Here is a 144,179-nt window from a genome sequence, read left to right as displayed (position 1 = left end):
ATATTAAATAGTTACTCTAAAGTACTAATATGCACCTTTTAGGGGCAAATAAGGAAGCTTTCTGACAGTATTTAATATTTCGTATAAATAGAACAAAGTTGTCCCTTTAACAACACCACAGTGACAAGCTGTTGCACATGTAAAGGAACCATTTTTGTACAGTTTTTCTGAAAGTGAAGAGGATTCTGATATTGTGTTTTGTTACAGTACTTAAAGAGGACCTATGTGCCCTTTTACATAGTCTTGATTTTGTTTTTTGGGCCCTACTAGGATAGGTTTTCATGCTTGAATATTTGAAAAACCTATTTTTGACATGGTTGCAGCACCTCTCTCAATGCACCTGATGAAGACCTGATGGTCGAAACGTTGTGCTTTTAATAAATTTATCTTGAGCAGCATGCAGTGTGCGGACTTCACTTTTCTTTTTTTGCAGCACCTCTCTTCCCAGTCTGTCAGTAACTCTCTGTTCCGGCTGGACCAGTGTGTTGTGATTGGTCAAGCGCTTAGAGCGTGTTTCACTCTTAGCATAACTGTGAGTTGCATAACACTATATACTGACACAACTCAACCAGTTCTTGCCCCTGTTTATACCTTGGGCGGGGTTTAAATGACGGGTATTGTGATGTGTACACTCCCGGAAGAAAACTCAAGACCACAATCAAGGCGTTTCAGGGAGTTCAGAAACAGTGCGCAATGATAGAGAAATAACTGCCTTTGGAGTGACTCCAAAGCAACATTACACAATAAATGAAGTTGAAAATGTAAAAAAGCCTAATAGGTCCTACTTAATATTGTGGCCAAGTAAATGAACAGCCTAGTATGGTAAGGAAGAAGAAAGATGGCAGGAAGAAGCTATTTTAAAGTTTACAGAGAGCAAAGCTGTCTAATTTTAACATATGTGGGGTTTGTGTTTCACCTGACGAATGAGTCAACATGAAAACTGTAAATTATGACCAGGGCTTCTTTATTTTACTTCTCCATTTTTTTTTAAATCTCAGACTTAGTTACAATATAGAGTTTGTTCAGAGTTGTGAAAATTACCATGATGTTGAGAGGACAGGTTTGATCAACTGTCAAGTGAGAAATGCTGTATAGCCGCTTCGATTCCGTTTGCTTTACAATTTAGCATGTTGCTGCAATACTGTTGTATTGTGAAACTTCAAGGCAAAACTAATATAACAATATGTGTTGCATAATAATTTCCTAAAATTGTATGAGGCTAGGTTGTGTTTTTAGCCTTGGGATTTCATTGCAGTTCAATAATGTATGTGTCAAGTTGATTTACTTGGGAACACTTTACAATAAGGTTTATTAGATAACCTTAGTTAAAGGTATAGCGGAGGATCTTTCCGAATTTTAGATAAGACCCGCCCTCTCCACTTTTTGAAAAGTTTGATTGATTCACCAGAATGATTGACAATTAGGAGGACCAATAGTATAGGTGATCCACCCGGAAGTAAAAAATCCTCCGCTATACCTTTAATGTATTAACTAACATGAACAAACAATGAGCAAAATATAGTATTTTTTTATTTGGTAATGTTAGTTAATATGTTAAAATGTTAGCTGTTCATTGATCGTTCATGTTAGTTCAGTGCATTAACTAATGTTAACAAATACAACCTTTGATTTTAATAATGCATTAGTAAATGTTGAAATTAATAGATTAATTAATGCTGAAGAAGTATTGTGTATTCATTCTTAGTTCATGTTAAATAAGGTAGTTAATAATGTTAACTAATGAACCTTATTGTAAAGTGTTTCTGTTTACTTTCTAAATGTGAAACATTTCCCTATCATATGCCCTGGAATCAGCTCGTTTATGAGGAAAAATAGTTCACACCACAATGTTCACAATTCACTCATAGAGATAAAATTAGGAGTTTTCTTCGAACCATCTGAGGGGAACAGCCACATACATTTCGCAGAACGTGCCGCTGTAATTTGCCACATTTTGAGGGACAATATGATCCAGAGATGTTTACAGTATGACTCACTCCAACTGTACATGTGTGGTTTTCTTAGAATTTGGGTTTCAAGAATCTTATATTCTGTCCAAAAACGTGTTTGGGGCATGTCATTAGACAAAAATTTTAGCCATGTCATTTGACAAATCTGACCTTAGTTTAATTTTATAATCCCACAAGGACAAACTGTTTCCACCTTTAACAGTCTCAGGAAAAACTTAATACCAGCTACTGTCTTTGACCAAAATGACCATAGTATCCAGTTCCCACCAAAATACCATAGTAATTCACTAGTTATTGTTACTACTGTTAAAGGTAGGGGTATAGGCAATTTTTCTATAAACACTTTTTGTTGTACTGGTTGAAACTCTCTTCACATCACATCTTATATAGTAAGACTACCCTGCCTTTAATCCATCATAAATTAACATGGATTGCATACAGTGAAACTGAAACTGTCTAATTACTTATTGTGAATAACAAGTTACCATAGTTTTCTTGCAGTAACAATAACTAGTAACTGGGAATAAAGAGATAAAACCGAATGATGTCTACATGTCTCTCTCTCTCTCTCTATATATGTATATATACTGTATATATAGTCTATTATCCGTCTTGGCAGAGCATGTCAAATCAATGAAAAATCTGCAGTGATTCATGGAAGTTTGTAATTTTCCAGATGGAACAACAGGATCTCCTGTGGTCAGACGGAAGCTTATGTACTTTGAAATGCAAAAAAAAAACCCGGTGGGTGTACTTGATGAATAATAGTCCTCACGGCACTACGTGGCCTGCTGTGGGTATGTTTGGAATGCCATACATCTGCTGACAGACTGCCCGCATGTGCTAAAAAGTCCCTTCCCACTTCTGCTGATTGCTGTCTTTCTAGTCCCAAAAGACAATAAAAAAAAAAACATTAAAATGAATAAATTTATTTATTTATTTTACAATTAAAATGATATTTATATTATTTATACAAGCATTTCTTTTTTATTTAAGGTTTATGGATAAGCATAGTTCATGTGAAATGTAATGGTAAAAGAATTCTAAATTAATTTATAATACATTTTTTACAGATTTTTAATGACTGGTAGGCTAATGGTCTTTTTTGCCCCATTCCCCTATTCCAGCCCCCCAAATCTTTATCTTTATTTAAGAGTTTTTGAAAACAAGTTGTTTTAAAAAAATTGTTTTTATCTGTTAGGCCTATCTAATTATTTTTGATTCACTTTTTATTTTTATTTTTTTTAAGAAAAAATATTTTATATATCTATCTATACATATCTATGCTTGTGTACATCACATTTTACTGCCCTTGATTTATACAGCTTACATAAAAAAAATAAATAAAAAAAAATGCGTTGTGTGGCGATATCAGACTGCATTGAAAATCGTTCATATCTGATCTCGCGCAGCGCACCAGTGGGCTAGAATCGCACTTGCGGTGTAGTATGCAGTATACAGTATGTAGTGTGCGGCGTACGTGAGCTCTCCATTCCCTGTTTTCCTTAAGCGGGACAGAGGGGGAGGGATGAGCTTCGAATGACGTTACCGAGCCCGTTAAAACACCGAGCGGCTTCGCGCGGACGCATCAGACAGTCAGTCAGCACGCAGAGGGACAGCAGCAGCCGCACCTCCTGTAGACTCCGAATAGCGTCTCATTTATACATTCTGGGTGTTTAATACCGATGAGAACAATGGTCTGAAGAGATTTAAGCGATCAATTCGTGAATGTAATTCCATTACATTCATCTGATCCGCGCGCGCAAGGGCCGCTTTGGTTTTACCGTCTCCGCAGTCGCCTTCTCTCTGAGAGATTCACGTTCCCATGCGATTCTTCAGACTCACCTTTAAGTGTTTCGTGGATTGTTTTTGAAGGTGCTGTTTTAAATCGGTGTCTTTTTTCTTTTAAAGTCTACTATTTATTTTACAAACGCGCTTTTTGATAAAAACGAACCAACAAAAACCGTTGCCAATTTCGCCGAGAAAATCAAACTGCCAACGGAAGAAAAATAAAAAAATAAAAAAAATACATTCGTAAAGAATAACACAGCTGATTTTATTAAATAAAAGGATAAAGGACCAGATCCTGTGCACCTAAAGAGGAACAAAAGGGACATATTGGTGTAAAAAGACAACTGAAACTGACTTAGTCCAAAAACAATAAGAGATCAAATATTTATTTTTGACTGCTGATTTAAGCCCTTCTCGTGAGGAGGTTGATTTGCTTTGTTTACACGAGAGATGGAGAAATCCTCTCTGGACGCAGACTGCGCCCTGAACATGGTCCTGGTGGAGGAGAAGAAGGGCCATCTCATTCCCAATGGAAACGCGCATCAAGGCGTCAATGGGACCCTCAACGGAGGACCCGCGGCCACTGGAGCCATCTCTGCGGTGGAGAAGAGGCAGGGCTACCCTGAGCGAGAGACCTGGACCAGACAGATGGACTTCATCATGTCCTGTGTGGGGTTCGCCGTGGGTCTGGGGAACGTCTGGCGCTTCCCCTACCTGTGCTACAAAAATGGTGGAGGTAAGACTCTCTGCAGCACATTCAGATCCCTTTGGATGAGACGTCATTAGTCTGTGACGTCATTTGCACGGTGGAAGACACCTCCTGTGTGTGTGACTCATTCATTCATTCATTCATTCATTCATTCATTCATTCATGCACTCAGTGGCTGAACAAAAATTGCAAATGCAAACAATACCTTAAAATAGTAAGCTGTGAACAATGTTGTTTCCTCCAGTGGTTTAATGTTGAGGGCTAGTTTGGTGTCATCAGTGTTGCCATTGTTCGCTAGTCATGATATTAAATAAGCGATTAAATGAAGACATGAATATTGGCAGGCAAAATCAGTCTGTCTCTGTTAATAATCTAAATATCATTGTAATAGATAAAAAAAAAAAAATCAAACCAAATGCCATTTATTTAAAAGAAAATGTAGCCTAGCACAAACACACTTTACCAGCAAAGTTTTGCATTTAAAGTTGATTAGTTAGTTTTTAATGATAAAGCAATAGATATACTGTTAAAAACGAATACAAAATGTCTTTTAAAAAGCTTTAGCATTTATTGTTTTATTCAGTTTAAATACTACTAGGGGGGCCACCAAGTAACTATACAGAATTAATTCAAGTTTAATGACATTTCAAACTATTTTGTTAAACTGGATTAGTTTGTTAATTATAAAGCTGGTGTGATAGTCAAATGTGTCTGTACACCAGTTCCCCATGACTTAGCCATAGAGAGTAGAAGTGCGCATAGTACGTGCTGGATCGAATGTTTGTAAGATGATCCAGTTTGGCTTTTTTTTCTTCTTTCCACTTTCACTTTAGACTAGTGTCTTAAATCAGCACTCATTTATTACCGCTCACTCTGCGTGTACTCTTGTATTTCAGAGTGGCAAATGCAGCTATAAATGGATATTGAAGGTGAAAATGCTCTATGAATGCAATGCATGAAAGCACAAGTAGAGGTCACACATTTCTATGCAACCATTAGAGGTCACACATGACCTGACAAAAATAGCTTTAAGATCAAATTCAGGGTTTTATCTGACAAATCTTGGCTGAGTCTTAAATTTAAGTATATATAATTGAAAAAAATAAATGTGTGTGTAAACAATTTATAAATAGTTTAATTTAGCTTTAGTGCAATTTTAATTTGGCTAACAACATGTCTTTATTAAACACATTATTAAACACAAAGGTGCCTATGATGCTCAAAATGCTAGGGGACACAGCCGTTGTCTAATAATAATAATAATAATAATTAGTTACATTTGTATAGTGCTTTTGTCTGCACTCCAAGCGCTTTACATGTAGAAGGAGGGAATCTCCTCAACCACCACCAATGTGCATCATGATCCATCTGGATGGTGCGACGGTATTGCGTCAGACCACCACACACACCACACACTAGCTTAATGCTCAGTATATACTGTATATGAGGATGACTGGGGGCTGTGATGATTTTCAGAGGCCAATGGGCAAATTTGGCCAGCATGCCGCGGTTAAGCCCCTACTCTTATTACGAAGGACATCCTGGGATTTTTAATGACCACAGAGAGTCAGGACTTTGGTCTAACGTCTCATCTGAAGGACGGTGCTCTTTGACAGTATAGTGTCCCCACCAGATTTCATCATGAGTCATTTTGTACCCACCACTTTTAACTTAACGTCCATAATAATTGGACTTTGGGTTCGTTTTTTTGACAGTTTTCAGTGGTTATGAGGAGCAATATGAGAGAGAAATTTGGTAATCATTGTTTAGGTACATTAAACCACGTCATGTCATATTGTCAACATGGTACTTATGAAGCAGAATTGTGGGTCATAGTCTAATGCTTTTTGAAAACTTAAGACTTTCTTCTTCATAAAACGAGTCAGACATCATTACATTTTTGTATACATTTTCAAAAAAAATGAATGCGTCATTGTACCCAGCACTTCTGAAAATGCACTTCCGAATGCGTCTCTGTCCCCAGCACATTTCAAACCAAACTGACGCCCATGGGTGTCCCCATCACCATCACAGACCACAGGGTGAGCGCCCCCTACTGGCCTCACTAACACCTCTTCCAGCAGCAACCTGGTTTTCCCAGGAGGAATCCCATCCAGGTACTGACCAGGCTCAACCCTGCTTAGCCTCAGTGGACAACCAGTCTTTGGCTACAGGATGAGCTGCTGGCTAATGATGCATTCGAGTAGCATTAGTAGTCATGGTGAGCCTCTCATCATTATCGTCACTGTTTCGCCATTGATTCTCTTTTTTGCTCTATGAGTCATCTTCTGATGGCTATAGAATGTGAAGGCCAAGTCTGGGTAACACTTTAAGACCCCATTAGAAAGAGATCCATTGTGTTTGCCTGAATGACGAAGCTGTCTCCCCATGTCCCCATCGCTCTGGATGCCGTCCAGCATTTGCTGAATGAATGGCCATACTTTTTTGTCTTGATGTATGGGGATTAGGAGTGTAACGGTTCAAATTACTCACGGTTCAGTTTTTATCACGGTTTTAGGGTCACGGTTTCGGTACGGTTCGGTATGTGTTATGGGAAAATAAGAACAAATTATTCAAATACAAGCAACAATATTGCTTTTCAGGTATCTAACAGTAGTTTTCAGGTACAGACAATGTATAATGTAATCAAATGTAAAACAACATATAATCTTCACTGTAGAAACTAAATAAAGATGAATCATTATAAAAGTTACAAAAGCTATTCAGTGAAGAGCAGTGAGTGATTTCCTTGTCTTTTGTTGTTAGTAGGGCTGTAATCAACCAAAGAAAATCTTGGTCGACTAAAGTGCTGAAATTTTCGACTAAAAATGATGTTAGGAAAAAAAAACGTTACATTTTTTAGCTGCGCACTGTGCGCAGTACTTGGTAGCCTTGTTGTCCGCCTAAATGAATTATAAATAAACATAAAAAACTAGTAGGCTATTTGCAGTATATTAAATCGTTTTTGACCTAATTATTTTGCACTGAAATGAGTCTGACACACGAGTCTGTCGGCTCTGCAGCGTTGCATCACGTGCATCTGCGCGCAATATCAGAGCCTATGATTTCAGTACTATGTTGTCAACTAGTGATATCATCACAAGAACTTTTGAGGAATATGCAACATAATTTAGACAGTTGTTTTTGTCATATGTATTATAATAACTGACAGACACTATAATTTCATTGCAGCTCGCACAGAGTGAGGCTGAACATAGGAGCTCAGCTTCGCGGCTGAGCCACGAATAGACTATTAACTTAAAGCTTTTACTCTTAAATACAAAAGGCACGTCCACTATAATAAAACAAGTAATAAAAACTCAGTGAGTGTTTTAGCGCAATTTTCTGACGTCATGGGATCACAACACTAAGAGATAGTAAATCTTTTTATGTTTTTTTTTTTTTTTTTTTTTTTTGTGCGTTCCCGAGATTAGCCCTTCTTTAACATAATGCCGAAAACCCGAAGTCTCTAGGTGGTCTGGTTGAGGAGGAGATAGAAGTGCAAGATTGGTGCGCACAGACAGAACAGAAATCATGAGTTAACAATCGCAATTTTGTCCGTTGGAAAATTGCGCTAAAAAGAATGTTTATTAAACAAACCAGATCAAGTAATAATATTCAGCAAACCTTCTAGTAGCCTTCTTTCTTCAATCTGTCTCTCTTTTCCAGTGGGTTGGGCTAATCCAAAAGAAGTGAAAACAAGGGGGGTGTTCTGAAGACAGACTGTTACCTGTGTAACAGGGGTGCTCTGAAAACACCCCCATTAGCAATTAGTGCTTTCCACCTAATGAAATTAACGCGGCAAAAAATCGACCAATCAGAATTTTGGTCGAGCAAGAACATATCGACCAAATAATCGACTAATCGACTGGGAGATTACAGCCCTAGTTGTTAGATTAACATCAAAAACACGTTTCGGATGAGGGCGCTCACACAATCTTCTCTTTTGGCCACGATAACCGCGGGATGAAAAATCTGATATTGTGACAGCCCTAGTGTTGTGTTAGTAGTGAGTTGAAACTCGCGGTTGTGGTAAGGGTGTGACTTTTTCCGAAGCATGCTCAAAGCGGTTGACCAATCACAACAAAAAGCGCAATGTGCTCTGATTGGTCGGCTGGACCAGTGTGTTGTGATTGGTTCACAACACACTGGTCCAGCCGACCAATCAGAGCACATTGCGCTTTTCAGAAGGAAGGGCTTCATAGAGACAGGAACAAAACAGAGCGATACTGACAGACTGGGAAGAGAGTGCTGCAAAAATGTACAATATGTGAAAAATAATGTTTTTTAAACATTCAAGTATGAAAACCTATTGTAATAGACCCTAAAAACAAAATCAAGACTTAAAAGAGCATACAATTTCCTCTTTAATGAAAAATTACCTTCATTAAACATGAAGTCGTGGATCATTTGCACATCATAAGCCTCATTGTCGAATCCTGATTACATTATAGTACACATATGGGATAGTTGCAAATCACTTTACAGAATAACTTGCTTAATAGTGGCATCCTCACTAGATCTTAATTAGAGAGAATGATGAGAAATGACTAACAGAATGAATATAATGCTAATCTGGATAGTCTCCCACTATCATAGGGAAAATTCCAATATTGTCCTATTCACTTATAGACTTGTCTAGATGTATAACGTTACGCTGAATATGTGAACTGTAACAGTGTTCATGTCTAAAAGCAGTGTTTGTCTTTGGCACTGCCCTGAATCCCTGTTGTGAGTGAAATGTCAAGACTAGGTCAATGTTGTGTTAGCACTTGGGTTGCAATTCTAGTTGGTCTTGACGGATAACTTGATTTCATTGTGTTCTGGTTATTTAGATAGAGAAGATGTCAGTGTGTTTTGGATCTGAAATCTCCACCACCTGTGGTAGAGGGGAAAGGTGATGGAAACCGACTGCTGGGAACATTTCACGAAGACCATCAATTCTCCCGAAAACAATAAGTGATTCAAATAAGACGTGCCAGCTTGAGAAATATGAGATGCATGAGTGTCTAGTGAGAATTGGCTGACTCTTAGAGCTCTTCATGCTCAAATACTTTCTTTACCCCCAACAAGGATCTCTAAGGTAACAGAATTACAGTGTCCTGGTACAGGTTTTGAAACACAATGTGTCGTCTTTGTCTGTAAAACTGCCAGGATCTTGAATTGTTATGCCAAATCAAATCAGACCTCTCAAAGACCAAAAAGGTCCTGCTGGCTAAAGGAGAGTAAATACGGATCATGTCACACATTCTTTTACTCAAGTGTTCCCAGGTTTAGTCTGTGAGATACTTGTGATATTTACTTTCCTCACTCTCAGAAGACAAATTTAGCCACAGGTCAAATTCAAACCCATGCAATCTTTTAAGTTTGTCGTAAAAAAAAAAAAAAAAAAATAGCTCACCCAATAATAAAAATGATTATTTACTGTTATTAACCTGTATCACTGAAAGGAGATGTCCAAGTTTCTCTTTTTCATACAATGAAAGTGAATGGTGACCATGACCTGGTAAGATTAATAAATATTTTAACAAATCATTGTTAGGTAATATTAGTTAGTACATTAACTAATGTTAGGCAAATGAGACCTTGTTGGAAAGTGTTACCAAAAAAATATGTATATATGACTTAAATGAAGATTTGAAACTGAGTGCATGAGTTTTATTTACTACTTTTATGACGCTTTTATGAATTTGAATGCACTTTATCTTTGAGATCTACTTTCATTGGAATAAATCAACTTTGCCATTCTACTTTACACCCCTTTTTGTGCTCCATGCAAGATAGTGTTTTTTTAGTTTTAGTCATTTAATTATGTGCTTTTGACATTTTTATTACTTTTTAAATTTTTTTTTATTTATCTGTAATTTATTTTGATTTCAGTTTTAGTCATTTTAGAACTTCAACTTATTATCAATTAGTTGCCAAGGTGACATTTTACTTTTTTAATCTAATTTTTATATTTAATTTTACTTCAGTATAAAGAAATAAATAGTACATTTTCATTATTGGGTGAACACTTAATTTAATATATCGGGTTGCTAAAGCCTCAAGGACGGTGTTTCTCTGCGTCCCTCCATAACTTCAGTTGTTTGTATCTAGAGACTTTGCAGTTTTGATACAGTGTTGCTAATCCGTTTCTAGCCAAATCACTCGTGAGCTAATTTATTTCCCATAGACCTCACAAGAGATTTCTCCGCACCTGTAGTGAAGGTCTGCTAATTTTCCTAAATCCCTGTAGAGAACTCAGATTATATTAAAACATTCTAATGTTCTTGATGTGAACCACTTAAAGTTAAGAGACCCCCTGTTGTGTTAATCTGTAGGTCAGATCACTTATACTTGTGTGAATATTTTGCAGTTTGTTACCGTAACAATTTAAGATTGTTATTTGATAGCAAACAGCCTCATACTGTACTGCGAGATTTTATGGTAGAGGTCATAGGTCACATTAGCTGCCTTATCTGTTTCTTTATACAGCTCTGCAGTCAGTTCAGCGAGCTGCTCACTCTTATGTCTGTGCTGCTATCTAAGGTAACAAATCTTTCATTGAGCCGCTCAGATTGACACTGTGGTGTCGCTAACTCATATACAGAATGTACATGTGAGATGCAGACACAGTCCAGTCTTTCTGTTGCCAGGTGACAGCATTATAGCGGTGTCTCAGAGTTAAGAGAGGCCAAGCTGAACAGAATGGTGGCCACATAGTAGATTTATGATCTCTGCAGTAAAGCCCTCTACCCGTCCTTGGCTGCTGTGTCTGTAATACGGTATCACAGCTATTATAAAATCTCCCCGATCTGACAGTATTTAATAACAGTCTGGCATTGTGATTGTGCAAACAAAGCAGATTGGTTTTATCTTCCTGGTATTACATTTTTTTTTTTAGGAAATGTCACGTTTTAAGAAACATGACACCGAATTGTTTGTATATATGCATTGCAGTAGATTTGACCTGCTTTCCATATGTATATATTAGGGGTGTGAATCGTCACTGGTCTCATGATTCAAGGACTATTTAAAACAAACCTGGTAAATACTAAAAGCACATGAAACTGTCAAGTGTACTTAAGTTACAATAACGCTCACACACACTCGCACGAACACAAACGCACTCAACCTGTGCGCACGCACACACATACAGCCTCGTACATACGCACACACACGCTCGCAGCCTTACGAACACGCACACACTCGAACTCATGTTGTAAATTTTTAAATAGTGGGTGCATTTTTTATATATCGCTTTTGTTTTCCGCCATTTTACGCTAGCATGAGTAGCGCGTATAAGATGAATGACATCAGAGAAACGTCAGTAGGCTATAATCGATTATGGTCTATGACTGTATCGATGCTGAATCGTCCACATCGCGATAATTTTAAAATGCATCGATAATATACATACATACATGTTTAAGATATAGATTCTAATACATAATAAGGTCAAGTTATTCAGCTGCAGCAATATCTGTATGCCTTTGTCCATATAAGGGTTTTTCTGGAAAGTCATACGTTTTATTACTATAATCTCACTTGTGGACTTTCTGTGCGAGGGTGCCCTCTGGCTACGAGTATGAATGAAACATAAATTACACGTGAGCATTATGGAACACATCTCACTTCACCCTATTTATTGGTTTATTTATGTGTCATAATCATATGAGTACAACTCATTTTTAAATATCATGATTATCGCCATACCCCTAATTAATATTTTTTTTATATCACGATGATCATCAATACCAGTAAAACTTTGGCAAAATGTCATTTCCAACATTTCCAAGCCTACAAAGTGGATTAGTTTCAAACTCCTATATTGCAAATGACATTTCAAAATGCGCATTGTTTCAATGTGTCTGTTTCTCAATGGTTAGGCATGAGAAGGCCAGTTATGCCCATTAGGACATGTTGGCGTCTTGCCTAACTGACATCAGTTCCTCGCTCCACATGGACGGGCGATTAAGAAGAGCGTCTGTTAATCTTTTAATCCCCTTTTTCTGACTGGGGCCTAACCGTGGGTGCTTTAGGGTTCAGCCATTGTGTATTAGATTCTCCGTAAATTCACCTTCTTGTTATTTCAATATGCTGACAATTCTGTTGTTGCGCTTAGTAGTTTTAATAGTCTAGTTGCAATATTCTTGTTTTAGAGCATTTATTAGGGATTCTTGCTGAGCACCATCACTACTGCTAATACTTACAGTTAGGGATTTGAATAAACTTTGAATAAAGTGTGAAACCTTAAGTATGAAGCATAACTTTTCCTCTTTTTGCACAAAAATTTGCATAAGGACATGATTAAAAACTACGTGCATTTTCATCTTATTTTTCCCAAAAATGAGCCAAACCTTGCATGTTTTTATTATTCTAGAACAAGTATGATCATGTCAGGTTGTTGTTGTAGTATCTTAAACAAGGTGATAAAAACCATCAAAAATGGTTTGAGTTTCAGGACTGAGAAAGAATATTATATGAATAAGAATATTATATTATAACATTGCTAACATTGTTCTACATTACAAAGAAATACTAAATCATAATAATGAGCCTTTAAAATATAAAATAAGTTCTCAAGCGCACTCCAGTATGTGGGTGCAAGTGAGAGTCTTTACCAAAAAGCCAAAAAGAAACTAAAATTAATAATGTACTTATTAATCCACCATACTACATTTCTAGAATAGTGCTTTTCTTATTTGAATGCATGTGGTGCTAGCTAGCCGACAGTACATACTGATGCTGGAGACAAGTCGATTTTCACCTGGTAATACATGCAAACAATATCATTGGCTTCTGAGTGGAGTGAGCCATATGTGTTGACAGAGTGTCCATATCCATCTGTTCTGTAAGGGGGAGGTGTGGGAATCTATATTTATAGCCACCCCTCATTACCCAAGAATCCAATCAGTTCTGCCTGTGTTTTAAGGGCTGCTTGTTAGAAAGGAGTGAAAGCGCTTCCTGGGTGTGCTTTACAGGATGATGCGAACTTCTCAGCGGGGCTTCACAGGCAAACTGGCAAACAGGTTTCAGCAGTGTTGCGATCGCTAACTCTCAATGCATTTTAAGCCCATCCAGAATAGAAAGCTTAAGGAAGTGTGTCCACCAAGGCATTTTTAGCCAGCTGAAAACGCTAGGCGCTCTGCTGCAAACGCCTAGCTAAGGGCGCTTGAGAGCGTTTTGGCAGCGTTGCTTTTTTTTCAGTTGAGACACTTTGCTTGTTATGATACGGAATATCCGCGAAAGTGTTACTAGTATCTCATTTCACACATATTTTGTTTCTGTGTTGATTCCATATTAAAATGTCGATACAATGTAATGTATTTTCTCTGGCACTTGTTTTAAATGATTTTGTTCCGTTATTATGCTTGTTGTTGTCATCTGTTGACGTTTACAAGCATAATGTGGCGGTTAGTCGGTGTGGAATTAGTCCCGCCCCTCCTCCACTGTGATTGGACGGTAAGAGTAAAAAGTGACAGTGATGAGCGTTGGGTTTTACCCAAAGTTGAACATTCTTCAACTCTCGGCGACCTGTAAAAAAATGCAGAACGCTCAGTGCTTCATTGAAAACAATTGAAAAAATACACCAGGCGCGTGAAAAAACGACAAAATTTTCGTTATTTTTTTTAAAAACAAAATAACGAAATTTTACACAAATTTTAACTAACAAATTTTCTCCACACCTGAGGTGGCTGTCTAGTCGTGAGCTAGTGGAAGTTAAGTAAGGGATAATGTACTGTCAGTGTTCAGTCATTATTGTTAAATACTCCAGTATAGGGTTTATTTTGTCATAGCGAGCAGCTGACTGAATAATATCCAGAATTATTACACTGTAAAAAAAATTATATCATCAGCAATTTATGACAAGAAATGTTTTTACATAGCTTCAACTCATCAAAATAAGTTACACAATGTTCAACTTTTTTCTAAGTTATACAAGATTCAACTAATTTTTTATGTAAAATGAGTCAGTTTAATGTAATTTACGTTTAAATGACTTAGACATTCAAGTAACTTTTTTAAAGTGTATGTGGATACTCAGCAAATAAATAAATAAATGGACATGAAATGTTGATTATAATTTATTAGCTTTTTATTATTTTTATTAGCTTTTTATTATTTTAAAATTAAATTAGGTCCCTCTCCTCCCCTGCACCGTCCATCATGTCCCATGTTTCCTCTCCATCATGTACATCTCTGTTGGTGGCGTTGTTTGTGAAAATGTACATATGTCAATTTTCGTCTACAAACTATCATCGCTTGGATTACAACATTACATGCCTGCACGTTGAATGTGATTTTTCTCCAATGAGGGGGAGGAGGGGGCGGGATGTGGGAGGATGAATTACCCTACAGCACTTTTATTATTGCGCTGATTGGCTATAGCTGAGCGGACAGTGTCAATCAATGTATTGGAGAAAACAGCGACCATAAATGTAAAGAAACAAAGTTTATGGTAAATTCGTTATGAAGAAACCAAGAAGTCCCAAAAAAACATAGTTCATGATTTTTATTTAACAAGACCAAAGTCACACATCATAAGCAGACTTGGCAACTCTGATCACAATCTCAAAAGTTTGGGGTCAATAAGATTGCTTTTTTTTTTTTTTTAAGAAATTAATACTTTTATTCAGTAAGGATGCATGAAATTGATCAAAAGTGACATTAAAGACATTTATGATGTTACAAATTAAGAAAAGAAAAAACATTTTAAAATTTAATGTTATTACAATTTTTTTTACAGTTAACATTGTTGGGGGGGAGGGGGGTTTCGTGATTGATTTTTTGATTAGTGACGCACCTGGTAATACACACATCAGTTCTAAATAATAACAAAAACAATTCTAACATTCTAAACATGAGATCTCAAGCAGAAAATGCTACATCAAAATGGCGATTATCAGTTAGTATTAGATTTTGGGCAAGATGTCAATCCCAATGTGGGATTAGTTACCACTGTGTACTTCTGGTGTACCTACTTCCTCTTGAATTAAATCAGTAAGTCACCATTAGGAATGAAACCCTTGGTCATATGTACAGTATTGGAAGAGAAAGAGCTGAAAAGATTCCTCACTTTTCTGAGAGCATTATATTGAGCACACGCTGACACAGAGTCAGGTGCTCTATGCGCACGACGTCAGCCACTGCAGTACGCGCAAGACTGTGTGTGTGTGAGTCACGCTTGTTTTATTCCGCTGTAGCTGTGTACGTGTCCACGCATTGACCCGCAGTCACATTCTCATGCATCATCCGCTCACAGGGCATTGCCATGGTGTTCCCTTTTATTTGCAAATCAACCCGACACTAGCCCACATATGCATATTTCCCTTTTTTTCACAGAGGAATAGACTCACATAGCAGCTGCGGTCTGGAGATCTGTGCAGCACATTGTGTTCGCTGCTTCCTTCTGTAGGCAGTTCATCAAAAGGCTTCTTTCTGAGTCACGAGTCCAACGAAAGCTGTTGTTTTCTGAATGGAAGCCGGGCAGTGCTCCCAAAGAAGCCACTTCATTCATATCAGTGTTTTTAAATTAGCAACAGGGGTTGTTGTTATTTTATTGTTTTAGATTATCTGGCTTGCGTTAGTTCTAAATTGGCCATGAGGCAGCTAGCCTGCAGAGCTAGCATTATGTAAGCATGTCACTTTGTATAGCGGCGTCCCACTCTGCCTTTTTTTTCCATCGTATCCTTTTTTTTTCTCTGTCTGTCACACGCACCCATCCTCCTCTGCAGTCACCTCACCGATGATTGGCGGGTGACGTCAACAAGACTTTCATTGAGCATGCCAGCTCTGTTTTCAGTGGATAATCTGCATCACACACCGGCGACCAACCCCCTCACTAAGCCGCTACTGTGGCTGTCAATCTCAGATCAGTCGAGCGAAGGTTTATTGCTGCCGCAGACCACATGATGAATGCTAATGCTGCCAGCAGCAGTCAAATCCAAACTGACATGCCAACATGTGGAGGTGTTGTGCACAAATAGCAGATAATTCTCTCTGTTAAAATGGTCACCTGTTTTGTAATACTTTAAAGATGTGTAAAATCTAATCTTGCGTTGTTTTTGGGGGGTTAATTGGCATTATATGCATCATGAGACCTCCGTTTATATTATGTTTCTCACATTATGACATCTTATGACTCGAATGAATGGAAAATGCAATTCTTTGTATTTCATATCAAGTGCTTGACCTTAAAATCGAGCCTTTAGTACACATTTCTTGTCTTATTGTGAATGATTTGTAAGTGCTTGTTATTCTAACAATTATTCCTATTCTTGCATCAAAATGCAATAACTTTACTTAGGTTGTGAATGTCATTCCATGTTGTCTTTAACATCACTCTCTGTCATTCTCTATTGCTGTGTGTTCACAGGAGTGTTCCTCATTCCCTATGTGTTGTTCATATTTCTGGGAGGCATTCCGATATTCTTCCTGGAGATTGCGCTGGGTCAGTTTATGAAAGCTGGAAGCATCAATGTGTGGAACATTGCCCCTCTTTTTAAAGGTTTGCTCTGCATCTTTATGCATTACCTTACTTTTTTTGAGCTTTTTTTTATGTTTTATTCCTTAAGACATTGCACATTGTCATGAACTGCGTGGAAGCAGAGACGGTAGTCGGATCTAAATGCAGCAATAGAATTTAATTAACAAAGACTTGGTAAAACTCAGAACTGGAACAGGGAAAACTCACGGAAGATACATACATTCATACATTCAATAACTGACCCTGAACAAGAGAACACACAGGGTTTAAATACACAGCGGGATGAGGGAACGAGACACAGCTGGGGAAAATGAGCACAATAATCAGGACCATACAAACTGACAAGACCACACACCTGAAACAAGGGAACTACTAATTAACATGACTAGCAGACTAGGACTAAAGGCGGGCATACACTGTGCGATAGTGATGGGCATTCCGGCTCTTTTTCGTGAGCCGGCTCGTTTGACTCGGCTCACTGAAAAGAGCCGGCTCTTTTTGACTCACAAACGGCTCTTTAAAAAATATATGTTTTAACTCACTGAAAGTCCACCACGCAACTGTGCAACGTGAATATTCAAATTTTTAATTGTCCATAACAACCCAAAAACTAGCCTGCTTGCCTTGCACATCTTATTATTGGGCAAAGTTATGACTATTTTTCTTACCTTCTTTTTTTACTTTTTAATGTGTATATTATTGAGCTTGTAGAAGTTTAGCTCTTGCGTTCTTCTGAACATCTTGCGCTGCAATTGCCCGATGTCATTTCTGAGTCATATCAGACCATAACTCTCTTTTAAATGCATATTCCACAGAGGTAGTAGGCTACGATTGGCTGTTTTAAAATATAATTAATATCGAAACAAAATAACAAAATAACCCAGGCGGTCTCATCTAAGAGACGTTTAGGCCTCCTCCAATAGTAGACAGCTGGGCATAGCTTGCAGGTTTGCTTAGTGGCAAACTTTTTTTATTTGATTGGTTCAACCGCCACCCGTCCGAATTTAATTAAAATATTATTTTTCGTCACGTCATCCGCCCGATCCGCGGTTTATCCGCATCTCTAGTGTGTGTGTGTGTGAGTTAGCTCGGCCCTCCCTCATGCAGTTTAATTGGTTGACATCGCGTGTATGATTGACAGGAACAGAATGTGAGGCTGATCAGACAGTCGAAACAAATGTGTGTGCGCCTTTAGGCCTATATAATTATGTTTTTGTTGGTTTTTGAATTAGTAAATTATTTCAAATGGAATTAAAATCATGAATTATTTCATTATTAGCCTACATAATGATTTAATTTCTATAGGCAATATTTTTAAAAATAGAGTCGGCTCTTCAGATATGCGAGCCGGCTCCCGTCGTTCACCGACAAGAGCCGGCTCTTAGATCCGGCTCATTCGCGAACGACCCATCACTACTGTGCGATGTCTGTGCAATTTCAGCAAGGAACCTACTCACACTGAACGAGTAGATCGCATGCGATGTAAAGCCAAAGCTCAGGATTTATGTGCTCACACTGTACGGTCCGAACGTCACGCTGCGAATTGATTGCTCACACTATACGTGTGAAATGCGCGATTCAGCACGATAAATCCTTGTGCCGGGTTGCGCCTATAGACGATATCATGTAGCCTATCCAGAGATATTGTCAAAACAAGCATCAGCTATCAATATCAAGAAGATTTAGCGTTTCCAATTTATATATTAAATTATTAGTAGGCTATAGTATTATTGTATTATTATTATTATTATTATTATTATTAGGGAAGGCCTAGGCTACTTTTATTATTAAAGTGATAGGCTATTTAAATTGCCACGCCACAATTTCATAGCGCATCACTGCATAACCAACGCGCTGTGATGATAATAAAATATTACATAGAAGCTTACTTCTCCTCATTAAAAATTGTCTAAAACATTTAGGTTGATTACAAAGAATTATATACATATAATTAATTATTAACAGTCTATAATATATGTCCGAACACTGCAATAATTCATTAATGAAAATTTAAAACAGCGCAGGCGCAGGCGCAGTGAGGGAAAAAACACTGAGTTTAGGGCAATCGGTTCGTAGCTCTGCTTCAACTGTGCGATATAGTCACGAGGAGCGACCAAAATTTCTAACATGCCAGAAATTCATCCGACCATCCGATTGCCGGTTGGGAGAGGTTAATCGCCTCTCGTTTCCCCCTGTACACTGCAAGAACACTGCAAGACAAACGACGCACGACAAAGCTGAAAATCGGCCCGAAAAAGAGTCGCACGAGTCAGGCTCAAAATCGAACGAAAATCGCACAGTGTATGCCCGCCTTAACTGAATACAATGAACAAGAACAAGAAACTGAATGTAAAAACCAAAGACAGAGAAAACACAAACCAGAAACATGACAAAATAACACATGGTTACAAACATGCATTCTTTATTTAAATTAATTTGATAATATATATTATCATTTGAATCCTATTATTTTATTATATTATAATGTATTATATTATAAATTAAAATAGAACACATTAAAAGTAGCTGTTTTATGTGTAGTAATATTTTGTATTTAATAATATATAAATGATAATAAAACAATATTTTACATTTATATATAATGTATTATAATATCTTATCGCCTAATATCACCTGTACATAATGTATATATATATATATATCACATAATATCTAGACTTTGTTTTCTGATATATTTCAAAATGATATACATATTTTATTACGAAAACGGTAAAAATACCATTCTGTAGTTGAAATCAAATTTTTGAAATCTCTATTTCCTGTCTGAATTCATGATTCATCAGTACATGTTATATAAGGGATACTGTTCACCTGAAGGGTTTTATTTTTAATTGATTTAAGTTAAATGCATTGCGAGTGCTGTTTCATGCTGTCTTTCACTGGTTTGTTTTAGGACTTGGCTTTGCCTCCATGGTCATTGTGTTCTTCTGTAACACGTACTACATCATGGTACTTGCCTGGGGTTTCTACTACTTAATAAAGTCCTTCAATTCCACGCTGCCCTGGTCCACCTGCGACAACCCATGGAACTCGGAGAACTGCATCGAGATCTTCCACCACTCCGACTGCCACAACGGCACCATTGGCAACTCCACATTTGGCAACATGACGTGCGAAGAGCTTGCTAATGGGCGTTCCCCTATTATTGAATTTTGGGAGTGAGTGATTGTTTTTTTAAGCCATTCATTTCTCTCTGCAATATTTGAAATGCCTTTGATATAATAACCACTCTTCACAAGATTTATGTGTTTTTGTTGTTAAAATTTAACTTGCTTTTCTTACTTGGACATGTTGATTTACTGTTAATTAATCCCACATGTCAGAGCCGGTTAAACACATAATTCGCTCACTGCCTATAATGAACCCGTGGCATTACATTTGGTCACGTGGTGCTGCCTGTACAATCTGGATCTGTGTATGAGGTTTATGAATCTACAGGCATTTCATAATGGCTATGCAAGGTGAGATCTCAGATTTGGAAGGACATCTGTTCACAGAGCACATGGATTGACCGTTCAAAACGGCTCATGATTAGTTTTCATGTCGTCAGGGACTGTAGACTATACCTCTGGAAAGTCATCACTTTCAAGCTTCATATGAGTTAGGTAGTTATAAATTAAAATAAAACCTGCAATGAAGCAAAACTTTGTGAGTGCTACACAGTGCTTTCATTCATGAATGTTTATCTCCATTTCAGGAACAAGGTTCTGAACATCTCGGATGGGCTGGACCAGCCAGGCGTCATAAACTGGGAAATGGTGCTGTGTCTTATGGCCGTGTGGGTGATGGTTTACTTCTGTGTGTGGAAGGGGGTGAAGTCAACAGGAAAGGTGAGGACACTCTTTCTTTCTGTCTATCTATCTTTCTTAAGTGCTTCTCATAACACGTGTAAACCTTGAAGACAGGTAAAAGCAGTCACGTGGACAGCAGAGAATCAAATACCTGCTCTGCATCTTAAGCTTGGTTACATAACAGTCAGAGCTTATTGTTTACTTGTATTAGTGAGGCCACTAGTTAAACTACTGTCAAGCTACTTTTTGGGAAAATTGCTAGCTACATTACAAGCTACTAACAATAACTAGCTTACTGTTTTGTAAAGAGATGAAACATTTTTAAATACACACTACCATTCAAAAGTTTTGGGTCAGTTATGTTTTGTTTTTGAAAGTAATGAATGCTTTTATTCATCAAGTACGCATTAAATCGTACAATAAAGACATTACAAAATATTTCTGTTTCAGACAAATGCTGTTCTTTTGTACTTTCTATTGTTCTATTCATCAAACAATCCTGAAAACAAAGTTTACACGAAAATATTAATATAAGAATGTTTCTTGAGCAGCAAATCAGCATATTAGAATGATTTCTGAAGGATCACGTGACAATGAAAACTAGAGTAATGATGCTGAAAATTCAGCTTTGCATCACATGAATGAATTACTTTTTAAAATATATTAGAATAGAAAATAGTTATTTCAAATTGTATTAATATTTCACAATATTACTGTATTTTGATCACTGATTGAAGAAAAGACATCAAATGCTGCTTAGGGATTCAAATGTGTGATTTTTTTTTTTTTTATAAGTTTTATAAGTTGTGTAACCTTGATTGGCATGGCTCCACCCACTGCTGCTTTGTCACAGTAGCGCTGAAGTGAGGCAGAAAGGTAGCCATAGCAACATTATTTGCCATGGGGGTGTGGCGGGAAATATTACAAAGTGCCTTGTCAGGAAGGCACTCTGAGATTGGTCGGTCACGAGCCGGTGTCTGCAGTGGGACGTGATAAGGTGCTCGTACAAATGGCCAACAGCCATATTCTCTCTCTGGGAGGCGGGATCATATGAGCCCTTAGAAATATAATAACTTCATTTTATTCCTGCTGCGTATTGCTGTGTAGAAGGTCATTCTCGTATTACAACATAACACCGCTGTGTTACTCCTGTGTGTGCTCAAAGCAGGGTTTGATGTTTCTAGTAAAACAGTTAGGGAGGGTAAATAATGGAATTTAGGTTATCTAAACTTGTTTATTTACTTAAATATTTAGTTGCCAAATTCATAGTTTTTCATTGATGCAAAGGACACTGTGAGTAAGCGTTGAGTCAAGCTCATTCAGACGACTGACACACACACACACACACACACAGTGAGCTAATTGGCTATTTCAGAATCTGATTATTTATTACGGGGCACAGATACTAAGTGGCAGATTACCCCAGATTCACGGGCCTCATGGGAATTAAACCCGAGTTTGTTTACTGACAGTATTTTTAGTTCAGGTCTATTTCTGCATCTTAATTGACACTTGAAAGCGGCATGTACTGAATCTTAAAGTCTGAGCTGGTAATGGAGTTTTGGTAGAAGTGTTTTATTTAAACGGCTGTGCATCAGACAGCTATCTATTATTAAAATGCAAATGTATAGTCCTGCAGTGAATGGTATGGTATTGTACAGTACCATTCAGAAGTTTAGTGTTGGTAAATTTCTTTATGTTTTTGAAAGAAGTCTTTTATGCTCACCAAAAATACAATAAAAAATAGGAATATTGTGCAAAATAAATTGCAATTTAAAATAACTTTAATAATTCATTTGAACGTATTTTTCAACGGAATTTATCCCTGAATTTTCTCCAATTATTACTCCAAACATCAGTGTTACATGATCCTTAATAAATAATCATAATAGGCTGATTCAATCATTATTGATCAATGCGTTTGAGAGGTAATTGGGGCATTTTTCATTTATATGTCAGGATTCATTATTGTTCTTGTCAGGACTACTAGAGATGACATGGTGCTCTGGACTTTGGACAGACAAAGATGTTAGAATGACGTGGAGAATTCAAACAGCACTTACTATCCACAGCGCATCATAAACAGTGACCGTGTTTTTATCGTAACTGGGCAGCATTGTACTTTTTGAGTTGAGCTCGCCTTCCTGAGGGAATTCAGCCGAGAGTTTTGAAAGAACAATTGAAGTCTGTGAAGAGCTGGGGCTGAGCGGAGTGCTTTAATGTGATGTGCTTGATCTAGAATGGCTGTCCTACTTTTATTTGTCTATGTGGAGCAATTACTGAAGACTCCCAGCCTCATAAGACCATACTGTGAGCCAAGTCCATAAACCAGCAACACCTGGAATAAGCCGGTCTCATTTAAATGCTCCCTGATAACAATCCGTCTCATATTGTCAGAGTTCAAAGTGCATACCGTTTGGACCCAGCCACTGAATCAATAAACCTCTCCTTGCAAAAAAAAATAAAAATTCAGCAATGATCTGATAACAGAAAGCAGTGAGACGTGCGGTACATGCTTCCTCAGCTTTATTCACATGACAGAATGCTCAGCATGTGACTAACACTGTCCTTGCTGAGACCTGAGAGAGATAAAGAGTATTTTAGAAATGCAATGCAGCAAATTCCCTGATATAAATCTACAGATAATGTTGGCTTAAACTAGATCATGTTATCTAGATTTTATGTGTTTTTCTACAATCAGTCTAGCAAATGCTCTTAAATGCACGTACATGACTAGCAAACAAGGAGGTTTATTGAAATAACATTGTCAAAAACTTGAAAATATTCTGTGAGTGAATAAATATATAATATGAGTGGTGTTCTCTCGTGCAAAACCACTCTATCATGTTGTGGGTGGTTTTCAGGACATCGCAAAAACATTGCTTGTTTTGATAATTCTGAGATTTTCGAGAAATAGTAGCATAATTTTGCTAGACAAACACGACTTGAGGGGCCACGGCTGTTCCACATGCGATGCAGGATGAGTCTGTGGCAAAGTTTAATGCTTATGCTTCAAATACACCACTAAAATATTAGCAATATTAGCAGTAATAGCCTTAGCAAATGCAAATAATAAGTTAATAAGCTAAGCAGCGAGTTGTCTTTATTTTTTGTTTTTCACAGATTGTGTATGTCACTGCCACGTTCCCATATGTGGTCCTGATTATTCTCCTGGTGAGGGGCGTTACTCTTCCTGGAGCTTATGATGGGATCTTGTACTATGTCAAACCTGATTGGTCTAAGCTAGGAGAGGCACAGGTGAGACTTTTAGTTTTCTCCTTTAGCTTCATACCTCTCTTTGGATGAAATCATCTGATTTGACCCAAATGAATAAATGAAAATGCAATTCAATACGCTTCTTACTTTTCTCCCTCTACTTTCGGTCTGATACACAACACTTTAATTCTGTTTCTAAGCACTTTTCAACTTCTCTCCAGAGTACCTGGAGTCACTTTGAGCTCATATTCAGAGGTGGATCTGTTTGTCTGACTGCCATTACTCTTTCTGTCTCTCTCAGGTCTGGATTGATGCCGGTACTCAAATCTTTTTCTCCTACGCTATCGGGCTCGGAGCCCTCACCGCCTTGGGCAGCTATAACAGATTCAACAATGACTGCTATAAGTAAGCCTCCGTCACAACCTTGAACAGACGAGGACACATTTTGTTATGTCGCCTTGCGATCTTTCTGAACCAGTGTGTTTTCTTTTCCAAAGACGTTGTGTCTAGTACGTTTACCCAATCAGAGAGCCCTGACTTTGTGCTATAAGAAGCTGGATTGTGTGGCTGGCAAAGAGCAAACAGCCTCTCACTTTAATAGATCTCAAATTTCCAGATGCACTGAATCAACAGTTATTTGCTTTGAATTTAATGTACAAAGCACTTTCGCAGGACATAAATATGCTTTTTTTAATCCTGAAAATTCAATAAAAAATATTGAACAAACAAAGTTTGGTAAGAAGTGGAATTTATTTTGATGAAGATTCTTCACTATTTTTAAGTCATTATTCAAATAAGAAAAAATAGACTAATCAAATAGGCTACTATGAAGTTTTGTAAACTAAAGTGTTCCGCTTTTCGCTCTCGATAAAAATTTGTGTTCAATTTGAAGTGAATGTTATTAGTAAACTGCAAAAATAAAACATGCCTCAATATAAATTTTTCCATTTAATATTTTATTAATGATTTAATTGTATTAATTTAAATGTATAATTATTTTTTAATATGAAATAATTAATTGTGCTAATGATTAAATAATTGTTTTTGTTAATTATGAAATTAATTAATAATTCTAAATAAATGAGTGCATGTAACCACAGTTATGATCTTTTTTTATGTACCAATTCAAGGTTCTGTGCATTAAAGCACATGATATCTCTGAAATCATGTTATTTAATGCAGTATACTCTTTAATGTATAACTATGAGAAGATGTAATTGATAGTAAGGTGGCATTATTATTATTATACATTATGAATGCATTTATGGCATAAAGATTATAACATTGCATACGGTACATATGCTTCATCAAATGTGTTCCACAACCACCTGGCATTAACACACATGCCACAACCGAGCTGCAGTTAATGTGTTTTTCTTCTCTTTTCAGGGACGCTTTTGTTCTGGCTTTTATTAATAGTGGCACCAGTTTCTTTTCTGGTTTCGTGGTCTTCTCCATCTTGGGTTTCATGGCCTCTGAGCAAGGTGTGGACATCTCTAAAGTGGCTGAATCGGGTAAGAGTCTACAGTCATTTACTTCAATACAGCTGACAGATTATGTATGTACTATAATGGAAAGTAAGACAAACATATGTTTATTTTTAAAGCTTTTTCATGTGTGTGCCACCCAGCCCTAATCTTAGTACCAGGCCTGAAACAACGTGCCTCTTAATGCAGGTGTTCAATAATTCACTTCCACTTGTTTTTAGTGCACATAAGCATTGCTGACCTGGGGCTGGTTCTTGTAAATCATTTATGAGATCAATATTTAATGCAAGAAAGATCTGCTGAAAATGAATGAAACATGCATTGTGTGAGTCATGAACATGTGTGCTATGATGACGATATTCTATTGTAAATGAGTTTCAATGCAGTGTGATATGTGACTTGTATTGTGTATTACCATAAATGTTTATTGTTGGTTTGACAATATCACTGAAAACAGAATGTAAATGAAGAGCGTGTTTATATTTATGCACAATGCTATTTGCTCTTAGTCATATTACTGTGAAAGGGAGCAGACAATTAGCAGTTCGTTTTATGTGTGTGTGTTTGTGTGTGTATGCATACTTTTTTGTGTGTGTTATGAGTTTATAATGGTAAATAACAGATAATGGTTTATGAATTAACAACTGTATGTCACTCATTTTTGTATTGGGTGGAATAGTGTGTGTGTTAATGTGTCTGTTCTGAATGAAGTGTGTGTGTGTGTGTGTGTGTGTGTGTGTGTGTGTGTGTGTGTGTGTGTGTGTGTGTGTGTGTGTGTGTGTGTGTGTGTGTGTGTGTGTGTGTGTGTGTGTGTGTGTGTGTGTGTGTGTGTGTGTGTGTGTGTGTGTGTGTGTGTGTGTGCGTGCGTATGTTTGTGAGTTTTTGCTATCACAATTAGTGCAGTCTTCTTCCTGTATGCTGTGTCCTCCATGAACACAAACACTTTATGAGGACTACATGATTCCCAGAATGCAATCCCTCTATTTGCACACATAAAAGCAGACATTTATTGGCATTTTCTTATGTTTATGTTGCCTATAGTGAAATACTGATCATTCTAATACAAATGAACAGAAATCACAGACTAGACTAATAGTATGCGGCATGAATTTATCGCTCATCTGTGCATGTAGAGCAGGATGTGCAGGATAGGCTCATCTCACGCATGCAGAGGTGTTACTGTAGCTCATAACACATTGGCCTACATGTTTCACATTTAAAGTGTGAATACCAGGCCATCTGTCTCATAGATTTTTATGAAGTTATCACTAATGATCTGTACATTACATGACCATCCTCCAGAATTGGCACTAGATTCATGTCTTCTTTACAAAAAGAGAAATATATGCATAAATGTCTTTATAAAATCTGTTGCACAAAGAAAAAATGCACACTATAATCGGGTTTCCCTTTGAAGATTTCGGAAATCACTAAATATCCAAAAAGCGATGGTTAGATGAAGGTCATTTATGTTTTTTAGCCATCTTCTTCATACACTGATTTTATTTTTATTTTTATTTTTTTTAAGAAAACAGCAGTTATTGGAGTATGTTTTATTAGAAAATTCTGTTTCAGTCTTTCTATTTCAAATTTTCACATTTAATTCAATGTGCTTCTTGTTAATAATTTGTGAAATTTACTATTACTACTCATTTCTGAGAGAAAATTGTTTCAAAGCAAACTATATATATATATATATATATATATAGGGCTGTCAAAAGATTAATCGCGATTAATCGCATCCAAAATAAATGTTTGTGTTTACATAATATATGTGTGTGTACTGTGTATAATTAAATTTGTATATATAAATCCACACACACATGCTTGTATATATTTAAGAAAAATGTGTAATTTATATATAAAAAAATTATATTTATATATAATATAAATTATATATAAATATATACAGTATATGTATGCAAATATTTCTTAAATATATACATGCATGTGTGTGTATTTATATATACAAAATAATTATACACAGTACACACACATATATTATGTAAACACAAACTTTTATTTTGGATGCGATTAATCGTGATTAATCTTTTGACAGCCCTATATACTGTGTAAACTTTTCTATAGACACATGGACATTAGCATAATTAATGTAATTTCGTGACATTTAAATCCTTTAAAGCTTTATTAAGAAACTACTTTTAATAAAGGCTTGCTAATACCATTTTTTCTCTTTAAAAACAAACAAACACAACCTGGTCATTTTAATAAGCAACATTTTACAATCTGGCTGTTAGAAAACTGAACAGTGTTTTCTGTAGAACTAAAGATGATATTTGATAGAAACTTTAGATTTACTGACTCGTCGGTCCATCATCTGCATGCATTTGCATTTAACAGGATTTTTAATCAGTAAAATGAACTGTATTATAATGAACCTTTGGGCATACATTTAAATGATAACATTGATGTGTACAAAAGTTATGAAAATTAAATTAATCAAAATGAAATACTTAACCTCCTAAGCATCTAAGAAATCTAAGAATACCCCCCTCCCCCTCCCCCTCCCCCTCCCCACCCCACCCCAAAATAAACCACATTAGACCTGGTTTAAAATTGTACAGTTTTTCAATTGTTGCTGAGCTCCATTTTGTGTAAATGGTATTACTCTTTCTACTGCATAGAAAATTAGTACTGTCATTTTAAAATCAGTTTCAGCTTGCGGCGGCTCAGAAGCAGTGCGCTGGTTTGTTGAGGCTCAGTAAAGGACAGCATGTTCTTGGCCTGAAGGAGACACACAGAAAGACTAAATGACTATGAAGTGATAATATTTTTGAATAACCTGGCAAGATGCCACTGACTTTATACCCTCACGCCCTTGCATTTAATGAATTTTCATATCACAGCATTAATGTGTGGTTGATATCCTGCCGGTGTACTGCATATTTTAAAGGGGTCAAATCATGTCCTTGCTCTTTTCACAAGGCTTTTCGTAATGCCAAGTTAAGTTTAATATTAATGTAAATATTAACAAATTAAATTGAATGCAGCTAGTCATGACTGAGATGGCATTTAAATCAAGTCAAGTCACATTTATTTAGCAGCTTCACAATGTTTCCATCCTCCTGTTTTTATGCAAATTTTGGGTTAGCTGGAAAAGAAACACTGGATGGAAACGCTAAGATGCACATAAATTCTAAAAATGCTCAATTGCGGTGGAAAATTTTTCATCCAATCCACGACTTTCCCGAACTCTGACCTTTCCCGTGATCTCTATGGCAACGTAGAACAAGCCGGTAACGAACTTCCGGTTTACGTTAGCCTGAAGATACCGCTATCATAGAGCCTCAACAAGCACAAACAACTTGCTTGGATAATGAGGAGTAGAGCTTAGATCGGGCCCAAAAAAATCAAGCTCGACCCTACCTGAGCCCGTTGTGTCCGAGCCCGGCCCGACACATTAACTGTAATTATGAGCCCGAGCCCAATTTTGACCCAATCATTTTTAATACGTGGGCCGTTATAACCAGGGGTGGCGCCAGATATTTTTTTAACGTGTGCTGAGGGGGTGCTAGATATATTACATATAAATACTTTTAATAAATTAGCAAAAATTGGCCACTTAATATTTAATATTCAATTATTTTAATGATCACAATTAAAGTATTAATTGTATTAAATTGCACAAGCACAACATTCGGCATTCAATCAAATATTATTAAAGATTTATTATTATTAATAATGTTATTTCAACACAATATCTCGTTATTTCGACATCATATGTGTGCCGAGTGTGCGTGCAATAAGCAAGATGTGCATTTGTAAATCCAGAGACACGCGTGCATTGATTTTTAATGTGTTTTCTGTAGTGTTTTCTGTCAGTGTCTGCTGCAAAGATGAAGTTGACGATCGCCATCTCCGTAGTGAACGCGCCTATAACCTAGAGAGAAATGCATCTTGGATTACATAATCAGAGAGTGTTTCGTTTAAAGACATTTAAAGCTTTCTTAAGATAGGCTATATTTCTCATGTCTGACCCCACTATGTCTCCCGATGCATCCTATCATGGTGTTCACTTTTCATAATCAACATAGATGGAAAAAATGACATTATAATATTTGAACAAATATGAAACTAAATGGTATTTAATGGCTACAACAAATATAGTAGCCTAGGCCTACATACTCTCTATCTGTACAAATTGCTGCACATTCAAGTTAATTCTCGAATTAATTTTCAAATTATTGAAAACAATAAACATACCACTTAAAAATATATACAGTTGTACTATAGCGTTACAAGAAACACTCTTTCTGCGTAGAGGGTCCGTTTATATTGGAAACAACTCCCATTCATTAAATCCTTCAGTTTTCGCGTGTTGTTTGTACACCTGACAACGTTACACGTTGAGCCACAAGGAGCCATTGCTTATCTGTCAGCATTACTACTTGTCAGTAATCAGTTTCACCCGTTTGTACCGCGACGCGAGTATCCCCTGTGTGCTATTTTTATTAAGCGTTAGGCTAAACCGGAACTGAGATACCGGCAACAGGAAGTATCGAGTGTCATGGCGACGCCCATTAAGACTCGCAGGAAAGTTGTGGATAAGAAGACATGCGCATAAACTAGTTTGCAAACGTGTTTATAAATCTCTCAATGCGCAACAAAAAACGTACATGACTTTGCTCAACAGAGGATGTGATTGCATAACTGGACTAACCAGAGGATCAGTTTCATTGCACAGCATCTCAAATGTTGGTTTGGTCATTGTAAAATGCCTGAGCCAAAGTCTGTCATCAAAATGATTTGGTTTAATTCCCTCCCGGAAGTGTCTCACACTTTTGCATTTATAAACACCCGGCATCCAAATGCAAGATAACATGAGAGCGTTCATTGTGTTTAACTACTGTCAGGATTTACTAAAAAAACGCAGTGAAAAATTTGCGCTGAAAAGGCAAGGACATTGCATTTTTAGGAGTTTCCCTTTCAGACGCAAAATGTATGGGAGGAGAGAGTATTTAAATGAATCATGCAAGGTGATTTACTAAGGCAAAGGTTTAAGGTTTGTGCTAGTTTGCGGCATTATTTACCACCCAAAAAAAGCACGTCTTAAACCAGACGCTAATTTGCGCTGCTCTTTGTAGATTGATGATGATCCGGCTGCGTCTGTGTTCTTTACTCTCCACTCCCAGAACTCTCCACTCCCATCGGCACTTTTATGGAATTGCGCTCTCACGCTAATTTGCCCCGTTTGGTAAATCTGGCCCTTAATGTTGCAAAGTTATTAATTTTTACAACAAATACAATTTCATCTGTAAGTTTTCATTTTAGGATCCTTGAATTTCAGGAATCAGAAACCCAAACCATTGCTACTGATTAAAAAAAAGATGAAAATAATTATGAAATATGATGTTTTCAGAACAAAAACATTATAAACGAGGGGAAAAAATATGATATGACCCCTTTAAGAATACATCCAGAACGCACATATGCACACACACACAGACATGTTTTGAATGTGTGTCTGTCAGAATGAGTGAGAGTGTGTGAAATCTCATCTGCGTGTGTGTTGGTCCTTGTCTTCTAGTGTGTTGTCTGTGTCAGTAGAAACAGATCCTAAGGTCTAAATGAGCCTTTTTGTGTCAGTGGGTTTGTGTCGTGATGTCCGAGTGGGTTGTGATGTGCTGTACTTCCAGACAACTTTGAGAAGGAAACCATTGACACATTGTTTGTGGCTTTTTCTTATTTTTCATTTTCCTGCAGCACACAATCGGATGACAGTTACAGTTAGAAAGCGAACCAGATTCCCCGTCATAAATTTGATGCTTTGACTAGAGTTTTCCTTGATTGTCTTCAGTCCCGTATATATATATATATATCTTGTGATTCATATATATTCATTTATATCTCTATATCTATATTTTGGCTTTATTTAAGTATTAATTTAAGGATTATTTAACCAGGAACTTTGCCTCTTGAGATGTGCACATCTCGATTTCAAGAGGGGTCCTGGAGCAGTCTGCCAACGCAGGTAAACCTCTGATATCTAATGTTAGCATTTACACCACTACTACAGCCCAGCCCTAAAGTCAGCACCTACGAGCGTCTGCCGACACAGGCAGGCCCGACATGCACAGCGTAGCATAGCGCCATTTCACAATTAGGGTCATCCATCTTGAGAGACAAAGCCAAAGTGTGGAAAAGCTGTAAACTCAGTCTGTTTTAACCCCAACACAATAGAAACATGCTAATGTCTAGCACTAACATTCTCCAAACTTTTGTCAGCACAAAAACTTCAGTGCAGTTCAGTGTTGAATCTCATAGAACAGTCACTTGATGTTAGTATAAGACACATCCTTCTTCTGGCTCTTCACCTTGTATTTCCATTAAATTTCCCTGTATCGTGGTTTCATTTATCAGCCATCAAATTAAAAGAGGAAGATTTGTTGTTAGGCTCGCCGCAATTATCGATTAATCTTGATTATTCGATCTAATCAAAGTTAATTGAGATAACCGCAATCATAGTGCAGTTTAAATTTCAATCACATTTTGTCAAAAAAAAAAAAAACTGTTAAGTAAACAAAGATAGTCAAAGGTCATCCCTCATACTAAATGAGGGTTTGTGGGTTTAATTAGACTATATTATATTAATATTATTAGATTATATAGGCCTATTATATAATAATATTATTATTGTGTTATATATAATTCCAAGTAAAACAATAACATATTAGGCTTACACTGTAAGTGACATGAACACAACAGAATTGAATTATTAATCGCAATTATTTGAATGACAATTAAATGGGCTATATGTAGAATTCAGAAAGCCTTGTTATTAGCGACACCGGTGGCCGTTAATTGAACTGCAGCCAGCAACTATTGCTTGTGCTCGCACTCGTCCACACGTAACGTAGGCCTACAAGTGAGAAGAGACTGAATGTGATTCAAGGCCCCGATATACTCACCGCAATTTTCTTTTTCGCTCATCGATTAGTTGTAAAATTTGGAAATACCTTTGCAGTGATATACTGTTAATGAATATCCCAACTCCTTCCACACTGCTGAGAGCGACGTTTAAATGAATATGCAAATATGTGCTGTGCGCTTTCCTCAATAACAAAATAAACACTCAACAAAATGGCAGCGGTGAGAAAGCAACTGATCACAGTGATGTGGATATGTTTGCTCAAGCTCTGCAATTCATCGGCATCGTGACGACAGATGAGGTATACGGTGGCCGAGAGAGCTCAAAGCACTGCAACTGAAGAAAACACATGCAAATAGAAAAAACACCCGCAAATTAAGAAAACATCATCAGTTTTACAACACATGTGTGCTTCAAATACTCACAACACAACCAAATACAGAAACGCGCCACAAATACCACAGACCACAACGGAAATGTTTCCTTCAGTTGCAGGGCATTGAGCTCTCTCGGCCACCGTAAGGGTAATTAAAATATTCTCTGTTATAATAGTTTGATTATAAAGTATATTTGAGACTTCAGACTATATAGACGCTAACAATTTTTTCTACCGGCCTGGTTGGGCCAAAATTTTCTCTGGCCTCCAAAAATAAAAAAAATAAAAAGTTTTGCTTTTGTTGTTTTGACCCATATAACATTTTATTCTAATAAATAAGCCACCAAAATTGTAGATGCCGTTGAAATTTCTTTTTTTTTTTTTTGAGAAAAGCTTCATATTTCAGTAACCCAGCAAAAATACTAGCCTAACTAATATAAAGTAAAAACATTTCTGAAGAAAAGTGTGTCTTCAGTGTTATTTTATTATACTGTTTATTATACTGAATAAATAAACAAATTACAAGAAACAGCTCGAAAAACAAATAAAATAAATAAACAGTGCTTTAATTTCAGGTCAGTCTAACAATATTCCGGTATAGAAACTGAATAATCAAACATAAAATAACACTGCATAGTCTTCACTTTACTATAGATTGTATGAATAAAATATAATTAATTAAATATAGAAATTATAAATTAAATATAGATTAAAAATTGCTTAATTTAACAAGGATAATTAATAGATTAATCCTTATTAAAGCTACAAAAGTTATTCAGTCAAGAGCAGTGAGTGATTTTCTCTTCGTCTTTTGACGCAGACGGCAGCAGGAATATTAGGCTGCTGTCACTTTAAGACCAAACGCATGGATCCAATATACTGTTACACATGCATTTTCTCATCTGTTTACGTTCAAGTAAGACATAACAATATATGTTTACGTGCAATATATGTGACAATAGTGTTAACACTATTAAACATATATTGTTATGTCTATACTCCCAAGATGGGCCTTTTGACACTTTGTTGTGTGTTTGTTTCCGTTCAAGTGCAAGTAGACTCAAAAGAGAGCTCAATTCAGTACTCGCGCACACTGAGAGCTGTGAGACTCGGCTCTCTGTGTACACACAGAAAACAGTGTGCGAAAGCTCTCTTTCGCGGCTTCTTTCACTTGAATCTGAATGGTTAAAAATCGCGTGAATGTTTAAATTGACCGGACTTCAAACATGTTCAAATGATCAACTTTCGTGACATCGCAGCACTGGCGATCGAGCAAGTTACAATTCCATCAACTGTCCTGAGCGTCTTTCACGCTGACACCGGGCAGTCCTTATTGTCAAGCCCTGTAGATCTGGCTATGTGAGACTCTAGTTTGCATGAATCCCCTTTCTTTGTGTGACACATTGAAATTACAATACAGAATGGTTCATTAGGTATTATCCTGAACATTGTATAAGCATTCATGAACGGAAGAGAGGCACATAAACGTCACATCCTTTGGATGTTCCCTGCAAAACCGCCCCAAGTCCTTTACATCAAAATCAGTCTACAGGCTTTCATAGACAACCTAGGAGGTAGGGGAAGGTCTCGTCTCGAAGTGTCGTTACAAGCTTTAGCAAATGACAATACAAAAAGCGATTAATACATGAAAATTCTTACATATAGCTCCTTTAAAATTGTCTGCAGAGAATTCATGATCATGACAGGCATATTTGTTGTAAAGTCATGTAAAAACTAGGACTGGGCAAAAAATATCGATTTTTCGATTTTAATCGATTCTCATTTTTACGAAACGATATCGATTCTTAAATCCCAAGAATCGATTAGTCATCCTGTTTTCAGTTGATGAATGAATGGAACTTTGTTGCGCGCATCCAATCCAATAAATCGCAATCATCTTTGTGCTTTGTTATTATTGATATGAAACAAATTCTCAGTTTTCAAATTACGTCCATTTTCTTACGAAATTCATAAACATAATTAGCGTTTTGGCGCTGTGGCGTGAGATCGCTCCGGCGCAGCTCAGCTCAAGAGAAGCAGCATATAACTTTATTCATATAACTTTATTATTATAAAAATAAATAAAAGTGCATTTTAAGTGTTTGTATACAAATCAGTTAATTTTTACCTTCAATATAATAGTAGGCTAATGAAGCCTATAGGCTACAACTGACTCCCAGTTACAATAATAGTTAAGAGATTTGTTTTCCTTGAGAAAATTTGCAATATATTGTACCTGATATCCAAAATAATCGATATTGAATCGAATCGAAATCGAATCGAATTGCAAGCTTTTGAATCGAAATCGAATCGAATTGTGAAATTTGTGTCAATACCCAGCCCTAGTACAGTGTGTCTTTGGCAATATATCGCTGGCAATGCAAGAATTTCCCACCTCTACAGTTTCTTAAAGGGGTCATATAATGAGAAATTCAATTTTGCATGATCTTTTGACAAATCAGTTTGATTATTTATGAAAACTGTCAGAATCCAGTCCATAATCTATTAAAACTAGGCTGTAAAAATAACTCTTTCTGAACTCAACACAACTGACACATCAATGACGCTTATAGCATGGCACATCCAGTCATGATAACATAATAATGACAAAGTATGATATATACTATCATTCCTAAACACCTGAAGAGCTAACTAGAGTAAGACATACAGAAAATATGTTAAACCATGTGCTGTTCTTGTTTTGTATAGCAGAAAAATCTCAACAGCGACTGATCACTGTTAATTTCTGACAGTCAAAATGTTTTATAAATCTGTCACTACTGTATGTAATTCAGGCTTTGCAAAGAGGCTGTTTGTGATGGATGGAGCAGCTTAAATCCACATTGGAAACTTTGCATCTCTTTTTACATGCAAAGAGGGAAAACAACCCTTATATCATGAGCGTGAACTAAACAATGAATATTTTGCTCTAATTTTTTTTTTTTTACAAATGATAAATGATAAAAAGTATACTATATGACCCCTTTAAGTACAGTATTTAGTTTTGCTTCTGTTATGATTAAAATAGTTAATAGTTAAACAGCTAATTTTAGACGGAAATGCAGAAATCCATGTCATTTGATTGCCAGCTCAGCTTAGTTTACATGAACATTTATTCATTTTTGTGTCCCTTTTATATTTTAGGACACACAGATGTTTCAGATGACAAACACAAGACTCAAATGTGTATTTAACCAGCTTTTTATATTAGTCTGACCGTGAACTAACAGTGTGCTGTGATACTTACCAGTATTGTAGCCGATGACTACTGACGCTGATAGATTTAGACGCCCTCAATGTTAACATGCACTTACAGGCCTCTAATGAGACACCACCTACACTACATTACGGTTCACCTCCAATGAAAAGCATTAGACTGAAATGCACAAATGCTAGACATTAATAACAACTAAATGGCTAATTGAAACCTGCCTTCAATATCGAGGAGCAGTACAAAACAAAAACAATACAAAATAGGAGCAAACTAAATCCCTCCGTCCCCTTTTTTCCACAAGCTATCACTTCGTTTCACCTCATCCAGGTGCTTCTATCTCTCATACTCTCTCTTTCTCTTTTATTCAGTTCTGTCTCTCTCTGTTCCGTTGGTGCTGTACGTGTGTATGTGTGTCTGAGTTGCGGGCGACCTGTAGCCCGTGGTGACGCGTCTCTCATGTTTCTCTTCTCCCCGCAGGCCCTGGTTTGGCGTTCATAGCATACCCTAAAGCCATTTCAATGATGCCCGTGGCTCCGGTGTGGGCTGCACTGTTCTTCATCATGCTGCTACTGCTGGGACTGGACAGTCAGGTCAGTTCACATGGAAACAGCTAAAAGATGGTGTGTGTGTTGTGTATATATATATAAAACTAAATATACTAAAATGAAGTGCCAAATGTGGTATTATTGAATTGAACTTAATCTCAAAGGTTTTTTTTAGTTGTTTGGAGGTCATTTTTTCCAGTTTGCATAGAATCACCCTTGTGTGTTTTTGATTCATACTGTATATCACTGCACAACTGAAAATATTTGAAAGCAAATCCATTAATAACACATCTTGTTTTTCACAGTTTGTTGGTGTGGAGGGTTTCGTAACTGGCATTCTTGATCTTTTCCCTGGAAAGTATTACATGCGCTATCAGCGCGAAATCGCTGTGGCGATCTGCTGTTTATTATGCTTCATTATAGATCTCTCCATGGTTACACAGGTTAGTCCCCTTAATGAAACACCCCTTCATAAGCGTTAGTGTCAGGTGTGAGAATATCAGCATCTTATTCTCTCACAGCCAGTAGTGTTATACCCCATTAGTCAGATAAGAATATAATGGTTTATCCCAAGCCCTTTCACTGAATATTAGATCGTCATGCTTTCATTCAGAGGCTGATCTTGCATGAGAAATTGTTACTGTATGTGGGAGTGATGTGACTCATAAAGCTCACAATCACTCAGAAGTTTACACAAGAAAACTTCATAGAATCTCACTGAAAATAACGACCTGACAAGAAGCATTTGTGAGATTGATTCAGATGTGTTTTCAAACTATTGTGTGTAAAGACAGCATGAAACAACATTCATGATGCATTTAACTTACATTTTGTGACCTAAGATGCGGTCACGCCAAGTCGTAATTACCGTAATTATGAGATTCCAAATTGTAAAAAGCGTTCACAATGCTTGTAATTACAACTTGTAAACTGGGATTTTTCTGAGAGCTCTTGATTGTACCACGTGACCGCTGTACCACCTGACTGCTGCAGATTCGTTTAGACATTGATAATGTTGCCATTTCAGGGTAAAACTAAATATTGAATGGGGAATAATATAGGGTGGAACTAGGGATTTGATTGGATTGTGAAAAGTGAACTGTGATATAATTGGTTAATATTACTTTTTGAATTTGGGAAAATAATTTACAGGAAATAATAATAAAAACTATAATATAATCAGAAACTACAAATCAACATTTATCACTTGCACCCCATTTACCCAAAACCATTATGGAATATTATTTGTTGCATAAAATAGATTTTTTTTTAAAGTTGTCTGTTTTGATGTTTATTTTAATGTTAATTTCTAGAAAATAACAAATGGAAGTTTGTTATTATGTTCCAAATTTTTATGTCAGGTTTGCAAAAATTGCAAAAAATATGTAATATTAAACAGCTCATATATATACTGTAAATTAGATTTTTTATAAAGAAACTTTTATACAGAGATTATACATTAAATCGATGACATTTAAATTGTTGCAAAATATTTATATTCCAATGAATGCTGTTATTTTTATTTATCAAAGAATCATCCTGAAAAAAAGTTTCTATTTAGACATTTAGTCAAATAGGGTCCATTTTAATAGCAATTTATGATTTCTCCATATATTTGCGTTTGCAGGGAGGGATGTACGTCTTCCAGCTTTTTGACTACTACTCAGCCAGTGGAATGACTCTACTGTGGCAAGCATTCTGGGAATGCGTGGTTGTCGCGTGGGTTTATGGTAAGAATCGCTTCATGCAGCGTTCTCATGTCTCATCAGTTTGTCATGAGTACTGCAGGCATTAAGAGATACAAATAGCATGTAGGAGGACCCTGTGCTGACACAAACACTATTCTAATCCTACATACGCCCAAAAGAGTGCTGACTTCATGCCACTGTGTGCAGGTGCTGACAGGTTCATGGACGATATTGCCCGTATGATCGGTTACCGGCCATTCCCGTGGATAAAGTGGTGCTGGTCCTTTATAACTCCATGTGTTTGCATGGTGAGTGCTGGAAAATACTCCCACCTGTTCATGCCTATAAAAAAGTAAAGTAAAATGATAGATAATACATGTTAATGCCTGTATAATTGAATCAGATGGATGCCATTGTTCTGTATGTCTTCAGGGTATCTTCCTATTTCACCTGCTGAACTACAAACCTCTGACCTACAACAATGTGTACGTGTACCCGTGGTGGGGAGAGGTGATCGGATGGTGTATGGCTCTCTCCTCCATGCTCTGTATCCCCGTTAGCGTCGTGTACAAACTCGCTGGATCCAAGGGAACATTCAGAGAGGTGTGCAGCGTTGCAAACATTTCACTCTTCAAACCGCTGCTCTGATTCCCATGCACTAGCTTATAATACAATAAGAGTTGCGGAGGGCGTCGAAAGAGTAGTTTTGTTTACTTAAGTGATCCATTCTAACACTATCAACCCCATAAACACATAAAGCAACAGCAGTTTGTGCAAACAGTCCAAAATCTGCAGTGTATTGTAGCCGTTGGGTGCCATTGGAGTTGGACTATGGGTCAGTTACCTCACTGAAAAGCATCAGAATTACTCATGAGAAAACGACGTGTGTATTTATAGTAACTAGGCTAATGGTTGTCATTCCTCTGCAGATAGACCACAATGCTTCACCCCCTCAGTGTTTGCTTCCAAACACACAGAAGGTAGCTGAGGGTTGTGGCATGTTTGTTGTGAGAAAACTAGCACAGGATGCTGGAGAAAAAGTGGAAAATAATAGGGATGTCAAGTAGTTGTGATCAATCTTGTGTTTAATCAAGAAAGATTACTTTGGGGTTTTGCAAATTGCACGAATGACACACTGGCCCGAGGAATATTTACACAATAGTTCTCTCTGCTCGTCTCGCTTGGACTAAAAACAATCATGTTCCTATTTTTCAAACTGCATCACAACACACAGGAAATGTCCATTTGTTCACAATTCACATCGTTTCAAAGCAGCTTTACAGAAAACACTGTACTTTTTTTCTTACAATTATGTGATGTAAACTCGCAATTGTGAGAGAAAAAAAATTGAAATTACCTTTTTTATTTTTTATTCCATGGCAGAAACAAGCTTCCATAAACAACTGTATATTTGGTTAACATTTTCTATGAATCGTTTCACTAATGAGTGATATTTCATTTGTTAAGCTTTGTTGCAGCAATCAATATTGAAATTTTTAGTATGTTTTTTAGCATTATCTGTTATATTTTAATTACGTTCAAAGAATGCAAATGACTTTGCTTTTGTTAAACGTCTGTTAGGGCCTGATTTATAAATAAATAACCCATAATTTGCATGCAAATTAGAAAATAATGTAGGATAATGAGGGAACACCTGCTGACACTCTAAATGTAAAAATCCGAAATGATTTGTTGACATAAAGCTTAGTTTGATGGTCATTGGTTGTAATTGTCACAGCTAAGCTTATTTGTGGTTGTCTCCTCTGTTTTTCATGCAGCGTTGGGAAAGTCTGACCAAACCAGTGTGGGGAGGCCATCACCTCGAATACATGGCCCCTGACACTGACATTAAAAGCCTGACCTCTCTGTCTCCTGGAACGGAGGAGAACAAGGTGATCATTTTTGAGAGTGTTATGTAGATCAAAAGGGAAATCCTACGACAACCCTCCTAAGGCAAGCTGGTTGAAGAAATCCTCAGTATTTATTTGACATTTTATGGAATTCTGCATCATCTTACAGTCTTAAAACAGCTGATGGATATTGATGGTTACTCTTGTTTCAAACTACAGATCCTCTAGCATGCACATTACCAGATGTTCTTCCTCTTCCACCAGTTCAAACTGCAGTCTGTTCATGATTAAAAAGAAAAAAAGATGTGCAACGTTCAGTGCAGATATCAAGACTTGCAGGACTAAATCAGCGTGTCTTTGGAGGTAGGGTACAGTATAGTGTAGCCTATAACTTCATTTCATAGAGTGGCAGAATTCCCACAGGCAACTTTCCTGGACATGATAAGGGTCTCTTTGCATTGACACACGAGTATCAAATCTGAGCGAGAATCACATGGTTTTTTTTACAAATGCAACCTTGACTTAAATTGGCCCGTAGTGACATCCAGAACAATTGTGATAAATAGTAATTCACTTTCTCAAATTCATCAAATCTAATGCAGATTTGAACTAAAATATATGCTTCAATAAACGATGTTGAGTTTAACGGATCAGCAAAAATAGATACAGATCTAACCATCAAATTAAATGTGTCTTTGCAGATTTCATGTCAATAAGTTGGTGGTTGCCAAACGATGCAAAATAATTTCTGTCCCTTTCTCAATGTGTCTTCATCTGAGACAGGTGACCTCAATACCTGGTGCATGATATTACAGCGTTTACTGTATGTGCCACTTTCCATCTCTCTTCAAGTTTGTCAGGAGATGTTTTCGGTTGCCATAAAAAAAACAACAGCTTCATAGTCGAGTTGAAATGCTTGTCGAGCTTGACGCGCTTCATGTTTGGAAACATCGAGAGAGTTTTTATTAGACACAGACAGGCTTTCAAATGAAGAAGTGGCACTTCCTTAAGGTGCTTGTGAACCAAACGTTGCATTTTGTTTAGGATTGAATCGTGATTCAACATGAAACACCCATTTTTTATAACGCAACCAATAACATCACATTACTGATTTCTAATTGGTTGCAAACAATGTTTCATGACGACTTTTTTTTGTCTTTTGATTTTAGTTTCAGTTCTACATTTTGAGTGCCAGTATTAATATGTTCTATGATTTTTTATTTTACCTGGAGACATTTAAAATAAAGTTTCACATAATCGTAAAGATTCCTGTAGCTTCAACTTACAATTAAATATTCCACAGTTTGAACTAGGGCTGTGCAATATGGACAAAACAAAACTGTTTTTTTTTACGATTTCGAGACAGTAGTTTTTTGCGATCACCATACATTTGCATAAATGATGCATGACAGCGTTGGTTATTTTTTATGGCTTTTTTAACTTTTACATTTTTCCATTTGTAAAAAAACTGTTCTGTTTGAATGGCCCCTACTCTGTTTTGCCACAATGATAGTTTGACAGGTCTTTTAGTTATGTAAAGTTGCTACTAATTACACGTTTCGAATGATAATAAGCCACATTTGAGGTTGATGGATGATAGGAGAACGTTTAGATTTCTTGCCCGACATTCTGCAATCTCTGCATGGACCCTTTGTCAGCCATCTGTGACTACGTGACTTCAACGTTTTTTTCCGACTGATAAAATTGTGGTCGACTAATCCTCTTCTAGTTGACTAACATTTAGTCGACTGTTTGGGGGCCGCCCTAGAAATTGCACATGCTCACATCGCGATTTTATCATAAATTCGATCAATTGCACAGCCCTAGTTTGAATGCAGGTTGTCAGAGAAGTGAAAAGGACAATTTAAAATAACATAGTCAAATGGTTTCCACCTAGAACCACCAAGGTTTTTTTTTTTTTTGCCAATGTCAGGTGCAGAACGCTTGATCTCTGTCGTTCTGCTGTAATGCCTGTGACAGCAGGTGAACTATAGACACATAGTTGCCAAACTTTGCCTTTATTTGTCTTAAGTTGAGAACCCATGGACAAATAGCCAAGATTATACCAAGACGAACCGGCCTCATTCCGACCTGTGGGAATTCTGCCCTGTGGGAGAATGGACTCAAACACTAAATCATTGTGGCGTTATAGATGTAATCAGAATGTACAAATTAGACTACATAATGTAAGGCTTCAGAATACATTTGCACATTGTTGTAAAATAATCTGCTAGCACTTTTTAATCGTGTTAGAAAGCGTTTTTTTTCTTTTCTTTTCTTGTGATTTACATGCTGTAAAATAAATCAGAGATTTATTTTGTGAAGGCTATTATTTTGCTTATATGCATATAAATATAAATGATATCTGTGTGTTATATTTTAACGTTTGATGCCGTATGTACTTTTGATAAAGATGATAACAGGGAGTGGGAATTCTTACTGAAATGCAGTTGCAGGGAGGCATATGAGACAGATAGCACATGAATCTGATTTTATTTGAAATATCAAGTGCTGCAGTTGTTAAATGTGTTAGATTGTGTGTGTAAAGCTCCAGTATTTTCTGCCGACCACCCAGCTCCATTTGGTTTTCGTTGAGCAAACCGTTTCAATTTGAGAAGCCATTTAGTTTGTCGTTCTGCTCATTTCTTCTCCTGCTTTAAACACATGCGTTCTATGGAAAAGTTGAGCATTTTATTCCATCGGTTTATTTGCCCTTCAAATGGGTAATACAACATTTAGCCCGGCACATCCATTGATTCCCATAGAGTTGAAAATGCCTTTATGACTGTGTGTAGTGAGAATGAAATGATCTAAGTGCCCCTCAGATATCTGAGGACTGAGTTAGACCTCCTCTGCGGTTCACATTAGGAGCTACTGGTTTACCAAAGGCCTTACTCTTCAACCGTTTAGTCCAAAAACTGCAAAGTCAAGTCAAGCACCAATTTTTGGCATCAGACAAATTTCTTTCTTTCCATCCAAATAAGAGCTTGGGTTGGTCAGTGGATCGGTTATTAAATAGTGATTAAGTATAAATGTTTATCTAGAAAAATACATGTTAACAAAACAAGAACATTTTTTTGTCATTTTGTGTGCTCTGCCAAATGTTCTCGACAGTATCTTTGCACTGAAGGTTAGCTGAATGGTGCCGTTTGTCGAGAGTGAAGTCCTTAAAGGGAATGGTGAATAGCACAGTAGATGAATGAACACATTCATTTAGCAACTCATTTAGCCTCTGATTCCAAAGACGGTCACAGATGCGGAGCGTCTCTGAGTAGAGCTGAACGATGAAGCAGTCCTCGAGAGGACCATCTAATGAGAGAGTCCAAAGCTTTGGGTGACGATACTGTCTTGAAACTTCACAGTTGATCTGGTGATACGCTCATTGACGTCTTTCATTCTTGTGCTTTGTAACACTCTGTGATGTAACCATGGTAGTCCGTTTTTAAATCTTAACAATAGTAAAGCTAAGGTAACTGTACTGTGTATGTTAGTGTCCCATTTATCAAACAGGATCCCTCTCATGTAAGAAGGGCTTCATGCTCCACACTGTGATCTTGTGCCGTTCCACCTGCCCAAATCAAAGCAACAAAAGGCAATAAACTAACTCCATGAAAAATGTGCTTTCTTGTCGTTGTCTCATTTACAGATGTGTGTTGTTCTGTGTGTGTATACACACATTATATATATATATATATTTTTTTTTCTGAGGTAAAGGTGACGTCAGGTAATGTTGTTTACAAGCTTTTCAAAGTTTTTCCACAATTGAAACACTGATTGGGCGATTACATAAGATGGTTTATTTCAGTATCTTTCCCTCTGATGTTACACCACATTAAAGAGCGTCAAAACCACATAACATTTATGTTGTTAGTAATATTTCAACATGAACACATACTGGGACTGAAGCAACTTAAATTTACTTCATTATCCAGACATCATTTTCATTTTAAAATGTATCAAATATGATCAGGCTTTTAATGAACATTAAAGTACATTTACTTGAGTACTGTACTTAAGTACACTTTTGAGTATCTGTACTTTACTTGAGTATTATTTTTTCTGGAAACTTTTTACTTTAACTTCACTACATTTGAAAGACAAATATCGTACTTTTTACTCCACTACAATTCTGTCAAGGTCCTTGAGTAGAAAGTAACATCAGTCAGTGGATGATTTTGGTTGCAGGGATTGCATTTTGGTTGGAAATGAAAGTCAGGTCAGAACCCTGTATCCGATTGACGTCAGAACCCGACGTCAGACTGACGTTGGATTTGATTGAAAATAAAAGTCGGGTTGACGTCAGAACCCGACTGATGTTGGTTTCTGACGTCAACCCGATTTTCATTTTCAACCACGATACAACGTCTGTCTGTCCAACGTTGGAGATTAACATCAATCTGACATTGGATTCTGACATAAACCTGATTTTCATTTTCAACGTTGGGTTTGGTTTTCTAAATGCGACTTTTGTCACTTTTTTGGAGCACACTAGCTTATAGATAACAGCAAGGCTAACATATGCATACTGAAAGCCAAAAAACTTTAAACAGGGCAATATTTGAGGGAACAGCCATTTGGGTGTCCGAAACCATTGTGGACGTTATTGAGGGCACTTATTCAATCTCCCATTCAGTCCCACTACTGGAACTGTGTTCTAGAAATACATCTGATATTGATATGAGGGTAGGCAGGCATAGATTCAGAGGCATCCGGTACTTTAAGTATTACATACAACAATGCAACAATAATAAAACAATGCATTGACATTTACTTTTTACTTCTGATACTTAAGTATTTTTAAAAACGAGTACTTCTGTACTTTTACTTAAGTAAAAATAGGTCTTTACAACTTTTACTTGTAATGGAGTAATATTTGACCAGTAGTATCTATACTTTCACTCAAGTAAGGAAGTTGTGTACTTCGTCCACCTGTATTGCATTGCATTATATGTTTTGGCCCCCATAAAAAAGACAAGAGCTTTGATCATAAAACCAAGCATTTAAATATAATTTTGTTTGAGATTATGCAAACTCTGTTACACTGAGATCTCATTGATTTATGACAAGCTATCAGAATTTCATCTTACTTAGGCTAAATATTAGAAACCGCAACAAACTGCTTATTTTTGCTCAGTTTGGGCCACTGACATAAAAGGCAGATGTATCAAATATGATTCTCAACAGAAACCATGTAACAACAAAAACCATTTCCTTTCATAAAATTTGATTTTTCTCACTATTACAGGGTTACAGATCCATTTACAGTGGCTTTAATCATCATTAGTGCATTAGTGAAGATCTTTGTGAGTTTTACTGTCCACGAGATGATCACATCATTTTTTCCTGGCGACGCAGTTGTTGTTGTCCGTGTCGGGCCTGTTCACCGGAGCGGGCAGGAGGGCCAGGCATGATGATTCTCATGCGGTTCAGACTGGTTTTAAAGACAAATGCCTGTTTGTCAGGAGAGCGCAGCTGCCATATTAAGCCGGGCTGCGGCTGGCAGAAGTTTGTTGACTATGTTTAGCTCAGCTCCTTTGCTCTATTTCTGCCCAGAGCCTGAAACAGTTGGCCGTTCAGTCCTGGAGCACAAACGCTCAAATCAGCTCCCACTCACTAGATAACCACGATGACGAAAACGACTCGCTGTTTACACTCAAAAACAACGATGGATTACACAGCTCGAAGCAGTTTGCATTGAATATTAACTTTAACATTAGCTCACTATGGTAGCCTACATCACGGTATTTAAGTGGGTTGTGCCGTCATTTTTTGAATGCAGTTAAGCAGTAATTAAGCACAATTAACTACATAACAGAATGTCAACAGATCTAAACGAAATCTGATAGACATGCAGTTTAAAAAGGTTCAGTCTGTAATGGCACAAAATGCTTTGAAAGACGATTGATGACAAAATCCAAACTGATTTCATTTGTCCCCATAGAGGGTTTGCTTTGACGTCACTTTCCCGAAGGAACACACACACTCCTTCAGCAGAACCGAGGAGCAAAACATCCTGAAGCATGACTGGATTTAATAGAGGAAACTGGAAAACAGGAGAAAAATAAACAACTGTTAAATTAAAGGTAGTTAGACTTGAGGGTGTTCCTTACAACTTACCATGGAACCAGTGGACCATTGGACATTGACATGTGGCCAGGAATGGGGTTGATTAATACTGAATGATTAATGCTATACTGCTGAAAATACGTGTGTGTGTGTGTGTGTGTCAACTTAATCTGACATCAGTGTAAATTATTAAATAGTTAAGTAGCCAGCACTAGACAAAGGAAGATTATACAGACAGTAGATGCGTTTCCATTACAGATTTGCGCAAAACTTTTGCGATACTTTCTAAATGTCGATAAAAAACTACAACAAAATGACGGCGTTTCTATTAACTGTTGTTAAGAGACTAAAACTATTTTTTTTTTCCTCTTCCGATGAGTCATTTCATTTAATCGAATGAGACATAGGTGTGTTATCCAATCATTAATGGCAAGGAAAGCCCCTTAAACTTGGGATCGGCTACATATTTCTGGGTTTTCTCCCTCCTGACTGCTCCGAGGTCTTAATAAATTGTGGCATTTCTTTGTTGTTTAGAGTCCAGTATTCCCGTAATACTTTTGTCTTTTGAGTTTAATGAATGTTCTTCTGCCCAAACAGATCTTTAAAGAATGATCATGCGACTTTTACGTACGGCAGGTGACCTGTGAATGCGAACAAACTGTTTCCATTGCAGATTTGCGAACTATTCCTTATAGCCTACGAATTGCCTGAAAAACCACCTCATGAGAGCGGAAAAATGTTTTTGCGATATATAGGAGTTTTTGCGAAATTGACCGTATTTTCCACTCGCAATTTCTATTTGCGCAATTTGAAGGGTAATGAAAACGCAGCTACTTAGAGTTTTGGTAATAAAAATATTTTCTTACTTTTTTTTTTTTTTTTTTTTTTAAATAAAGTGTTTGGGGTGCTGGAGGAGACTTTGCAAAGTACTGGACTCTTACATTGTCAATAAAATTTTTTTACCAAGTATTAATGCTATTTCCATCAAGAGGTGCAAACATTTTTGTTAAGATCTTGTATTTACAGAGTGCTGGATTCTTGCATTGTAAAGTCTCCTCCAGCACATCCCAAAGACTTTCAATGAGTTTAAGGTCTGGACTCAGAGATGCCAATTCATCTGTGAAAATGATTCTTCATGCTCCTCAGAATCTTGGCATTGTCATCCTGGAATACGGCCATGATGCGTCTTTCTATACATGATTGTTTAAGAAATGAAAAGCTACACACTCCATCAATAAGGTTTAGAAAAACTGTTGCCAAACATATGCTTAATAAGTCAATGATTGGATCATTGATTATGTTTCTAGTATGTTATATTTAAATCCCTGGCTTTTTGGCCAGGCGGTGTGTATGCCTAGTAAGAGCTTGAATAGCTGGTTTAGGAGTGTTTAACTGGAGCTGGAGCTGAACTCTGCAGGACAGTAGCCCTCCAGGAGCAGGATGGGACACCCCTGCTCTATACTGTACATATACTGAGCTCATTCAATTAACACATCCAACTCAAAAACAAACAGCCTATACGCAATATGTGTGTAAGTTTGCAATAACACAAATGTTATTGCTCAAGAAGTGTTCCTCCTCACTGGGTCTGAAGCACAGTTCACGACACTGATGAGACTTTGGCCCAGATTTTAGCTGTGGTATGTAGACAGAAATAGACCAAGCATTCATCTGTTTAATATCAACAGCTAAAATAATTACCCACCGAATACTGATGATAAGTGTGCCGGATCATAAGGAGGAAAAATCCTGCTGTACGAAATTCAGTCCGACCTCATTTCAATGCTGTGAATCATTTAGCAAAAGCCAAATGAATGATTTAACAACTCCAGCGAGAATACAATGTGAAAAGGCTAATTAATAAATCCCTTGTTGTAGGACTACAATACAGTTTATCAATAATTTAAGTGCATGTTATTAAATGAGCACCTTGATAAACATGTTAACTGTGCAAATGATGTTGGCATGCATAGATTGCTAATATCTCTATGATTTAATCTCTCTGTTTGAACACATGAACCTGTGGGTTAAGTCTTGCTTTTGGGGCTTACTAGAATGCTTGATTGTTCAAAAAAAAGTCACATATTTCACATTACAGCTCCTCTCTCCCCAATTTGCCTGAGGAAATAGCCCACAGCAAGCACATTTTCAGGAAACCCGTTTATTTTGAGTTTTGCTTGAGATTTAAAGGAATAGTCATTTACTCACCCGAGTAATGTCGTTTCAAACACGTCAATTAGTCGTTTTTTTTTTTTCCCAATGCGATCACAATGAATAAGGACTGAAGTTTTGACACAAAACTCCCATAAAACTTCTAATATTTCAAGTCTTCTGAAGTCATATGGTAGATGAGTGTGAAGAACGGAACGGGGAAAACAATCGAATCGTCAAAATTTCTCAATGAATCATTTGAATGATGACAGGTTTGATTGGCTTTATTAAAATAGTTCAAACAAACATTAAAAGTAATAAAAATAACTGCAGACTCAAGTCAAGATGAATGAAGTAGAATTTTTATTTGGTTTGGTTGATCAATATCCCAACTACAGCACATCACCAGAACACATAAATTCACAAATTTCGTAGTGAAGTGATGCAGATTGACATTACCGATGACATTTTCCTGAAGATTTCAAGGCAGATAACAGCATTACGCTATCAAAAGTACGCAACATGTTCCATGAAGGGCAAGTATTTATTGTCATTGCCAACACAACAGTGCATGTTTTTTTTTTTTTTTTGCAAGTCACAGTTAAAAACATAATATAAGAAAGAAGAAGCTACAATTAGGAATGCATATAAAGAAAGAGCCCATTTAACAGTATCATACAGTTCATTCATTTATTTACGGTTTGTTTTGAAAAAAAAAAAAAAAAAAAAAAAAAATCACACAATGGCAGCCAAAGCACGTGTGTAAAATGCACGATCTTCAGGTATACGCTTGACATTTTCACTGAACTGGGGCTCTGGTTAACTTTTCACTAATCTAACCGATCGTTGAGCGAATGAAATCGTAAACTAGTGCCATGGTAGCAGATGGCATTCCTCGTGCTCTTATGACTGGTAACAGTCCAGGAGGTCTTGACTATGAATTATCCGACACTTTGCCAGTGAGCCCGATGCCCTTTCCTCTGGGAGCCCAAAAAAGCACTAATGTTGTTCCCACAGATCCCTAATTTAACACGGCTATGATGTCATTCCGGTTGATTCCTTTTTCAGGTCACACTGCTCTAAGATTGCAAAGATATTTGCTTGCACACGCCAGACGAGACCCGAAGAAACCCAGGACGTCTGAACTGTAAACCAGAGCGAACGCGGTGACCTTTAGCGATGCCAAGCGTTGCCTGCATGTTAAATGCAAAACTACTGCGTGAAATAATATAAATGTGACATTTATATTATTTCAATACCTAGAAGACCAGAGATAGAGCGTGCCGTGTTTTGAAACACGATATCAGCTGGGGATGCTTTACTGTTCCTGCCAAAGTGGCATTCTTACCCACTGTAACAGCCCTGCCAGGCTCGTATCAGATTATACCGACTCAGTGGCCTCAAACCAGACAGGACTGGAAAGAAGCAGTTTACTCGTTCTGTTCTACAATAGCCCAGAAAAAAAGGAGCTATCCCACACCCAGGACAAAAAAAAACAACCAAAATATCTTCCTATAGCATAAAGCACGAGGCTCGTCGATCGTAAACTGGAGGGATTTTCTTTCTCAAGTGCATATTGGGTGTAAAGTGTTGTGTACCCTATAAATCAAAGATCTAAAATTAACCAAGACATGCATCTGTACTGAAACCAAATCTCCATATTCAAAGGAAAGATCGAAGCTTTCCCCCATATGGCAAGAAAAACTGTTCATTAAAATGCAGACAATTAAAGTTTGAAACCCAACACTTCTCATATTGAAACCATCTCAACTAGAATAACCAGTATAGTGTTTCTTGGTCCTTTTATAGAAACAAAGGGCCTCATTTATGAATCGCAAGCTGAATGCATTTGTGTAAACTGTAAAATCATGCTTATGTAAAACGGTGATTTGAATTCAACGTGACAATTTACGTAAGAGAGAAATTCACCCTGCTTGTGTTTCATGGATGAGGCTCAATGCACCTGACGTACAAACTGTGAAATCAAGAAATTAAATGTAATACTCATGTCAGCAGATTTTCAATTCTAAACTGACATTTTACAACCAAAACTTTGGAAATAAAAATGAAACACCAGAAGTTCACAGCAAAAAACCGAAAAGAAAAAAAGTGAATGAAAACCCTGCGCAGGCTTTAATGAATCACATGGAAAGCACATTAATGAAGAACGGAAGCCTGTTCTTACACAGCCAAAGGAGTGATGCGCAGCCCAGCTGAGCTGCTATCAGCCAATGAGGATGCAGGAAAGAGAGCGGGTGCACGATGGTCTTCCTTCAGTCTGACTTCTTGTCCTGTTGAGCATCACTTTTGGCCTGTGTTCAGAGACGGAGCAGAAAGAAGATGAACATCTCCAACTGACAGAGATTTGCATAATCCTGGAAGATTTGCCTGCTGGTTTTGGGTGGCTGACATGACAAGAAATCTCAGTAGTGTCATGAAATGTGTCATGCTATACTTTATTTTAGAACATTAGACTATACTTTATACAAAATGATGAAAATATAGTATAATATGATTAATCATTATACATGCAGGTTGTAAAAGTGTATTAATTGAGGAACTGCACAGAATATTTCTGAGTAAAAATTCACTGGTCACCACAAGACCTTTCAAAATTAAGGCAAAAGAGTTATTAAAAATGGTGAAAATCTCATTCAAATATATGCATTTCATTTTTCCAAATAAGAAACCAGATTTAAATTTCTTGAATAGTGAATTTTAAAGGCAAAGATTTTTAGTTAGCAAATATCATTTGTATCTTAATATTTTTTAACTCTCATACTTGTGAAAATTGTATTGTGGATTGAAAAATAAAATATTATATAATATTATAATATATATATATGAAAATGAGGAGATGGGTGTCTGAAATCAAGCACCTTGTTGCTGTTTGCTGAGCGTGTAACGGCCGTAACTGCAGCATGTGTTCATGTGTCACAGTCTCTTATGAGCAGCTGACTTATATGTAAACCAGAGAAGCCTGTCTATCAGACTCCCACCCTCGATGTCTCACATACACACACGGTCGTCACATTAATGTTTCCAGGAGTCGGCTGACAAGGGCAGACTTCAGGGAAATTGTTTGTATGTTTGTTTTTCACGCCGTGCCGGCTTCTGTGGCTATTTTCATTGAGAGAAAAATGTATGATAAAGCTTTATCAGATGGCCTTAAAAAACTTTATGCAGCGATTCCCTCGCTCGAGTGATTAAAGTGCGAGTAATCTTTTCTACCACAATCCACCACAGTGAAGCAGAACGCACCCAAACACACACACCCGCTTCAGCTGGAGAGGAGAACATGTGTAATTTACTTGCTTTGCAATATTTACTTGCAAATATATTTTGCTTAAAGATTATAGTTTATTAAGGTATTGATACATTGGTCCATATAAATGGTCAAAATGAGAAAGATTAAACATTCTTCCTTGTGTGCATTAGAGAATCTAATGTATTTCGGGTCTTGAAATGCAACTATGGTCCTATATGTGTGCTCATGTGTGAAAACTGACTCTCGACGTGTCATTTTAGTAACAGACTGATGACAGCATGTGTGAAATTTCTAACTTTACTAAATATACTGATATCAGTTTCTTTTAAACGGGTTTCAATGTAGCGTTCACACTCTACATGCTAACAGACGCCAACTGGACACGTGCCAGTGGAGCCACTGTACACTGCCTCGCAGTTGTGTGTGTGTGATACCTAAAATATCTCTGAGATTGCTTTTACCAAGACTATGGATTAAAGCATTACTGTAGCTCTTACGGTAGAGTTTTTTGTTAACACTATTTCCATGGTCAACTTTAGACGTTCTACTAACTATTAGTAACTTTGCAACTAGATGTCAACTAACTCTCATTTGAGTATTAGAAGACCGTCTGCTTGACATCTGCTTACGCTTTATTTTGATGCTGACGAGAAGTAACTTTGCAACTACATGTCAACTCATGTCAACTTTTGAACGCATCTTGCATCTTGTGAAGTGGGATTCAGTCTGCGATGTTTGTCTGCCATTCTTTAAATAGTGTTATACCTTTAAGCCCAGTAAAAACAGATGCCACAGTGGCTTTAGTGTTCACTAGCTGCATTATAATATGTGCTTTCAGCCAAAAAAAAGTTCAACTTTTCACTCCAAGTTAAACAGCTGGCATCTGGGCGGACTGGAAACAGAAGTACATTCAAAGTGGTTTGATAGATTTTATCAACTTCATCTGCATCAAGGCATAGATTTTATCAGTATGCGTCCTTGGAAATGATCCATGACCTTGCCTCAGAATGATCAGGAACAGGTTATTTGATCTGTTCTGATGATTTAGATTAAAAGATGACACTGCTAAGAAAAGTAGCTAGTTCCAAATAATAATGAGCTATCAACTTGGGCAACATTTTTTTAAACGTTAAGTTTTTTTTTTTTGTTATTTACTCACCCTCAAGTTTCCATAGTACTATGAAAAAAATACTATGAAAGTCAATGGGGCCCATCAGCTGTTCGGTTACAAAGAAATTCATACAAGTTTACAACATCTTTCAGTGAAATGGTTAATTGAAAATAACGGATTCACAGCAATAAATCAGACTTTAAACTCGATAGGTATTTATGCCAATGAGGTTCAGAAATAGAATAAATGATTAACCAGAGACAGGCCACGTCTAAACTCACATACTTGAGATGCTATTGGAATCATTAAGCTCTCTTCAGGTTACTTCAGGTTTCACTTCAGTTAGGATTCTGCCTAAGAAAGCTGCAGTCTTTGTAGAGTTATGATGGGAAAGATGTTAGAGGTGTGACATGCGTGAGCTCTGACCTGCAGTTTGGCGTGTTCCTCCAGCAGACGGTCGTACTCTGTTGTGAGGTTCTCGGCCTGCTTCTTCATGGCCTTCACATCACTGTCAGACTTCTGAAGAGCTGCACACACACGCAAACAGTGTAGAGAATCAGCAGAGAAAAATGTCTCCAGGTTACAGTAGCATCACAGAGTCAGACGTTTGACTTTCAGCAAGTCTGGTCCACTTTGCAGCTTATTCTGAGCAAACACTGCCCACTTAGATCAAAAGAGACCATGTGACAGACATACTGTACACTAGCATTCAAAAGACTGGGGTCAGTGAGCATTTTTTATGTTTTTGAAAGAAGTCTTTTATGCTCACCAAGGCTCATTTATTTGATCAAAAATACAGTAAAAACAGTATTATTGCAAAAAAAAAAAATAGTATTACAATTTAAAATAACTGTCACATGATCCTTCATGAATCATTCTAATATGCTGATTGGCTGCTCAAGAAACATTTTTTATTATTATCAATGTTGAAAAACAGTGCTGCTTAATATTTTTGTGGAAACCTTGATTGATTTTTATCAGGATTCTTTGATGGGTAGAAAGTTCTAGTTCAACAGCATTAATTTGAAATGGAAATCTTTTGTAACATTATAAAAGTCTTTACTGTCACATTTGATCAAATTAATGCATCCTTGATAAATACAATGATTAAATTTGTTTAAAACAATCTTACTGACTTGAATGGAAGTGTATAACACTATTAATTTTATTTACATGACATTTAAAAGGCAGGTTTATCTGAAATCTATTACTAAATTAATAAAATGACTTCATTGCAAGCTCACTGACAGCTTTGTGCACGAGATGACCCCCATCACCCTACGCAGAACTCGTTGGGAGGTCAGCAAAGGGTCATGAACCCCTAAGCACAGTCTAAATACAGTGTAGATGTGGAAGGAGGCATGGGAATCCAGCTTACTAGGCTCATTCCTCTGTGAGGAGGAGTCTTGTTCAGCTGCAGCCATCTTGTGTTGCTCACTGCAGGGTCACCAGAGGGGCCAAATGATTTTTCTAAACTCTGAATTATTTACATTTACTCTGTACCCACATCCCGGCAACATGAAATCAAAACAGAAGCCAACTATGCTACTGTTTGAGGTCAGTAAGATTTTTTTAAAGAAACTAATACTTTAATTCAGCAAAAGTGACAGTGAAGGTATTAATAATCTTATAAAAAATATATATATATTTAAAATAAATGCTTTGAACTTTCTATTCAAAGAATCCTGAAAAAAAGCATCAGTGGCCACAAAAATATTAAGCAGCACAACTGTTTTCAACATAGAAAATATTTTTCTTAAGCAGCAAATCAGCATATTAGAAAGATTTCAGAAGGATCATGTGAGGAGTAATGATGCTGAAAATTCAGCTGTGTCATAACAGGAATAAATTACATTTTAAAATATATTCAAATCAGTGATGAAAAATCGATTAAATCGCATCTAACATAAATATATATATGAAGAGTTCAGATGCAAAAGCCTCTAAGTGCCATCTGAAAATTTCTTCTAGAATGATCATTTTTATCAAGCTCGTATATTTAAGTTCAGTAATTTCACTTAAATGGCAATGAAAATTACCTATTAATTGTCATTTAAGTGAAATTACTGAACTTAAATATGCGAGCTTGATAAAAAAATGACCATTCTAGAAGAAATTTTCAGATGGCACTTAGAGGCTTTTGCATCCGAACTCTTCATATATATATATATATATATATATATATATATATATATATATATATATATATATATATATATATATATATATATATATATATATATATATATATATATATATATATATATATTGATACTAACAACCTCCATGAAGAAATGTGTTCATTTGCCAAAATTTAGGCCATTTATGCTCACCAAGCGACTTGATGCATTAATATAGAATTCTTTTTTTACATAATGTAAACGGCAGTGGGCTTAACAGAGCGGTTCAGTGACCGAGTGAATCAGAACCATTTAGTACCTTTCTTGGTTCCGTCGAGTTCATCCTTCAGTTTCCTGACCTCTTCTGTCAGATTTTTCTTATCCTCCTCCACGCCACCCTTGGCCTTCCCACCCACTTCAGGCACTTCAACGCCCGCTTGCCGCAGTTTCTGATGAAAAACAGTCAGTCTCTCTGTTAGTCATCTCATGTAATGATCAGCTGTTTCTCAAAAAATGTTGCCTGATAATATCAAGGGTGTAGATTATGTGATGAAACAGTTCATGTCAACACAAGGGGCTTTCACACCTTTTAAGGAACTAACCAACAGGGCGGTTCCCCGAGAACTAAAATGTTCTCTAGGGCCCTTTTCCTGGTTGCATTCACACCCACAGTAGGACCTCTGAAGCGACGCAACGCTGCGTTCACACCACAAGCGACAAAGGGACACGATACATTAATTTCAATGGAGAGTGGGTGATTTCCGGAGACACGAGCGACAGTGACCTTTGCCGACGGGATGGGGCGTGTCCGGCGACGCGACAAAGTTGAGATCTGTTTAACTTTATGCAAATGAAGAGTGACTTTCAGGAGTGACAACCAATAGGAGTGAAGTCAGTGGGGCGCGCATGATCCGTCACTCTTAAGTGCCGAGTCCGACCGAGGCAAGATGAATGAAAAGCTCATTTTAGCAGTCAGAAATTGTCCTATAATTTATGTCGCATACGGTGGTACTCGCCATGCTGACTCCGAGCCTGAATGGTTTCGTGAACCCAGATAGACCGGCATTTGCCGTTTGCTGCAGTTAAATAGCCGCGATGGCAAAGAGCACTCGCTGTTTTTGTTCATCTGTAATATTATGCATTTTATGTACTAATTCCATTTATATTTAGACTTTTCCTTCCAAAATGCTTGTTTGTAGCGGCAAGAAAACGTATTTGCTCTACAATATGGAGTACCATCCGTGAATGTCACTCACAAACATTACTAGGCAACCAGTAGTGGGAACGCCCGGCGACATGCAGCGAAGTCGCTTGTAGTGTGAACGCAGCTTAAGCCGCGATTGTTGTTGTGACTTTTATTTTGACGGCGCCGAGAACGCCAGAGCCTGAACACACAGCGCTCCCATTCTCAGTCTTCATTAGATTATGATCTGTTTAACAGTCCTGTCTAATACGTTATTAGATAGAACTATTATATAAAAGAAAGTAAACGGCTTATGAAAAAGTATTAGCGTTTTCCGTGTGGTCAATGGCCAATGTCACTAACTGGGCAGAAATACATAATGATGTTTTGCTTGGCCCCCTCAAAGTTGTGTTGGATTTTCTCCTTAGCATAAAGGTTGAGAGGTCCATCTATCATTTTCTTCCATGTTGGTAGAGTTAGGTCATGGAGTAAATAGGTTATAATCTGTATGTGTACACAGCTTTTTTTAAAAATGGTGCATGCCCGTTTCACGCGCGTTTGGCCAATCAGCGTACAGTCACGTTACTGGTAGTTCCTACTGTGCTGGGTTAGACCCTATTTTGAAGTGGTAGCTAATATAGTTCCCCCAAAAGCCGTCCCTAGAACTAAAATCGTTCCCAGTTCCTGCTGTGCGAACACACCAAAAACCGGGTACTTCCGCTATTAGTTCAAGGAACTATGAAAAGATTCCTCCTGTGCGAAATCCCCTATGTTTCATTTGGTAGTACATGGTATATTGTGCAATTTGTTATTGACTAAATTTCCAATGACCAAAATCAAGTTCCATCCTGCATTTTCAGGAAAGCAGGCCAAATAGTTGGCAAACCTGAAGTTGGTTTTCTGATGTTTTCAGATAAACACAAGGACAGGAATTTAGACTTGCAAAACATTTCACAGAAAACCCAATCATCTGTCCTGTAGGCTCAACTTTTAATAGGACAAATTATAGTTTCACAGGCCATAAGTTGCGGAGAGAACAAGTGCTCTTTTTTCCAGGGATTGCAATCAAGTTAAAATTAGGTTTATCAATGATCTCCATCTGTGTCATCATCTTAGGAGATTTAGTTAGAGAGTAACCATCATATGTTGACCTATGTTCACCTCTGACCTGTCAATTCCTGCTACAAACAGAAAACATTCTCTAGAAAGATTTTAGCCTGTAGACTCAAACACCAGAAAGCTACAGAATAAATGGTCTGATCAAATCAAACAACATAAGCAGTTAAATACAATAACCTCAAACAGCAAAATCGAATATAAATACTAGTAATAAAATAACTGTATGCTAATTATCTTCCAATAGTACACAACATCGTTTTTTGTAGAGCATGTGTGCTAAATGGTAGGCCATGGCTTCAATTATTTAGAGATTTTTCTTGTTTGTTTTCTTGGTTATTTTATTGATAGAGCCAGTAGGTTCTAAACTTTAACAATAGTGGCCAGCATACTGTGCAGTGCACACTTAAATACTATTTTTATTTAAACAGTGAAAGAGTATGCAATATGCAAATGTATCACATGACCTCACCACTTCGCATGTTTAATTTTATCTCATACAAAAAGTAAGGAAAAAAGGAAATCACAGCAGATATTCTGGTTTACAGTGGAAATCAGTTGGAAAAGGTCAAGATGAGTGCACTGCATTGTGGGATACAGCCACGTGTCATATACTGCACATTTTGACCAAAAATAGCAAGTCCCGAGACCAAGATGTCGTCAATATTTCTGTTTTCCAAGAAAGAAGTGTAAATGCTAAATGTAGACTGCGTAAACCCAGCCTGATCTGCCGGTGATTTGATTTTGCCCTGCAGCTCAGGCTGGAAACCTGTACATTTATCTCTGCTGCTTCCATTACAAATTTGTGGGAACCAAATCACAAACTGGCTATATCCACTTGGCGCGCGATTGGCAGGTTTAATCCAATCCAATTCCAGAGCAGGTACGGCTCTTTCCAATTCCTTTTAACCTCTCGATGATGCTCAATGGCTTCTTTTTAGCAAACAAATCGCTCGAGTGGGTGTAAATACCACTAACTTTCATGTTTGTTTTTTGCATAACCTGCAAAAAAAAAAAAAATCAATCGATACCATTGCTGTTTCTGCAAACCGCTGATCAACACGTTTGGTTACACATTTCCTGCCTGGAGTTTTCATTGAAATTTTGATTTCAAGAGGTCAATAATAAACTTACAGACATGCTGTACTCTTGTTCCGCTTAAAAATTAACACATAATGCCATGAGGAGCATTCTTGTAGTACTGTTAATGTAATGAAAGTTTCTCATATGTGAAATGAGTCTCTGTACATGTTCCACAAACCATTAAAACCTGACAGAGTGAATATTTAATGCTAAACCGCTCAAGTTTTGCAACCCAAGGCACGTGGACATTCTGAAATGACCCCTTGTAAAGTGAGCTGGAGAAGGGTACAAACCCAAGGGAGTGTTTTAAATCACGTCGCACAGGAGAAAGTTGTTTTCTGGCCCCTGGGAACAACTAAATCTGGGTCAGATGTATTTGAAGACGTTTCCGAAGACGTGGGTCAGTCCATAGTAACGTGATTTTCAGGCAAAAACATCCTTCACATAAAAAAAAAAAAAATCAGTTTAAAGACATTCATAGACAACCTAGGAAGTTGAGGAAGGTCTAATTTTTTAAGTTTCGTTACAAGCTGTTCAAAATATACAGCGCCCTTAAAACCTTGATTAACATAAGTGGATTTGCTAAAAAGTAAAGTGCATAAAGTGTAGAATATGATCCATTCCAACCGCCACACCCTCATAAAAATGATCAGTGCTTTATTACCGAAGGAGTCGTCTTGGCTAATTGCATTATGAATTATTAAAAAACTATTTCACGTAACTAATAGCTGCAATATAACTTAATTTTATGAAACAGAATCATGCAAATTTCATGATCTTATTCTCACTTGATTAAATGTGAGAGTGCTTTAACACCTGCTTGGGGACAGTGATGGAGGATGGATTGACCCAGCAGAGATCAGAGATCAATACAGGACCAATACTGGTTCTTTTGACCTTTGCGTCAAACAATAATAACCGCAGCAAAATGGATCACAGAGGCCGGTCAGGTCATCTCACCCTGTTCAAGGACACGCATACAGCCCAGACGCTTCGAAAACACAATGAGATTTACAGGCCTCATTCTACTAGAGTCAAACTTCATTTACTAAATTGAAATATTTCACCATCTGTCATTCAGTATGGCTTGTGCTCTTGTTTATGGTGTTATAACATTTGACAGATGTAAATTATGGTAGTATGCGTATGTCCATGTGTCTGATAACCCACGTGTCCATGCTTCTGCATGCAAAGATCAAAGCGGTGACCTACTGCACGTCAGCACTGTAATTGAGCCACGCGGTGCTAATCTATCCCAGCATTCTCCACGCTCAGGCATACATACTAACAAACTACATGTGCTAAAGCCAATAATGCAGCATGTGATTACTGTATCTAGGGCTTTAATAACTAACTAGACATGCATATCCAGGAAATAGCAGTGTTTGCAAATGGCATACCACATTCGAGCTGTTTTGCCATTGTTATGACAGTCAGTGCATTTATTTGTTTCTCTTGGCTACAATAATCAAAAGGCAAGGACATAGTGAAGTGTAAAAGTGGCTAAATATATGCAAGGAGGACCAGATCAATGCAGATGAAATATTAGAACTTAAAAAATATTAAACAATAATTAGAAATGACTTGACTTAACCAACTGAAATAAAGCTTAGGTTGAAGTACTAAAACTGAAATAAATATTAAAGCTACATAGAAATATTTTTTAAAAACCAAAAAACTACTAAAAATGACAAAAGCAAATAACAAATTTACTAAAACAAAATGAAATAAAATAGAAATAAAAAATATATATAAATGCTAATTTAAAATATTAATAAATACTATAATAGCACATAAATAATACAACTAATAATAATAATTGAATGCATTAAACATGAAAATGCCACGAGATAACTAGACTCTGCTGAGAAATGTAACGCTGTTCATTTTTGTTTTTAAATTATACTAGTTAGTGTATTAACTTTGGCATTCCTAAAACTTTAAAACTAAAAATAAATAAAAACTAAAAAAAAAAAAAAAAAATCAACAAATTAAAAGAAAACCTAAACTAATAAATATAGAGAAAACTAAACTAAAAAAAACTGGAAATAAAACAGAAATAATAATTCAATTAATAATTCAAATCTATAATAACACTCAAACGTGCCATGAAGGCTAATGGTAAATTTTACTTTTAAGTCTAACACTTACAAATCTACTTATTGCAGAATATGCAATACTGTAATTGTCTACCAAACAAAGCGTGAACTGAGCCAGTTAACCAATTCAGGCTAAATTACCAACAGAATCTTAATACTCAGGGTTAAGAGATTGAGAACAAACCCTTACCAGAATGCTCAAGAAATATTAATATAGTATAATATTAACATATAATTAATATAAGAATGATTAGTTATTGAAATGCAGCCATGACAAAGTTTGATGATGTCAAAGCTGCCTCGAGCAAATGAGTGTCATCGGAGTGTCCTGTTTTATGTGGGGTCTGAACGTCATATATATATATTCTCTACCCTGAAGGCACAGAATATCACTCACCACTTTCTCTTTCCACTGAATCCGAAAAGGCCTGCCAATGTGGAAGTGATCTAATGAACTATGGTTCCCCTCTACATTGTTTGTGCTGCTGGTTATTTTACAGATGTTAACTATACAAATTGGTTGGCAGCTCCCTTGAATTTCCCTGGAAGTCCGTCAGACGCAAATGAGTTTAAGTGCCTCAAGAGCACAACGGTGAAAGCTCATCGTCACCTATAACCTTTCAGCTACCAACCACTAAACCAAACCTTTGGAAAACTCACCCTACTTAAAGATGTTATCAACTACGACTTTGTATATATATATATATATATATATATACATATACACACTATTTATTATATTTCCTAAATAGATTCCTACTCAACTGTCTAAAAATTAACATTGTAACTTTTAAAATATTTTTATAACATCTATTCTGACCATAAATACATAGAGGTAAATACACTGTTATTTAAAAATGTTGGGTCAGAAATTAATACTTTACTTCATGGACACATTTAAAAAATCAGCTCAAGATTTGCCACCATAGGAATAAATTATATTTTAAAATATATTAAAATGCAGAAATCAGTTATTTGAAATTCTAATTCTAATTCTAGACAATGTGAAACTCTGCCATCTAGAGGTAAAGTGCAAAGTCTGCAGCACTATGATATAGAGTAGACAGTTTGTCTGAGGACTGAGAGATGGATAACACCTAACAAACCGGGATGACTCATGAGAGCATCAAATCATTTCTAATGAAGTGCATGTGGAATTTTAAATAAAGCACAAACAGATTAGCAGTCACAAACAATTAATCTCAAAATTACAATTCTGTCATCATGTAGTCACTCACTTCATTGTTTCTTTTTTGAATTGAGGGACTAGAGTAGCTTACCAAATACTTTTGTGTTAGTCATAGACATTTAGTCATAGACAACCACATGAGGATGAGTAAACAATAACAGAATTTTTATTTTTGGGTGAACGGTTCCTTTATATAGCACATTCATCCTGGCCACACTCCTGTAGTTACACCATTGGTCATTAACCAGGTACCAGGTAAAAGTTACCACACCTTGGAAGCCTTTGGGGGTCATGAAAAAGCTTTAGTGGACCGGCACTGCCTTACACAACTCTCTCTCACCTCCTGCAGTTTCTCATTTTCCTCCATGTACTTCTTCGCAGCATCGTTTGCTCCCTCCGCCTGCTTTTTAAAGGCTTCATTAGAGGCCATCAGTGTAGCCTGCTGAGACAGCAGTGTGGCCAGACGTCTCAACAGCCTGGAGGGAAAACAACAACATCAACTCAGACACAAGTGGATTTACTAAACAGTCATTGTGTATATGATCATTACGGCTCACCGCAGAAGCCTACACTGCATTGTACTGACACAGATTTTGGCATAATTAGTAGTGCTTGCAGAAGCAAGAATCTCTATTACTATTATTTGAACAAACCCCCAAATCTAAACATTGAACTTCATTGTGTAACTCGTCCCACACATTTGTGCTTGGACATGAATGATTCTCTAAGATTTGTGGCTTGTTTGGCATAATTTTCAAATGAAATCCCAGATATGGACCGTCGCCATATGTAGAGACTAGAATATCATACAGATTTAGGGCTGAGTGCTTCCTTTTGACCACAGAGCAACTACCCAAAAGGCCCTATCAACAGCATAGCAATCCTTTGGTTTACCAGTACTACTTTCCCCTGGTTTCCCAGAGAAGTCTTAAAACTAGTCCCAGATTAAAATGCATGTTTGAGCTGTTTTAACTGAAAGCAATTTGCACTGATATATCTTAAAATATCTCAGTGCCATTGTTTTGTTTCATGATGCACATCAGTAATGCTTTTTTTTTTCTAAGGCATGTTTATGAAAGCTGCTTAAATGCCCTAATTGAACTAAGGCCTAATCCTGGATTAATCTGAGCCCTGTCTGTGAAACCAGACCTTTATGTTATTAAACATGGGTTAAATTTTAAACACTCTATAACATTCTTATAAGGCATTTCTTGCAGAACATTTATATAGAATTTACTTCAGATTATATACATAATCTGTATATATATATATATATATATATATATATATATATATATATATATATATATATATATATATATATATATATATTAGGGTGCATCAAAAAACACAATTCTTGAATTTTGATATGGCTGGGTGCTAAAAATGTTCCAATATATGTAGAAACAACACATGCAAAATATTTTTCCAGTACATGATGATTTAGGGGTGCCACCGCACATCTGGTTTCGTTGGATAAAGTGCTTAACAGTGCTCAATGGTCACAATGGAGATCTGAGGTAAACAATACTACAGCTCAAGAAAACTGAGATTATCTTTCTGTTTGAGGTGATCTTTCTGTGTTGGGTATGTATTATTACATAATTATCTGTAATTTTGTCTTTGTATACTTATTTATCATAAGTCATTTAAGTCATATTTATAGGTATTTGGTGCTCATTACATCTAGCTAACGTTAGCTAGCAACAGTTTGCTAACCACAGTTAGCTATCTATGTTAGCTAAACTATTAAGCTTAACATCAACAGTATTCTAGAGTGGACAATGACATATTCGGAGTATACAGTGGGGAGAACATGTATTTGATACACTGGCGATTATGCAGGTTTTCCCACTTACAAAGCATGTAGAGGTCTGTAATTTTTATCATAGGTACACTTCAACTGTGAGAGAAGGAATCTAAAACAAAAATTCAGAACCTGTATAAAAGACACCCATCCACACACTCAATCAAACAGACTCCAACCTCTCCACAATGGCCAAGACCAGAGAGCTGTGTAAGGACATCAGGGATAAAATTGTAGACCTGCACAAGGCTGGGATGCTAGGCTGGGCGCAATTATTAGAAAATGGAATAAGTTCTAGGTGACGGTCAATCTCCCTCGGTCTGGGGCACCATGCAAGATCTCACCTCGTGGGGCATCAATGATCATGAGGAAGGTGAGGGATCAGCCCAGAACTACACGGCAGGACCTGGTCAATGACCTGAAGAGAGCTGGGACCACAGTCTCAAAGAAAACCATTAGTAACACACTACGCCGTCATGGATTAAAATCCTGCAGCGCACACAAGGTCCCCCTGCTCAAGCCAGCGCATGTCCAGGCCCATCTGAAGTTTGTCAATGACCATCTGGATGATCCAGAGGAGGAATGGGAGAAGGTCATGTGGTCTGATGAGAGAGAAATAGAGCTTTTTGGTCTAAACTCCACTCGCTGTGTTTGGAGGAAGAAGAAGGATGAGTACAACCCCAAGAACACCATCCCAACCGTGAAGCATGGAGGTGGAAACATCATTCTTTGGGGATGCTTTTCTGCAAAGGGGACAGGACGACTGCACCGTATTGAGGGGAGGATGGATGGGGCCATGTATCGCGATATCTTGGTCAACAACCTCCTTCCCTCAGTAAGAGCATTGAAGATTGGCCGAAACACACAGCCAGGGCAACTAAGGAGTGGCTCCGTAGGAAGCATCTCAAGGTCCTGGAGTGGCCAAGCCAGCCTCCAGACCTGAACCCAATACAAAATGTTTGGAGGGAGCTGAAAGTCTGTATTGCCCAACGACAGCCCCGATACCTGAAGGATCTGGAGAAGGTCTGTATGGAGGAGTGGGACAAAATTCCTGCAGTGTGTGCAAACCTGGTCAAGAACTACAGGAAACGCATGATCTCTGTAATTGCAAACAAAGGTTTCTGTACCAAAGTTCTGCTTTTCTGATGTATCAAATACTTATGTCATGCAATAAAATGCAAATTAATTACTTAAAAATCATACAATGTGATTTTCTGGATTTCTGTTTTAGATTCCATCACTCACAGTTGAAGAGTACCTATGATAAAAATTACAGACTTCTACATGCTTTGTAAGTGGGAAAACCTGATAAATCTGAAGTGTATCAAATACTTGTTCTCCCCACTGTAGATGTCTCATGTGTATTGAGAGTAGCATTGTAATTGTTACAGTAAATTAACAGGGTAATGCCACGTGAACATGTCCCATTGACCTCCATTCATTTTGTCTATAGGAAAAATGAATGGAGAATCTTGAAAGTTGAATTCTGAGAAATGCCCAAGTTGCCCAAAGGGTTCAAACAAACAACTTTTACTTTGATAACCCTATAGAACATGTTACTGTATAAAAGTTCACTGTACTCAACATCTCCAGGTCAACCTTTTGGCAATTAGACTAAAAATTGCACATTTTTTGAAATTTCGCCAAAGTTCATGTGTTAGGTGGCACCCCTAAATCTCAATGGAATTCCTCAAAACTTTGCAAAAGTCATTTTTATGTTAATTGGAACAAAATGCAATGCAAGCCAAATTGATATTTTGAAATTAAAATTTCCCATTCAAATTTGATGCACCCTAATATATATATATATATATATATATATATATATATATATATATATATATATATATATATATATATATATATATATATATATATATATATATATATATATATATATATATATATATATATATATATATATATATATATATATATATATATATAAAAAATCTAACCTTTCATTGAAGTAAAAGAATTCAAAGTGGGGGGAAATCACATTAGACATTATGAAATAATTGTTTTTCTCCAAAACATGTTATTGTATATGTATACTGAATTTCAGAGTATGAGTACTTTGGCACAAACATAACTTCATTTGAATAACATATGGCTCATTTCAACATGCAAATCTAAAAGGGAGGAGTCGATGCTGAGCGTAGACGCCCATATGACATTTCTATGGACTGCAGGAATAACATCGGTCCACTTCAGGACAAATGGTCAATCCAAAATCAGAGATTGGGTTACTAATCATCATTCCTGAGGCATGAAACACTTCTTGTCCAAGCACAACACTTCTAGGAAACATTAATGTTCATTAATCACTGCCGGCTGGCAGCACGACAAAAAAATTGGGTCCCACTTTATATTAGGTGTCTTTAACTACCATGTACTCACATTTAAACTAATCATTTGATACAATGCACTTATTGTGTACATACGTGATTTTACATTGTACTCATATTTACAAAATATTCCTACATGTAATTATAGCAGTAATTAATTTCTCTATAATTACACTGTTGACCCTTCCCTTATACCTTAACCATACCACCAAACCTGTCCCTAACCTTACCCGTATCCCACCTCAATAGCAGAAAAAGTGTTTCACAATACAACATGAACACAAAAAGTACATAGTACTTTTTTGTTGTTGTTGATTAAGTACATAGTTGTTAAGGACTACTATGTACTCAATTCAAAATCAAAATTACATAAACAAATTCATCACTACCACTTGACCATAGTCAAATATCAAATGGTTTTTGCCAACCTAAAGCCAGAGTACACATTTTGGCAATTGTCCTCTCCTCATCTAACACGGTCAGTCTTCTAAAATTACAATTTCATAAAACCAGATGAGCTGAGAGATGCAGGCTGACGACATCTGAACCGTGTGCTTGAATGCAGAGGCTAAAGGCATGCGGCATGCAATGCATTCATGTCAATGTCCACATGTGTAAAAGGGTTCAAGGTTTTGTTAAAGGCTGTTGTGACCATAATGCAGATTGGTATAACCATGGACAGCCTCAACTTGCATAAATGCGAGAGAAGCCCACACCTTGGTCAAATGCTCTGTATGAGGTAACGAGGTGATCTGAGGTGACCTGCATTCACTTTAACCTATTCTGTGCTTTAAACATTTTTATTGGCCAAATATGAGGCATATAGGTAATCCCTCAGTGTACATGCTTATACAGTACAGACATGTTAACTCAAATGCAAACAAAACAAGTATAAATAATATTTAATTTCTCATATGGTGGTGCGAGGACAATAACCTAATCCTCAATACATCTAAGACCAAAGAGTCAAGTCAAGTTAAGTCATCTTCATTTATATAGCGCTTTTAACAATGTAGATTGTTCCAAAGTGGCTTTACATTGATAATAGGAAATTAAAGTAACAGAGATTGTTTTGGCTTTATAGCAGCTCTAGAATAAAGTTATTATCCAGCTAAAGTTAGTCTGATTGATTCACTTCCGTCGCAACGACCATTAGTTATTAACTTGGGGGCCGCTAACACGACACCGTTTTAACAGAAAACTCAAGTTCTTTCTGCGCAAACTTCAAAAACGCGAACCAGTGAGAATGCCGATGGCGTGCACATGAACATTACGAGTTCAGTCTATAGGTATGTGCGAGATGATAGTGGACTTTAGAAAGAAGGCAGACAAGGCAGCACCTTCCCCTCTCCATCAATGATCAGGTTGTTGAGAGGGTCTCCTTCTGCTTCTTGGGCACCACCATACACCAGTCCCTCTCATGGGACCTGAACATCAGTCTCATTATAGGACAAAGCCCATCAGAGACTTTTTCCTCAGTCAGTTAAGAAAATTTGGGGTTAGCCAGAAAGGCATGGCTCATTTCTACCGAGCTGTCATAGAAAGCGCGCTGACCAGTCAGGATGAGCAACAGCTAGAGAAAGTAGTGCACAGAGCCTCCAAGATCATCGGCTGCAGTCTGCCTACCATAGCCTCACACTACGACACTAGAATTATCAGGAAGGCGAGAAACATCACCACCAAAAAACATCACCTGTTCACTCTTCTGCCATGAGGGAAGAGGTACAGAAGCATCATCAGCAGAACATCACGCTTCAGAGATAGCACCTATCTCCAAGCCATACAATACTTAAACATGGCCTAACGTTTGAACGTTTAATTTAAGTTTATATGAACTAGCGGGACTAGGAAATGTGTGGCGCCTACTGAATCATAACACGCCTGAATCACATGTCAAACTGTCATACGCTGCTTCAATCACCTTTGTGGCATCTGCGCGTTTGCTGCCAAGGATGAAGGTCCATTTTGTAACAGGAGTCATGGCCTTTCGGCCAGTGAGAATGCAATGAACACTGGCTAAATATAATACCCGTCACCAGTTGCTTGATCACATGTCCTGCAGCTGTCCGTGTGATTACGAAAACGACACTCAAGCCCAGCAGTCAGGGGAAGTAGTATCGCTAATGGATGTAGTAGTCATCCAGCAGGATATAAATAACATGCCATTCAGAGAAAATATGGTGAAACCCCTGTAAGGAAAAACTATGCGGAGCTGGCAGACACTTAAACGTTGCGTATAGTGCACAACAACGAACCGGCCAATTGGGCTGCGAGAAGTTCAGTACCCATGGATGAGGTTTGTGAACGGAAACAGTGTGGGGGACCCCTAACCGGATCAGCATAAGATTCTTTCCATGTCTACTGTAATATAGCGACATATTCTGCTCTCTGTCTGCCTCACACGTACACAACTCATTCACCTTTCATGACTATAAATAAAGACACTGTCTCCAACAAGGTGGAGATGCAAGATAAATCTGTGCTAGTAAAATTAGTAAGCTTGAACTATAGCAAACGTACAGAAAACATACAAAATAATATCCAATTTTTTTCACACACTTAATGTGTATCACTTTATATGACCTTTTCCAGTTGGCACTGGTGCTAATCTTGACATTGTGACTAACATCTTGCATGGAGCATAAGCAGTTTCTCATGTCTCTTAACTAACTTTAAGGGGGTCATTAAATGCATTATCAGATCTTTATAATATGTTTCTATAGGTTAGCTTATGAAGTTTGCTAAGTTTTTTTGCATCAATACGCCTTAATATTTGTGAAAATTAAATTTTTCACTCATAAACACTTCATTTCAAGGGGCATTAAATCTTTCAGAAATGCAAGTAAACGGCCACTGCTGTGATTGGCCAACTTAATTGCACTGTATCTACGCCCACCTCCACAAAATGTGTCATGTATTTTGACTTTAATAGAGCGGTAATTGTTAGGCTATATATAGGCTATATAAATAAATAATAGTTAGGCTATAAACAAACTACACTACGGTCACATGACTTCAACGTCATCCTCACTAAGCTTTTTCACTCTTTATTTTTCGCTGAAAGTTGAGATAGAGTCGTTTTTTAAGAGCGTGATTATAAACACGTGACTGTGAAAGTGGACTAATGAGTAGATGAGTTTTCCTGTTCGGCATGATGACGTTCACTGTCCTCGACAACCTCTATTACCGCCTTTTTCACAACCCGTTTTAAGGATTTAAAAAAAATTACGAGTGGGGTGTTACTAATGCATTTTATTTCGTAGAATAAAGCGTGAAAATATCTCCAGCTAGTGTTAACCACAGACATTATGTCAAGACATTGACTTTGGGTTGATGGAACCGGAAGTTTCTGGGTTTTAGGATTCCTGTAACACTCCATTATATACTACATAGTTGTGGATCATGTTTAAAAAAAAAAAGTCTTGTGAGGATTCTATATACTTTTTAATATCAAATATGCACATGGTTACTAATTTGCATATTTTAAATTATAAACATGCCTGGTTTATTATTAAGTTTAGATACTTTTCAACACTATAACCTTGATACTATTTGAACTGAATATCACTGATAAACATTCTAACTGAACATTATTTGATTTGACGCAAGTAATCGATGTGTCTTGAATGTCCTTGAGTCAGTGAATGGTCTCATTTAGAGACAGATGAGGTCAGCAGTGCTGGGCTTGGCTACACTGACAGGGGAGAAACATTTGGCAAGTTCAGGACAAAACCTACTGAAAGCAACCAGTAGTTGCACACCCAGGGTCCTAAATTAACACTCATGAAAAGGTGTTTGGTGAGTAAATACATTATTGGCCAGCTGGCTGGTAACTTTAGTAGGCACTGTAACATAACACAGTCAAAATCAAACAACTTGTACATCTTTTTTGAATATTCTGGCACAGAACGTGGAGAACCCAATGACCCTGTTCTGAAAGGGTGAGGTTCTGTTTAAAAGCTTGTCCAGAAAATCTGTTGAGAGCCATCAACTAAAATGAAGTCAGGCCGTGTAACTGATCGTGTTCAGAAAACCAGTGCCAAAGCGAGACATGGTGTACATGTTAAGGTGGGTAAAATACAGAAGCGGTAGAGACCTGCTGGAGCCAGTGTCACAGAAAATGAAACAAACATGGCAAGAGAGAGAGAAAAAACACTCACAAACACAGGAGAAGAGCGAAGCCGGCGATGTATTCGTTCCTCTGGGCCCTGAACAGCTTCATGTGGATGTGCTCGATGGCCACAGGGTTGTTGCTCAGATCCACTTTCTCTGACACACTGTATTTTCTCACTTCTCTAAATGCATCTGTAGAGTCAGAAACACAAACTTTGGTTTCTATTTTTCATTCATAAATCTAGTTCATTCCATGCAAACGTCAAAGAGAGAATTTGCACAAATTTAATGTTTGTAGTGCGGTCAAAATTTACACTTTAAATGTTTTATTTAACCTATTGCATATACTGAGTTCAAAAAATTGCCAACTATATATTTTTATGTTTCTGAAAGTAGTCTCTTATGCTCACCAAGGCTGCATTAATTTAATAAAAAAATATTTTACAATATTATTACAATTTATAATAACCATTTTCTATTTGAATATATTTTGAAATGTAATTTATTCCTGTGATGTCAAAGCTGAATTTTCAGCATCATTACTCCAATCTTCAGTGATCCTTCAGAAACCATTATAAAACATCTCAACATTTCTTATTATTATTGTTATTTGTTAATCTTGAAAACAGTTGTGTGTGTATAAATATAACTTACTTTTGAACAGTAGTGCATGTTAATCATCTGTTATGACTAACTTTTTCATACTTTTCACATTTTCAAATACTTTTTCATATAATTTGTATATAATGTGTATAATGTACCCCTGCGAAGCTGCTGAATACTAAATAAGCATTAATATGTAATTGCAGACAGTCATATGCTAATGAGCGCATTATGGCATGAATACAGCAATTATTTCTGAATGACTCGCTTTTGCAACTTAGTTGTAACAAATGGTCTGTGTGTGGACTGGAGACGGCGTGAATAGTATTTTTAATGATATATCCTCTTTAACATCATACTGACTTCATTGCCGTGTGTGTACATTTATGCAGTTAAGTTTGAAGAAGACTGCTTAATGGGAACGATGCGGTAAGGTGTGTTCAAGCTCACCTACGAGCAGAAAGACAAGGATACAAATGATGACGATGAAGGCAGTGTTTCCATATGTCGTTATGACAGAGACCAGTCGAGACTTGAAAAATTTGCTCCATCTACAAAGGCAACGACAGAGATAAAACCTTAATAAACAGAGGGCAAAAAGGCACATAAGATAACACTGATCTTTCTCAACAAGTCCAAAGAACATCATAAGGTTTACATTTTTGCAACACACTTAAAAGGGAGCACCAACAAATGTCTTCTGTGCGACTCCTCAAAAAGACAAAAATAAATGCTTCTCAAAAGTGTTTCTTTGTGATTCAAGGAACATGTTTACCAAGTGCCCCAACCTAACAACCTTTGAAATGTTTGGAAGATCATGTGAATGCTCTCAGATTAAGAAATAACTCCCTCACAAGACCTTTTTTAAATAAAAGCATTGCACAGAATTTAATTATCCTGGTAGTGCCGAAATCAAAAACATCCCAAATCAAAAACTAAATGCTCAGAGTAGCAATTCATTTTAGGGCTTTAGCACAAAAACATTATTTCGCAACAAATGGACACATTACAGTACTGGCAATACTCTTTTAGGCTAAAGATCAAAAGATCTTTCCTGGAAATAGGCCAGTGTTGAAGAAAACTAGTGTGAGAGAAGAAAATGGATCAGAAGTGAAAGTTTTCAGAACCTGACGGCTATCAGATGTTATTAAGATTACTACGATAACTATGTGGACATGCATTTCATTAACACATGAAACTCACCGTTTTGGGGAGATGAACGGGACGCATAGTAGTAGTATCGCAAATACCTCGGCGTATAGAAACGTAGCCACGGCTGTCCATTGAAGACTCATGACGGCTACCTGCAAGTCTGTGAGGACATATCAGAAGTGATCAGTCTATCTGATTAAATGGACATCAATTACCAGGCCCTGTGAACTTAATTTAGCATAAAGCATGTGACAGGCACAAGATTTGGGAAACTATCCCCCAGTTTCACAGAAAAGGCTAAACTAGTCCCAGATTAAAATGCATGTTTGAGCTGTCTTAACTGAAAGCAACTTGCACTGATAAATCTCAGTAAAAAAATCTCACTGATAAAAAAGTCAGTGCCATTGTTTTGTCTCAAGATGCACATCAGTAATGTTTTTTTCTAAGGTATGACTATGAAAAGCTACTTAAATGCCATAAATGAAATAAGGTCTAATCCTGGTTTAGTCTAAGCCCTGTCTGTGAAACCAGGCCTATATGTACTACGTCTGAACGCAATCCTTGGAGTATATTAAACTCATATTATTTTATTATCATGAAAAAAAAAGTAGACACTCAAGACCTCAGGTGATGCTCATCAAATCATCAAGTGATACAACAGCACCATCTTATGTCTACAACAGAGAACCCCAGACACAAGATGAGACCATCTGAGGTCTTTACTGATTGAGACATGATCAAAAACCAATGAATGTCAAATACAAGGAAAAACTTCCTGGGTTTTGTAGTAAATCATCCAAATTCACTCCTGCTCTTGCTCACAGAGAGCAGGTTCGCTCATTAAACAGAAGAAAACTAGCCAGACCAGGTATATTTATCTAATAATTAATAATAGATTATAATTTAAAGGCAGAAAATAAAAATTTCACACCTAAATTGTTTTATAATCAAGGGAGAATTAAACATTTATTGACAGATCTTACCAATTTTAACATTTACGAATTACTAATGTATTTAGTCAATAACTATTTAGACTGACTGCAAATGAGGAAAAAATAAGACGTTATACTACTAGATAAAAATAGAAATATATCGGTAAAAAAAAAAGTGTGAATAGTAGGGATACATATGTCAACAAACTTACATACATAAACATGTCTCTGACAGAGCAGTACAAGATATCAGAAAATCCGCTGTTATTTTGAGGTACACACACAATTATTCGCATTCATAAGAGCTCTGATTTGAATTAAGATAAATTAAATAAATAGCTGTATTAGAACTTACAGAATGTGAAGTAAAATCAGTAATATTCGCAGAAAGGCCTACAGGAATCTGTCAAAACTTCTGCTGCACCCTGACTCCACTTCACACTAATGTACTTCCGGTATACGTGCCAACTCACTCTACGGCATGACTCAACTTCCTGTGTCGAAGCCGGGAAAATGCTAGTGTAAAAGTCTCTGTACAATAAAATATAATAATAATATAATAATCATTTTTAGACAATTGGGTAGGAATATATTTAGGAAATATATATTTTTTTCTCTTCCTTTTTTAAAAATAAAGTGTTATAACAAATCAATTTCAAAAAGTCGTTTAATTCACTCAAATGCTCTCTTTAAAATGTAAACTGTTCTGTTGAAAAATTACACCTTAATCGAGGAATTCTTGCCAGATTCAAAGATCATATCAGGTGATAAATGTGGGGAAAATTAGACCAGGGATTTTGGGGTTAAACCCACTCAAGCTAACAATATTATAACATAATTTTGTATTAATATCAACAAGGCAAATCACATTCAAAACCATGTTTATTCCAAACACAAATACAACAATAATATTGATTAATCTTCTGAAATGATTAAACATTTAGTGTAGTTTTAGGTCCCCACACTTGGACTGTGAAATGATAAGGCAATTGTATGTTTACAAGGTTGAAATATTCCCACTGCAATTCAGTCACACTTTACTGCTGCTCAGCCAATAATAATAAAAAATAATCTAGAATAGATATTTTAAAACAAAACTTGTACAGCACGGTGATATGCACACACACAATATGTTTAGATCAGAAATGCATTTTTTGTACTCTAAAGAGGTGAACTAAAGTTAATTGGCATATATATAACATGATAATACGACATGAAATAGAGTTTCTGAAGTGCACTGTGGAGAAAGAACATTTTGCTTGATTATTTAAAGTATATTTGAAACTCTTCACACATAGCACAGCTGAAATGTTAAAGGCACTATAACACAAAGCAGAGCTGCCATGACACTTTTCACACTCTCACGCCACACATCCATTTCCTCACGCAGAGATAAACCGAGCTGAAGACACTGACACCGACAGACGAGACGTTCCTTTTCATATTATGAAACTAATTCTCAGCTCTCAAATTCTGTCAATTTTATTACGAAATTCAAACAATAAATACCGCTTTGGCGCTTTTAAATGACAGCTCACTATAGCGCCTCAGTTCAAGCGGCACGTGAACCGATCATCTCTCTTTACTAATAGTAAATAAACACGAATAAACAATAGGTATGTTGAAAGATACAGTACAACTTATCGAAATGTTATGCCTCACATAATATCGATCAATCAGTGTTTTTCAACCGCGGTAAGAGGTCAATAAAACAGCTGGAGAACCATGTCGCATAACGTTACATTTACCTCAGGAAAGCCATTTAATGACCATAGCACATTAGTTGGCTAGAAAAATTTGTCATTTATAATATATTTAGTATTAGTAGCCTATAAATATTAAAATAATAAAAATTAAAATATTGTAAAATTGTTGTTATAATAAAAACCGCATTATATTTAATTTGAGTTGTTATTTTTAACCTTTAATAGCCTACCAGCTGACAGGGCTCACTGTTGCCATTATGTGAGAATTTCTTTCTTGAGAAAAATTAACATGTATCTACTGTACTATTTATCCAAATGAATCGATATTGAATCAAGATCGGAATCAAACCACAAGGATTGAATTGAAAATGTACAAATTGTATCAAGCAATAATAAAAGCAGAAGCCTACCAATCACTGCACCATGTAACATGTTGTCACTAAACTTAATAAAATGATGTTTAGTTAGCTACCAAATGTTTTGACATCACAATAGACTACACTTATTGCAGTTTTGACATCACAATAACCTACCCCCCCCCCCCCTCTCCCTTCTCACACTTAAATCACTTATTAGTAAAAAAGCAAAACTAAAATAAGAGAAGAAAGAAAATATTTCATAATAAGGCAGCAGCTTCTGAATTCCCAATTTGATGAGGCCACTGAAAAAAGTACTTTTCCAGTTCCAGCATACAAAACAAAACAACATGTAAAATATTACACCTTCAATCGATGACAATATCAAATGCATAACATTAGTGATAGTGAGGTATCAGTATAAATATGAGGTTTCATTAAGTCAGGCAGCACAGTTTAGTTTAAAAGTACGTTTCACTTGTAACGGAGTTAATATTGTGAGCATAAAAAGGCACTTGAAACATAACCCTCGTCTTTTCCTTTGGAAATAGGGCAGGAGTGTAGGACCTGTAGGCACAATGTGTTCTCATCATCTCTCCTCATGTATCATGTTTTTGTCAATTTCCTTTCTTCTTTCCTGGGGCCTTGGGACTAATGGTAACAGAAAAGAGAGAGAAAGGACACAGTTAACAAAGAGAAACAGAGAAATAATATGGTGTTATGTATTTCTCCACTATATGTGGACTTAAACATTATACATACATATTTATCTGTGTTTGCTCGTTTTTATACATGCAATGCATTATAACAGCGTTCTCACATTGCTCCTCTGTGAAATGTATATTCGAGTTGTGCTCATATTTAAAAGGTATCTGGTAGAAATTCTCATTACTACATGACTGAAAGTATGTGGACACACCTTTGTAATGAACAGATTTGGCTATTTGAACGACGCCCATTACTAACAGGAACAAGAATCAATAAAAGTACAATACAATAATATAATGGTGCCGTTTTCTGTTCCAGCATGACAACATCCCTAATGCAAATCCATAAAGATGAAAGCTTCAAGGGAGGACAGACTGCCTGATTAATTACAATGGTTATGAAATTAAAAGTCCATATGGATGTGGTGTTCAAGTGTTCTCATACTTTGGCCATGCAGTTTATATATAAGGGGTGCATTAACATTATTATGCAAGAGATCAGTTAGTGGTTAGTTATGCTCGTGCAGAAATGATAACCTGTTCTGGTTATATTTTTTGTCAGCATGTGCCCTAAAAAGCCTGTTTTAAAAATTATTTTAAACTGTAATTACAGGTAAAGTGGGAAAAGTAGTTTGATGTATGAAAAGCTCAATCAGCAAATCATGAGAAGTCCATGATCAATTAATTCTCAGCATTTGTTTTACTGCGTTTAATTTATGTGGAGGAAATTAAATATTACATAAATATTTTAGCGTAAAGATAACTAAACTACAGAAATGAGAATCACTAAAGAACACATGGGAATTAGAAAGTAACTAAACCTCAAAAACCCCAAAGTGGAAAATCCAGATATATTACCTTAATCACAGCAATGAGACTATAGGAGAAATTGTCAGTAAATTATTGCTTTAACTAAAAAAAAAAAAATCCAAAAAAATAGTCTTAATATTTTTCCATGCAAATTGTTTTTGCTTTAATTTTCGGGTGAAATATAATTACGTTTTCATGTATTCACTTAGTTCTCAAGTCTACACTGGGATTATACACACACACACACACACACACACACGCACACACAAGAAAAATACAATTTTGAAGCTCATATAAGAAACAGAAACTATTCTCTATTCGATGTTTATTGTCAGCCTCAAGAAAGAGGCCACTATAAGAAATTAGCCAGCAGGGGCTGTACTTCAACTCTTCACAGACTATTTACAATATTGATCATAGTGCCAGAGACAGGGCTTAACAGAGGCCGTCCTTGATTGATCAGCTGTGATGATGAAATCTGTGCAGTCTTTCTGCAATGATGAGGTGTTAACAGTTGTCACAGAACACAAAATTGAACAAATCTCAACTGGACATGTGCAACGTTTCATATTTTTGTACATGCAATCGCTTTCAGCTCAAGTTATTTAAAATCAGATCTATTCACCAATGAGCCGAACATACAAAAGAAAACCAATACAGTATTTTCAGTTCACATTGTACTTGTTTCTTTGTGATTCACTGAAAATGCTTCTATCTTTTGTGACCCATATTAATATTCATGATAATATATCTTTCAAGGCCATCATGTCAAACACCATCATAATAATCTCTCATAAACAAATATGAAAGATTTACATGATTTTGTGTCATAAAATGGCTTGTAAGTAACTTCTCTCATACCCAAACACACACACACACACAGACACAATCATATCTAGATAACATATTTTTTACCGCACACACACACACACACACACACACACACACAAAAAATCGCTTTAGCTGCCTGAGGCCACTCTTGGCTCATTAGTTTCTGAAAAAGTCTCTAAAAACAATCCCATGATGGGGTTTAAGATCTAGACTATCAACTTTAAAGCTGAAGGGAACTAGTAATATCACAATTTCTGAATTAAAGTCAACATGAAACGTTATTCGCAAGCCTTTTTACCATCACAAAAGGTATTGGTTCCATCGGGAAAGCAGGTATTACATATAATGGGAAGTTTTTAATGTAAATTTCTATTTGCTGTTATTGTAGCATTATTTATTACATTAACATTAAGCATCCTTTAAATTTCTACATTAACAACTGGCAAAAAGGAAAGCTATGGAAGCTTGTTTCATGTTGACTTTTTTTCTCAGAATTGCGAGATATAAACTTGCAATTGCGTGTTATAAGTCAGAATTGCAAGAGGGAAAAAAGTCAGAATTGTGAGATAAAAAGTTGCAATTACCTTTTTTATTTTTTATTCTGTGGCGGAAACAAGCTTCCATAGAAAGCAATTTTGAGGATGGGGAAAACTTTATATTGAGATAAAACAAACATTTCTTTCTTAGAAATAATGTGCACAGATAATTTGTGCACATTAAGACCACCAGCATGTAATAAAGTAAACAGAGCTAATTCTGATTTCATGTTGACTTAAAGTCAATTAGTGCTTATGAACCACCAAAGAAAGTAAACAACATTTCTTCACCCAAAACAATGAGGAATTAAAATCTACTTTACAGCACTTCACCCAGTTCCTTTAAGCGTATATGAATTCTGACATGCATATTAAACCCTTTTAAAGAGCAACAAAAGCCTTTTTACCAAACCACAACAATATATTTCCCCAATATGATCCATCACCTTTTGACCAAATTTCCATATGTGCACTTGTGAGCATATTTCCTACTGCCAAAAAAAAAAAAAAAACGTTCATTCATTTTATATCAGGACGTTCTCTTGAGGTGTGTGGGGATTTACTGAGAACAGTTTTGGCATATTTGTATCAAATATGTGCACAAAATTGTTTGTACAATACATAACATAAATCCACAAATCTTGACTTTTTTGCATCATAAAAAGAAGATATTATTTTGATATTATGTACAGTGTAAGAACTATATTAACATATATAGTTACCATTCAGTCACAAGTTGATTGAGAAAGGCACAGCATTAACCAGTCGTTGGTTAAGCAAAAACTAGTCCCCCTCACATAGAGACGCAGGCATTTGCACACACAAAGCAAACAGAGGAGCTTTCACTAAGGTGCCATTTGGTTAGAAAATGAGCAGGTTAGTCAGTTTCCTGAACAGTAAAGAGCTGTGAGCTGAAAATGCCGAGGGTGGTAAAGCAAGAATCCACATGGAAACAATGTGTTAAGTGATTGTCCGTCAAATATTTCGAGTTCAAGCATATTAAAAACACATTTTAATGGAGCTCAATCTCAAGCTCATTTTCAGACATGCCCTGTATGGCATCGCTTAACACACTGATTATGGGTAAGGAGGACTTGTAGAGAAAAATGTTTGAGATTAATGTAAATTATATTATAATTCCCTGCAAGCTGATTTTAAGAGCTTCCCTTGATCTGATTCCTCTACTATATCAGCCCAAATCACCCAGTATGAAACCAAAGCCAACACGCAGACGACAAAGTGCCACGTTACTGCTACAGATACGAGTGAAACAAGCTCCTTGCCACTGTACAAACCTAAGAGGTGTTGCCATGAGGTATTGCCATGCTTTAAACATGGCAGACATTCAAACAGCTTTTCTCAACCATTTTTTTTCTTTTTCTCTATTTACACGAGACAATGATTCGGGGCGAAGTGCTTAGCATGTAGAAGAAGCTTTGGGTGAATCTCACAAAACCTGTCGAGATGATACATGGGTAAATTTCACACCGAAATCACAACAATAGAAATTAGAGGAACTTAATAGAGGAAATTAAATTCCACAATGCAATCATTTGTTTTAGCACTTTAGATTTTTTTCTCTTCATTTTGAAGTGGAAGTTACAGGTTTTGTGAGATTCCTCCATTAGATTTCAAGTCAATCCAGCCCAACGTTCCTCCGCTTCACGCCTTCTTCCCCCGAGATCGAGCTGTCTAACAGGAAAATGCTGTTTAAGGCAAACAGGGAAGGGAGGTGAAGATGTTGGAAAGAGTTTCAACAGATATCCCAGGTGAAAAATGCCACTGCTTGTTTTTGGTATTAAAAAAAACACTGAAAACAGTGAAAACTAAGTCTACGTCTCTCTGGTTTGTGCTTTCCAAATGAATCCAATAATTAATCTGGCCTAGACGTGTTCACAGAAGCACCCAAACCCACAGCAGCAGAGAGAAATGAGAAAGAGGAGAGAGTTAGGACTTCCACCGAGAGAGGTAAAGAGCGATTAATGGAAGGGGACACAGATAAGGTGGCTCGTTTCATTTCACCAGCACTGACTTTGGAAGGAAAGCATCCAGCTCCGAGTCTCTTCCGTTGCTGTGGCTGGGTGAAGATGTGCTGGTGCTGGAGGCGCTGGTGTTTGGTTTGGGGAGACTGTACATATAGACGGCTCCTATGACCAATCCCGCGCCCAGCGTGAATATCAGGTCCACGTGGAAGCCGAAGAGGTAGACGGACGTGATCGTGGACACGATGATGGAAAAAGAGGTGGCGAAGCCTTTGAGAATATTGTCTGCGTATTTTACGACAACAGCCACCAGGAGGCCGCCGAACGCCTGGTTGAAAATGACGCCCCACACAAGGGGAGTGTATCCGAACAGGAAGCCTTTCTCAGCAATGGCGGCGCCGTCGTTCCACCACATGCCGAGGAGACCCAAAAGAGTCCCGAAGATCCCGAGCTGGATGTTCCTCATCCACACCGAGGCAGAGCTGCCCTTCAAGATCTTCTCGAAGTAAACGCCGGCAAACCCGGAGGACAAGCACGAGACAATCACGGCCACCAAGCCCTTGAAGTAGTTCTGGTTGGTGCCGGTCAAAGCCTCCTTCTGTTTTCCACTCTCCTGCTCCACCTGGACGATCGCCACACCGGCGAACAGCAGCACTAGTGAGATCCACTGGATTTTAGACAGACTCTTCCGCAGCATGAGCACTGAAAACAATGCTGTGGTCAAGATCTTCAGCTGATATGTGACCTACAAAAACGAAATGAATCATTTCAACCTTCAGTAAGTTTCAAATCTACACTGACAACCTTGTTTTTACTAAACATAACATGTGAAATTGGGTGAGAAATACATGTTTGTTTAGTTTACATATTTTCATATCATTAAACTTTATTTCATATATATACAGATATACATATATATATATATACACACACACACACACAAATTAATCAGTTGTGGAGAAGTCTTACCTGGAAAGTGGCTGCTGGTAAATTGGAAATGGCCACATACTGCAGGTTGTTTTGTAAAGTGTAGATGAGTGACGGAACTGCTAACTTCAGTGTGTCCGAATACTGGATGAATATAGAGTCATACAACAACCATACGAAGGACTTCACATTACCTGCATTTACAACAACAAAAAATGAGAAGAGACACGTTGTTATCAGACACACTGCTGCAATAATAATAGTAGAAGTGGTGTTTTTTTTGTTAGTACACTTGAACTTGACGCACAGGGCAACCGCGTTCGTCATTACGTTGTGCGTCAAGTTCAAGGGTTACTCTTTTGGTGTAAATCGATGCGTACGTCTGTCTGCCGGAAGCTAGTTATTTTAGTCGATAAAGTTTTAAATATGGATATTTTTCTTACACTAACGCATTGCTTCGCTTTAGAAGATCTTTATTAACCCGTGTCGAGCACTTTAATCATGAATGGATGCGCTTTGATGGACTTCCAAAGACAGACACCCATTCACTCCCATTATCAAGCTTGGAAGAGCCAGGACATTTTTTAATATAACTCTTTTCGAATAACGATTGTATTCGTCTGAAAGAAGAATGTCATATACACCTAGGATGGCTTCAGGGTGAGTAAATCATGGGCTAATTATCATTTCTGGGTGAAATAGCCCTAACATGTATGATATGAGTGTCATTGCATAAAACAGAATATCAAAATGGCATTTATTTTAAATAATAATCAACATAAATATTGCTTAACATGAAAAGTATTGTGAGATAAAACCTTGTTAGAACCATCTTTGAACTTAAAGGGTTCGTTCACCCAGAAATGAAAAAAATTTGCCATCAATTACTCTGAAAATCTGAAAAAAATCTGTTCATCATATAAAGCGATCGAGTCGCTTCAGAAAATTTGGACTAAACCGCTCAATTCATATGGATTAGTTTTGTGATGTCTTTATGAACTTTTGGTAGCTGTCAATGGAAGGACAGAAATCTCTCAAGATTTCATTAAAAATATCTTCATTTGTGTTCAGAGATGAACGGGTTTGGAACGACATGACGGGTGAGTAAATGAGAGAGTTGTCATTTTTGGGTGAACAATCCCTTATACACGTAACAGGCCACAACTCCAGTGAACGCACCTCTCTTCTGTATGATGATGATGACCAGACAGGTGAAGACTTTAAGAACTTCTGCCATCACTACGGCTGATGTGGCGAAGAAATGATCTCCCGGCAACGTCCGCACGTAGCGGATGCTGAGGATGAGCGATGCATTCTGGATCACCAGAATTGCCAAACTGATGTACTTCAACTTCTTGTTGACTGCAAGAGACAAGCACGAGAATATTTTGGTCAACAAAAAGCAGGTTTTTCACTAAAAGCGTGAAACTGGAAACGGGTCTGAACACTGACGTCAGCATTTCACTTTTCTGAATGCAGCTAGTCAATGTTTAGCTTGTATTATCAGTTAGGACACACCTATACAAGTCAACACTGTGCCAGTGTTTGCTCAATCCGGTGCCAACACCCTGCTTACAGACACTTCATTCATTCACACCACTGTGTAGAAACATAGTAATGCAGTAATACTGGATACCAAATGGCCAAAACTACACAGTTATCAAACTAAAATTGGATTAAAATGTGAGAAGACAAGGAAATACAAAAAATAAACTAATGACAGTTTCTATAGACAAGACGAACAGGAACTGTGAAAACGTGATCCTGTTTCACCAGTTTTCGTTTTTTTGTAAAGAATGTCATTCATCTGACATATAACACACACCTTCTGCCACGCTGTCAAAACTCATTAAGACACATGATGATATGAAAAGAGCTTTTGTCTGCAAGACGACATTGGAGTTTTTACACTGTCTGAGGAAATTCAAAGAGCTTTACAAAAGCAAACCACTGCCACGATTATCCCTTTTTATGTATGCCATCTATTGCAATGTAGATTTATGTTACTGTGGCATTTTTACACATTCACAGATGATTCAATGGCAGAGAAATTGGTGTGAAAAATCAGGCAATTAATTAACAATAGGTATGAACTAACAATTCCCAGTTTTATTAATGTAGATTGTTGAATTAAAAATACAGAATTTATTAATTCATATTTGTTCATAATAAATGGTTAATTGTGTAGAAATTAACAGAATTAACCTTAGTTAGTTCATGATACCAAATGCATTAACTAACTTTCATTTTTGAATGTTTGTTCATGAAACTATATTTCTTTATTGCAGTGAACAAAAGTGCAACACTCTCAAAGTAAATTGGAAGTGATTATATTTGACCTTTTAGTAAAACAAAAAAAAATAGATATTGTTTGCCTTTGTGATTTTAATAATTCATACATCAGAGGGTTAAAAAGGAGAGAGATGACAAAACATCTTGATTTTTCCTTATCTTAATTTTCTTACGCTAACTTTTACAAACAATACTGTGACGGTACTACCATGCTTCAGTGATATCAGATGGTAATACCATGGTTCTTTGCTAAATTCCTGAATACTCATGTACATCCTCCAAGATACTGGTACATTTTTGTAAGTGATAGTATCAAACAGCAATATCATAGTCCTATATTCAGATACCATGGTCCATGTTATTTACATTGTACTTCATTCAAACACTCCAATGGCGTATGTCCAAAACACTTGGTAATATGATAGTAGGATGTGGTAACCACGGAATTTGGGTAGGTAACTATTAGGAGTGTAATGATACCCTAATTTCACGATTCAATACAATATTATTGCGATACTCCAAGACATATAATAAAAGGTTAAGAAAAAATGTACTGTTGATTAAATGCTAAATTTGATATAACATTGTGGGTGTAAATGAATAGGCTTGGACAATGGTGACACCAGAATAAATGAAGAGTTCAGATGTAAAAGCCTCTAAATGCCATCTGAAATTTTCTTATAGAATGATCATTTTTATCAAGCTTGTATATTTAAATTCAATAATTTCACTTAAATGGCAATGAAGATTACCTATTAATTATCATTTAAGTGAAATTACTGAACTTAAATATACAAGCTTGATAAAAATGATCATTCTATAAGAAAATTTCAAATGGCATTTAGAGGCTTTTGCATCTGAACTCTTCAAATATATTCATGATTCTGAACCTGAAAATGGGTTATTTTAAACGAATATGCTTGCACTCTGTCACTGGCTAGATATATCTAAAATAATGTTGGACACTTTTTACTGGTAACATAAGACTTATAACCTAAGCGTTTTCAGGACCCACTAATATTCCCCCAATATTATACATTATATTCAACATAATATATTGTAGTTTAATGTAGTACTGACTCTGAAAACTTCAATTTTTATTTTGGGTGAACTATCCACGATACTTATTGTTGCATTTTTGTATTGCGATATATTGTGACACCCATAGTAACTATGGTCACCATGTTACATGTTCATACTTCATTGCATTTGATCTGACAGCCAAAGCAGAGTCCTTAAACAGGCAGGTGATTGAATCAGAGAGATAGCATACTGAAGATGAAATTATGTTGTTGTGTTTTACCTTCATTCTGTCTGCGGGATGCTGTTTTATCCTCAGTGCTTTTGTTTGGACTTTCATTGCCTGGTGCTGCCATCATCATCGTCGAACATGAACTTAACTCTGCCCACAGACTCACACGATCCGCTCGATCTGTACTGATTACAGAGCTTGATGATAATTTCTCCACCGCTGCTCCATGAAACAGCTCACTTATGCGGTGAATAAGGTCGGAATGATCATCAGAGGTGCTCGAGGAAAAGTGTTGACGTCCCCAAGCACACAATCACTTCCTGTAGCCGTTCGCGAGAGCCTCGACCAATCACACGCGCTCACGCTTTTCTTCTTCGCTCTATCGCGATCTGAACTACCGAAACGGATTAGCGCCGCTCGCGTGCAGCCTCGAATCAAATAAATGGCATAAAAAGTATTTCAAAATTACTATGGTATTAGCAATAGCATTGCATTCTGCAATATGCACTTTGTAGTAACCAAATGGCGAGGTATTAGGGTGGTATGGTTCCTCCGGTGGTATTAGGGTGGTTTCATATATAGCCACAGTATTTTTGTAAGGGAATTATGCGATCCATGGAGACTAGTTTAAATTTAGTTTACAGTTACTGAAAGAAAATAATGAAAATGGAAGCAATGTAGGATGCGTTTTTTAAAAAACAAATATTTTGTATAATAATACATTGTTACTTTGCTATTTAAATTACTTATGGCTATTACATTTAAAAATCTAGTTTTAATTCTTAATTAAATATGTGCTATCTACAGTACCAGTCAAAAGTTTGGAAACATTACTGTATTACTATTTTTAATGTTTTTGAAAGAAGTCTCTTATGCTCATCAAGCCTGCAGTAAAAAGTAATATTATGAAATATTATTACAATTTAAAATAATGGTTCTCTTTTTTAATATATTTTAAAATGTAATTTATTTTTGTGATGCAAAGCTGAATTTTCATCAGTAAGTACTCCAGTCTTTGGTGTCTTATGATCCTTCAGAAATCATTCTAATATGATGATTTGATACTCAGTTATTATCAATGATGGAAACAGTTGTGCTGTTTAATATATTGTTTTGGAATACTTTTTTCAGGATTCATTGATGAGTAAAACGTTAACAGCATTTATTCATAAAAACAGCATTTATTCAAAATAAAAACATTTCTAACAATATAAATCGTTACCATCACCTTTTATCAATTTAACACATCCTTGTTGAATTAAAGTACTAATTAAAAAAAAAAAAAAAAAAGTTATTGTTCCCAAACTTTTGAACGGTAGTGTATATTGTTACAAAAGATTTCTATTCTAAATAAATACAGTTCTTTTTAGCTTTTTATTCGTCAAATAATCCTGAAAAAAGTATCTCAGGTTATAAAAAAAATATTAAGCAGCACAACTGTTTCCAACATTGATCATAAATCAGCATATTAGAATGATTTCTGAAGGATCATAAGACACCAAAGACTGGAGTACTTGCTGATGAAAATTCAGCTTTGCATCACAAAAATAAATTACATTTTAAAGTATATTAAAAAAGAGAACCATTATTTTAAATTGTAATAATATTTCATAATATTACTGGTTTTTTTTTTGGTTTGTTTTTGTTTTTTTTTACTGCAGGCTTGATGAGCATAAGAGACTTCTTTCAAAAACATTAAAAATAGTAACGTTTCCAAACTTTTGACTGGTACTGTATAACGTTTAATTGACTTAATTGTTGCACACCACATATGTGCTAAAAATAAAAATTATATTCATCTATGCTTGCATGTTTCTGAATTTAAAAAAGAAAAGAAAAAAATATCAATACAAAGGTAACTAAAAGTAATCAGGTAACTAAAATATTGTTGCTCAATAATAATTAAATATGACAAAAAAATATTCATTGCAACTGTCTCTCAAGAAGAATGATGTGTTTCTCTACAGGGACCTCTAGATGGCAGAAGCACACAATCATTGCATAGTCTTATTATCACAAGACATAAGCATTTTATAATGTAATAATGCTAGTTAATGGTAAAAAAAGTGATAAATATAGTTAATAGCGAAGAAATATACACAGGTTAGATTCATATTAAACTTTATGAGTTTTAACAGGCATTATTTGAGGCTGAACAAACACCCCACAAATATAACAACATTTATAAAGTCTGAGAAATGTGGCGTTTAAAAGTAAAAATACCCATCTTTATTGCTTAAAGTAATAATTTTTTACATTGATCAGATTTATTAACAGCTGATTTCGATTGTAAAGTGACTTAATACATACATTAAAAATAAAGGCAAAGACAAATTGTATCATTATTGCATAGTATTATATGAATAAATTCTTATACATAAAGGCAGTATAATCGATATTTATGTTTACCATTATTTAGTTCTCTCTTATTATCTTTAGAAAATATATATAATGGTCAAGAAGACAAGTGTTTCTTTTAAAATAGATATTTCAAATCTAAATTGTATCGATGAAATCTCTGACATGGAACATCATATGACAACAGTCACATTACATTGTTCAGGACACAAGTATTTAGAGTAAAATCGTTCGGCCAACCCAGGCAATGCCATTGGAAGATGTTTGGCCTGTCTTCTGCATCGTGATGAGAAACACACAGGTGAGGACTTTAAGAATCTCTGCCATCACGACAGCAGATGTGGCCAGACAATGATCTCCAGCCAGCGTCCACACGTTGCGGATGCTGAAGATGAGCGATGCATTCTGGATCACCAGAATCACCAGACTGATGAACTTCATTATCGTAACTGCATGAGACAAAAGTCAGGGATATTTAGTTATCATTTACCTGTTGTTATAGGCACCATAAAGACTTACTGAAATCTGGAAATAATACACACTGACAAACACCAACATGCATGGGCGTCTCTCACTTTTCTGAATGTAGCTAGTCATTATCATCAGTTAAAGACACACCTAAACGGATGAAAACACACTTCTTACAGACGATTAATTCACGTCTGCTGCGTGTTGAAACTATGTCCTGGCAAGCAAGTTCATTCATCAATGGCTTTCACTAAGAAATAATAATAGAATGTGAGAAGGGCAAACACTTTCCTGAGAAATCTTCTCAAAAATATGATTAGGTCAGGTGGACTATATAGACAAGAAGAAAGGGAGTTTCAAAAACTGGAAATCTGATTTCTCCATTTATCAAAGCTATTTTTTTATCCTGTAAACTGATACATATCAGAAAGTAATTGGCCTTATAATGGTAACATAGTCACCATGAAATCAAACTCCAATTGTTATTTTTAGATGGAATGTTGCATTATTTATTATGCATAATATTATTTTTTAATTGATTTGCCCTCGTAATCTTTAATGAAAATAACTTCTTCCTCTTGCTGACACTCTTCTCTGATGATGTGTTTTTCAGCGTGAGAGGGCGGCACAACCAGTCACTCACATGAGATCCACCAACAGCAAACCACAACCATCCAATCAATCGAGTGGTGCAGGTATGACATCACTTTGTAGGCCAAAACGTGGAAGCGAGTTAGCATTTTAGCACTTCCAGTTCCATAGTCCTGAAGAAAAAAAAATAATTGTTATTGGGATTTTAGTTAAATGGCTGAAATAAGGTCTGTGGCATAGACAGTAAAAGAAATGGACACAGGGACCCCATTGGATTCAACGGAGAGAAGTGAAGTCAATTAGAAGCACTCACTTCCTGATGGCTGAGCGACTGCGCAGACTCAAACTGAGCTTGATGACGTAGATGTGACGTGAGCAACCCGTCTGTCTTCTAGTAGCTGTGCCAAGAGAAATCTGAATCATTCCCTTCCGAAACTTGCAGAGACGGAGAGTGTGAGTAGGAGGTGTCCATGAGCTAGGAGCAGGAGCAACTTTTGCTAAGTATTCTGATTAATTATTTTCTCATTTTGCCTCCACGTCCCCCCGATTGCCTGCGAGCTTCTCCTCCTGTCCATACGGTAATCTCTCTACTGTGCGACAGAGAGTCGCGTGGTTATGACGCAATCGTTAGCCTATTTTTACAAAAACTGCTTGGGGCCATAACGTAAGATACAAGGTAATGGAGCCTTTTATACATTTTCGTGTAGAAATAAATAATGGACAAATGGATGTAAAGTTATTCGCTGTCAAAGTGACGCCAAAATGAATGGGAGTCAATGGAATGCTAACAGCAGGTGTTGGTCTGCTAATCAATGGCGGCGCCCGGGGAAGCTTCAGTTTTTTTCTGAAAGATTACCCCCTTGGTCTGTGGTGAACACAAGCTCAAGACACTTTTCACATTTTATTCTACGACAATTTTTTGAAGCTGTTACGTGTCAAAAGGCGGTTGCTAACAAGTGGCTAAATTGGACTACAGTACAGAGGCTGTCGAGAAGGTTAAACGGCATCACACCGAACAGGAAAACTCAGTGCTTTAAAGCATCGTTATGCTTATAATTGTGCTCTTATAAACGATTCTAACTCAAACGGTCTGGGAAAATGTTTTTCGATAAAAACTGAAAATGTTGACGGAAGCTTAGTGATGGTGACGTTGAATTAGTGGGACCGTGGCGTAGTTCGTTTATAGCCTACCTTTAGCTTTTTACTTCTGGCGACTTCATAGAATTCATAGAAATCAGAATTCATAAAATGTTGTGTTCATCTGTGATAATTATATTGATGGACAAAACGTGCACTTATCACAAACTTTTGTTGATCACAAATCTTGTTCTTAGCGATAATCCAAAAGCCTATCTTGAGGAAACCAGTGTCATGCTTATTACTGCGTTGGCCTACAAAGTGACGTCATACATTTTTATCTCATTCGAGAAGCAGTGGCTGCCTCCGAAAACACATGCTCTCTCGAGTAGACTTATTTTGAATAAGAAATCATTTCACGACCACTAAAAAGTATGTTATACAGTATGTGTAGTATGAATGTAATCTGGATGTACTACATTCAACATTTTGTCATTATCATGTGACCTACCAGCATCAGTTGCATTACTTAACCTCCATTCACATCCTCTCCTGTGGCCTCATGGGATAGTAAAATGTATAAGCACAAGCACACTTCAGAAGTAGTAAGTCATCCGGGTACTTTTTGCCTGACGTACAGTAGCCTATGATTGTCACATAGTGTTTTTGCCTACTAGTAGGAAAGTATGTGATTTCGGATGCAGCCATTTTCTTTAACTCGTACGTCACAAAAGGAAAGAGAAAACTGTCGCAACTTGCGTTTCACGTCGACGTCAAACTTTTATTGTTTGAATGTAAAAAGCACCACATTCTTGAGCGATATTAGTATACCATGTAAAAACTACACTTAAAAAAAACATATTCATTATGATAAATGCATTTGATCTGACAGCCAAAGCAAAAGCATCGAGTCCTGTGTTGGAATTAGTAGATGAAATTAAGTTGTTTTTAATAACCTTCATTAAGTCTGTGGGCAGATGTTTTAGCCTACCTTCAGAGCTTTTGTTTGGACTTTCATTGCCTGCTTCTGCCTTCATCCTCATCGAACATGAACTTAATTATGCCCACAAACTCACACGATCTGTAATGATACAGAGCTTAATGATATAATTTTCACGCCGCTGCTCAATTAAACCAAATACTTTAGCCTTAAAAGACTTTGGTGAAACAGCACAGATGAGGTCGTTATGGCTGACGTCTCACAAAATCACTTCCCGTAACTGTCCGTGGGATTTTTTTAATTTGATTTTTTACACATTTTCCCTTGAGCTTTTATTTTCCCTTTTCCATTATCCCAGTCTGATACTTTCATAGCCATCCACAATGGCTTCATTTCTATTTAGCTGAACTATCCTACTAATACATTAGCACATGTAACCTGGAGGGGGAAAAGTACAGTCAAATACATCCTGACTGTAGGGTGTACAACCAGTAGGGGGCAGCAGCACCTAATAGATTCCGCATAGTCTCATTCTCTCATTCTCAAGTCTAAGACATCACAATTAAATGTAGTTTTTCCTATAGATAATTTAAATATACATTTTCCTAAATAAAGATCCAATGGGAGTCAAAAGATAGGTTGAACCCACTAGTGACCTGAATGGTTTGACTGGAGATACCTGTTCAAATATCTCCTCAATTTGAAGTATGAACAGAAAACGATGATCACTATTTAGATCTAACCACTAAATTGGCAGCAGTTCCTCTTTTCATTTCTTTTAATTAATTTGCTTGAGCAAAACAATATAAAAGACAAGACAGATGTTTCTTTAAATATAGATATTTCACCTCTATATTTTTTATTTATAGAATCTCATAAATTAAACATCATGTGACAGAAGCCACAGTACACAAGTATTTCAATACACAAGTATTTACAGCAAAGTTGTTGTGCCAACCCAAGCAAAAATGGCAAGGATTTTGTTTTTCATAAAATTGACTGTATCAAAAAATACCCCAGTGTTTACACAAATGCATTACACATTATGTTAGGAGAGGTCCAATTCACATACATTCAAAGTCTCAAAAGAATTTGATTTGAACATAGCAATGCTGTTTTGGACCCAAACTTTGGTCACATCAAATGTATCTGTTTACCTCACATAAAGCACTAAGGCAGATCTCTTTGGTGTGTTATAATGAAATCAGACAATTAGGAAAAACTCACTTGGCCCTTTTTAGTAAACATCACTAGTGGGTTAGTGGTTGAAGCCCTCATGACATTAGTCAAACCTTTGACCTTTGGGAACTTTCAACAAAATGACACATATCTGAGGACGTTCAGCACGAAGTGTCCTGACGACATTCTTTAACTTACAGACCAGGTATTTCACAAACAATCCCGACAGAAACCAAAAGCTAATGGCTCTGAGGAATCCACCTAGTGAATTGGTTAATTTAGAGTAAACAGGATCCACAGGAATGTTCCTCTTCTCTTCTGTCGCACCTTCTTTGAGAGTGTGTGTTACGGCAGGCCTCCCATCAAAAGACTGGAAAACAGATCCAGTCTTTTTGAAACCCCTTAGAACAGGGAGAGAATAACACTGTACAGCAAAAACCTGTAAAACCAGGTTTCATCGCAGTCTAATAAGCGACTGCAAGTCCACCCACTGTCATTTAAGTCAGTCTGAACTTAAAACAACACGAACAGACAAACAAAACGAACGCAGTTTGCTGCTTCTGAAACTTCATGAACCACAGAGCGCACAAAATAAATTAGTACGTGGCTGAAAAAATAAATAATCAGCAATAAATAAGAAAAGTAACGTTTCCCGCTGTTGCATTGAGCTGCGATGGCTGTAGTCGTGGGGAAAAAATCACTCATAAAGTAAAACTGCATCAATCCAGAGCTTCGAGAAGCACAGAACCCAAGTCCATATGAAACAAAAACCAACGATGAAGGCAGCCAAACAAAAATAAATAAGGAAGTGTCCAGAAGCCAGCAACTAGAGTTCAGTAAGTCCAGTGTAAAACGAAACAGTGTGAACAGTGAAAAGTCCTTCAGGATTTAAAGGCTTGGCTTAATATTGCTTTCCGCTTGCAAATCTCCCATGTCCTCAGAGGTCTCCATCATCCAAGGATGCAGCAAAATCTGCTCCAAACTCGGCCGGTCCTCCGGCCTGTACGAGAGGCACCAGCGAATCAGAGACTGGCATTCTGAAATGAAACAGAATAAAGGTTGAATAAACCTGACATAGGTTATTGGCACACTTTCCCATTGTATGGATGGACAAAAATGCAGTGGGAACTGAAATATCTCAAACCTGGCAAACAGGCTTGAATGACGGTGAGTAAATGATAGAATTTTCATTTTTGGGCGTACTGCCCCTTTAAGAAAGTAGACCGGGTTGATGATTCCCATTTCATTTTGCTCGAGGGCTCACCTTTGGAGATGCGTTTAGTGAAACTCGGAGTGGCTTGTACAATGTCGCCGTCCCGCTCAAAGGGAATGTCTCCGCACACCATGTCGAACAGAAGTACGCCCAGTGACCACACAGTGAGCGGACGAGCGCTGTAACGCTGGTGGAGGATCCACTCTGGAGGGCTGTAGACTCTGGTACCTAAACAGACAGAGGGGTCATTCGTACCTGATCCACATTCATGTTATATTCATAAATACGCATTAACCACCCCAAAGCTGCCTTACCTTCAAAGTCAGTGTAAATGGAGTCCTTCAGTAGAGCGCCAGAACCAAAGTCGATGATTTTGATGTCTCCGGTGCGGGTGTCAATAAGGATGTTCTCATCTTTGATGTCCCGATGGACTATCCCCTTGGAGTGGCAGAACTGGAGGGCTTCAATGACCTGTTTGAGGAACCTGAGAAAGACAATTCTCATCAGTATTGGAGTTTACTGTTAGAGAACTCATTGTCAAAATAAGACTGTCTCCTTTTTCGCACCTCTGTGCAACGGGCTCCTCCAGGGCCCCACGTTCAGTGATGAAGTCGAACAGGTCCTGGCAGTGTTGGGGTTTTTCAAACACAATGAGATACCCCTGACCCGGCATCTCAAACCAGTCGAGCATCCGGATGACGCCGCGGTGACCGGGTACCGACCCCGACCCTCCACCCAGGCACAGGAGGAGAGCGACCTCCATGGGGACCGCGTTTGCTTCCCCAGGCTGTGGGAGTTAAAAAGACAATGATCATTATTGAGTTTAAATTCTGAAAATGGTTTTATTACAGTTACATTTTCCCTGCTAAAATTCCCTACTGCAGGTGTAAACTCCCTAAATGTTATTTTAAAAGGGGAACTACAATTTAATGTCACATTTGTGGGACTATAAATGTACTTGTTGTTTTGAAACCAAATCTGTCTTGTTGATTAGGTCTATGAAACAGGTTCTGACACATTAGGGAAAAGCCCAGTTAGTTTCCATTTTTAGGTTGTTCCGAATCGTCACGCCTACGTCACTTTCTGTATTAAGACGATTCTGTTCCGGTAAAAATTTCATGATAATAATAATAAACAGTAGAGGGCGCTGTTAATCATATTTCTTTTACTTCGTCTTTTTGAAAAAGAAAATAATAATAATTACTTGTAAGGGAAATTATTGGGGGAGAAAAAATGCATTTATATGAAAGATTACTCACCAGTTTTGCCCACTGTTGAATTCTGTCACGGGATATTTGTTTAATAGCGACCTAAAAATCATAACATAAGTCATTTAAAATACTACATTTATGAGGGGGGAAATAATTTACATTTTTATTTATTTTTTTTAATCATTTTTACCTGTTGCCCGTCAGAAATGCGCTGTCCGGAGAACACAGAACCGAACCCGCCGCTTCCCAGAAGAGTTCCCATCTTATACTGCTTCTCAAAGTGCTCTTTAACTGAAAATAAACACAATAATGTTCAAGAAACAACATAACCAGGAATAATGAATGGCGTTTATTCTAAATTATGCATCTGGATTAAGATTACACTGAAATTGAAAAAGCGTATTTATTTATTTAATTGTTGAGTACTTTAAAACAATGTGTTAGAACAAATTCAAACATTGCTATACAAGTAAAATCTGTATATTTTTGTTGTTCGGTATTATAATGAACTCACCATTTTTCGCTTTCACTTCTTCCAGCTGATCCAAACGCAGGTCAACAATACGTTTATCCAACATTTTCAGTTTTTATAAGAATAAAAATAAAAACCCCAAATGATATCTTCAGCTATCACCGTCAGCCGCCTCAGCAGTGCATATCCATGTTAGTCTGTTATGATTGGTCACTGTCTGTTTTAAATTCGGTTCAAATACCGCCGTTTTCAGTGAGCGTCTGTGTAACCTCTCCTTCAAACGCTCGCGCAGACTGTGAATAATCTCAGTTTGTTGATGTTTTAAGTTTACATGTGTAAACACGCCCACTCTCACGAACCCGCCTAATCGCGGCCAACACGCTCGAGTGTTTTGAAATGAGAGCCAATCACAGCGCTGAAACTTTTAAATAAAGGAATATTAATGAGCGGTGGTTAAAATTCTAAGAATCGCCACCTCCCGTTTGCCTAACGTACCGGAGAAAGAGCGCGCGCGCGTGCGATGACAGGAATACATTTGAGTTTTTTTTTTAACGCGTACATTTTTAAATCATCCATGCACTAATGCAACTGTTTCTAGTAGCATTTTTAATTCAATTCATATAATAAACATGACGATTATTCTAAATTGACATATATTTATATTTTCTATAAAAAGAAATTTCATTTTAAAAACAGTTTAATGCCAATTGAGTCTCACAAATAGGTACAAATAAACCTGGAATAGATACTAGTAATTAATAAATGCTACTAGTACTAAACGAATAGTTAACATAAAAATTAAAAATAAAAACTGGTATACAATTCGTATGCATTCATTTTGGAAGTGAATAGATCTGAACACAAACTGAGAAAATAATTCTGTTTTTTAACTGTAACATTAGAATTGAACTAGTAAATTACTAGTAATAGTATCAAAGTAATAAGCACTTGTAATTAAGAATAGCAATAGCAATGAAAAACAGTCACTATTGAATTACTATAAAAAAAATCGTCAAAAATGTAAATACTATAATGTAGTTGAAATTACAATCATTTACGAAAAACATTGCGCACATTCATTGGCACATATAAACAGGGATGATCTTAGACTGGTTTGAAGGCTATTATGACTCATTCTCCAGCATGCTCTGTGCATGTGGGGCAGTCCCACATCAGCTATTTACAAAATCCGATGTGGTTTCACCTCCATGATGATGACATGCAAAAAAATTACAGAACTTTTAATAGATAAATGATAGTGTTTGCCAATACGTTATGCAGACCTGACTTACCAGACTTTAATGTCCTTGCAATCCTTTTGAGACACTTGACTGGTAGATTTCAGCAATGCATTAAAGTTGCATGCATCAAAGACCCTTCCATATACACTACCAGTCGAATATTCATTCACATACCTCATACTTTAATAAAACTATTTTCCATGTTCAATGATAGTAGTCATCAAAAACGACAAATTCACATGAATTAAGACACACACAAAAATCGAAGCATTTTAGTGATGTAGTGATGCAGCCTATCAGAACTGTGACACATGAACTCTGTGAACTCAACACATTTATGTAAAATTGTGCAATTTTCTGCTCTGTCATTCTCTCAACCAACATCTTAAGGATGTTTTAAACAGAATAGAAATAGTTCACACTTATGATGGACACTTGTTGGCTTCTTCACCATATGTTCCAACTGGTGTGGGTTAGATCAAAAAGTTCAACCTTAAATGTTGAAATTAGTTTTGCAATGGTGCTTCAGGTAATTAAGTTAATGAGAAACAAATTCAGTCAAGTGTGTCCAAAAACGATCAAATGTTGTTAGTGATATGTCACAAAAAGGACGCCAACAAAGAAGTACATTTCTTCAGAAAGTTCTTTTTTTATTCCAAGAAAAAAAAAAAAAAAGAGCATTTTCATCCAAACAAGAAAATAAAACAAGATTATATTAATCAATTATTAAGAGGATAAAGTATGACTTTTTTTTCAATAACTTTTTATTTCCCCATGTATTCAATAATGATATCAGTCATGTTTATTTTCACATGCACCTAAAGAAGTCCGATGATGATGATGATGGCGTGAATGGCGTAAGAAAGAAAAGGAGTGGTTAGGCGAGTGTCACAACAATGGGCCATTACTGCTGGATGGCTGAGGCCAGTGATGAACTGATGGATGGATGAATGGATGGGTGAAGGAAAGGAAGGACAGTGTGAACTGCATGATGATGGAGAGAATGTGATTGGTTTGATCCCCGTGTATCTGCCTCCTGCTTCGGTTGCAGATTGTGCCTTCACCCTCCTTTATCAACTGCTATCTGGAGAAGGTTCTCTATGCATGGCGTTTTTCTTCATGCTATCGAGGTATTCCTGTTGTGACACGGCCAAGACGGACGCCAATATCTCGTCGTCTTCCCAGTCTGTTAGTCCTATTGCAAAACAAGAGCAACAAAACAAATCACGGTTTGGTCACAACATATTACATACGCTACAAGTCCAAGTCCTGAATTTCTTATCAAAAGCCAATGCTTGAAATTAGTTTTGAACATAATACACATTGAGTCTACATGATTACATTTTTTGATAGATAAATTTGACGCTATAGTGAAAGAAAAGCAGGCAACAAGTGTCCAACATACATTGGAACTTCCTAAAAAAATGCCTTTTATTGTTTTAATGCTTTTACTATTATTCTCAAATGTGCTAAATAGAATGAGTAGGTGTGGCCAGACTTTTTAGACTGATCCATTACAAGAGTTCAATTTGTGAAAAACATTCACTCCCTATTTGCACCTTCTTAAGTTCTTAGCCGAAACAATGCCGCTGTCAACAGTAGCTGGGGTGTGCCGATACTCCACTACAATCAAGTGTATTTAACGGCACATAATAACTGTACACGCTGCTTTCTGGGTGCATTTCGAGGCTGAATCACATGGATCACATCACAGATTCAAGCTGTGTGAGACGCATGAGGAAGGCGAGCGAGCGCGGTGATTAACATGGCATTCCTGAGCCCAGGATTCTTTCATACTGAATCAGGCGGGACAGCTAGACGAACTGGCAAGCATGATTCCACTTCCTCACCAAAAGCAGTAGGGGACATCTCTTGCATAATGGCCCGATAGCCCAGTGCTGGATACAGAGACACCAGAGAAGACGAGCTGGGTCTGTCTGGTCCAACGCAAGCCTGGTTACTGGGACCTGAACGGCGAGACGGAACGCAGGAAATCTTTATTTTGAAAGACTAAAGTATAGAGATTTAGTTTCTATCTATGTGGCTTCCCCTGCAAAGTGGTTTTGAGTGAATTTCACAAAAAGACATGGAACATTTTAACCTACAAAAACAAATAGTTTTTTTGCATCGTGAACTTATTTTCATTAAAATTAAAATTAAGCAAATTTAGCTGCACATTTCAATTACTGTAATTCATTCTTAATGATAATTCTCATTATATTTGCATTATTGTTATACAGTACCACAATAATTGCGATAATGTTTTTTGATAACTGTTTTTTTTTACATAAATGTTGAATAATTCTTTGTTTATATGCAACAATTTGGGGTCAGTAAGTTTAAAAAAATAATAATTAATACTTTTATTAAACAAGGATGCAATAAATTGATCAAAAGTGACAAGAAAGACATTTATAATCTTACTAAAGATTTCTATTTAAAAAAAATGCTATTCTTTTGAACGTCCTATGCATCAAAGATTGTTGAGCAGCAAATCAGCATATTAGAATGATTTCTGAAGAATCATGTGACACTGAAGACTGGAGTAATGATGCTGAAAATACAGCTTTTCATCACAGGAATAAATTACATTTTAAAATATTTTAAAATAGAAAAGAGTTATTTTAAAATGGAATAATATTTCACAATATTGTTGAGCAAATAAATGCAGTCTTGGTGAGCATTAAGAGAGACTAACCCCAAACTTTTGGAATGCTAGTGTACATTACGGTAATGAGAATTAAAATTGTACAAACAGGCTTTCTTTGAGCAAAATATAATTTTTATTGAATTCCTTCAGATTTGGAGGTGAAATACCACCAAGCAATGTTCTAGAAAGGTTTCCAGAGATTCACCCTTATAATCAGTTTAATCATCCGTGAACTTCATGTGCCATTTACCCTATAAATTGGCTTGCTGAAGGAAATGCATCATACTGTTAGTTTTAATGACACTGTCCTTATTGCAAAACACTGATAACAGACCTGGTGCACAGGGTGACGGGGGTTTGGATAGTGCGAGGGCCGCTCCGGCCGGGGAGGGGGGCTTAGCGGGTGTGTCCGAATGCGAAGGATCAGGAATCTCCGGAGAGGGGGCGGAGCTGCGTTGCCGTGGAGATCGGGCATTCCATTCTTCCAAACCACTGGAGGCCGCAGCCGTGGCGGAGCTGCACGTAGCGCTGGCCTTACGAGGCTGAGGGAGTAACAAAAGTAAACACGATTATACACAAACCATAAGTCAACAGGCTAAATGGTATGTGATTGTGAAGACTTTATAGCTTGTCATTCCAAACAGTAAACATTCTTACTAAGTCCATTTATGGAAAGTAGGATTATGTAAGGTTTGCGTAAAATGTTTTATCTTTGTTTGCTTAGATGATATGACAATATTTAATTTAAAAGCACATCTTCAACAATTTCTCTCTGATTGACCGCTGTCAGTCAGTTCAAAAGCTGATTTAGAAGAAAGCCTATTGTTTCTGTGAAGAAGGGTCTTGTTCACAGCTGGTTTAAGTGTGAAAACGCAAACCACATAGATTGCACGTCTTTACGAAACCGATAGTCCAAGGCTTTGTGTACCTTCACCAATGAAGCGGTCTTCACAGCTTACGTGTGCGTAATTCCAGTGCAATCAGCGTTAAAAACAGAGATTAGTTTATGACGCCAAAGGTTTTTGTAATTATCACACGTCAAATACCTGATTCCTACCGACAGTCATTCTATTAGGAATGTAACTAAAGGTTCTGATTGAATGAGACATGATGTTAGGTAGTTAGTGGGATTAGTATTAAAACGGACAGGTCCCACACCTGTCGCGCCTGTTTCTCCTGGTCTCGAAGCCACTGTAAGTACGATTCTCTGGCCACTTGCTCTTCTATAGCCTCATTGGTGGCTTCCCAATCCGTGGCCCTCTTCTTGTCCTCCAGCATCTGTTGCTCAATCCAAGATTCCTCTGATGTTTTAATTGCATTCTTCATGAGTGACTGGTCTGCAAACTGCATAGAGACAGAGAGAGACACAGAGAAGCGGTTAAAGGCCACAGTGTAGCCCCTCGGGTGACAGGTGAAAATGTCTCCTGAACAGGAGCTGATTTGTAGGAGGAGGAAAAACAAGCTAAAATGCAAATTAGGCAATACATCTTTTTTTTTTAAGAGACAGACACTGATGATGATCCTCATCTCATAAAAAAGGTTTTGGATTTTTCATTCTGATTGGATAAGCTGCATTTGACAGCAACCAGAAACAGTATACCTTTACAAAAATCTCGATTCTGATTGGTCAGTCACAGTCTGTCTATTATATCACACCACAGTCCATATCTTTTCATAAAAAGTCACAAGTCAAAAATGGTTTAGAAATTAGATGGATGGATGGATAGATATGAGAGCATCCATACACAGCACACGTTCACTCTAGAAAGAACACAAAAAACATGGTGAGCAAATAAATGTAACAGACCACTCTATCTTGACAGGCTCATTAAAAAAGAACTATTTCAACATTAAAAACCAAATAGCGAGTGCTGAGCTTCTGTCAAGCCAGTTCGACAAAAATGGTGAGGCAAGCTTACTATGATTATTACGATTTGACAGCATTGCCCCCAGGTGACACAGGTGAGAATGTTTCTGTTGGGGCACCCTGAAGAGGAGTCGATTTGTGGGAAGAGGAAAAACATTTTTAAGCTAAATGCAAATCGAGCAATAAGTCTTTTTTAAGACACTTTCTAAGCATTGATCTCATAAAGAACTTTATTATACAACTCTCCAGAATACTTGATTCTGATTGGTCAGTCACGGCACTGAGTAGTCAAATATTTTTGTCTCTCATATCACTCTGCCGGTCTATCTCTTTTCCAGCGTCGGCGCTGTGGTGGGGCATTCGAGGGCCGTGCCCCCCCTAGCGGTTATTGATGCCCCTCCTACCCATACCTGTCAACCCTCCCGTTTTTCCCGGGATTCTCCCGTATTTTACCTTACTATCCCGCTATCATCCCGTTTAAATATTTCCCCGAATTTATCCCGTATTTTTAATCTTTCTATAAAAATATTTTTAAAAAATCCCACTGGGCGCAAACCAGTTAAGCAGAAATCCCGCCCTGCAGCTTATTTCATTGGTTAAGGTTACAATGACGGGTAGTTTTAGGGATCAGTGTTTGGTGTATTCAAACAGCAGTTTGTTTGACAGGCGATCTGACCAATCATAGTAGATTAACATGAGGATTTGAACTTGAAAAACGGAGGGTAGGCAACAAACGTCTTTCCATGGTCAAAACAACATTCCTTTTTATATTCATTCATGTTTATTTGATGCTATAAATATAAATTAACTATAAGGTAGAGATGGTTGGTTCACGAGCAGCTTTAACTGAGGCTCTACAGCGATCTGTCCGACACATTCAAGAGCCACAAAACGGTATTGTTTACTTTTCTTTAAAAAATTACCAAATTTGAAAGTTGAAGTGTTTGAAATTACCAAATGAGACTTTGTTTCATATCAAAAGCTGGTCTGTCTTGTCTGCCAGCGAGTTGTTAACGTTAATGTCCTCTGAAGTAGTTTGGGGAATAAAAAAATTTGCACGAAGAAGAACAGCAGAGATGGTATTGGAGACTATGTATGTAATGTAGTATGTATGTAATACAGAGATTATGTATTTATTTATGTTAATATCTGCGCAATTAATGTGTAGTAATATCTGCATTTGTGTATACTTGGCTGCCTGTAAGAAGATATGTAAGGGATCATGTAGAGCGAGGCGGTTGTATTACATGGCTACCAACAAAATAAATCAATAATTTGACACAAAATATTGATTTAAAAAGGAGTTTATTTATTTAAAAACTATTGTATTGCTTCCGCTAAAGAAAATAATCCGTTCCGTCTCTACGGTTAAGTCTTGCGTCCATAGCAACGCTCTGTTTTTCATGGCAATGGTGTGTTAACGTTATACTTAGCAGCGGCTGTTATCAAGAAATAACAGACCGCGTTATATATTAGAATTCAACCAAGCCATGTAATTGTAATAATAATAATAATAATTATAATAAACGTGTTTAGATTTATATAGCATTTGTGCTGTGTTGGACTATGATGTCGCCACTGCGTCAAAATATTTGTCAAACGTCAGTGCCCCCCCGCCGATGACCCAATGCCCCTCCAGTAGATCTGCCCTGGCGCCGACTCTGCTCTTTTCATACAAATGCAAGTTGAAGGACGGACAGACAGACAGACAGACAGATAGACAGATAGATAGATAGAGCATGAATAAATATAACTGACTGCTCCATCTTCAGACAGGCTCTTTAAAAATAACTATTTAACACACAGTGCATTAAAGCGATGCAGAGGGTATACGCTTGCTATGATGAACATCTTCCCATTGTTATTAATAGTCACACTTACATTCTAACAAAATTTCTAAAGAAGATGTTCATGAATCCAGCACTTGGACTCGTAACAATGTCAAATAAACAGGGCTGTGCATGTCTGTTCCCTGATTTCAAGATCTGATCTCTTTTTTTCTTGTGTAAGAGACACAGAGCTAGACTACACTGTACATTTTTACATTTCCAAAAAAAACTCATTCTGTATGATTTATAAGCTTGTTTACCCATGGGGACCTCAATTTAGGGTCATGAGTCTGTGTGCACTTAGGTTTAAGTCCCCACCGGGATAGAAAAACATGTACACAGACACACACACACCAGCTCTATTTTTGATAGGAAGGTATGATCTGTCTTTGTTCTGCTCGGCTTAAATTATCACAAGGCATGTGGCACGTAAACAAAACAGTGTGCTGTTAATGGGTCACCCCCGAAAACCACCAACGTGTGGAATGTTTCCCTCTCCACCCAGAGCAGTCAGGGAAAATGGGACACTGCAGGTCACACTTTGTTGTCTTTTTTTGTCTTTGATGACGACCAAATTCAGACTGTGGATCAGCTGACGGAACTGCATGAGAGAACAGGAGGAACACTCTGACGAGTGGATGGACTTCCCAATTCACAAACCCACAAAGACTTTGTTACACACTCCTGAGTAGAACATATAGGCCACCCCTGCAGGCTGTTTAATTAAAAAATATATTACGTGAAATTTATTATTATAAGTATGTGAAAAATGGCTGTTCTTGCACAGGCAGATGGAGGTGTACGTGAAGGAATACACATAGACAATAGTGACACCACAGTGTCAAACTCAGAGGGGTCAACCACAGCAGTTAGCATATCTATTCTCACTTAAATGAGACTTAAAAAAGATGTCCTCGCTAACGGATCACTTTATGTTACAAAAAGTATTGTGAATCTCTTATGTAATATAGTTCAAATGAGTTGGACATTTAAAAAAAAAAGTAGTCTGGTCCAAATAAAATAACATTAGAGTTCCACAGTCAATATTTATGGTATAGCTAAACCTTTGGTCACTCGCGCCAATGCCAAACGTCAATTTCAATGGTGCCAGAAGAGGAAATCATGGGTTGTGGACAATGTGAAACATGTATTGTTCTCTGATGAGTCCACTTTCACTGTCTTTTCACAGTTGCGGTGTGGAGAAACCCCAAAGAGGCGTAACATCTGGACTGTTGCTGCCCAGAGTGAAGCACAGGGGTGGATCGTGATGGTTTGGGCTGCAATATCATGGCATTCCCGACTGTGCTTGATGGGCGTCACTGCCAAAGACTACCGAACCATTCTGGAGGACCATGTGCACCCAATGGTTCAAACTTTGTACCCTGAAGCTGGTGCCGTGTATCAGCATGATAATGCACCAATACACACAGCAGGACTGGTGACAGAATGGTATTATGAACATGAAAGTGAAGCTGAACATCTCCCGTGGCCTGCACAGTCACCAGATCTGAATATTATTGAGCCACTTTGGGGTGTTTTGGAGGGGAGTCAGAAAATGTTTTCCTCCACCAGCATCACATACTGACCAGGCCACTGTTCTGGAAGAGAAATGGCTCAAAATCCCTCTGGCCACTGTGAAGAACTTCACAGTAAGAAGTAACTTCAGTGCAAAAGGAGGCCCTACACCAGACTAATGATAGTGGTTTAAAACCAAGTGTTTTAGGTGTTTCAGTTTCATTGTCCAACCCCAATATATAAGCTTGACCCACTCAACATTATTTCTCATTGAATATCCTGCTTTACTCATTAACATATCAGATTATGGAAGTAAATAGGTTGAGAATGGCATTTCATGTTGACTTTAGTGGCAGCTGCAGGTACCCACCCCTGGTTTGAAGGCAGGAAGTCCAAGCCCAACTCCAATCGTGGCTTTATTGGGATTCACAACTGAGTTGTAGTGAATGTTCCGATGGTAACTAACTCTGATTGGCTCGTCATTATTTTGATGGATGCCATGGAACGTGTTGATTGGTTCTAAAAGAGGCCATCAAAATAACATTTAGAAACATCGAGAACAAGATATACAGGTCAACTGCATCACTATATGAGCAAAATGCGTCACTACAGTGTCTGTTAAATATATTGCATGTACATGTAATTCCTTACAATACACCCACAAAATAATTGTAATATTCATCACCGCTATTCACTAAGGATTGCATAGTGGACACTGTAAAAAAAAAAAAAAAAAGTTGCTACCTTAAATTTTTAATTACAATCAACTTGGATGTTTAAGTCATTTCAACTTAAATGACAAACTGTTTTTAAAAAATGAGTTGAATCTATAACTATAACGTTTTTTTCAAAACTTGGGATGAGTTAAAGCAATGTAAAAACATGTTGTCATAACTAATTGATCATATAATTTTTTACACTGTAGTTAAATGTGCATAATTACATTTTATGGACACCATAACGCAAATTAGACCCTGTGCTGACCTGTGCCGTACTGATAAACTTCCACTGGCCGATTGTACATCTCCGCCATAGCCTGCATCTCAATATGGTTCCCGTGACAGTTGTTCTTCCTCTTTCTGTTGATGTATGTAGTGAAGTCCTCTGTCACATAGTTTGAAAAGTAATCCGCATTTTTCATCTGCAAGTAAAATCATACAGACATTATAACATAAGCAGGTTTTGTACACTCTGATGATCCCAAAGAAAGAACATCACATACCAAGTAATCCATGCAATGTTTGCGGACGACTTCGTGCATATCCTGGTCTCCGTAAACCTGATCAGCTGTATAAAGAGGATGATACCATGGTTATGTGCAAATTAACAATAGGGTCTCTGCATGCAATAATTTTACAGCATTTCATATTTTATTGCATTTTCTTACATTTTCTTACATTTATTGTAGTGTCTCTGCAAAATAAAAAGTTATAACTGAATTATGTTATGTAGCAATCCACAGTACACCTCATTTTAGCAAACATTTTTTGCATGCCAGACAATGTTTTCGATGCATTTCATTTTTGTCTTTAATTTTAGATTGCACACCAAATACAAGACAGGAGGACAGGGTGAGTTGCAAAACAAAATACTGTTCGTGTTAGTTATTATGGTTGTTTGAAATTTCTAAATCGTTTTCTTTTAACACCTGACAAAATTATAGGGAGCAAGCAACCACTGAGGAACCTTGAGGGGTTTGATTGTAGGCAAATTCTGTAATGCGTGCATGCAAAAGCTGCATGGCTTGTTCTGCAAGCGCCACTTTTGGCGGGCTTTATCATACTCATTTAAGTGCCATTGGGTGACTCAAAGCAAGACTAGGGGCCCAAACAAGGAACAGATGTAAACAAACGGGCTTATGAGCTCCACTGAGAGGCCGACACCTCTTCCTTGCAAAAGCAGCGATATGCAAATGAGCTTCAGCCTCAAAGCTCATTCCGGCTAGTCACATGACCACTTTGCCGCAAAGATTCTCAGAATCTCTTAGTCAATTTCCTCTTTCGCAGCATCGGCCTACTTCTGTTGTGACACTTCTGAACAGACTAAGGAAGTTGCATTCGCTTTGCTTAAAAAAAAAACAAGCTTCAAATGACAGTTCAGACCAATATACCAATACAGGTGCTTTATTTTAAGACACTTGCACTTTTTTAGTTCTTAGAAGAGGCCCAGTAAACCATACACATAATCTGATCAAATGGAATAGGGTGTTTGAGGAAGAGGAAGTCTTTGGTGCAGAAACGAATATCCCACAGCAAAAGCTCTCATAAAGTTTGATTAAAGAACAGTTCATTACTGCAATTAGCACATCCAGCAATGAGTGAACGCTCTGTGCTTCTTAGGATATTAATTTGATCTGAAAGAACTGGTCGTTCTGTTCCCGAAACGAACAATAGTTGCAGTTTCTGGCAGGTCCATGTTGCATTTATGAGCTAGCTATAGATGTCACTCCCAAAGTTTGTTTGGGAAAAGTGGAACCTCCATTTATGAATGCTTACAGCTGGACGTGTGTTAATTTAAAAGTCAACGCGGTTGATGTTGAACACTACAATTTAGTTCTGAAGCCAACTTTTGTCAAGTAAAGATCTCCATTTAGATCAATGAATGTATTTACTTTTCTAAATAGGTGAAGTGAGCCTTTAAGACACAAGTTTAGTTGTTAAAACCAGGACCTTAACATTTGAAGCTGTCTTTTGGAAGATTTTAGCTCACACACAGGAGAACAGCAGCTGGAGATTCGGTCTGTTTTTGGTTCCCCATTTGGTCTGTTGTTGGTATTTCCATATGTCTTACCCTTTCCATTCATTACAGCACAGTACAGTGGATAACCAAACTTGTCGTCAGTAGGTGCTGCGGGGGAGAATCAGGGATTCCCCTCGGCTCCTTTTGCATTATTCTGACTCATGTGTGATGATCAACACCTGCCTTCGCCTTTTTCCTGATTTCACCCCAAATTTGAATAACAAACAGCTTTACTATAGTGGTGCTGCCACGTGGGGCCAGGAACTTTTGCATGAACAAACAGTGAGCAGTACTCAAGAAAAATAGTTCCTTAAGTATGTTCGGCTTACTTGTATCAACATTTATACTTGGTTAATGGAGTACTCCCAACTTTAAAGGGATAGTTTATGGAAAAATGAAAACATTTAATCACCCTTATGTCGTTCCAAACCTGTATGACCTTTTTTCTGTGGAACACAAATGAAATTTTGAAGAACGTTGGTGCCCAAATAACCCTGGATCACACTGACCTTTATTTTGTGGACAAAAAACCTTTTATTTTGAGACACTTAAAATATCTCCAGCAGGTTTGGAATGACATGACGGTGAGTAAATGATGACAAACTGTATTATGTAATAGATCCTGAATTATGCTATGGACAGTGATGAAAGTCATGTGTCATGTTTAAAGGCATGTTAATACTTTTGTGGCCCAACTTACTTTACACTGGCTCTTTTGAACTGGTCCAATAATGAACCACCTAGCAATTCCCTAGAAACAACATAAAACACCTATGCATTGGGATTTTCACACTAAGAAATTTTTAGTACTTATTAAGGTGTTCTGAGTGGTTTCTAGGGTGTTTCCAAGAGTGTTCTGGGTGGCAATACTAAGTTCTTTACACTACCTTTCAAAAGATTTTTTTGTTTTTGATTTAAAAGGCTTTATTCGATTGAAAATACTGTACAGTAAAAATAGTCATATTGGGAAATAAAATTACAATGTTTTAAAATATAATTTATTCCTGTGACGGCAAAGCTGAATTTTCAGCATCATTACTCCAGTCTTCAGTGTCACATGATCCTTCAGAAATCATTCTTAAATGCTGATTTGCTGCTCAAGAAACATTTCTTATTATTATCAATGTCGTTTTGCTTTTTAATATTTAATACTTTTGTCATACTTTTTTAGGACTCTTGATGAATAGAAAGTTCAAAACAACAGCATTTATTAGAAATAGAAATCTTGTGAAACATTATATATGTCTTTACTGTCAATGTAATGCATCCTTGGTCAATAAAAGTATAATATAAGTGATATGATATTCTGATCCCAAGAGACATGATATTTCCCAACCATTTTACGCAAGCTGCACCTGTTGTCTTTCTAACAGACCAAAAAAATAAATAATGCTGTACAGAAGACGAAATTCGTGATCTCTGTATTACTTATACGGTTTCTTCTGATTGCGCAACCAAACATAGAAAACAGGCAGACATTTCTGTTTACATTCACATAACTGTGTCTCAACTGCAGTGAAAACACGACTAGCCCACCGCAACGATCACCCTGCAATAGGACGTTTCCCAACACTAAAAGCTGGTGGTTGACCTTTCTGCCGCCAGCGGACACTTTGATGAGAAGTGATCGACAGTGAATATAAAAAGCAGAAAAGAGAAATACACTGGGTAGGTTTACCACGAAAGACCGATGCCGCTGATAGAGTTCATGAGAAAAGAGAAGAGCAGAGGTCCACCAAGCAAAAACAAAACCACAAGCTCACTTCCACTAATGTAGGCCGCAGATAGCGTCTCGATTCTAAGAAAGGGGCAGGCCCAGCTTAAACTCAGAGAAGAGGAGAGAGAGCTCAGACCTGCCCTTGAGGTCTGGCGGTCATCGATAAGGTTTATCCTCAAAGAGCAGGGCCACAGTGACGTCACAATGAGCTGAATCTGTCAAAGATTCCCGGGAACTTTACACACCCTACGTTAGTTTAGGAGCTTCATTCACGTATTTCAGCAGCAGGAAGTGTGTCATGTGTAAACCACATGGAAGCTACAAAGAGAAAAGCAAATAACAGAATAAAAAGACTGCATAGTATGAACAAGAGCAACAACCTAAACCAAACCTGATGCATATACAGTGGGCTTCAAATTATGAGACCAGATTTAAAACAATTTTGAAAAATGAAGAAATGCTCAAGATTCTGCACTATTTCTTGGTCTTAACGTAAGCAAATATGTGACTGGTCATGTGGAAGGTCAGATTGTCTTCCAATGAAGCTCCAGATGCTCTTTGGAGCATCTCAAATCATGCTGGAGAACGTGATCATCAGGTTTTGTTCACGGCTCAAGTGCTTCTGTCATGAAAGCAAATTCTAAAACAAAATGTTATTTAAAAAAAATATAATAATAATTAAAAAAAAGATTAAATAAAACAAATCGGTAACAATTTACTTTAATGGAATGCATTATAAAAGTATTTGTATGCATTAATTATGCACCATATAATACAATGTATGAAATCATGAGTAATTGTAACCACAGTTATAATACATTATAATACTTATCTATTCATTGTTACACCTTTAGAAAGTATAATGCATTTAAGCACAAGACAAACCACCAATTTCAAGTATTATAATGCATTTATATTTTGGTTACAATTATTTATTAAAACATATGCGCTAGAACGTGCATGTCGAATACCTTTATTATACATTATACATATTATACAGTAAAGGTTTTTTTAACCCCCTGCATGCATACTGTGCAAATGTACAATAATTCCAGAAAAGTTGGGACATTTTATAAAATGCAATAAAAATCAAGAATCTGTGATTATGTTAATTCTCTTTAACCTTTAATTGTATTTTGTAAATATAAACACATTTAGATTTTTATGGCTACAACACCAAGCTGGGACAGAGACATGTTTACCACTGTCTGTCACCTTTCCTTTTAATTACATTCAACAGAGGTCTCCTGCTTTGTCCTACACAGACTGAGATTTCTCTGAATTCACTGAATCTTTTCACAATATTATGTATGGTAGATGGTGAGAGACCTAAATACTTTGGAATCTTTCATTGGGAAATGTGATTTTTTGAATTGTTTGACAATTCTTTCATAAAATTTGGCACAAAGGGGTGAGCCATGACCCATCTTTCCTCGCAAAGACTGAGCTTTTGGTAGATGCTCCTTTTATACCCTAACTAGATACCCTCACCTATTACCAATTCACCTTCTAATTGTGGACTTTTTCAAAAGTTTAACTTAGATATTCTGTAATCTTTTCACCTTTCTTTTGTCTCTGTTTTGCAGCCATCAAAATCCAAATTAGTTTATATTTACAAAATATAATTAATTTGGCCAGTGAAAAAACTGAATTTGTTTTCTTTATATATTGTCAGTTAAATAAAGGTTCAAAAGCATTAACAAATCACAGATTCTTGATTTGATTGCGTTTTACAAAATGACCCAACTTTTCTGTAATTGGGGTTGTATGTTACTGAAGCAATAAACTATGAGAGAACATGTGCATTGCAGTAATTTTACCATAGTTAAGGGGGGTTGATAGATACACAGAGAAACACTTTTATATAAGGCATTAATAGGGACAAAACACATCAAAATGAACATTCTGTCATTATTTATTAATCTCATGTCATTCTAAACTGAATGACTAGACTAGACTTAGACTAAACTAGACTTTCTTTCGTGGCCACGCTTTTCATGAAACTGAATTCCAACTGATTTCCAAAATGACAAAAAAGGCACCTCAAAAACCTATATATATATTTTCATATTTAAAAATTAGTATATATAATTGTATAATTTAAAAAAATTTATTAAAAAATAATTAATGTGTGCTACATTGCAAGTGCTGAAGTCATATGATAGCTTTGTGTGAGAAACAGACTGATAATTTAAATTGTCATTCATTGAAAATCTGCACCTGTGTAATGTCTGTGTTAATTCTTTTGAGTCAGATGTTTTAATTGAATGAGTAGATCCAAATTTAAGCCTGTTCCTCACACAAAGCTAACATATGACTTTAGAAGAACTGGAAAATAATGCACGTGTCAAATAAAGGACTTTCATGATTCTTTATGTTAAGTTTTTTTTTGCCATTTTAAAGCCACAGGTTTCATTACGAAAAGAGTAATGCGTATCATTAAGAAAAGCATGACCTTTTATGTTTTACAGAAGGAAAAAAAAGACATGATTTAACAACATGAAGGCATATAAATAATGACAGAATAGTAATTTTGGGGTGAACTATTTCTGTGACTATAGGCTATTTTACACTTGCTTATGGATGCAAACAGATGTGACATAATAGATATTTCTACTGTAATTACTTCATAAAACCTTGATCCCCATGTCCAAATATGACAGTGTGGAACACGAGTTGCATAGTCCATCCAGAAAGAGCTGAGATCACCGCTCTGACCTGCACTTATGTGCTCCTTGACTCCAGTGGTCACAATAACATCTAACAGGCCACGTCCACCTCGACAGCTGATCAGTAAACATGCTCTTCAAACGAACAAATCGATGCGGTACTCTAAAAACAGACAGCAGTACAGCAGGCCAAAAGGTAACTCCACTCAATGGCCTTATTGACTACCGTGTGTTCGGCTCACTTATCTGCAGTGCTTCAATAGACTATGAATATGAGATTGTGATCGTATAGATCAATACATATTGATTCTTAAGCACATTTGGGGATCAGATCACAAACGTCTTTTCAAAGTACACCCTGTGCTGAGGAAGTACAGTTAGATATCGAAGAATGGCTTATGTACGGACTGAACTGCCTTTTATTAATGCCAGAAAAGTCAGCCGTTGATCATGAGAGCGTTGAGTAACACAGAGCTTACTATTGCCCCAGAAGCACACCGACGGTCAAATACACTCATTCACGCTCACGAGACTGTATTGCAACCAGGCATGCTGTCTACTGGCATATCCAATGCAGGTCACAGAGGACCACTGACAGTCTAGCGTAAACTCCAGACTTCAATGATGTGTCTAAACGATTTCGTCAACAGCTTGGTTTTGTAAGAGACGACGCCAAGTGTCGGTGATGACATTGTTTTCTATATCCTGGCAAGAGAAGATGCAGCTCTTACACTCTTGGTGGTGTCTAGGTGAAAGTTGGGGAGACTTGCTGAGCATCTGCTTTCCAGATGTGGAAAAGTTCATGAGGCAGCTAAGACCCGAGGAAACTAAGTTAAAGGGTGCAGACGGTCTTATCAGAATCAACGTCTGCGAGTCAAGTGATTGAAACCATTTTACAACTGAGTTTCAAAATGGGTTTTGGTTAAACAGACTTTATAAACAGCATTCGCTATTGAATTATGCTCCTTGACATCTGCTCTAAAGAAAATTGCAATCATGCCAGAAAACTCAAACTCACTGGTTTACGCTGGATCAAACTAGTCAACATCCTCAAGTTCTTCACCATTTCCCGTCTCATAGAAACCAAGCACTATTAAAAAGAGGTTACGTGTGCGGTGCGTGTGTTGAAACCTGTTCTTTCCTGTCCTAGAAGGTGTTGATCAATGTAATGACAAGGAATCTACTAGCAACCCTTGATTCCAACATGGCATCAATCTTTGCTCCATGTTTGCCACAAGCTACAGTACATGACGTCCAGGAGTGAAACACTATGCTGGACCAATAAAAAAAAAAACCAGATAGTTGAAAGCTGACCTATGCTTTTTACATTTCACATCCGCAATAATCCAGTGTGCTGACCTGTATGTGACTGATTTGAAGATTTATGTAACCTTAAAATTCATTACTTCATGTTTTAGGGGAAATTTCTTATGTTCAATCAATACAAGAGTTCAAAGGGATAGTAGTAGAGTTCAAAGGAAAAATCTGTCATCATTTACTCAATGTCATGTTCCAATCTTGTATGACTATGGGTGCATCCCAATTCACGTACTTATACACTAACCTATGCCATTTTGTAGTATAAATAGTGTGAGTAGTGTTCGCACTGAAAACTCCAAAAAGAAAAAATGCACTTCAAACACCCAAATGACGCACTTAGGGAGCGGAGTGTTCATACTTAGGGTCGGTTCGCTAGGCTTGGTTTGTAGTCCTGGTCCGCTTAGCGTTCACACTGGCATTTTAGCACCGAACCTAAAGGGATATGTTCACAACCTGATTGGTCGGCTTTTATTATGTATATTTGGTGACGGAACTTACAGAACATCCAAAGCAATGCTGTGTGCTGGGCTAAATGCATATATTGTATGTGCACAGCCTACATATGATGGTATTTTGACCAGCTGAGAACTCGTGAAGAGCTTATAAAATGTGTAAAGGAGTCAAAACAGCAGCAGGAATCCCTCCGTCACACACACAAACACAGTTCTGCTGCGAGGAGACGCCGATCTGATGCCTGAACACAGAACTGTGATAGGCAACATCGCGACTATGATGAGAAAAAACAGATATGCTTGAGCATATCTTAGGGTCGCATCTTGTGACATCGTGTCCCGTTTTTGGTCCGTTTACGTCTTTGGTCCGTGATGCATTCATATTTCATTCGAACCGCACCAGAGTTTGTTTGGAAACGGACCAAGACACATCTTTTCAGCGTTCTCGGCCCGCTTGTTTGGTGCACACCAACAACAACAACAACCTTTATTTATAAAGCACATTTAACACAATACAAATTGATCCAAAGTGCTGTACATAGTGCATAGCAGGACTACACTATAAAAAAAAAAAACAATGACAAGTTTCCAAAAGCTAAAGAATAAAAATGTGTTTTCAGAGTAGATTTAAAAATGTCCAATGAAGAAGCAGACCTCACATGATAAGGGAGAGCATCATTGGATCGCACCAGGGTTCGGATAGCAGCGTTCACACTTATTCAAATGAACCGCACTAACAGAGCAATCGCACCAGAGTTCATTTTAATCAAACCAAACATGCCAAGTGTGAACACACCCTTAATTGTCGTAACTGAAAAAGAAAAAAGAAAAAAGTGTGGAATGTTGGACACTTCATGAACTCAACTGTGGCAGCATTGTATATCCGACTCTGATGTTCGGTGACAAAATAACCTTATAAAATTCATACACTACAGTAAATAGCTCATATAGTATAAGTGAATAGTGTATAGTAACTAGTAAGTCATTAGGGACACAACTTAAGTGTATCTTATCCATACAAAGAAAGTCATTAGGGTCCAATGTTATTGTTTTTTCTGTGTAATGCACAAAAAAAGAAATTCATACAGGTTTGGAATGACATGAGAGTGAGTAAATGATGACAGAATTTTTTTTTGGGGGGGTGAACTGTCCTTTTAAATACCTAAGGGCAAGGTGGGGAGAAGGCACCAATGAATCTGGAGGAGAGGAATTTCGGCCCCACCTTCGCTTTGAGAGCGGGCTGGCATTTCCCACTCTGTCAAATCATGTTATGGCATTTATGGCATCTGCTCTACAATCACAACAAGATGACGAACAACAAAACGAGAGGAATGCAGCCGAGCTGTCCGTCAGAGGTTCCCGGCAGGGCACAGGCTGTATTGTTTACTACCGAAGCAGGTATCTGGAAGTGATCCCACAGTGCGTGCGGGGGAAAATAAACAGGGCTTAGATTGGAATGCACTTTGCATATCCCAGCGATTTTCATATAAAGCTTCACCCATGTGAGGTTAGGGTTAGTATTGCCCCAGGTGAGGCCGTTCTTAGCCCTCCGTCTACACTGGCGCCTCCTCAGATCGATCAGAGACAATAACGCTTGTTCCTGAAATAGCAGCTTGCATGAGGAGAAAGTGGAAACAACAACTGACTTGACAAAAGGAAGTACATATATTTAAACTAAATTCTGAGGAAATGGAGTGAACAAAAGAAGCCTAGATTACAAAAATAACAGGGTTTTGATGCAATACCCTCTACAACAGTTCTTGGAAAAAGTAAAAAAACAAAACAAAACAAAAAAAAGCATAGGCCTAGGCTTTGCATTACAGTGACTTTACCATGGTTAAACTTTTAAAAAGCATCATATGCACAACATAATAAATTACACAGAAGTTCAATAAACAATTACATTTATTAGTGGTGTTTGCAAAGGCAAGCATAACTAATACTATTGCCCATCCTTAAACTGAAGGAGCAACCACCTACAATACCTTAGCAGCAGTGTTATTTTAGTATTATTTAGATTCTATTATTGTATTTATTCATATTTTAAATAAGCTTTTATTTTTATGTAAAACAAATATATATAAAAATGTATTTTCCACTTTAAATTGATTTTAATTCAGTTTTAGTTATTGTATTATTTCAACTTATTTCAGTCAGCATTTCTGATTTTAGTTTACAGTTTTTGAATTTAAGTTTTTCATCTAATATTTAGGCTATATATTTTATTTTAGCTTTATTTCAATTATGAAATCCATTTGTAATAGTTTTAGTTAACAATAACAACGCTGCTTCGCAACCACCATTAACCATTCCCAACATCGAAACCTGATTTTCTCCAGTATAAACAATTATTCTGCGAGGTAAAAGAGTTGATTAGAATAACTGTAGGTAGATGAGTAAAATTCAAATGATCTGAGGATACAGGTGCGCACATATCAGCTATTTTACAATGCCTTTGAACGTGGATCATCCAATCAGATTTTAGAGCCGAAAAACTCAACGCTTTTTGAATATTTATTCAAATACGTCACAAAATAAATGTCACAGCCAGACTGTTATGGACCAAGTAGAGAGATCAGCCCACATAGTTGGTCACTGAGTCAGGCACTTTTATCCCTCTGTATTGAGGTTTGCCAGGAAAGAGGGAGTCTTTGATAAAATGCACAGCTGGCACTGTTGCATTTCAGAAGAAATGTGCAAATCCAAGCCAAATGCAAACAAGTGCACTGTTACTCGAACAAACATTCAACTTCCTCCAGTGTAGGATTACGATCTGCCATGTAACCTTAATCTTCAATGGAGACTGGAAAAAATAAAACATTTAAATGCGCTCCCATTACAGTGCAAGAATCTGCACCTTTTAACCTGCTGAACTGTGGACAAGCGTTCACATCGGATGGCTGAGCTATTTACGGCCAAAGTTTGGAAAATACATTGGTTAAACCGTTTTGAAGAGCCTAATTAATGTTTGTTTAGCTGGCTGGGTCAGGTCACCCCGCTCATAAGTGTACACAGCCGGTGTGTGTGTGTGCTGGTAATGGTGTCAACTGCTTCCCTGTTCACCAGAGTCCAGGTCGAGCTCTGGAAAGAGGGGCGGTGCTCTGGATAACCAGCAGAGCAGCACTGGAAATGAGAGAGAATGCTGGGAGCTAGGGCAGGGATCTAACACATGACACTGTTTCCCACGGATCATAAAGGAGAAGCGCATTCACTACACAAAACCCTGCACAACAACTACTATAACAGCACAGAACACATTACATGCTGCAATGTTTTCGTCAGGATGTGGTGATTCAGACTTATTCACAACAAAACTGTTTTCATACTTAGGACGTGGCCCTATAAAACCACATTAAAGCTGGGTATTACAACAGTTGTTGAACGTTGTAGATTGCTGGATCCATCTCATTTCAACCAAACCAAACAGCAGATATGTGAAACCACAAAACCTTTTGAAACTTTTTCTTTGTAATACCAAAACAGAAACCACAGTGGCAGGATTCTCACTATCGAACAGAAGACACAGGTGTGTGTGTGTGTGTGTGTGTGTGTGTGTGTGACCATATGTCCGACTTGGTGCTCATTTTCTGTAAAAGTGAAACATGTTCCCCCCATCCACCCCTCCATGATGCTGTGAAATGTGACGGGTCTGATCAGAAACTCTGTCAAAACCAGCGGACACTCATTATTTCCAGACAAATACAAATTGTAGGCACGTGTGCGTTTCTTTTGCTTTTGTTCCTCTACCTTTAGTCGCTTTGGATAAATACATCTGTTAAATGTATATGTAAAACGCCTTTTGGCTGGATAGTGAAAAAAGCACTCCACAAATGTGGACATTTTCCAGCTCAAAAAGGTTTTAGACAGAATGTCCAGAGCATAAAATATAAGACAGGTGGAAAATAGTTGGAAGGTGTGTTTAAACGTCCTACTGATGGTCAATAACATTACCACAAATTACCATGGAATGGACTTCTCAGGATATAGACATCTGGGAGATAAAATACCTTGGAAAATCATTTGCAAACCAATTTGCAAAACATTGCATAAGCATTTGCACGCTATCGCCACAAGCCTCTTTATTGCAGAATATGAACTATGAATGTCAGGTTTGGTTGTGCTAAACATGGGAAACTGAATTTGAAATTCAGAGTCATTCAAGGTGACATGTAGATTCATGTAATTCTTCAAAAGTCACCTTTTTCACAAAGCAATTTATAATAAAAAAATAATAAAAAACTTTCAACCGTTCAAAAGTTTGAGGTTAGTAAGATTAAAAAAAAAGAAAAGAAAAAGAAATTAATACATTTACTCAGCAAGGATGCAATAAATGAATCAAAAGTGACCGTAAGGATTTTATAAAAGATTTCAATTTTACTGTAAAGTAAACGAATATTTCAAAATTCTATTTCAAATAAATGCTGTTCTTTTCAACTTTCTATTCATCAAATAATCCTGAGGAAAATGCGTCACAGTTTCCTGAAAAATATGAAGCAGCACGACTGTTTTCAACCGGAGTAATGATGCTGAAAAGTCAGCTTAGCATCACAGGAATAAATTACAAATTAAAATCTATTCAAATAGAAAACCATTTATTTCAAATTGTAATAATATTTCACAATATTTCAGTTTTTACTGAATTTTTGATCAAATAAATGCAGCCTTTGTGAGACTTCTTTTAAAAACATTTTACATTGAACGGTAATCTAAAGTTGTTTAGTCATGCAGGATTGTAATAGATAATCATGGGAAATAAGCACTGCTCTCCTGACCTACCTTTTCATAATATGAGAACCAAAACAACAACAAAACAATGAGGATGAACAGGAAAATAAGGGCAAAATCTGATAGCAGAGCAAATGCTGCCTTGTTGACAGCCACGGACTAATTATCATGTGATGAGAACAATCTCAAATTCATAAACAACACGCCAGCATACATTATTGAAGTAAATTATGCGGTTATAAGTATGCAAATCATGGAAAATAGGAAGATCTTTTTCTATTTTATATAAAAGATTTACACAGGAGAGTTAGGAATATTCCTAATTCTGTGCAATAAACATTATTCTGCAAAAAAGCAGAACTAAAATATACCAGGTCTCACCTACGCCTCTATTATAACAAGAGGATCTGATGCTGATTTGGTTATCCATAAATGGAGCGCAACATTAGTGTAGTCTTAAAGGAACAGTTCACCCAAAAAATAAAAAAATAAGCTGCATTTAATGGTCATTTAAAGCTACATTTCGGGAGCAAGAAACTAACGTCTTGAGTAGATTCAGATTCATAAGCCACAGGGTCATTTTAGTACACCACAATAATAATTATAATCTAATACACATCCATATCTATTACTTCACACCAACAGTGTCCTGTAAGAAACTATCCTGTCCTGGGATATCATGATCCCACTGGCTGTGAGAGCCTTATTACCATCGGGCCAGTTATATAACATGGATTGTTTGACTCGAGTGATTGTTTGGAGATGGATAGTTTCACACCTGCGGTGCAAGAACTGTGGCACAGTGTCCCTGATGGGAATGCTTCATGTAGGTCAGCACATCACATGCCCGTCTATCAAACCCTGCATAAAACTCACACAAGGAAAGAGGTGTGATGACGAGAACAGGGAAAAGATTCAAGAAATGAACGTGTGCAAGCTGTGCATGAAGGAGAGAGAAAGAGACAGAGCAAGAGAAGGAAACAGAGACACGAAAGAGAGAATGAAAGAGAGAATGAAAGAGGAAACGATGCCACACAATGGTGGTCGCAGAGAGAGTTGCTGAATGCTGAGGGAAAAATCCCAGTAAACAAATATACTGTTTAATGTATATGGTGTCCACTAGATTAAACAAATACACAGTTACAGAAAGTGAACGACAAAGACATACATTGATAATTCAGTTGTATGCTGGACAAAAAAAAAAAATGCTAAAAAGATACTTGGTGTTTCACCACTTTCGTCAGTCATGTTGAATGTATGCGTCAAAAATAAAACCACTTTGACATATAAAGTGGACAGTCGTGTAAAATTATGGGAACGGGTCAAAGGTGAACCCCCAGAGTGGCTGGGTTGCATGTCACACCCTAAATGATTATGGCTTGTAAAGACCCGTGCATTCGTATTCACAATGCAAGAAATGCACAAACAGAAAAAGTCAGAATTTGGTGTCAAGCTGAAACGGAAGTGTAATACAACTTTCACAGTATGTGAAACTTCAGATAACAGGTTATGTTTTGACACAAGTGCTTGACTGCACCCTTCACTTATGTAGATGAGTAGCGCCATCCAGAGGGATGTTCTGGTATAGTACTGTTATTTAGGTAGGTCTAAGGTTTCCTATTAAGCATCGCTGTTTTGTTAACAAACCAATAATCAATTCTGATTAATTTAATGCTTCTAGCACACTGCTTAAAGTCAACATAAAATCAACCCATTTTCATTTTCTAAAATGCTTTCCTTAATGTTTTCCATAAAGGGGACAAAATAAACATAGGGAAAATGCAAATTTACAGTGGAATCAAGCAGAATAAGATCATGAACATGTATTAAGAAAAAGATGGTCCATTTTAGCTTAATGCATCATGTCAAGTAAAATATTACTATTAGTTAACATCACACATTATGTAATAATCATTTGAAGCAACAGTTTGCTACATTTTTCTCCAGCAAATGGCATCTAGGTAATGTGTCGGGAATACAAACAGTTATTTTAAATTTTTCATTCAATTTTGTGTACAAATGTCTTAACTTGCAACATAATATTTGTATATATAATTAAAAAATCCTATATACACAACCATTTAAAAGTTTAGGGTCAGTAAGGCTTTTTTTTTTTTTTTTTTAAGAAAACACTTTTTTCCGCAAGGATGCATTAAATTAATTAAAAGTGACAGTAAAGACATTTATAATGTTACTATAAAATAACTGCAAATAAATGCAATTCTTTTGACCTTTCAATCCTGCATCACAAGAATGTTTCCACAAGAATATTAAGCCGCACAACTGTTTTTAGCATTGATAATAATCAGAAAAGTTTCTTGAGCACCATTCCTGAAGGATCATGGGACACTGAAGGCTGGAGTAGTGATACTGAAAATTCAGTTTTGCATCACAGGAATACATTACATTTAAACAAATATTTAACTATAGAAAATAGTTATTTCAAAACTGTCTTGATATTTCACAATATTACTGATATTTGCCAACCCCAAACTTTTTAAACTCTGGTGTATTTAAAAAAAATCAGATGATAATACTCCTGTTTAATTTGTTGCAATGGAAATTGAAGGTTAAAGTCGACATGAAATCAAAATCCAGACACTTAAAGTCCCCATGAAATCAAAATTGACCCTATTACTTTGTTAGCGCATATTACTAGTCTTGTGGTGAACAATTAATCCGTGCAAGAAAATATTTAAAAAAAATTTTTTTTACCATGGTAATCTTTAATCAAAATCTGAAAATGCCCCTCCCCTCTGCATTGGAGGACCTTCTCTGATGACGTAGGTTTGAGGAATTGGTTTGGGCAACGCTTAACCACTCCCCTCAAACCGTTAGTCTGCTATGAGCAGAGATGGAGAGGAGGAGCGCTAGAGTAAAACCCTGCCCTCTGTTCAATATTCCGTTTCACTGGGAAATACGTCATAACACTGGAGAAAAGTCGCTTGCAACTTCCGGTTCACGGGGACTTTAACATTGGAGAAAAGTCGTTTGCAACTTCCAGTTCATTGCAATGTGAGATATAGTAATTTGCTTTGATGCAGCACGTTACCAAACGTAGCAGGTCATCTAGGTTTTCTATACATATAGAAAATGTACATACTCAGTGTAGAGTATGAATATCACAGAAATAGTAAGAGTAGTGTGTGAACAGTCTACGTCTTGCAAATCCTACCATACAACAAATAAAAATGTAAGATGGTATTCTGCCAAATTGACAAGGACAATCACCCAAGTTCTACATTATTGCCAATAGATGAACTAGATAACTAGATGCTGAATTTTTTTACTTTGAGTGAACATCAAGTGGTTAATAATGTACCCACCAACAGCTCTGAAGAGGCAGGCACCATCTTCCTTCATTTTTTTGATGACAAATCCTTTCTTTTCCTGGAGTGCTTTTTCAAACCAGTGTTCCTGCTGTAACAGAGGCAAAACTTCAGGACAGACACAGACACAATTATTACGTGCTTGAAAAACAGACGGACTTCTGATGCTAAAGTCATTATTAGTGACATTTATTTTATGCATTCTCAGACTGTCAACAAAGCATCACATTTGATGCATATTCATCCCATTACAATTTTCTCAGCCGTAGACAAATATGTTCATGTTTAATGGGGTTCATGATTGCAATAATCATTGAACACCATATGCAAAGAATTTAGGTATAATGTTTAATATTAGTGTCCGGGTAAAGTGAGGCTCAGATATGCGTCACAGGTAAATCAGGGCTGCGTTTCTCAAAAGCATCATAGTAGATTGTATAAATGATCCCATCAATGGTCTGATCTACTTAGGCTTATGATGCTTTAGGAAAATGCAGGCCAGGTCAGAGTCCTGAAATCCAGAAGAGAATTAGCATTTGAACCATCGGTTCTCTCAAGAATTTCCAGAGGTTTACTTGAGTACTGTACTTAAGTACGCTTTTTGGGTATCTGTCCTTTACTTGAGTTTTTTTTTTTTCTGGAAACTTGCTACTTAAACATCTCTACATTTCTGTCGAGGTCCTTGAGTAGAAAGTAGTTTTGTAGTAGTCAGGGCATCATTTTTTTCTCGTCTCTCAGGGCTTGAATTTCGGTGCGGGATTGCGGGTATTGCGCATATTTTTTATCATTCCCGCAGGTCTCCCATTTATAATGCGGGAAATTCCCGCAAACATTGATTCACTTTAGCATGTAGGTTCAGGTTGTATTAGTAAATTAATCCACGCAGATGGAAAATCAAATCAGTCATTTTAAAACTGTCTGCGAGACGCAATTTCACAAACAGCGTGAGTGATTCAGCGGCGCTGCGTCTTCTATCTCGCGTCTCTCAAAATGGGTTAAGCGCGCAGCAGGCGGCGGAAATACACTCTCGCGTTTCGGGAGTCGATCGGGCCAGCATTGCATCACGAGTAACTAAAGTTTACCATTTGCACGTCTTTTCAAGTCTCACCAGTTTAAACAGTCACGCGATTTTAAACTCTTCGGTACTTGCGCGCTGTCTGAGAGATGCTTTTTTCTCTGCACACATACATAGAGTAAAGCAGCCTCACAAACAGCTCGCGGGTAACAAAAGTTATTTTTCGTGGATTATAAATCGCTTTAACAGTCAAAAACATAAGAAAATGATGTCAATTTCGGTCTTGGAGAGTATCCTCTAGAGTCTAATCTAAACACAGTCGGTTATGTCTTAAATAAGCATAAATCGCACGTGACCGTATAATGAAAACAGGATCCGTGCACTAGCTCTTAAAGGGACAGCAGCCATATGTGTCTGTCATTAATTTGTTTGTCAAAACAACAAAACATAGCTTTCATTTTAAGGAATCAGGATTAATAGCCTATGAATTTAATTTAGTCAGGACTAAAATACTACCCAGTGTTATTTTACATTTGATTAGGCTACTTTATTCAGTCTCTGTAGTATTTCTGAATAGCCTACTAGTTTTAGACCTAAGCAAAAACTTTTCTCTTTATTTCTCTTTATTGATATCTTTATTCTATTGTATTTATTTGTGCTACTTTTTTCAATTTAATTCAAAGATTGAAATCAAGCTTCCTTGAGTTGTGTAAATTCTTAAGAACAAAATGACCCCATTGTAAAAATGCAATGAGTAGGCTAAGCATACATTTAGGCGAGATAAATGTAATTAAAAAAAAAGTCTAAACTCCCCCCTCAAATTAAAAATTCCCCCCCATAAGAATCACCTAAGGGGGGATTTCCCCCCCATTTTCCAAAATGAAATTCAGGCCCTGTCTCTAAAACGTGATTGGATTTTTGCAGGTGACACACAGCCTATCAGTAATCACTCTTGTAGGGTCACGTGTCGTGAAGTTCGGCGACTAGTATGATTTCTCTTTACTAGCGATCTGTGAGCAACAGTATCGTTGTCACAACTAATGGTTTGAAAGTTTTGTTCATGGCAAACAAGTATTTCTGTTGGGCGGTTATACAGCTATAGTTGTGTAGCTGGGGTTTCCGCTCAGTCTGTATTTACTGACCACTTGATTCAAATGTGCATAAATGGATACACATAGATGCGTACTTCTTTTGTGGGGGTGGTAGGAGTGTTAAATAAGAAAAGATGAAGATGATTATTATGGCTGTCTTTTTTTAATCAATTCACTTGTTTAATTTCTATAGGTTTTGTAACATTCTAAAAGCTCTTAACTCCACAGATCGGTCGGTGTATTCACTAGGTTGCTTTAGAGGCATAAGGTACTGTAACAATACAACAATAATAAAACAACGCATTGACATTTACTTTTGAGTACTTTTAAAAACAAGTACTTCTGTACTTTCACTTAAGTAAAAAAATCAGTCTTTACAACTTTTACTTGTAATGGAGTAATGTTTGACCACTACATTAGTATCTGTACTATCACTCAAGTAAGGAAGTTGTGTACTTTGTCCACCTCTGAGAATTTCTAATGAGTTTTTGGAACAGTGGTTTTAGATTTATGAATAAAATAAGGTCAGTGGTTAGCAACTTTTTAGTGGCTTAAAATTTAAAATACACAAAAATACACTAAATCATCATTTGAGGTATGACTGTTTATAAATGTGTATTGTATAACAAAACTACATTTTCTTTTTAAAGAAATGAATACTTTTCTCAGCAATTCATTAAAACGTGACAGTAAATACATTTATAATGTTACAAAAGATTTCTATTTCAAATAAATGCAGTTCTTTTGATCTTTCTATTCATCAAATGAATGCTGAAAAGTGCATCACGTGTTGAAATTGCAAGAATGTCATGTGATTGTCTTGGAAACAACAGTTAAAATGCATACAAAACCCAAATCATGTTTCACAATGTATATCAATTTACAGCAAAAGTGTTATAGCAGGATTTTTCTCATCCTAAGGTTTAACCATAGACTGTAAAAAAAAAAAAAAAAAAAAAAAAAAATATATATATATATATATATATATATATATATATATATATATATATATATATATATATATATGTATATATATATAGGGTTTAACCCATTAAGGTTAAAGTCAACCTTTGCAACCCATTTTACTTTCATAATGAACACATATTTCTGAGAAAAACAGGATGTGAATATGAAAATGTAGGACAGGCCTTGGTTTTATCCACTGGGAATTTGTGGGAATTTTATTTCACGATATCATGCATTGAGTAAAAATAAGGCAGAAATGAAATAGGCTCAGTTTTACTTTCATGTTGACTTTAAAGAGACTCCCTCTTCTAAAGAGCAGAGGAGATGGAGCTCAGCACAGCTGTGCCTCAGCCTGGACCTTTATGTGGACTACATTTACTCAGGCAAATTTGATCATTTTAAAAACACTTGTTTCCTGCCAAGACAAACCACTGCATCACTAATACCATGCACGTTGAGTGCAGTCTAATGGAAAACATCTTTTTACTGATCTTCAGTCTTCACTTTTACAATCAGTATCTGCTTTAATTTGTTTGTCTGTCTGCCTATCTTTAAATTTGTTAAATTTGTCTATCTGATTATATGTCAATCCATAATTGTATCTATCTATCTATCTATCTATCTATCTATAATTCTGTCTGTTGTTCTGTCTATCTTTATCTATCCATCCATCCATCCATCTATTTTACAGTATATCTCCCTAGCTGTCAGTCTCTATTTGACAGTTTGTCTATCTATCTATCTATCTATCTATATATACCAGTGTCTACACAGTGTCAGACCACGTGTCACACATCTAAATAAAACAGCATGTCAATGGTTCTCAGCATTAGGTGGCATCACCCATCCACATACCTGTTCAACAGTCGCTGGATCCTCTGACTGTAGTCTGGAAGCATTCTCATACTCATCCTCACTGTTATACCCGGCTCCTTCTTCCTGCTCGGGACTGGGACCCCCTCCTCCTCCTCCTCCTCCACCACCGCCTCCTCCCCCTGTCGCCCCGGGTACGGTCCCTCCACCGGCCACCCCACCGGAGCAGGTCGCCTGTCTCCTCCTCTTACTGAGCCCAGGCCCCGAGCAGCACCCTCCCATCCCACCTCCACAGCCCACCCCACCTGACAGCTCAGCCCGACCCCCCGACACACACGCCATCCCTGCCGCATCCCCCGGGCCAACCGGAGACCCGGCGCCCACCGGCGGAGGAGAGGCCTGCTGCGGCCGGGAGCTGGATTCAGTTCGCCTGTCCTCTCTGGACGCCGGAGGAGCGGCTTGATAAGACCAAGGTGGCGGGGAAGCGCGAGGCCTCGCACCCGATCGGACCCCGTGGGAGTGCTGGTGCTGATGCGGGTCGGAGCCGGTCCTGCGGTCGGGGTCGTCGGGGTGATCAGACACACCGACCGATGAGTTCGGCTTCTTCTTCGGCAGGATCGTCATGACCGTTCAGGGAGGGTGTCCGTTTTAACGACTCCAACCGCGTTTTAACATTTAAACGTGAGCGTCTTTTAGTTCGTAATGTTTGCTCCTTTCACCCTGGAGCGAATTTAATTCAATAGGAGGTGGTTTTGAGGGTAAAAACAGCGGATAACAGAACAAAAACAAACTGTCTTCCGTCCCTCGGTCCTACTGTTGCCACACAACATCAACATACAGCTGACGACACCGGCACGTCATTTCCGCCTCGCCGCTCGTTCCGCCTCTCCTGTGCTCTGCTTCAGAAGCTGTCAGTTGAATTGTTCATTCATTCATACATACAATATATTTATTATGAATGTTTATGGTTTTATTAAATCTAAATAAACTAGTAACAGTGGAATTAATACTATGTGGACTCATGGGCAGCCAAACAAGCATAAATTGCCTAATACCCTTCATCTTCAAACAAAATATATATTAATTATCATTTAAAAATGTGTTTTGACATGTGATAGTCTTGTAAACAACAGTTAAAATGTTAGTAACCCAAATCGTGTTTCATAGGATATTATTTAGCAAAAGTGTGTTTATGAATTTAGCTGTGTATTAGTAAGATATTATTCCAAAGCAGAAATATAACAAGGTTTAACCCATTAAAGTGTTCAAGTCAAACATTTGTGACCTTCTGTTGTATAAATGATCATTAAAAATGTTGTGTTTTTGAAAAAACTGCTTTTAAATAAATGCCACCTCCCTTCATATTTTGTTTTCTAATGCATTGACATTTCTACATTTTAAGTGTGGCCACTATTATATATCATATTTTGTGTTTGCAAATAATAAAATGCTGTTATACCTCCTCAACCTGGTTTCTGTTGTATTAAATAAAATAAAAAATAGTGTAGTAGCATACCATCCTCTCTACTAGAAAACTAAAAAATCCTGATTAATTAGACTTTGTTGATGACAAACTATACGGTTCTTGATTCTGTTATGATGTGAATGTTTCAATTACTGAATATAATGTAATATAATAAAATATGATATATTATATAATATAGGCTAATATAATAGGGAAAGAGTTGAAGGCAATAATAAATAATAAATGTAAACCTTTCGAAAATACTTCTCAGTATATCAAAATGTAATTGGGTTAATTACATAAATAACTGGATGATATCTTGGTTTATAACATAGCAATTGGAAACTCATTTTATAAAAATAAAGGCTTCCAAAATATTTTGATGCTGGGTTGGATCATCAGGGTGCAATTAAAAAAAATATGTAACAATTAATATTAAACAAATTAAAATGGCACTTTGTCACTAAAGTTTTAAGGGGGGAACTTTTCAGGAGAAGCAATTTTAAAGTTAAAACTAATGTATTGATACTCAAACAGTTTGAGACATAAACTTCAAGGAACAACAATAAAGAGAAGCTGTAGCCTAGTTGTAGTGATATTGTGTTTATTTCTCTCAAATGTTTCTTCAGACAATCTTTTCTCCTGAACTACTGCGCATGGACGTCACAACACGTCTTAACAGTGTAAAACCATTATTTTTGACTTTGAAATATAACAATATTTTTCCTCTATTACAAAATACCCTGCTATTCACTGAGAGACAGCAAATCGTGTAAGACGTCATTAGTGTCCTCCACCACTAGAGGGCAGAGCTGCAATGAAACATTTAATGCTTAATCTAAGGTGACATTTTCTCTGCTCTTCTTCCAGTAATAACACACAATGTGATTTACAGTCAGTGATGAAAGAACACCTTAAAATCATGTGACATGTGTATGAAATACATTTCATATCAGAACTGACTGCAAACATGTCAATTCTAGAAGTTGTCCATATGAACTTGAGTGCATTTTCTATCATTTCTATAAGTAAAATAAAAAAATTCTGCATAAAATACAAAAAAATAACAATTACGATAATTAGCTCAAAAACTGAGCAAGAAAACAGATGTTAAAAAGATTTTCCTCACAGTCCTTCAGAGCTAAATATACCCAGACATCCATTCAAATAATTCATAACATAATTTTTTTATGTTGCACTGAGTCTTCTAGGACTTACAGTATTGACAATTAGCAATGTGAATGCAGCATCACGCTAAAGCTTAAGTTTCCGGTTTGAAATGCCATTATAGAAAATCATATGTTAAAAGCTTTTATTAGATTAGATATGACTGGAGTCCTCTCTAATGTAAAAATAAAATATAATGTATTTTTTTAGGGTTACATTATTCCTAATTAGGGTAAATTACAGAGTGCACCTTTAAAGTTAGAGCCTTTTAGAACACTTTTGATAGATCAAAATTTTATTTGGTTATATTTCATTCATATCTGGATGGATGTTGGATTTGCTCATACAAAACAGAACAACAATACACGAGCATGTGTCTTGCATAACATTTGTATTAATCAATATAATGCAGGATTGTGCACAAATCTCAATTTTAAACACGTCAAAACCTTTAGACAAAATTAATATCGTTTTAAGGGTGGCATGTGCAATTTAAAGGTTAATTAATCTATGCGAGGAGAAAAAAAACAACAAAATTGATTTGTTTTCAATTTTCATTCAATTCAGTTCTCATTCTCCACACTCACTTGATACCTACACACTAAGACTGAATTGTGTGAATATTGAGTTTGGCAACATATTTAACTGAGAACTGAAGCAATCTCTCAGTAATCAAAACAACAAGCGCATGATGAGGTGCAAAGCACAAAACGGCCCCATCATTGTTAACGAAGGTGAATGTCTGCTAGTAAATGTCACGCATTTGAACCACATAATCATTATAGGCTAATGATTTTTTCTATCAATTATGAAATACATTTTCAGGCAGTGCTAATAAACACAGCCATTTTCAAACACTCTTCAATAAATAGTTATTTAACAATGCAAGAATAAATAAGCACAGCTGTGCAGTTGTGTTCCAGATATTAATTACATATGACAGTTAATTAGTTTTCAACTTCATAGCACCTGGCAGGTTTTATTTTCATTACAATGCAGGTGATAAAATGCGACGAGCTGAAGACAAATGAGAGCAACGAGCGCACGCTCATGTCACCTTCTCACACCGGTGTATTTTTAGAAGTGAGAGAACTAGGAAAGGACTCACCCTGTTAGCACCAAAATATCATGCAAAATTCCATGCAAAAACTGTGAATCTGATGTCATGTGAACGCATTTGATATGTGTGAGGCGATATAAATAGTGTTGATCTGTGTTTGTGTATAATCGTGCTAAGTGCTGATATAGAATGAATAAATAATATGAATTATTAACACATTGGCATGCTTAACGTGGAATTAGTCTCAGAAAATACAATGCAATGCAAAAGCATAAAATGTGTTTTGCTGCCCACGTCTGTTGGTCTTCTAACAAATCACAACTGCAACCAAGTGTGCTTGGCATTGAAGGGTACAATCTAAAAATACATATATTTTTCACAATGACAAATCAGTAACACATACTTGTCATTTATGTACATAACAGTACATATACTGTTTAAAATGTCTCTGTTATCTACTTTCTGTTGTGCAGCTACCACATATACGTTTTTGAAGTGTCTATCTGTGAGTTTTGAGGGTCAGCAGCGCCCTCTTTCTCTTTTTCCGTCTCATTCTCCCAGAGGTTAATAAGCGGTGGGTAGAGTTCGTTCAGGGGAATGGAGGTGGTGTGCTGCATGTATTTCTTAAGAGAGTGATGGCAAGATTTCTGCTTCATGCGCCGTCCCATGTAGAACACCAACAGAGCCATGATGCAGATGGCGAACATTGAGCCCATGACGGCTGCCAGGGCTACATTGGCCGGCTGGGCAACCATCTCCACAGCAAAGCTGGCTTCTTTAGTGGTCACGTTGACACAAGAGTGCTGGGTCTGCTCGGTGCCAGCCATGGTCAGGCAAACCCGGTACTCAGTGGATGGTAGGAGGTGTGTGAGGTTGTACTCTTGGACATCTACGGGGACCATTGCAGTGTAGCTGATCTGCGGGTTGTCAATCTTTACGGTAGCGCTGAGCCACTTGGGTTGTGCCACCTCATGGTTGGAAGAGACGGCAAAAGGGTGCACCTTCCATTCGAGCACCACAGACTGGGCATGGACAATTTTAGCCAGGATTACCAAGGATCCGGTGGTATTCAACACCCCATGATGACCTCCAATCGAGCGTCCACCATGCCAGTTACTCCTATCCACGTACACAGAGACACTTCTGGTGTCGGCTCCCTCTGCATTCCAGGCAACACATGTATAGAGACCAGAATCCTCGGGTTCGACATGTGGGATCTCAAGAGCTCCTTGTTCTTGCATCCGGTGCTTCTTCTTCGTCATTCCTCCTCCTTCATTTGAGGATGGGGAAACAGCTTCAGAAGTGACTTTGTCACCGGTGGGTGTCACCCAGTAAAACTGAGGCGCTGGATCTGCCACGGCCCAGCAGTTGAGTGTTAGAAGCTGTCCTAACGTGACATTGAGCAGCGGAGGGAAGGCATGCTGGGAAATTAGAGGCAGGCAGGTATTGCTTGCCCCATTCCAATTTGCAGACACCACTTCCTGAAGGGATTGGCCGACAAGATGTGGTGGGGATGCACAAAGAGTTATTTGGGGCTCCAGAACTTTGAGGCTTGATTGGTTGCCCAGGATGGGCCCCCAATTGGCGAGACAATCACACCTGAGTGGGTTGCTATGAAGACTGATTTCATCCAGACTGGGGAAAGCGGATAAAATCTCATGGGGCAAAAGTGTGAGGTCATTATTGTGGATCAGTAAGGTGCGCAAGACACGCATTTTTAGGAAAGCGGCTCGGTCTATAAAGAACAGGTGAGGGTTGTTGTAGAGCTCCAATTTGGCCATTTGTGGTAAGTTTGAGAACGCGCCCCTCTCAACCGCCACAAGTTCTTCCATGTTGTTCAAACTGAGTTCCTCTAAGTGGGGAAAGTCTCTGAAGTCACCTTCCTGTATACGGACGATAGGATTCTTGTTAAGGTCAAGAAACTTGAGGCTCGGTAGAACACGCAGGGCTTTCTTTGGCACAGCCGTGAGCTTGTTATCGAAGAACGAGAGACTCTCGAGATACTCTAATCCCTGGAAAGCACCCTCAGGTATTTCCCTGAGCCCCATTCCCGCGAGAACCAGACTGTGCAACTTGGAGAGGGGGTGGAAGTTCATATCTTGCAGCCCAAGAATTGGGTTTTCCCCAATCATTAAGATCTCAAGGTTGGGTAGGGACTCAAACCAATGGCTGTCTATCGCCACAAGCTTGTTGGAGTTAAGGTGAAGCCTCAACAGGTTCCCCAAGCCTGAAAAGGCATTAGGACCAATAGAAGAGATCTGATTATGATTAATATAAAGCTCCTCTAAGCTGACTAGATCCTTTATACACGTATCAGGCAGCTCTTTAATTTGGTTTTCCTCAAGGTAGAGTGTGACCAGTTGGGTTAGGTTACTTAAGCCAACGTCTTGGATTTGTGTGAAGTGGTTCTGGGAGAGATCCAGTTCCGTGAGGTTGACCAAGCTCTGGAGCTCTGAGGTCACCCTGGAGATATTGTTGCTCTGAAGAAGCAGCACCTGAGTATCAATTGAAATATTCCATGGGATTCTGCTCAAATGGAGTTCGTTGCAGTCAACAGTCTTGGCTTGATGGTAGACTGACTGAGGCGTGTACCATGGGCGGGTCTCGCAGACACATTGGGCAGGGCAGAAGGGAATCGCAAGGGAACAGCGACACGCAGCCAACACAAAACAGACTGTGAGCAGTGAAGTGGAAATGGCAGTTCTCTCCATATTGAGCATCTCTAGAGTGCTGTGCCCAGTAGGTAGTTGACAGTTGGAGGGAAGATTTCTGCGAAATGGAAAACAGGAAATTTCTCATCCAGCCCTGCAAAATGAAAAAGAAAGAAGACATATAAATCATGCAGATTATATGATGTCAGCCGAGTGCAAATGACATAAACGGCAACTTTAGATGTGATATTTATTAGCATCAGTTGCAGTACGCGCAGAAGGAATATTAAACATAAAGACTGCAATTTCTGTTCTCCTTAAGATCACACAAACAAATCAAAGCAGCATTTTTTGCAATGAGTAAATATCAAGAATTGACATTTTTAATATCCTACACTTCGTTCCCCCGCCAGTGCTCAGAGATCCCTCTGATAATTGATTATTAAGTCATCTCTCGTTCTAGTCAAACAGAGAGCAATTGTTAGCGAGCGTGCAGCATTATTCCGGCCTGCATGCAAAAAATACACCTGCCAAACACAGGCTCCAACAAACACATGAAAGGAGCCACACATCAAAGCCTGTGTGCTCCACCATACGTCTCAGTACAATCTTCCCATAAGTGTAAGTGCACCTGGAAGAATTGCACGGTCTTGTAACCGTTGAGTGTAACTGCTCTCAGAGGGGCTGCAACTATACAGCAGGAAAGGCAAAATGAATACCAATGCAATAAAACAGATTCCAAGCACTTTATCACACTCTAAACAACCAACGGACAAAATATCTCCAGGCCAGAGGCATTTGAGATCTCAAGAGCATGTTTAAGCCTCAAGCATTTTGGCTACTTTTTGAATTTGCTTACCACACATATTCAATCTTCCGCAAGACATTTGGAGTGAAAATAACCAACATACAACAACACAACGTGGCATTTGTCATAAAAAGCATTTTGTTTTCAACGTCATAAAAAGAAAGAAATATGCCCCGAGTTCAAACAGGAGCCTTTGGTGATGGACTACCGTTTGATCTCCCACTATGCCAGGGTTTGTGATGCATCGCTCCCCTGATTGCCGCTCGGTGCTAATGAGCTGGATTTAACAGGCAGGAGGCGCGAGAGAAGAACTGAAGACTGAGCTGTTAATAGGTTTTACAGCATGACTCACACAGACACCAAACTAGGAAAATCTAAAAGTCCCACCATATGTTTTCACAAATCTGTAATTGAAGTTAAAGCACGACAGCATTGATTAGAACAAACGGCAACACTAACTGACTTTAGAAGAGTCGTAACAGTGATTCTTGTCAAGGTTTGTACTGATCGGAACAGAAAAAAAAAAAAACCAATGCTTAACTCAAATAATAAAATGCAAATCACTGTATAACTGTGTATAGTTAGGGTGGCAAAATAGATATAAAATAGAAAGAATTCCCATATTTAGGATAACCATATAGGATTGCAAAATAAATAGGCTAGATAGAAATAGAAAACAATTCCAATATCTTTTGTTCTTGATGTTAAAGGCTGTGTTTCCAATCAAACTCTACAGTCTGTTGATGCAAATACATCTGTCACTTATTGTGTTACTGTACTTTAAATAGAAAAGCAATGCAAAGGTCTGATTACCAGGGAATGCATGAACTGATTCAATCAGTTCAGCTCATGCAATCAGAGTCAAAAGCATAATATTCATGACAAGTAAATTCATGGCTTGGTAGAAACTAGTCAAATAAGACAGATGCCAACATGGACAAGTAGTGTTACATGGTCTCATCCTTGAAAACCATGAACAAATATATGCAAAGTAAAATAAAATATGACCCAGACTACAGTAGGTATAGTTTTTTTTATTATTTTTTTAGCTTTGATAGCTATGTAGATCAATTTAATTTAAATAACTTAACATTTTATAAACAATTTTCTTTACTTTTTAGGATAAAGTATTTCTGTACTGGTCAGCATTTGACGTCCAATGTAAAATGTGGGTCCTGAACATTTAAAATGAGAGCTGATAAATGACGGAGCACTGAGCAGATGGAAAGTGACACTTATATTGTGCACCAAATGTAACAATAACTTTATTCAAAGCACATCAGTGATCAGGATCAAAGTTTTGTCTCTCACAAACCACACATCCTGGTTGCACATTAAAATAGACCCAGTGATGCAATCAAGCGCAACTTCCCTTTCTGTTATGTCATAAGCAAAATAAGACAATAACTAGGAGAGCACGGGGTTTTATGTGTTTCTACGTGATCTGTTGTCCTAACTGGTCATCTGACCTAAGCATGTACTGTGGTGAAACCAAGAGCTCTTTAATAATACCATGGTAAAAAAAAAGTACCATGGTATTTACCATGATGATAATACCATGTGTCCTAGGCTATATTTTGACAAATATCATGAAGGGTTAGGTGCCCATATTCATATACCATGCTATTTACACTCCAAGAAGTTCAGAAAACACCATGGTACTTTTCATAATATGAAAGAGCTTTTCATTAATGAATGTCATAAACCTCAGAGAGACCTGACTGTGTGCTTTAAATGGTAGACAATTCCACGTGTGTGTGGCGGCAGTATAACAGAAGAAAATCCAACACACAGAGACATGAGCCGCCTATATTCCGCTGAGTCTGGGGGTCTTTTAATCTGCTCAGCCTGTGGAAAGTGCTCTTGATTCCAGCGATAGGCCTGTTCAAAATTCTCAGAACAAAGCCAGAATGTGGATGAACGCTCATACGGCACTGGCTCTGGAAATGAAAACAAGACGGGGAAAAATTACCCACCCTCAATCACCCACCTCCACACTATGATCTTTTCATGCGTCGAACACAAATGAACTCCCCAGAGAGGTGTGTTGAAGAGGGGCGAGATGAGACGGGGGAGGGGACAGTCAGACGGATGGGGTGTGTCCCGCTTTGCTGCAAAGAGCCTCAAACGTCTGATGTACTTCTAAGACTTGTGCTGTCACAACATATCGGTGCATAAAAGTCCAAAACACTTCATGCAATCTCTTGCATTAGCTTGTCGTCAAGCTTCCTATAGGCAGTTCAGGTAGGACAGATCAGATTTAACAACACTAGAGTCGCTTTTACTCACGTTCAACCTGTTCTGTTACTTTGGAAACAGAGCTACTGGGAATCATGATGACATTTGAGATCTCAAAATCCCTAATGACACAATCTTCTGAATAAAGCCTGAAATGTACTCTACACAGGTATGTGAAAGCAAATGCTTTTAGCAACAATTCATAACAATACAAGAATGCAAGCCAAGCGTGGGGTGCTAGCTGATATTAGCATTTAACTGTCTTCTCTTTCAGGTCAACTACTCTCAGGAAAGTCATGCTGAGCAAGTGAAATCACAATTTTATAGCGGCTATCTGACCAATAAAACACCTGTTTAATGGCACAAACAAATGAGGGTAACCCTATCACTCTCTTGAGTACTGAGGTTTGTTACTGTCACAGTAACACAGGGTCTGTTTGTTTACATTTATTTACATTTACTACTAATGTACATTTACCAACTTTATGAAACCCCTCCAGTTCTACTCGCACTGCTCCGAGTGGGATTCGAACCAGCGTTTCCGGCATAGGAGGCGGGCGCGCTAACAAGGATGCTAAAAAAACACAGTGCCAATCGCTAGTGAGCCTCTTGAGGCCAGGGGAGTGAGGTTTACCAGCACAGCTCTTTACTAGCTGGCCTTTGTCACATTTATATCATCATAAATGTTGGTATACTGTAGCAGCTTTATAATGTAATAAAGAAGCTCATACCTGCTCAATCATGATTCAATATATGGTATCTGTTATGTCAAGTGTTTGGTAAACATCCTTGTAGTCCAAGTGTTCACATTGCACAGTTCACTTGGTGGCCATCTTGTCAGCTATTTCCAGTCATGCAACTAATGTACCTGAATGGGAATATAATATGTATAAACAAGTTTTTTTTTTTTTTTTTTGGTATGATTAGAGCATAAAAAGCGCAATTTATGATACCATTGCTGTCAGGTTTTATTCCTGATTTAATGTTGTTAAAAATTCATTTTGACAAAGTTTTATATATTACTTATATACTGTGTTTATATTCTCTAATATTATCTCCATTCAAGTAGATAGAAGCTGAAGTTACAGGCTTTAAATCAGTGTGACTTTATTATTAAAACACTATTATAGTATTTATTAATGTTTTAAATTCGCTTTTATTTTTCCACGTTTTATATTTAAGTTTCAGTTCAAGTTTTTGTCAGATATTCATTTTCTTTAAGTCTAGGTTTTTATAATCTGTAATACTGAAAAACATATCTAGTTTTAGTTAACACTGACAACACTACTGAGAATAACAAGTGTGTCTACTTTCAGAAGAGACCAGTATTATGCTAGCAATGTGTTGGCCAAGCATTTACATCAGCGTTAGCATATTTGCGTGTATTTCTTGCCTTAGGCTAGAGTGTTTCTCTATTCTCAGTGCGCTAACTCGCATTCTGCCAACCCGTGCATTTTAATAGCATCTGGGGAAGAATTCTTGGGAGAAAAGACAAAAAGATGATAGTTGACACACAGTTAGAACACAGAGCTAGCAGCTCAGATCATTAGATCTTGAGTACATATTGGGATTTCTTACTTATTTGGTATCATGGCAAATCTCAGCATGGTCTTTATTTAATCAACAAATAAGAGGCAAATTCTCCTTGTTTTGCTCTCTATTTAATCTCACTGCTGTCTCAGAGAAGCAAGTGAGATTTTAAAGTGTATATATCTTTCCAATGCCCCCTCTCACCCTCAGAGGTGCTGATCCTTTAACAGACTGGAGACAGATCATCTTAAGCAGAAGCCATCTTGTTTCCGCCCATCCTGCTGCTGCAGAGATCAGATCACCTTCAGCGATGAAGAAGTATCTGTGTGTGTGTGTGTGTGTGTGTGTGTGTGTGTGTGTGTGTGTGTGTGTGTGTGCGTCAGCTGAGTCTCAGTCTGGCTGTAGCGTGTGACACTACTCCGCACGCCTGTCCGATCGCATTAGACACTGGGACGGTCATTCTGGACGTAACCCCCCCGGCCCCTCTGCACGGCAGGAAATGGGGCCACCTTGCCTGATGCCATGGCAACCTGACAGGAAGAAGCAAAAAGGACCAACCCTTGGGGCTTCCTTGTGCATATGTGTGTGATGGGACATACAGACTCAGTGAGAGAGAGAGAGCTGGGAAAGAGCTGAATGAAAGAGTGAATGAGAGAGAGAGAGAGAACCACCTGAGTGGGTTAGTGAATCGGTAATGTAAATACACAGTCGAGAGATTACAGTAATAAGGCCCTAAAGGAAACAAAAGAGGAAAATAATGAAAATAGATAGAAAAATAAATCTCTTTAAACTCTTGGAACTATCCAGTTAAGGATATAATCTAATTTAAAAGAAAAGAAAAGAAACACTGCACTGCAATAGTTATGTAAATATTACATTATTTACATAATGTAGGCTATATGTATGTATAATATTACAATAATATATATTATTACACACTTATAGAAAATATAATTGTTGCACTGAATAGTAATGCTTAATGTTTTTATAAAATTAAATATGCACTGTACAAACATATATGTCACCCTGGATCACAAAACCAGTCACATGTCGCATGGGTATATTTGTGGCAATAGCCAACAATACATTGTATGGGTCAAAATGATCGATTTTTCTTTTATGCCAAAAATGATATTAAGTAAAGATCATGTTCCATGAAGATATTTTGTACATTTCCTACCGTAAATATATATAACATTTATTTTTGTGAGTGAATGCAGCATAGTCGCGAACATGAATGGACAACTTTAAAGGCGATTTTCTCAATATTTCGATTTTTTTTGCACCCTCAGAATTCCAGATTTTCAAATAGTTATATCTCGACCAAATATTGTCCTATCCTAACAAACCATACATCCACAGAAAGCGTATTTCTTCAGCTTTCATGTGATGTATACATCTCAATTTAAAAAAATTGACCCATGTGACTGGTTTTGTGGTCCAGGGTCACACATACACTAATGTTGTCATTAATATCAATATTAATAAGTTAGAATACATAAATCATTACTCTATAGTGTGTTTCACCAGTTCCTGATTTTTCTTTTTTTCAAACAACTAAAAATCAGATTTTTTAATGTGTATGCATATCATGTGCCAAAGTCCTCATGATACAAAAACTGAAAGGAAAAAAAATGATACAGATGTTGTTTGATTTACTGTGTCTATTATAAAAAGTTGTGCCACTCGGCTCAGTGGCCAAGCGAAGTGTACTGAATGAATGGCTCAGATTGTAATTTAAGCGAGATTATCCAGCCAGCTGTTCACGAGTGTGGTGCAAAAAGTTATACTGCTAAATCTTCGCCTTTGAGCTTTTAAAAGTGATTACATTTGCTGGAAACAAACAAGCATCCTGACAATTGTATTTACAAGGTGCCCTACATTTCACACTCTGCAATGTACACAGAACATAATAATGCGTTGCTACTGCAAACCATTAAAACGTAATGATATGAAAATGTTCACATGACTCAATACATCAGAGCAAAGTACAACAATGAAGAGCAAGACAATGGGTTTGTTCCCCGTCGATGTGCAGTAGTACAGTGGTGATTGGAGATTAGGAGGGTGCGTAGCCGATAACCCTCTGGGGCTGATCTCTCTTTTAGTACACTTTCCTTTCCTTTTTATTTGCCATGCCTGAACACAGCCCCTCACATCTGCAAACGTATTGGAGCCGATGAAATATTCATAGATGGGTTATTAATTATTGAGAGCACTGCAGGCAGGTCTTTAATTTTCATCCTTGCCTTTTACTATTGGGTAAAAAAATGGGAAAAAGCAGCTGTTAATTGGTGTGAAGGAAAGATGCATCTGGGCCGTCACAATTTCTCAACACTTTGTGACCTCATTTCCGACCCTTCATCGGCTTCTCACGCATTAATATAAATTACCAATATCAATATGACAGTGGTTAACCTTCGCTGAACAACAAACTAATTGTAAAACTTATGTAAATCCAGGCTATGGCTGATAAATGTCTGGTGATGCATGAAACTTAAAAGAGACTTAATGTGGCGTGGAGGGTTGAGAAAACCTGTTTGATTAAGAAAATTTAGTTTGAGGCTGCTAATGGCACAGAAATATGACACCTACATGACTTAAAGCGTAACTTCACCGATTTTTCACAGTCGGATCGACAGAGGGTTATGAACAAAACAGTTATTGTAAGTTTATCACTGAAAATTGTATCATACTTTGTCTACTCCAAACAGCATTGTGGTCAAAATGGAAGACTATGGCAACAGCTTTCTTTCCTGTATGTGTAGAACTGACAGTTTCTTTCTGTTTTTTTCCTTGGATGAGTTTGGCCTAAAAACACTGTGTTCATGTTTGAAATGTTGGCAACAAACACAGAGGTTTTTCAGATTTTCTCTCCATATTTTTTGAGCCACTGCTTACAACACACTGGATCCTTCAATGGAAACCGAAAGTAACTCACTCCCGCTAAACATTTACCCTCTGAACTCTTGCACCAGGAACAACTAAAAGTTTGCTAAGATAGTATTTCCTACTAAAGCAAGGCGGTATTTGAATCTAGTAAAGGCACTCACACACTACAAATTTTACACACGGGCAGATTTTGGGCCCAATTCTCCTTTTCCAACAATCCTAGGTAAAGTCCCGATTATCTTGATGGTTCTACAGATTATCTTATCAGATTTTCCTGTGGTGTGTTAAGAGTGATTAAATCTGCTTGGAAGAACGTTGGGACCGCACCAATCTCTAATCATAAATATCCAACATGATCAGAAATCCTGTTGTGTGAGGAGAACCCCGAGGACAAACGCACACGCACTCTGTAGATTGTCAAATGGAACGAAACGATTGCCAATCAGAAGGCAAGCTGACAGAAAACGGAAGCATAACCCGACTTCATCCAAACCTTTTTCTTTTTCCCCCGACAATTTTCTGTAAAAAGCAATCTAAACACTATTATTTCCTCTTGCCCGTCGTCTGCCATGTTTATTTACTATAAAGTCACATTTGACCGTGAGAGATTTTGCGAGATTTCCCATGTTCACAGTGGGGAATTTGGTTGTTTGTGAATGGAATCTGTTACTGTGTGGTGTGTTTTCCTGGTCACATCGCGGCACTCCACACACTATAGCAACACAATCTATGATTTTTTATCGTCATGTTTGTGGTCTCTTAAATTTTGAAAATATGATACGATTTTAAAAATCTTTTAGTGTGGGCAAGCTTTAAAGGAGAACTCCGGTCAATTTTAACATTGAGCTAATTTTTTTGTAAATTTGGAGTGCTGTCAGTACAGAGAACAACGACAAAAATCGGTGTTGCCTACACCGTGTTATCCTCTTTTTAAAATTTGCACCCTGTTGACTTCAATGGGGCAAGTTTTAAACCTGCTTTTAGCCTCTTAACATCCTTGATGTGTCATTACAAGTGCCCAGCTAATGTGAGTGATTCCTTCAGAGTGAACATGAGTGAATCTGACTGCAGTAGATGTGAAAGATATAAATAAAAATGAAGTTAATTCGGCCAGCGCTCATACCTGTATTTACATCCTGTTTTCGGTCGAAGTCCACAGTAGTCGATTGTCGAGTTCACTCGCGTGATCATAGGTAACTAAGCAACAGTGGAGAACTCGACAATCGACTACTGTGGACTTCGACCGAAAACAGGATGTAAATACAGGTATGAGCGCTGGCCGAATTAACTTCATTTTTATTCATATCTTTCACATCTACTGCAGTCAGATTCACTCATGTTCACTCTGAAGGAATCACTCACATGGTTGGGCACTTGTAATGACACATCAAGGATGTTAAGAGGCTAAAAGCAGGTTTAGTACTTGCCCCATTGAAGTCAACATGGTGCAAATTTTAAAAAGAGGATAACACGGTGTAGGCAACACCGATTTTTGTCGTTGTTCTCTGTATCGACAGCACTCCAAATTTACAAAAAAATGAGCTCAATGTTAAAATTGACCGGAGTTCTCCTTTAAGTGTTTCCATAGCAGACCGGGAGCAGTCTTGGATGGCAACATGCCCAGTGCATTGTTGAAGTTTTGGCAAAAGCGACAGACAACAGCCTTTTTTCTCAGTTTTCTCTAGTCAGGTACCGATTTCACTGTGTCTGCATAGACAGCAAAGTTTTATTGAAAGCCCATTTTGCCAGCAGTGAACCTTTAACACACGTATAACAGTCAGAACTGGATGTTTAGATTGACATGAGCCAGTGTCGCTATACATTTCATCATTGCAACATCCAAAGCTGTGAAGAGAGCCAAATAAAAGCTGAAAATGTGCAGTGGAGCTAGTGCAGCGCTTGAATTAAATGGGATGCATGCTAAATCAAAGAAAAGCCAGCGTAAGCATTTTTGCGAGTGAAAAACACTTAAAATTCAAAGCTTTCTTTTTTTGATGCCAATAAATGCAATTGTAGGGCCCACTAAGTTATTTGCCCTATCACTGGGCTGTCGGGGTGAAAAAACAGTAAGCATTAAATGTAAAGGCCCAGAACATACACCCACCATACAGCAGATAACTGTCCATTAATACACTTATTGGTGTATAAAAAAAGGACTGAGAACTCTTGCTGGGAGAGTGGGCTGAGTGAATAAAATAGACTTATGAGTCACTGTTTAAATGTCTCCAATGAAACATTACAGAGTAAAGTTAAGATTTCTGGCAATATTTGAGGCTGTGAAACTAACATGAGATGAGCAATCTCTGGCAAGAGTCAGCATTTACTAAACAGAGTTGTGCGCTATTCTGGATTGGAAAGAGAATACCTTTTAAAGAATACCAGAATTTTGTCGATTTATGGATGTAGAATTAAAATAGAATGAAATTCAAAGGAGTGCATATAAAAGCTATAGCTTTTCATAGTTTTAATACAATTATTTTTTTAGTAGGAACTCATACCGTATCCATATCCATAAAAGCTAACATCCACACAACATACGAGTTATTTCCATAAGATAATAGTAATAATCAATGTTTCAAATTTTCAGAAATATAAATGTATATTTCATTTAAGAATATTTGAAAATCCTTTATTTTACCTTTATTTATTTGATTATTTATTTATTCATTTATTGTTATCTGAATACAGTGTGGTGGATGTATGGTGCTGTACAATAATTTGAATAAAAGGGTAATAAAGAGTTTAGTAAAAAAATAATGATATAATTTTTGGACTAATGAAATACATCTGTTGTGTTAAAGTTCTTTTGATTTCTTTTCATTTAAAATTTCTATTCCAGCCATTCCAATTCCACTTCTGTGGGGTGTGGCTTATTTAGATTCTTACTCATCGACTGAAACCTGGTATTAAATGGTAAGTGATATGAGCTGCTCTCTCACTGTCCTCTTCCTTTGATTCAACATTGCCCTGTGAAGGTGAGAATCATTTCTGATTAAGAAGATAAAGATAAGAAGTGGACAGGACAAGAGAGACAGAGTGAAAGTGAGCGAGGCAGATAAGCCTAAATGTTGACAGAGACATGGAGAGAGAAGGAGCTGAAAGTATCTCTCAGGGGACAGGACTCGCTCAAGGACAAGTCTAAGAGTTATTTCATGTTCATTTTGTTCTGGGCCACAAAAGACTTGATGCATTTCTCCACCCACAGCACCGTTGGCTCTCAATAACCTCTCCAAACTAATGCAACAGTGCCTCTGTACAGCCCAAACTCTTCAGTGGATTATGCAAAGCACCGGCAGCAACCCTTTCACCACTCAGGCTGGAGAGACGCATCCCACATCCAGCATGGTCCGGTGGTAGGACACTTCATCACACAAAACACACAACCACTGCTCACACAGAGATCGGCATTAGCATTTGATAATGCTTGAGAAACTCCTCCACTAGAGAACTGTTAGATAAAAGCTTTCCATGGTCCTAAATAAGGAAATATTTTATTTTATTTAAATTATGTATATATAAAAAAATATATATATTTATATATATTTATAAATGTACAGGGCTTGACATTAACACCCGCCAACCTAGATCATTTCGATATATCATCGACATACCGACACTGAAATATATGAAATGCTTCTAAAAATTCATTTTCCGCAGAATATATAGATATACAGTAATATGTTGATATTGTTGGTGTTACAGGGCTTGAATTTCGAAGTGGGATTGCGCATATTGTGCATAAATTTACTAATTCCCGCAGATTTTTGCGCTTAAACAGTCAAATACACACAAAATAATGTCAAAATGCCGGTCCTGGCGAGTATTCATGTAAACACAGTCAGTTATGTTTTAAGTGAATGTAAACAGTTGAGAAAGAAAACGCATGTGTAACATTATAATGGATCCGTGCCTCAGGTCTTAAAGTGACAGCGGCCTAATAAACCTGCTTCCAAATACGCCTTGAATGCAATGTAAGTTGCTTTAGAGAAAGTCTACCAAATGCCTAAATGTAAAAATAATAATAATAAAATAAAATAGATTCATGGGCAATGAAATATCACTTAGTAATTGTCTACCATTGAAGGCCAAAACTGTTGTCAATTTACTGAACAAAGATCTGGCAATAAAATCTCACTCTGGGATTCTATCATTAAAGCAAGACACAGGGAAAGCAGCCCAAGGAAATAAATCTGCACTTAGTAATCAAATGGAGTGTGAGATCACATGAACTGAGGATGTAAGCATCCATTACGACTGTTAAGGGTTCCTGTGCCGTCTCTGCTCCGTTCACTCATATTCCCATGGGCCATTTTCTCCTGGTGTGTTACTTCAGAGGTCTTCTGCACGGTTTTATTTAGAGCAGCTATAATTAAACAGCGCATTTTAGTTCAACGCATGCAAACACAAGGCACTTAAACAAGAAAACATCACTGCCGAAATTGGGCTATCAACGATAGGTTATGATGCATTGTTTCCGCTTCGAAATCATATCTTCTAGATGTGCCAGATATGAAATTATATAAATAAATACAACTGCACTTCGTTACATTTTTGATGAAACATCATTACCGATAAAATATTATTTAAATAATATTATTCTTATAAAGTACATACGACTTGGAAAATGTTCACAGTTCAGTAAAGAGTTTTGACGGCATTTGGTATATTAAAAGACATAATACTTTAAATTACAGTGAAATATTTTACATGTTACTGTAAAAAAAATGCTAAGACCAATAATAATATGCAAACAGTTCCACAAATTTACACAGTGAGAATAGTTTTCTCACTAATTTCTGTGTACATTGTAATTATCACTGTAATTTAAAGTGTGACCCAATTGACACAAACTAACAAATAAATAATACAAACAAACAAGGCTGGTTTCTAATGTGGTTCTAAATATTTCAGGCTCTTTGGATGCTTCCTACAGGGTCACTGAGAGCAGGTGAAGACGAAGTGACTATATCACCTCCATTAAAAAAAGCAAGCGAATCCAAAATAAAGGCACGAGCTCTGAAACTTCAGAAACTCTTAATATATACAGTACATTTACCAGCAGTTTAATTCCCTCTTAGAAAGGGCATCAGTTTGTGAGTTTGTAACTTCTGATCTGAAACCACAAACGCCAAAGGGATGCTTTCAGAAACGCCCTTACCTCCAGCGATTGTAGGATAGATCCGATCCAGGGTCTCACTCTCACCTATTTCTCTATTATGTTGCAATTTGAGCAAATAACCGCGTCTACGGTAGGCAGTTGTTAACCTAAACCTTATTTTAACCTAAAAATGAAGTCCATCATCACCATCTCGGTCCGTTCGAAAGCTTGCCTCCGGTGTGAAATTATTCTCGCATCACCAGCATCAGCATCGCTCCCTTATGCATCTTTTACAGTGTATTTGAAGCGCCCCTACACGCCGAGGCCACGCCCCCTCGCTGCTTCCCATTACGCTGTCATTAACCAATGGGAACGTCAAGCCAGGTCGCTCCGCCAATGACACACAGGGGGCGGGGCATCGGTGTATCCCATAGCAATGATGTAATGGTCGAGTTTTCGCTGTCCCTCCAGGTTGAGCTCCTGCGGCAGCGTCAGGCATGAAGGATGAAGGATGGAGAATAACCCCTGCCATCAGCGCTGAGCTCATACACTCTCGGGTTTCTGTTTAACACAAAAGCATGATGTCAGAGATAACTCGTAAACCTTTATCCTCTCGGGACAAAGCAAACAAAAGATTTGGGCATTCGTAACAGTGTTCAATAAGAAACGTAAGGCATTTATTTTGAAGATTTATGACATCTTTGTGGAAAAATATTAATATTTTCTTTGTTTAGAAAGATTATATATATATATATATATGTATATATATATATATGTATATATATATATATTTAGTAACCATTTTTCTTTGTTTTTTTTATAACTAGCCTAGTTGTTCTTTATTATTTTATTTTGTTTTGTTTTCTTATTTTGTTCAACAAATTTTATTTTCTATTTATAGTAAATTATTTATTTGGAAATTTTGATTTACTACATATTGTGCTGTTTTTTATTTAGTTTTTCTTTTGCTCATGAATTTAACCTATATTATATATTTTGTTTATTTTATTGTGACAATCTGAAACCAAGAAAACAAAAAGTTTTTGACATTTTTCATGTTATGATATGTGGATATAGATTTTTTTTATACTGTTCTCTATTTTTTATTCTTTGTAGTAATATTTGTATTGCTTTATAATATATATATATATATATATATATATATATATATATATATTTTTTTTTTTTATTTTTTTTTTTCAATTATCTTTTTATTGATTTTTAACATTTATTAACATAACTAAATATTAATTTTGTTCAAATAAAATATTAAATTAAAATATTTAGTTTTTTTAACTATAATCAGGCAATCTTTATGATAACTGTGTTCATACTGCAGTTTCTGCCTGCAAGTTTCAAACATTGCATGTGTTTTGACTGTGACAGATTCAGCTCCTCAGTTTTATTTAGTCATAATTAAAAGTGTAGCCTTCATATGATGAAACGCTCCTCTCTAGATCTTCAGCAGCTGATAGTTTGATCAAATATGCTGTTTTTGTCACTAAGATTGTATGTAGGCCTATGGCAACTTTATAAGATTGTAAAATAAAAGACTAGAACCATCAACCTTTGTTCTAATGAACATTTTGCATTATGAGGATGTACTCTGAGCATTTTATTTATCTCTGGATGTTCTTCCAGCTGTTTTGGGCTCATGAAAGCAGCTTGTAATACACAACAAAAACCAAGGGTGACTAATAGCGTCACCCATGGGGCTTTGCCAGGGAAGATAATGTTTACAGACTCATTACATAACAATAAAAAGTCATCTTTCCTCTCTTCCTGAGGAACGATTGCTTGTAAAGCATGTGATGTCATTGTTGAGTCATTATGGTTGGTCGTATCATGTTCTTATGAAGAGGGAATTTGTCTAGTAATCGAGAAACTGTTTCAAGACATAATGTCAAAAGAAAATCCTTTATGAACTTTCAAGCGTATGTTATATTTCTTTCTGAAATGTAAATGCATTCTGGATGGACCCACAGGTCAGTGTGCTCTACACCAGAACTGGTTTGAGAACAGATTAAAAAGATGTTGAAAGATAATGAAACATTGGGTATTTGA

General features: G+C 37.1%; 6 protein-coding genes and 1 long non-coding RNA gene across 13 annotated transcripts; 1 reads left to right on the top strand and 6 right to left on the bottom strand.

Moving 5' to 3' along the window:
* The first annotated feature begins 3,547 nt into the window (after positions 1-3,547).
* On the top strand, positions 3,548-43,635 carry slc6a8 (solute carrier family 6 member 8). 3 transcript variants are annotated; one of them, XM_081349195.1, is made up of 13 exons: positions 3,548-4,497; positions 16,832-16,963; positions 19,857-20,121; positions 20,661-20,793; positions 23,878-24,012; positions 24,272-24,375; positions 25,360-25,484; positions 36,414-36,526; positions 36,787-36,924; positions 38,109-38,211; positions 38,377-38,477; positions 38,602-38,772; positions 39,948-43,635. In XM_081349195.1, the coding sequence occupies exons 1-13, from the start codon at positions 4,212-4,214 to the stop codon at positions 40,086-40,088; spliced, it is 1,947 nt and encodes a 648-aa protein (XP_081205321.1). In that variant the 5' UTR covers positions 3,548-4,211; the 3' UTR covers positions 40,089-43,635. The 3 variants fall into 3 exon arrangements, with proteins under 3 accessions (XP_081205321.1, XP_081205323.1, XP_081205322.1); XM_081349197.1 differs by lacking the exon at positions 3,548-4,497 and adding an exon at positions 9,318-9,429; XM_081349196.1 differs by lacking the exon at positions 3,548-4,497 and adding an exon at positions 9,414-9,553.
* A 4,941-nt stretch (positions 43,636-48,576) lies between these two features.
* On the bottom strand, positions 48,577-72,858 carry bcap31 (B cell receptor associated protein 31). Its single transcript, XM_081349194.1, has 8 exons — positions 72,716-72,858; positions 71,480-71,588; positions 70,727-70,827; positions 69,721-69,865; positions 61,746-61,881; positions 55,055-55,184; positions 53,042-53,142; positions 48,577-50,548 (listed from the first exon to the last, which is right to left on the bottom strand). The coding sequence occupies exons 2-8, from the start codon at positions 71,569-71,571 to the stop codon at positions 50,510-50,512; spliced, it is 744 nt and encodes a 247-aa protein (XP_081205320.1). The 5' UTR covers positions 71,572-71,588; positions 72,716-72,858; the 3' UTR covers positions 48,577-50,509.
* A 1,872-nt stretch (positions 72,859-74,730) lies between these two features.
* Positions 74,731-84,045, bottom strand: slc35a2 (solute carrier family 35 member 2). Its single transcript, XM_081348261.1, has 5 exons — positions 83,811-84,045; positions 81,395-81,577; positions 80,258-80,409; positions 79,339-80,033; positions 74,731-75,073 (listed from the first exon to the last, which is right to left on the bottom strand). Exons 1-5 carry the CDS (start codon positions 83,887-83,889, stop codon positions 75,040-75,042), a joined length of 1,143 nt encoding a protein of 380 aa, XP_081204387.1. The 5' UTR covers positions 83,890-84,045; the 3' UTR covers positions 74,731-75,039.
* Positions 84,046-85,482: 1,437 nt separating this feature from the next.
* On the bottom strand, positions 85,483-89,475 carry LOC308681339. Its single transcript, XR_014029019.1, has 4 exons — positions 89,245-89,475; positions 87,490-87,651; positions 87,229-87,349; positions 85,483-86,566 (listed from the first exon to the last, which is right to left on the bottom strand). It is a non-coding gene; the product is annotated as an uncharacterized lncRNA (long non-coding RNA).
* A 498-nt stretch (positions 89,476-89,973) lies between these two features.
* Positions 89,974-93,566, bottom strand: pim2 (Pim-2 proto-oncogene, serine/threonine kinase). Its single transcript, XM_081348943.1, has 7 exons — positions 93,311-93,566; positions 92,987-93,087; positions 92,845-92,895; positions 92,152-92,372; positions 91,900-92,069; positions 91,637-91,813; positions 89,974-91,409 (listed from the first exon to the last, which is right to left on the bottom strand). The coding sequence occupies exons 1-7, from the start codon at positions 93,372-93,374 to the stop codon at positions 91,261-91,263; spliced, it is 933 nt and encodes a 310-aa protein (XP_081205069.1). The 5' UTR covers positions 93,375-93,566; the 3' UTR covers positions 89,974-91,260.
* Positions 93,567-95,135: 1,569 nt separating this feature from the next.
* otud5a (OTU deubiquitinase 5a) lies at positions 95,136-124,097 on the bottom strand. Of its 5 annotated transcripts, XM_081349492.1 has the most exons (10): positions 123,808-124,042; positions 123,249-123,325; positions 119,319-119,412; positions 103,593-103,657; positions 103,355-103,511; positions 102,741-102,889; positions 98,318-98,503; positions 97,494-97,701; positions 96,360-96,476; positions 95,136-95,704 (listed from the first exon to the last, which is right to left on the bottom strand). In XM_081349492.1, the coding sequence occupies exons 3-10, from the start codon at positions 119,353-119,355 to the stop codon at positions 95,583-95,585; spliced, it is 1,041 nt and encodes a 346-aa protein (XP_081205618.1). In that variant the 5' UTR covers positions 119,356-119,412; positions 123,249-123,325; positions 123,808-124,042; the 3' UTR covers positions 95,136-95,582. The 5 variants fall into 5 exon arrangements, with proteins under 5 accessions (XP_081205618.1, XP_081205615.1, XP_081205616.1 ...); XM_081349489.1 differs by having other exon boundaries at positions 123,249-124,097; XM_081349490.1 differs by having other exon boundaries at positions 119,319-119,409; positions 123,249-124,054.
* A 1,169-nt stretch (positions 124,098-125,266) lies between these two features.
* LOC308680985 (leucine-rich repeat neuronal protein 1) lies at positions 125,267-129,609 on the bottom strand (the record flags this gene model as incomplete). Its single annotated transcript, XM_081349488.1, has 1 exon — positions 125,267-129,609. One exon carries the CDS (start codon positions 129,607-129,609, stop codon positions 127,372-127,374), a length of 2,238 nt encoding a protein of 745 aa, XP_081205614.1. The 3' UTR covers positions 125,267-127,371.
* Between the last annotated feature and the right edge of the window lie 14,570 nt (positions 129,610-144,179).

This window comes from Scardinius erythrophthalmus, assembly GCF_964197995.2.
Source record: "Scardinius erythrophthalmus genome assembly, chromosome: 20".
Lineage (NCBI taxonomy): Eukaryota > Metazoa > Chordata > Actinopteri > Cypriniformes > Leuciscidae > Scardinius > Scardinius erythrophthalmus.
This window is presented reverse-complemented; position numbering and strand designations above follow the sequence as displayed.

Excerpts from the sequence above, each read along its gene's own strand:
- otud5a (XM_081349489.1), bottom strand. The coding sequence starts at position 123,830 with ATGACGATCCTGCCGAAGAAGAAGCCGAACTCATCGGTCGGTGTGTCT. Across the intron at positions 102,890-103,354 it reads AGTTTATCAGTACGGCACAG|AACCAATCAACACGTTCCAT; the intron begins GTCAGCACAGGG and ends GGCCTCTTTTAG. Across the intron at positions 97,702-98,317 it reads AGGAGAAACAGGCGCGACAG|CCTCGTAAGGCCAGCGCTAC; the intron begins GTGTGGGACCTG and ends TTACTCCCTCAG.
- slc35a2 (XM_081348261.1), bottom strand. The coding sequence starts at position 83,889 with ATGATGATGGCAGCACCAGGCAATGAAAGTCCAAACAAAAGCACTGAG. Across the intron at positions 81,578-83,810 it reads ATCCCGCAGACAGAATGAAG|TCAACAAGAAGTTGAAGTAC; the intron begins GTAAAACACAAC and ends TGTCTCTTGCAG. Across the intron at positions 80,034-80,257 it reads TACCAGCAGCCACTTTCCAG|GTCACATATCAGCTGAAGAT; the intron begins GTAAGACTTCTC and ends TCGTTTTTGTAG.
- pim2 (XM_081348943.1), bottom strand. The coding sequence starts at position 93,374 with ATGTTGGATAAACGTATTGTTGACCTGCGTTTGGATCAGCTGGAAGAA. Across the intron at positions 93,088-93,310 it reads AGAAGTGAAAGCGAAAAATG|TTAAAGAGCACTTTGAGAAG; the intron begins GTGAGTTCATTA and ends GTTTATTTTCAG. Across the intron at positions 91,410-91,636 it reads CACTAAACGCATCTCCAAAG|AATGCCAGTCTCTGATTCGC; the intron begins GTGAGCCCTCGA and ends GTTTCATTTCAG.
- slc6a8 (XM_081349195.1), top strand. The coding sequence starts at position 4,212 with ATGGAGAAATCCTCTCTGGACGCAGACTGCGCCCTGAACATGGTCCTG. Across the intron at positions 4,498-16,831 it reads GTGCTACAAAAATGGTGGAG|GAGTGTTCCTCATTCCCTAT; the intron begins GTAAGACTCTCT and ends GTGTGTTCACAG. Across the intron at positions 36,925-38,108 it reads ATCTCTCCATGGTTACACAG|GGAGGGATGTACGTCTTCCA; the intron begins GTTAGTCCCCTT and ends TTGCGTTTGCAG.
- bcap31 (XM_081349194.1), bottom strand. The coding sequence starts at position 71,571 with ATGAGTCTTCAATGGACAGCCGTGGCTACGTTTCTATACGCCGAGGTA. Across the intron at positions 61,882-69,720 it reads TTCGCTCTTCTCCTGTGTTT|GCTGTTGAGACGTCTGGCCA; the intron begins GTGAGTGTTTTT and ends TTTTCCCTCCAG. Across the intron at positions 50,549-53,041 it reads AGGAACACGCCAAACTGCAG|GCCAAAAGTGATGCTCAACA; the intron begins GTCAGAGCTCAC and ends CTCTGAACACAG.